This window comes from Triturus cristatus, chromosome 5_1 (genome assembly GCF_964204655.1).
Source record: "Triturus cristatus chromosome 5_1, aTriCri1.1, whole genome shotgun sequence".
Classification (NCBI taxonomy): domain Eukaryota; kingdom Metazoa; phylum Chordata; class Amphibia; order Caudata; family Salamandridae; genus Triturus; species Triturus cristatus.
This window is the reverse complement of record NC_140587.1, coordinates 590,822,492-590,966,670: the sequence shown is the minus strand read 5'-3', so window position 1 is coordinate 590,966,670 and position 144,179 is coordinate 590,822,492.

Sequence of the window (144,179 nt, the reverse complement as noted above, 5' to 3'; positions counted from 1 at the left end):
ACAAAGGGAAATGCATCCATACGAACAGACTCACAGGTCAGTTGACAGAACATGTGGGACGTACGCTGGACCCCCCCCCCTTCACAACACGGATGTTGTAAATCCCAATGAACTGGCACACATGTTAAGGGGATGAGCCAAACACATCCTGCTGCACACGGAGAGGCTGCAATTGACCATAGAGCCTGTTGTTGTGATGTCCCACACTATGTCCACCCATAGCATCTGCAATGTTTCAGAGGCAAGGTTTACGCACATTGATGCCTTCATCAGACTCCACCCTCCACTACAGATGACTGTCAAGAAGGGTGACTATCATGTCATGGGAGTGATGCTACATGTTATATGCTCCATGGTGAGAAGACATGTATGCATGGTACCACAACATGCACAGAAGCAGTCCCCACACATTCCCAACCCGTACCACCACCAAAAAGCCTTGCTGCAATCCTTACCCAAACCGATATTTCAACATGTCCGTGCATGGAACGCTGATTCAGCACACGTTCAAATCCTCATGAGGAATAGCAGGAGGACAAAGATGACACGAGCAGACAACAGGAGCAAAAACCTGGGAATGACAGACACACAAGAAGTCACCTAAAACAAATCTCGCCGCACACATGGTCAATTACGAAACATGAACAATGTTGGACACAGGCAAATTTCAAAGAAAGTCTCTCCGCAAAACTGTGTGGCATGACATCATCACTTGAGTGACACTTCAGTACACACATCAAAGTCACTTTGCATTCAGTCAGCTGGACACACATATTGCACCACATGCCACTCAATGATACAAGCTTGCACACTCATACCCAGTGACTCACCATTATGAGAAGAAGTTGCGTATGAGCTGACTCCGGATATCATCCTCCTCCTCCTCATCACTTGCCTCGTGACCAAGCCCTTGATCCTCCACGGGTGAATGTTGCTGCTCATAGGGATCAAGGATGAGTGGCATTGCTGCCTTCTCAATGGCCATGTTGTGCAGCATGCAGCACACAATGAAGATTTTGCAGACCTTCTCCGGTGCATATGGGAGGGACCCACCTGTCTTGTCAAGGCACCGGAATCGGCTCTTCAGGAGGCCAAACATCCTCTCAATCACTCGCCTGGTCTGCCCGTGTGCATTGTTGTACCGGTGATCTGCAGCTGTTTTTGGGTTGCGGCGAAGTGTCATTAGCCATGGCATGTTGGGATATCCAGAGTCCCCTACATGGAAACATCATGTAAATAAGTGGGTCAGGATATGCCGTAAGAGCCAAAGATACCGTAACACACAGGACAAACAGAGTATACCCACCAATAAGACATGCTCGTTCGTTGTGCAGCCGCAGCATCATTTGTGGCACCCTGCTACGCCTCATGATGTAGGCATCGTGTGCTGACCCTGGAACACGTGCCGAGACATGGGAAATCAGCATGTTAGCTAGACACACCACAAGGGCATTTATTGAGTGGTAATGTTTACGGTTGCGATAGGCTGTGCCTGTGGTGGTACCAAAGCCACATGTGTCCCATCAATGGACCCAATGACATGGGGCATCCCTCCCAGGGCATAGAACTCACCCTTGACATCTGTCAACTCCTCAGGAGTAGGAAATTTAATGAATTCATCAAGGTGCTCCAACATGGCTGCCAAAACATCACGCAGGATACGGCTGAACATTGTCTGTGACATCCCACCAACATCAGCTATGATCAATTGAAACGTACCTGTGGCAAAAAAATGTAGGGCTGCCATCACCTTCATCTTGGGGGTCAGCGCAGTAGGATACCTGTGTCGTGGTTGGAGGTGTAGTGCCAGCTTGTCGGTCAAGTCCTCAATCACTTGTTGAGTGAATCTGTAACGTCAGATGCAGGCACGTTCCCTAATGGCAGCCAAGTCTGGCATTGGTCTTGGGACAGGCGGTGCCCTGCAAGACACTGTTAGGAATAATGAAGATTGAGAGTCTGCCAACATCAATGTCAATGAACATAGCACATGCAAAACTGCTACTAAACATCAGGTATCTATGGTGTCTGGTGTGTGCAATACATCCAGGACACATATGCCAGCTTGCTGGCACTCCTACGAAAAGCCAGATACACCTGTTGATTGTCAAGTCTACATGACATGCCCTGAAATGAGCTGGGGGCAAGTCTGAGTGAACAGCCAGAGATATCACCGGAGTGACATACATCCACATAACTGCATTGGAAGGATGTCATCTCATCCAGACAGTTGACTGCAAGGCACATGCACAGGTCACATGGAATGTCAAATGTACATATGAAACACATTGCGATGAAGGAGTACACGTGACAACAAATAAACACAGCCATTCAGACGACGGAGGCATGTATGCCTGGGAAAATATGATGTCCAATGCACACAGACCCTACAGCCGTGGGAATTCACAAGTGGCATGGTGTGCGTAGATGTGTGCCATGCCCATCTCCATACAGACCCATGTTGGATGCACCAACAGCAGATGCAGTTGACGGAACACTAACAGCAAGCACATGGGAACACATGACACACACCTGACATAGTCACATGGGGGCATGCTGATTGTGACATGTCAGTTGATAGAGTGTCCCTGTCCCTGGCATCAGGAGACAGGTGTGGGTGGTGATGACTGTGCCATCCCACTGCTGCTGTGCATGACCCAGTTGGACTACAGACACACATGTGGCAAGTGTCAAGGTGATGTGTGCCACATAGTGCCCCATCACACATGACATGTGCACACAGGTCATCCCACATCAATTGTGCAACTAGATGAGATTACCTGTGCAAAATCACTGGCTGACACATCCAGGGCCTGCACATGAAAGTATGCAATGACAACTACTTGATGGACAACCTTGTGCGACTCGTAGCCCTCCATTCATTGCGTGTGTACGCATCGTATCACTCTTCTACTGGTGTCCGTAGGGGTATGTGTGAAACGCACCATACACCCGCATTCATTGCGTGTGTACGGTCCGTATCACTGTTCTACTGGTGCCGTAGGGGTACGTGTGAAACGCACTGTACACCCGCATTCATTGCGTGTGTACGGTCCGTATCACTATTCTACTGGTGCCGTACGTGTACGTGTGAAACGCACCGTACACCCGCATTCATTGCGTGTGTACGGTCCGTATCACTATTCTACTGGTGCCGTACGGGTACGTGTTAAACGCACCATACCCCCAGTATTGATTGCATGTGTACGGTCGGTATCACTGTTCTACTGGTGCCATAGGGGTACGTGTGAAACGCACTGTGCACCCTCATTCATTGCATGTGTACGGTCCGTATCACTGTTCTACTGGTGCCGTATGTGTACGTGTGAAACGCACCGTACAACCTCATTCATTGCGTGTGTACAGTCCGTATCACTGTTCTACTGAGCCGTAGGGGTGCGTGTGGTATGCACCGTACCCACGCATTCATTGCGTGTGTACGGTCCGTATCACTGTTCTACTTTGCCATAGGGGTACATGTGGTATGCACCGTACCCACGCATTCATTGCGTGTGTACGGTCTGTATCACTGTTCTACTGTGCCGTAGGGGTATGTGTGGTACGCACCGTATCCACGCATTCATTGCGTGTGTATGGTCCGTATCACTGTTCTAATGGTGCCGTAGGGGTACATGTGCAACGCACCGTACATGTCCACTTCCGTTGTTGCGGTACGCAGGGGTTGCTGGCCACGCCCTCCAAGTGACCAGACCCTGGTGGTAATGTATGGCCTCCATATTATAGGTTTGGCTTTGAGTATGGGGTTTGTTTCCTGCCCCTCAACCCCACCCTGGCCCCTGTGTGTTGTTCTCACCTACCGCGGCGTGTGCGTCAGGTGCGGTGCACCAGGTCGTAGGACAAGAGGACTGGGATGACACGTATGCCGGGGTTTATGGCGTGTACGTCGAGTACCGGGGCTCCGTTGTGTAGCGGTTCGCGTCGGACACTGCTTTTCCGGCTGTGTTTGACTCCCGTAAAAAAAGAGCCGTATGGAGTGACGTAGGGACGAATCGTACTTGATGGGCCGGAAACCGCTGCCTGAATACGTCCGGACGTCGCGTACAGGCTGTTCCGGATCAGAATCATTTTTTTTACCCGTCTTTTGTACGAAACGTACGAAAATAGGCTTTCTGTACGAATCGTACTTCCTAGGGTGTACGGAAAGTTTACCGGGTACGAGTCGTACGGAGAAAACGCTCCGTACAACGATTCGTACAGCCTTTTTCCAGGATTGGAATCGGCCCCCTTGTGTCACCACCCAGGCATCTGCCTTGGCAGAATCTGAGGTATTGGACAGCTACATCTTTGATGCTCTTGACTCCTTGGTGCTCAGTTCTAATGTTTCATCCTTGACTCCCAATTCTGCAAATGATGCACCAAGGACCTTGTCATACTCAAATACAAGAACTTCGGGCATGTTTACAAGGGTTTAACACCACAGGAACATCATTTAATGTGGCATAACGCCACCTTATAAATAAGGCCCCCTTTCACGCTACAGTTAGCGTGAAAGAGGCTGGCAATGGGTTTTGCTGTGGGTGTTCTGCCGCAACACCCATTGATTTTGACATTGTCCTCTATTTACAAAGGTGACGTAAATAGGAAGCAGCATCAAAGTAAAGACCAGGGAAAACCTGATCTTAAAATGGAAAAAAGAGGAGAAATGCTTATAATTCTCCTTGTTTCTATACGTGCTGCATTGTGAATGATTGTTCATGTGTAGGAAGGTATCCCTTCCTGCACATTAACAATCATTTAATAATGAAAACTTGTACGGCACCAGTAGAACAGTGATACGGACCATACACACGCAATTAATGCGTGGGTACAGTGCCTTTCACACGTACCCGTACAGCACCAGTAGAATAGTGATACGGACCGTAAACACGCAATGAATGCGTGGGTACGGTGCATTTCACACGTACCCCTATGGCACCAGTAGAATAGTGATACGGACTGTACACATGCAATGAATGAGTGGGTACGGTGCGTTTCACACGCACCCCTACGGCACCAGTAGAATAGTGATACGGACCATACACACGCAATGAATGCGTGGGTACGGTGCATTTCACACGTACCCCAACGGCACCAATACAATAGTGAAACAAGGCGTACACACGCCAGGAATGGAGAGCTACGAGTTGCACAAGGATGTCCATCAAGTAATTGTCATTCCATACTTTCATGTGCAGGCCCTAGGTGTGTCAGCCAGTGATATTGCACAGGTCATCTCATCTAGTTGCAAAATGTATGTGTGATGACCTGTGTACACATGTCATGTGTGATGGGGCACTGTGTGGCACACATCAACTTGACACTTGCCACATGTGTGTCTGTAGTCCAACTGGGTCATGCACAGCAGCAGTGGGATGGCACAGTCATCACCACCCGCACCTGTCTCCTGATGCCAGGGACAGGGACACTCTATCAACTGACATGTCATGATCAGCGTACCCCTATGTGACTATGTCAGGTGTGTGTCATGTGTTCCCATGAGCTTGCTGTTAGTGTTCTGTCAACTGCATCTGCTGTTGGTGCATCCAACATGGGTCTGTGTGGAGATGGGCATGGCACACATCTACGCACACCATGCCACATGTGGATTCCCACGGCTGTAGGGTCTGTGTGCATCAGACATCATATTTTCCCAGGCATACATGTCTGCGTCGCTCAATGGCTGTGTTTTTTTGTTGTCACGTGTACCCCTTCATCGCAATGTGTTTCATATGTACATTTGACATTCCATGTGACCTGTGTGTGTGCCTTGCAGTCAACTGTCTGGATGAGATGACATCCTTCCAATGCAGCTATGTGGATGTGTGTCACTCCGGTGATATCTCTGGCTGTTCACTCAGACTTGCCCCCAGCTCATTTCAGGGCATGTCATGTAGACTTGACAATCAACAGGTGTATCTGGCTTTTCGTAGGAGTGCCAGCAAGCTGGCATATGTGTCCTGGATGTATTGCACACACCAGACTCCATAGTTACCTGATGTTTAGTAGCAGTTTAGCATGTGCTATGTTCATTGACATTGATGTTGGCAGACTCTCAATCTTCATTATTCCTAACAATGTCCTGCAGGGCACCGCCTGTCCCAAGACCAATGCCAGACTTGGCTGCCATGAGGGAACGTGCCTGCATCCGACGTTACAGATTCACTCGACAGTTGACTGAGGACTTGACCGACAAGCTGGCACCACACCTCCAACCGCGACACAGGTATCCTACTGCGCTGACCCCCAAGATGAAGGTGATGGCAGCCCTACATTTTTTTGCCACATAGCTGATGTTGGTGGGATGTCACAGACAATGTTCAGCCGTGTCCTGTGTGATGTTTTGCCAGCCATGTTGGAGCACCTTGATGAATTCATAAAATTTCCTACTCCTGAGGAGTTGACAGATGTCAAGGGTGAGTTCTATGCCCTGGGAGGGATGCCCCATGTCATTGGGTCCATTGATGGGACACATGTCGCTTTGGTACCACCACAGGCACAGGAGCAAGCCTATCACAACCGTAAACATTACCACTCAATAAATGCCCTTGTGGTGTGTCTTGATTTCCCATGTCTGTGCACGTTTTCCAGGATCAAAACACGATGCCTACATCATGAGGCGTAGCGGGGTGCCACAAATTATGCTGCGGCTGCACAACGAACGAGCATGTCTTGTTGGTGGGTATACTCTGTTTGTCCTGTGTGTTGCGGTATCTTTGGCTCTTACGGCATCTCCTGACCCACTTATTTACATGATGTTTCCATGTAGGGGACTCTGGATATCCCAACATGCCATGGCTAATGACACCTCTCCGCAACCCAAGAACAGCTGCAGATCACCGGTACAACAATGCACATGGGCAGACCAGGCGAGTGATTGAGAGGATGTTTGGCCTCCTGAAGAGCCGATTCCGGTGCCTTGACAAGACAGGTGGGTCCCTCCCATATGCACCGGAGAAGGTCTGCAAAATCTTCATTGTGTGCTGCATGCTGCACAACATGGCCATTGAGAAGGCAGCAATGCCACTCATCCTTGATCCCGATGAGCAGCAACATTCACCCGTGGAGGATCAAGGGCTTGGTCACGAGGCAAGTGATGAGGAGGAGGAGGATGATATCCGGAGTCAGCTCATACGCAACTTCTTCTCATAATGGTGAGTCACTGGGTATGAGTGTGCAAGCTTGTATCATTGAGTGGCATGTGGTGCAATATGTGTGTCCAGCTGACTGAATGCAAAGTGACTTTGATGTGTGTACTGAAGTGTCACTCAAGTGATGATGTCATGCCACACAGTTTTGCGGAGAGACTTTCTTTGAAATTTGCATGTGTCCAACATTGTTCATGTTTCGTAAATGACCATGTGTGCGGCGAGATTTGTTTTAGGTGACTTCTTGTGTGTCTGTCATTCCCAGGTTTTTGCGCCTGTTGTCTGCTCGTGTCATCTTTGTCCTCCTGCTGTTCCTCATGAGGATTGCAACGTGTGCTGAATCAGCGTTCCATGCACGGACATGTGGAAATGTCACTTTGGGTAAGGATTGCAGCAAGGCTTTTTGGTGGTGGTACGGGTTGGGAATGTGTGGGGACTACTTCTGTGCATGTTGTGGTACCATGCATACATGTCTTCTTACAATGGAGCATAAAACATGTACCATCACTCCCATGACATGATAGTCACCCTTCTTGACAGTCATCTGTAGTGGAGTGTGGAGTCTGATGAAGGCATCAATGTGCGCAAACCTTGCCTCTGAAACATTGCGGATGCTACGGGTGGACATAGTGTGGGACATCACAACAACAGGCTCAATGGTGAATTGCAGCCTCTCCGTGTGCAGCAGGATGTGTTTGGCTCATCCCCTTAACATGTGTGCCAGTTCATTGGGATTTACAACATCCGTGTTGTGAAGGGGGGTCCAGCGTATGTCCCACATGTTCTGTCAACTGACCTGTGTGTCTGTTCGTATGGATGCATTTCCCTTTGTGTGAGTTTGTGCAATAAAGGTGTTGAGCACAATCCAAAATGCCTCATCTCTGTCACTGCAGCTCTCTTGCCAGTTTGCATGCGTCATCTATGGCATAATTGTCAAAGATTGAGCTTATGAGTGTATGTGTACTTCGGCAACATGCATGCAGTTCTTCATGGCTAATAATCTCTATTGTGCATGAAGTACCTGGTTGTGTATGTATTTATGCAGGTTGCTCCCCACAACGGGACGTCAACGCCTGCTGACGGTGTGTCTCCTGTGCGCAGCTCCACATTTTGTTGCCTGATCCTGTGGCAGTCATTTTTGTTGATTCTTTATAAATTTTCTCAGAGTGACCCATGAGTAACCTGACACTCCTTCCTTTACATACACCTGCCTCACTGTGCCTTTCTGACCTCCTTGTCTTTGTGTGCTACTTTTTGCCTAGTTTCTCACCCCTTCCGCCTGCTGCAGCCTCACCTGCGGCATCGCCCCACCGAGTGCCCTGATTCTGCAACCCACACGCCTCCAAAATGCTCCTCCCTTCCCCCCTCCACCCATTCTTAATGCAGCCAGCAGCTTGTCTGTGAAACTGTTGCGCCAACACCGTGCCAAAGGCAGGACCGTCTGCGCCTGCAACGTGCACAGTGCACGACCCTCTGGTCCTTGCATGACCCACGTCACGCAACAGGCTCATGCTGCAGCCACCCTCCAAGCAATGTCCACCAGACAAGCAACCGCCTGCTATCAGGCAAACCCTAAGTGCACACACGACACCTTTGCATGCTGAGTGTGCAACTCCATCTGCCTACAAACCGCTGCCCCGCCTACAAGACCCTGTCAGAACAACCAGGTCATGTGCCTCCTACTCCACACCCGCTCCGTCCACCAGCATGCCATTGGACTCTGTTACCTCCTCAACACAACAGCCCCACACATCACCTTCTTGTCAGTAACCTGGATAAAAGCATCCTCAGCACACAACTTCTTCATTGCCATCTCTGACGGATACAAGATCACCCGCAGGGACGGCACCAACAATCCCGGCGGATGACTTGCAATTTATTCACAAGTACACCCTCAGAGTGACAAATCCGGTTTCGCTCCAACCCCTTGGCAACCCTCAGAGTAACACTCATCTACAGATCTCCAGGCCTACATCCACAATTAAGCAAAGCCATCAACACGTACATCTGCACACATGCCCTCACCTCCACAGGCTACATGTGGCTGGGGGCCAGTAACTTCTTGCTGGAGGAGAACCACACCACCATCCATCATTGGTCCATCAACATTTGCATCCACGTCTCCGACAAGCAACACACTGCCCCACACCCCGCTACCGATCAACCAAAGATGCTTGATGTAAGTGACCACAGACAAGCTGTGTGGGACTCTCGAACCAACACCCCCGCCACACCCTGCAACCTCACACACTGGATCAGCAACTGATCCAACAATCTTGCCACATTGACGGACTTTCCTGTGAAGCACAACAACAGTTAAGCCACCTGGGACAAGGCAGACCTACTGGACTCATACAGATCTAGCCGGACTCTTGTGCAAACCTACAAAACACAAAGAACCATCAGTTACCTTATAGCCCTGGAAAACGCCACACACAGCCATCACCATATCATCAGCAAGGACAAGTGGAGATCCTTCAGATAGGGCCGAGGCACCAAAACACACAACATAAAGGAGCTCATCAGCATTGTAAGTGAACTGACAGCAGCTCTCCATCCAAAAGACACCCCACCCTTGCAAGGCAGATCAAATCCCTTTCAACTTTCTACCACTGCAAGCTCATGGACATACACGACAGCCTTGGCACACAGAGGCAGACAGCACTATTATCCGCGGGACAAACCCCCCTCAGGTTCTGTACTCCCGTCAGCAGCAACTACACCACCTGGCTCATGTGCACCATCCACTCTGGCTCTCCATCTGGCCCCTTCCCACACAACATCTCAACCACATCATTCTCCATCCTTGAAGCCCACACCCAGCACGTCATGAGTGTCTCCTTTGAGTTTGCCACATTCCATGGGAGCTGGAGGCATGCAGAGACCCAGGCCCTTCTTAAACAACGGACGGCAGTACCGCAGGATCCCCTGGAACATCACCCTGCTTCCCTACCCAGCAAATGTCATCAGGAAGACACTCCATGAGCAACTGACAAACTTTCTCCATGCAAACAGCTTCAGGCAACCGGCACCAGACCATCTTCCACAGTAATCACACCACTGCAACCGTCATATATGCCACCACCAACGACAACTTTGCCCTGCTCAACAATGGTGAGACCACCCCCTTGACCTCTCAACTGCATTCTACACCATGTGCTACCACACTGTCAGCTCACACATCTCAAACACTGGTATCCAGAGGAGGGCCCAGGATTAAATCAACAAGTAACTCACCAGCAAGGCCCAGGGAGTCTGCTCCACCCTTCAGCATGTGGTACACTGGGGTCATCTGGCCCATGCCGCAGGGCTCATCTCTCAGCATGACGATCTTTAATGTCTCCATGACCCCCTCTCCACCATCACATGCGCACACATCCTCATCATCATCTTGTATGCCATTGACACCCAGCTGCTCCTCACCCTCACCAAAGACCCAGCCATTGCCAGATCCAACCTTCAAGAAGGCATGAGATCCGTTGACGAATGGCTGAACATCAGCCACCTGAGGCTGGACTTGGACAGGACTGAGGTCATCATCTGAGGATTGTCCCCTTACGGCTGGGTCAACTCCTTGTGTCCCACCGGCCTTGGCACCGCACCAGCACCCAGTGGCCACGCACGCAAGATGCTGTTCATCATGGGCACATCGCTCACAATTACCATGCAACTCAACACCATCTGTACCTCATGCTGCAACACCCTCCGCATGCTGCAAATGATCCACAGATAGATCCACTCCAAGGCAAGACAGACCGTCCCCCAGGTCCATGACACCAGCCGGGTCAATTATAGCAATGCCCTCTACGTGGGGACAACAGCAAAACTGCAGGAGAACTTGTCCACGTCCAGGGTGCATCCGTACACCTCATTTTCAACATCCCCCGCCCCAGCCATATCACCGTCCACCTGAGATAGCTACAATGGCTCACTGTCTGCTGCAGGATCACCTTCAGACTCCTCACCCACACTCAGGAGGCAGTCCAGAACCCCAGACCCAAAACCGACCTTGGACGTCTGTCATCCAACACCCCATTGGCCCAACTCCGTGCAGACAACCTTGCCCTGGCCACCATTCATCACATCCACAGAACAACTGCATGCAGGAGATAGTTCTCCCACCTCGCCAAACAGACCTGGGACTCCCTCCCCGGGCACCACCACATGACCCATGAACTCTACGCCTTCATGATACTCTTCCAAATTGGTCTGCCCGAGCAGTATTGCAAGCCCCCCCTCAGCAGCTTGAGGCCATCACGGGTGAGTATTGGGCTCCATGTCTGTATTTGATGATACATTGTGACCCAGGTGTGTCCTCGACCGGACTCAGATCCCAGTGTATGGATGGCTGGAGTTAGTTCCACACTCAGGCATACTTTGACATATCCCCACACTTATGTTGTGGACTCATGCGAAATGACTGCAAGATCAATTTTTTTTTTTTTTTAATTATAGGTCTCGGGCGTGATTTGTGCAAGAAAAAGGTGCAATACAGGGACCATAGAATCCAAAGTTCCCAGGGGTAGATGGGATCCTTGGCATTTGAAAGCAGCAGAGTCCAGACCACAGTGTTTGGCATCATTGGTCAGACTGTGACCAGCAAGTCCATGTGGCAGAGAATGTCAGTCAATGAGGTGATGCTGTTGCACATGAAGGTCTGGTGCCAGGCCAGGTGACCTAGGAGATGTGGATGGGCCGCTACCTCTCATGGTCTTTTCCGTGGACGACCCACCTTCCTCGGGAGACCCTCAGATGCAGGCCCTGACGATGCTTGGGACGCTCCGTCGGACAAATCCTCCTCCTCCTCCCTCCCTGTGGCTGGTGGTGGTCTTTGCCTGGTGGCACAGGGAGGGTTGTCCATGTTGTCTGCGATCCGACAGAGTGAATGGCTTATGTCCCTTTGCGCCGCCAGGAGCTCAGCCAATCTTTCCTCCATCCGTCCTTGGTGTTCTTGTTGACTGGCATGTTGCTCGGCCTGCTGGTTCTTCATCTCTGTGATGGTCCCCTTTATCTCTGTGAGTATCCCAACTACCTGGCTGATCTCCCTGGTGTCACGCCGGTATGCCTCCATGATGTTGTGTATGTGTAACATACCGGTCTCTTCAGCTGGCTGGTCAGGTTCTCGCCTCCGCCTGCCTCCACTCCAACCACCCCTACCCACACGAGCCTGGCCTGCCGTTGTGGGCACATTGGGTCTACAGGATCCCTGAGGGATGGCAGTGGTGGTGTTGTCTGCCTCCTCCTGGTTGCCCGGCGAACCTTGTCCCTCCTGGTCAAACTGGCTCAGTTGTTCACTGCGGGCAGGGCTCCTTGGTGTCTCCTGAGATGTGGCAGGAATGGGGGTGGTTGTTGGCACAGATGTTCTTGAACCAGGTGCTGCAGGGGCTAGGACAGCAGAGGGTCCAGGTCAGTCAGGGTCATCTGTGGAGTGTTGAGAGGCGTCACTGCTGGTGGGATCAGGTTCCTCCCGAGCCTGGGACTGTGATTCTTCACCCCCATTGTTGGGGTGAGATTCATCACGTTGCCCTGTGTGTGAGAGACACACAATGTTAATACTGTTTCATGCAACATCCATGTTTCATACACATTCTAGTTGGCACTGTTCCTCCAGGTAATTGTATGTTCCTAGCATTCTCCTCAATGTTCACTTGTGGATGGGTATGTTGCGGGGGACAGATTGATATGTGTTCCTGAGTCTTTGACTTGCTGATTTTTGGCTTGGATGCTTCTTCGGCTATGTATTGGTCTTGTTGTGTTACATGTCCATTGTGACAGTGGGTAAATCCATTGCCTGTCCCGGGGGTGTCTGCTTGTGTAAGGGGTGTGTGTGACAGGGCCTGCTGGTGGGTGTAGTGTGATTTGGCACTGGGGCTCCCAGGTGATGTAGCTGTCCCCCCATGGAGCATGCTGCCATGACAGTGAGTGTGAGTTCCTGTCCTAGATATCTGACCTTGTTGTCTTGTTGTTTGTGTTTGCACTGGTCACAGGAGGGCCTTGTGCTGCCTACACCAGGGCCCAGTGTCAGCTCTCTTGTCAGTACTTTCACAGTCCCTGTGCATTGAGCATGGTGCATGGGTATGTACCTGGGCCATATGGGATGAGGGCAATTGTGTCTGATTTGGAGTTCAGCAATGCGTTTTGTGACACCCACCCTCCCAGCATACCGGACATCCATTCTTGGGTTAGTGCTTCGTGTAGCATGGAACATAGCATGGCCCATAGCATGGCCTTGCTTTCTCAATGGGGCATACACATGTTAGTGGCATTAGCGTTGTTTTTGACTATGGTTCTGGCCAGTGAGTGTTTGGAGGTAGTTGCGTGCATTTTGTGTAGTTGGGGTGTGGATGCCATTACCCCCATGTTACATAAGTTGTTTGTGTACTCACCAGGCTCTGGAACTCCTTGAAGTCCATGTACTCCCACCGGTGGAAGCAGGGCCATCACCTTCTCCTCCCAGGGATGGAAATGTACTGGTCTGCGGGGCCCATCACCTCCCATGATGTTGCTCTGGGCGTAGTCGTCATTCATTTTTCGCTTGACTGCCTTCCGCAGATCGTACCACCGGGCTTGGCATTCAGTCCTGGTCCTTCTGATGGGTGCAACAACATTCACCCTATCGACAATCCTCTGCCACAGCCGTGATTTTCGGCTATGCTGGTCTGTCTGACCAATGTTCCAAACAGCTGTGGCTCGACTCTGATGACTTCATTGACATGGATCTCCAGCTCCTCCCTTGTGAACTTTGGATTCTTGTCTGTGGGCATGGTGTGGGGTGAGGGTGTGGATGGTTGTGGGTGTGTGGGTCTGAATGTGAAGTTGTGGGTCTTAATGTGAAGGGGGTATGTGTGAAGGAGGTTGTGTGAAGGTGTATATGTTAAGGTGGATGGGTGCAGTTGTTGGTGTGTGCTCTCTAGCTGCAGTGAGTCTGTTGCAAAGGCTCATGGTTTGTGTGTGTGGGCCCTTTTTATTGGTCCATTTGTGGGTGGGCCTCAGTTTGAATTTTTGGTGGGTGTGTTATAAGATGTGGTTGTGAGTTTGCCTCACTGTTTGCCTGTTTGGATGTGGCCAGGTCAGTCATTTCCATGTTTTGTGCACTGTAGACGTGTTTTGTGGTGTTGTGCGAGTCGAATAGACTCTCCTTGTGCTGTTTTACATTGCCTATGTACGGTGCGTACATACGCGATGTTGTTGTGAGGTGTGTACATATGCGATGTTGGGGTACGCACCGTACATACGCGATGTTGTTGTAAGGTGCATACATACGCGATGTTGGCGTACGCACCATACATACGCGATGTTAGGGTACGCACTGTACATACGCGATGTTGTTGTAAGGTGCGTACATACGCAATGTTGGCGGACGCACAGTACATACGCGATGTTGGGGTACTCACCGTACAGATGCGATGTTGTTGTAAGGTGCGTATATACGCGATGTTGGCAGATGCACGGTACATACGCGATGTTGGCATACGCACCGTACATGCGCGATGTTGTTGTAAGATGCATACATACGCGATGTTGGCGTAGCACCGTACATGCGCGATGTTGTTGTAAGGGGCGTGCATACGCGATGTTGCTGTAAGGTGCATACATACGCGATGTTGGGGTACGCACCGTACATACACGATGTTGTTGTACGGTGCGTACATATGCATGTAGGGGGCCTGTACGACTTGTTCCCCTGTATGACTCGCACCCCGGGAACAACTTTTCCTGGGATACGAGTCGTACAAAGTTTGCTTCGTAGCGTGTAAAGTCATTCCCCGTGTACGGGACGTTTTCCGTATGAATCCTAAATCGGAAAGCCGGTCCAGATGGTACGGTCGGACTGTATTTTAAGGATTCGTACGGAAAAGTGTCCGGGTCCGTCGCGTACAACTTTTCCCGATCCAATTCGTATGGATCGGGCCGATCTGTATGTATTTTTCCCGTACGAATCGTACTTCACGGGTGGGACGGGACTTGTACGATTCGTACGGGAAAAATTACGGATACAAGTCGTACGGAAAAAATAAATACAGGATCGGAATTGACCCCAAGGTTATTAATGAAATTCCTCAAGCAGAGTAGATGATTACTGTTAGAAATGGGGGTCTCTAGTTGGCAAAGGTAAGTACCTTTGTCCAAATAGGGACTCTTGCTTCTAGTCAGGGAAAGGGGGATACACAATTTAGATTACCCCTGCTCACCCCCTTGGTAGTTTGGCACAAGCAGACAGGCTTATCCCAAAGGCAATGTGGAAAGTATTTGTTCTCAAAACACACATTATACCTTGATAACACCCCAAATGGACTCCACAGCAGTTTAGAAAAATAAAGTATATTTATCTAACCTTAACAAGACCAAAATGACAAAAATCCAACATACAAGTATTAAGAAAAATGACTTTCAAAAGGTTTTAGCAACTGAGTCCATAGAAACTATGGATGCATGATTTCTTGCGGTAAACAGTCAGAATATCGAGTTGTTATTCTCGATTTGCACTAATATCGAGTGCAAAATGTTGGGATAAAAAATATCAACTGTCAGAATATCGTGGTACAGAATATCAAGTCTAAGGTAAGTAATATCGTTTTTAACAATATCGAAGTCATCAATATAGTTAGCAAAAAAAAAGTTGTTAAAAAAATAGTTTTTTTAGTTAGTGTTATGTATTTTAGTAAGTATTTTAAATGTATGTGTTCTAATTTTTTTGTCTAAGTATTGCATTTATTTTTTAATATTTGTATTACATTTTTAGATGTTATTAATTCTTATTTAGGTAAATTTTGCGTTTTAGTTCTGTAGTGGGTTGTGGGTTTATAGAGTAATAGGGTGGTAAGTAATTTAATTACAATAGATTTATTAATACGTTTTAGAAGTTATTCATTTTATTTTAATTACATTTTGCGTTTTAGTTCCGTAGTTGGTTGTGGGTCTATAGGGGAATAGGGTGTGAAGTAATTTAATTATATTTAACTAAATAATACATTTAATTAATTACTTTTTACGTATTTAATATTTTATATTGGTCTTTGTGGGAATTTATTATTAATTATTTATTGATTGGTATTTAATTATTGTTAAGTATTTTGTAATTATGTTAATTGTGAAATTTATTTAGAAGCAGGTTGTGGGTTGAAGGGGAATAGGGTGGGAAGTAATTTAATGTAAATTAATTAACTAATATTGTATATTAATTAATATTTATGTATTTAATAATTGTTATTGTTAATTGTGGTAAATAATTTATTATTAATTATTTATTAATTGGTTGTTCATTATTATTAATTAAACGGTGATTGTGTTAATTGTGTAATGTTTTAAGGAGGGGGTTGTGGGTTGATAGGGGAGTAGTCTGATAAGTAATTTAATTGTATTTAATTAATTAATATGTTTTGCTGATATAATATGTATTTAATATGTTTTATTGTTAATTGAGGTAAATAATTTATTTGTATTTATTTATTAAGTGGTTGTTTATTATTATTAATTAATTGGTAATTTTGTTAATTATGTCAATTGTTTAGGAGCGGTTGTGGGTTGATAGGGCAGTAGGGTGGGAAGTAATTTAATTTTAATGCATTTTTTAATATTCTTAATATAATATTTATTTAAAGTTATTTCGTAGTGTTTATTGTGTGAATTAATTAATTAATAATTGTTTTTATTTTGTTAATTGTTATTAATTAATTCTTTGGTAATTAATTATGTTAATTGCGTCATGTTTTAGAACATTGGTGGTGTTATTTATAGGGGAATATGGTGGTAGGTAAATCATTTAAATCAATTAATTATTTGTTAATTCATGCTAATTAATTAATTGAAAATTAAATATGGTAAATGTGGAATAATTTTGATGTGTGTGTTGTGGGGTTTGTAGTTGCAAATGTTAGCAAGATTTTTTTTTTTAAATTAATTAATGATTTGTTGTTAACTGCTATTAATTTATTAATGCAAAAATGGTTATGGAACTTGTGTAACTATTTTTCCAAGTGTGTGTTTTGGTGTTTATTGGGGTAGAGGGTGGAAAGTAATTTAGTTTAAATAAATTAATCAATAGTTGATCATTAATATTTATTTATTAATTTATAAATATTTTTGTAATTGTTTTGTTTTTATTTTGTTTGTGGTTTTTGGTTCAATAGCTGTAAACTTTGGTTTTATCCCTTCCACTATCCAACACTTTCTCTACTGTTGCACTTGCTGGAGTGGTAATAGTAATTTTTACCCTTCCGCTATCCAACACTTTGCCTACTGTTGCACTTGCTGAAGTGTGAATAGTAAAGTATTCCTCTCCGCTATCCAAAATGTTCCCTTCTGTTGCACTTGCTGGAGTGGGATAGTAATTTTTACCCCTCCTCTATCCTACATTTTCACTACTGTTGCACTCCCTGGAGTGGGAATAGTCATTTTTATGCCTCCGCTATCCAACACTTTCCCTACTATTGCACTCGCTGGAGTGGGAATAGTAATTCTTTCCCCTTCACTATCCAACACTTTCCCTACGGTTGTACTCATTGAAGTGGAAATAGTTAATTATTCCCCTCCACTATCCAACATGTTCCCTGCTGTTGCACTTGTTGGAGTGAGAATAGTAATATTTACCCCTCCGCTATCCAACACTTTCCCTACTGTTGCACTAGCTGGAGTGGGAAGAGTAATCTATTACCCTCCGCTATCCAACACTTTCCCTAGTGTTGCTGTTACTGAAGTGGTAATAGTAATTTACTCCCCTACGCTATCCAACACTTTTCATACTGTGGCACTTATTGGAGTGGGAATAGTAAATTTTTACCCCTCCGCTATCCAACACTTTCCCTACTGTTGCACTAGCTGGAGTGGGAATAGTAAATTATTCTCTTCTGGTATCCAACACTTTCCCTACTGTTACACTCGCTGGAGTGGGAATAGTAATTTATTCACTGCCGCTATCTAACACTTTCCTTACTGTTGCAGTTAATGTAGTGTAAAATGTAGTTTGAAAAATGTATAAATATTTTATTAATGTAATTTATAATATTTATATTTTTTTGTTTTTTATGTTACACATGTATGTATATGTATTTATAATTTTTTATATATTTGTAACATTTAGGTGCGATTCCAATCCTGTAAACCCTGTGTACGATTCGTCGTACGGAGCGTGTTCTCCATACGACTCGTACCCAGGAAATCCACCGTACAATCCAGCAAGTACAATTCGTACAGAAATAGCATTACTGTACGAATCGTACAACACCGTACGGCTAAAAAATACCTACGAGTCAGATCCTGTACAGCGCATTCGCCACGTCCGTATGGAGTCAGGCAGCTTTTAACGGACCAGCAAGTACGATTCATCCCTACGTCACTCCGCACAGCTATTTTTTTACGGCAACCAAAAAATGACGGAAAACTGAGTCCGACGCGAAGACAGAGCCCCGGTACGCGACGGACAGCCATGGACCCCATCCTACGTGTCATACCGGCCCTCTTAGCCTACGACCTGGTGCACCGAACCCGATGCACACGCCGCAGAAGGTGAGAACAACACCCAGGGGCAAGGGGGGTGAGGGGCAGGAAACATACCCCCTACCCGAATTAAAACCTACAATATTGAAGACATACATTACTTCCAGGGTCTAGTCACTCCGGGGGGCGTGTCCATCAATCCCTGCGTCCCGCAACAACGGAAGTAGACATGTACGCGTACCCCTATGGCAACACTACAATAGTGATACGCACCATGCTCACACATCCATAGCGTGGGTATGGTCCGTATCACTATAGTCGTGGTGCCGTGGGGGTACGCGTGGTACGGAAAGTACACATGCTCTCAGAGTGTGTGTACGTCCCATATCACTATAATAGTGGTGCCATAGGGGTACGCGTGGTACAGACCGTACACACGCTCCAGAGCGTGTGTACGGTCCGTATCACTATTGTAGTGGTGCCGTAGGGGTACACTTGGTACGGACCATACACACGCTCTCAGAGCGTGTGTACGGTCCGTATCACTATTGTATTGGTGCTGTAGGGGTACGCGTGTTACGGCCCGTACACCGCGTACTCCTACGGCACCACTACTATAGTGATACGGACCACACCCACACATACATAGCGTGGGTACGGGCCGTATCACTATTGGATTGGGGCCGTAGGGGTACACGTGGTACGGACCGTACACACCCTATGAATGCGGGGGTACGGTCCGTATCACACATACCCCTATGGCACCAGTACATTTGGGATACAAGGCGTACACACGCCACGAATGTTGGCTTACGGCCTGGTGCAGCATATTACCTTTATATTGGTGTGTGTGTAGGCCCAGGACAGCAGAGTACAGCACCAAGGGGGTGGTTGGATGGGTGTGTGGCTGCATAGGATTCCCAGCAGTGGACAGAAATGTGAGGGGTGGGTGCAGAGGACTCCCAGCAGTGGACAGAGACATGGGGGGTGGGTGCATATCACTCCCAGCAGTGGACAGACATGTGAGGGGTGGGTGCAGAGGACTCCCAGCAGTGGACAGAGACATGGGGGTGGGTGCATATCAACACCAGCAGTGGACAGACATGTGAGGGGTGGGTGTAAATGACTACCAGCAGTGGCCTGCAATATGAGGGGTGGGTGCATATCACTCCCAGCAGTGGACAGACACGTGAGGGGTGGGTGTAAATGACTACCAGCAGTGGCCTGCAATATGAGGGGTGGGTGCATATCACTCCCAGCAGTGGACAGAGACATGGGGGTGGGTGCATATCACTCCCAGCATTTGACAGACATGTGAGGGGTGGCTGCAGAGGACTCCCAGCAGTGGACAGGCATATGTGTGTGGGTGCAGAGGACTCCCAGCAGTGGACAGAGACATGGGGGTGAGTGCATATCCCTACCAGCAGTGGACAGAGACATGGGGGTGGGTGCAGAGGACTCCCAGCAGTGGACAGAGACATGGGGGTGGGTGCATATCACTCCCAGCAGTGGACAGACATGTGAGGGGTGGGTGTATATGACTCCCAGCAGTGGACAGTCATATATGGGTGGGTGCAGAGGACTCCCAGCAGTGGACAGAGACATGGGGGTGGGTGCAGAGGACTCCCAGCAGTGGACAGAGACATGGGGGTGGGTGCATATCACTACCAGCAGTGGACAGACATGTGAGGGGTGGGTGTAAATGACTACCAGCAGTGGCCTGCAATATGAGGTGTGGGTGCATATCACTCCCAGCAGTGGACAGAGACATGGGGGTGGGTGCATATCACTCCCAGCAGTGGACAGACATGTGAGGGGTGGGTATAAATAACTACCAGCAGTGGCCTGCAATATGAGGGGTGGGTGCATATCACTCCCAGCTGTGGACAGAGACATGGGGGTGGGTGCATATCACTCCCAGCAGCGGACAGACATGTGAGGGGTGGCTGCAGAGGACTCCCAGGAGAGGACAGACATATGTGTGTGGGTGCAGAGGACTTCCAGCAGTGGACAGAGACATGGGGGTGGGTGCATATCAACACCAGCAGTGGACAGACATGTGAGGGGTGGGTGTATATGACTCCCAGCAGTGGAGACACATATGTGTGTGGGTGCAGAGGACACCCAGCAGTGGACAGACATATATGGGTGGGTGCAGAGGACTCCCAGCAGTGGACAGAGACATGGGGGGTGTACATCATTATCAGATGACCACAACTCCATGGGTGTATGTACGCATCCCTAACTTTGGACAATGATGATAGTGCCATAACAACACATCACTGACAGCAGTGTCCCGCTCCCAGGAGGATGGATGTCTTTCCCCCACTGCATGACACACCACATGTGGGTGTGAGGACAAATAACACATGCATACCCACCCCTGGCGGATGCAGCACAATACACACACTGAGATCATGCCACAAGACTGTATAGTCATGTCACTGCCTACTAAACTAAGAGAGCCAACGGGAACACACACTGTCACGCACATCCCAGGACTGATTGGAATGTACAGGTGCTGGGCCAGCCACCAAGATGTTGTCTCTAATGGAAGGAATAGGGTGGAGGTCCCACAGATACAATGCCCACAATTCTGAGTCAGGTGCCCAAATACCCTGCAGAACAAGTACCATATGTGTGCTAGGCCGGGAGTACACACATGCATAGTGCTGAAAAGGGAGAATTTCTCCATGAAGGCATTTCAACATACTCAATACACAATTACAGTGACTAGCAAGGATGGCACAGACGATGCAGCTGGAGACATTGCTGAGCAGGCATGGCCATAGTTGAAGGGATCCATCACCAACAAAGGAAATGTAGACACAGGTCAGCACAACAATTGTGCAACTCTTTGCAGGGAAGATGTCAGGTGCCACAGAGGAAGGAACACTCCTTGGGACAATGTCTCAAAACCAAAATAACACACACTACCAATGATTGTGATGGCACGCAGATACCATGGTCCACCTCATGACCATCAGACTAGAACATTTCTCAGAGCCATAACACATTACCACAACACCAACTCCTGGAGCCTCAGCACCAACATCAATACCTGAAATGCAATATTGTTCAAAGTAAAAATAAAATGCTTTATTCAGCATAAAAACAAAATATGAAATCACACTATATACAAAGGCCAATGGCCAGTCCATAATAGAAGTCCTTGGGGGGACACATGGCCACGCGTCTCCTCTAGCTTGCCTGCACAGTGGAACCCTCAGGTTCGTCCACCGGGGGGGGGGGCATCATGTGGGGAAGGACCAGGCGCCGCAAGGACAGGAGGGGGAAGGGTAGGTGTGGTGGGTGCAGGGGTGGACGTCTCCACCACAGGGGGTGGGGCAGCGCCAAAGGTGGAGGGGAGTTCGGCGCTGCATACTGCTGCCAGGGCGTCAAGAGTAACCCCTGCACCGGAAGAGACCCCAGGGCCAACAGAGGAGGGGGTGGCCGAGGGATGGGGTGCAGCGCCCATGGGGGAGGGGGTGGACATGGGGGACTCAACTCCCCTGCCTGGGGACTTCCTCGCCCGCTTGCGGGGTGGTGTCACAGTGGGGGTGAGGGCCAGCCCACCCATGTAGAGCTCTTTGGGTGACAGTTTGGCAGGGGAGCTAAGGGGAGTTGTTTTGGAGGGACTGGGTTGTGAGGTCTGCAGACTCAGACTGTGGCTGCGTGAATGTCTTTTTGCCCCAGACCCAGTTGGTGTGCCTACATCCCCCTGAGTGTGCGTGCCAGGAGGTGTGTGCTTGCCCTTACTTGGTGGTGTGCTGCCTGTGTCTGGTGGGGTGCGTGCTTGGGAATGTCTGGGTGTGCATGGGACAGGTATGGGAGAGGGAAGTGTCGATGGGGTTGGGGTAGGGGGGGACGAAGCGCTGCAGGAGAGTCACTGCTGCCGTCAGGGAGGAGTCCATGGACACCAGAAACCTGCGTTGTTCAGACATCATTGATGACATGCCCTCCATGAATGACACCATCTGTGTCAGCAGTGTGGTGTGGCCATGGAGGACAGTCAGCACCGATGCCTGCCCAACCTCCAACTGCTGCAGTATGTCCACAGACTCTGCACTGAGGGCAGCAGGGTTGACAGGGGCAGGGGGTGCGGTGCCTGTCCCAAAGGAGACATGGTGGGGCCCTGCACGGACAGAAGGGACCTGAACAACTGGGAGGGCGGTGATGGGAATGAAGGAGGTGGGGACAGATGTTGGGCTGCTGCCAGGTGTTGTAGCAGCCTCCGCTCCCTCGATGAGGTCAGCCTCGGACCCCTCTGCGTCGTAGTTGGAATCGCCACCAGACAGGTCCTCCGACTGACTCCCCTCGCCCTCCGTGCCACTGGCTCCCGCAGACTCACCAGCACTGGTGGCACTGGTGCTGGGTCCCTCATCCAGGTCCGTGCAGGTGTCTCCCTCGGTTTCCAATGATGATGCTGTGGGCAAGGTGAAGATACAGAAAAACATCAGTCACCTGTATACATCTGACACATGAGTACAAAAACAATAGGTCACAGTGCACATCAGGCAATGCATCATGAGTAACAGCTAGATTACTCCGCACATATGTAAGCCCTGTACTCCCCAGTTTGTAGACCCACCATGCCACTTGGACACAAGGAAAAATAGGACACACCAGCCCAAAACTTGAATGAGAAATACACTGAGAAGCTAGTGTCTGGGAACAGGTGAGCAAAGCAATACAATGGCGTCATGCCACCTCTTGTTTACCCTGAAAGAAACAGTAGTGGTGCACCCAAGGAAAAGTAACACACCTCAATACCAAAGGTGTCCCCACACTCAGAGACTTGTAAGTACTTTGGAACACAAAACGATAAAATGTTGGTCCCTTGGGAATCACAATACTTTACACAATCGACATGGTCAGAATGTGGGAATGTGCCATTTTGTGAACAGAACACACATGTGCCGTCATAAAAGATGGCTCACAAGGAGGTGCACACAAAAGTACATTTACCCAGTCATTAAAGAAGCTGGCACCCTTCTTTAAAGAAGCCACTGTTAGAAAGAAATGGTGTTGCAGAAAGTACATATACATGGGCCCACGGAGGTCTTGACTTGATACTCGTAAGTTGGTATCACCAACAACCAAGGACTTACCCAAATTCCACAACACTGGGGGAACATGTATATATATAATCTGAAAAACAGTCTCATTAGAACAGAGCCTTCTTTTAAATTGTGCCAGCGTGTTCCCTGAAAGTGTAAAGGTGGTTTGTTGTGCACTTCCTTGGGAGACATCTGTCATGCAGGCACATTATTGTTCTTAACAACAAAACATCAAACTAAAACATTTAAAACATGAAGGGGCCAAGTCACAGAATTAACTTAAGACAAAATCCTAAACTTACTACTTTTGGTATTCACAGAAGTTAGGATTTTGTCTTAAGACAAACTTAAGACAGACTTAAGACAGACTTAAGACAAACTTAAGACAGACTTAAGACAGACTTAAAACAAACTTAAGACAGACTTAAGACAGACTTAAGTTAGGATTTTGTCTTAAGTTTGTCTTAAGTCTGTCTTAAGTCTGTCTTAAGTCTGTCTTAAGTTTGTCTTAAGTCTGTCTTAAGTCTGTCTTAAGTCTGTCTTAAGTTTGTCTTAAGACAAACTTAAGACAAAATCCTAACTTCTGTGAATACCAAAAGTAGTAAATTTAGGATTTCGTCTTAAGTTAGTTCTGTGAATCGGGCCCGAAGACCTGTTGACAAGTGTTGTGAGTGCCAAGGTACAATACCTTTTGACTAACAACTTGAATTATGTCTGTTGTCACATGGGCAGCCGTTACCTGATGACACAGTTGGCAACACATCTGACCCACTGCCTGTCATGTGGAGTGGCACACATGTCCAAACCCAGGACAGTGCATAAGCTAATGGGCCTGCAATTGTGTTGTAAAAAGGCATACCTGCACTGAGGAGGCACCCTCATGGCAAGCCAGAATGTCCACACAGATGTCAGCACACAAAGACCAAACTACGTAGCATCTGGACCACACACTGGTGCAAAAAATGTATGAGCAGGAATCATGTATTTAAACAATTGACACATGCTGCAAAGCACAAACATTAAAGCCTGCACAACATCACTGGGTCACTGCACGTTGAGTCTCTGTCCAGCCAATTATCACACACAGGTCAGACCTGGCAAGGAGACATAAGGTTTGGCCATGTAGGCCTCGGCCGCACAAATCCCCCATACCTGAGACAATGTGATTGAGACAGATCAAGAAGTGACACCTCTTAATCAGGGTTTACAAAAATGTGCTGCAAGAAGTCCAAAATGTACTCCACATCACCTCGTGAGGCTGGCAACACATATTTGTGACAAACAACCATCAACAGATAGTTGTGAATAGACACACAGGCACTACCCAGTGTGAGTATGCACAAGCCAAATGGGGTCTCCCTGTGCAGTGGACACATGTAGCACACTTTTGATAAATACAAATGAGGCCAGGGAACAATGGCTCGAGTGATGATATCATTCCACACATTTTAGCAGAGACACTTTCTTTTGAATTAGCATGGGGACAACATTGTTCATGTTTAGTATATGACCATGTATGCGGAGATAAATCTTTTAGCTGACTTCTTGTGTGTCTGTCATTCCCAGGTTCTTGCGCATGTTGTCTGGTCGTGTCATCGTTGTGCTCCTGCTATTCCTCATGAGTATTGCAACGTGTGCTGAATCAGCGTTCCATGCACGGACATGGGGAAATGTCATTTTGGGTAAGGATTGCAGCAAGGCATTTGGGGGGTGGTACATGTTTGGAATGTGTGGGGACTGCTTCTGTGCATGTTACCATGCATACATGTCGACTCACCATGGGGCACATAACATGTAGCATGACTCCCATGAATTGATAGTCACCCTTCGTGACACTCATCTGTAATGGATTTTGGATTCTGATGAAGGCATCAATGTGTGTAAAACTTCCCTCTGAAACATACGGGATGCTACGGGTGGACATAGTGTGGGACATCCCCATAACAGGCTCAATGGGGAATTGCAGCCTCTCCCTGTGCAGCAGGAGGTGTTTGGCTCATCCCCTTAACTTGTGTGCCAGTGCATTTGGATTTATAACATCTGTGTTGTGAAGGGTGTGTCCAGCGTAGGTCCCACATGTTCAGTCAAATGACCTGTGAGTCTTTTCATATTGATGCATTTCCCTTAGTGTGAGCTTGAGTAATAAAGGTGTTCCTCACCCTCCAAAGTGCCTCATCTCTGTCAATGCAGGTCTCTTGCCACTTTGCATGCGTCATCTTTGGCATAGTTGTCAAAGATTGTGCATATGAGTGTATGTGTAGTTCGGCAACATGCATGCAGTTCTTCATGGATTATGATCTCTATTGTGCATGAAGTCCATGGTTTTGTATGTATTTGGGCAGGTTGCACCCCCCAACGGGCCGTCAACACCTGCTGAGGGTGTGTCTCCTGTGCGCAGCTCGGCCTTCTGTTTCCTGATCATGTCAGTCATCTTTGGTGATAGTTCATCCATTTTCTCTCAGTGACCCATGAGTAACCTGACACTCCTTCCTTTATGTACGCCTGTTGCAGTTGTCATTTCTGACATCCTTGTCTTTGTGTGCTACTTTCGGCCTAGTTTCCAGTACATGCCGCCTGCTGCTGCGGCCCCTGCGGCAAGGGCCCACCAAGTTCCCGGATTCTGCAACCCACACGCCTCCAAGATGCTCCTCCCTTCCTCCCTCCACCCATTCATTAGGCTGTCATCAGCTTGTCTGTGCCACTGTTGTAGCCACGCGGTGCCATAGGCAGGACCGTCAGCACAGGCAATGTGCCCATTGCACGACCCTCATGTCCTTGCATGACCCACATCACACAACAGTCTCATGTTGCAGCCAACCTCCAAGCAATGTTCAACCAAAAATCAACCGCGTGCTCTCAGGCATACCCTAAGCGCACACACATCACCTTTGCATGCTGAGTGTGCAACTCTAACTGCCTACACAGCGCTGCCCCGCCTTCCAGGCCCTGTCACACCAACCAGGTCATGTCCCTCCTACTCCACACCGGCTCCGTCCAACAGCACGCCATTGGACTCTGTTACCTCCTCAACACAACAGGCCCACACATCACCTTCATGACAGTGACCTGGATAAAAGCATCCTCAGCACACAACTTCTTCATTGCCATCTCAGACGGATACAAGAGCACCCGCAGGGACGGCACTAACAATCCCGGAGGATGAATTGATATCTATTCCCAAGTACGCACTCAGGGTCACAAATCCGGTTTGGCACAAACCCCCTGGAAAACCTCAGAGTAACACTCATCTACAGATCTCCAGGCCTACATCCACAATTCCGCAAGCCATCAACACGTCCATCTTCACGCACACTCTCACATCCACAAGATACATGTGGCTGTGGGCCAGGAACTTCTGGCTGGATGAGAACCACACTAGCATCCATCATTGGTCCATCCACATTTGCATCCACATCTCCGACGAGCAACACACTGCCACACACCCCGCTACCAATCCCCCAAAGATGCTTGATGTAAGTCAACACAGAGATGCTGTGTGGGACACTGGAACCAACACCACCGCCACACCCTGCTACCTCACACACTGGATCAGTAACTGATCCAACAATCTAGCCACGTTGACAGACTTTCCTGTGACGCACATCAACAATTAAGCCACCTGGGACAAGGCAGACCTAATGGACTCATACACGTCTAGCAGTACTCTTGTGCACAGCTTGCAACACAAAGAACCATCAGTGGCCTTACAACCCTGGAAAACGGCACACACAGCCATCACCATATCATCTGCAAGGACAATTGGGGATCCTTCAGATGGCGCCGAGGACAAAAAACCACACGACATCAAGGAGCTCATCAGCATTGTGAGAGCACTGACATCAGCTCTCCATCCAAAAGACACCCCACCCTTGCAAGGCTGAGCCAATCCCTTGCAACTTTCTATCACTGCAAGCCCATGGACATACACGCAAGCATTGGCACACAGAGGCAGAACACACTATTATACGCGGGACCAACCCCACACAGGTTTTGGACTTCCATCATCAGGAGATACAACACCCGGCTCATGTGCAACATCCCCTGGGGATCTCATCAGGCCCCTCCCCACACAACATCTCAACCACATCATTCCCCATCCTTGTAGCCCCCGTCCAGCACGTCATGTATGTATCATTGGAGTTAACCACATTCCATGGTAGATAGAAGCATGCAGTGACCCAGGCCCTTCTTAGACAATGGACGGCAGGAACGCAGGCTCTCAAGGAACATCACCGTGCTTCCCTAGCCAGCACATGTCATCAGGAAGACAGTCAACCTGCAACTGACAAACTTCCTCCACGCAAAGAGCTCCAGGCAACCTGCACAAGACCATCTTCCACAGTAATCACCCCACTGCAACCGTCATCATTGCACCAACACCAACAACTTTGCCCTGCTCAACAATGGTGAGGCCACCCCCCTTGACCTCTCCACAGCATTATACACGATGTGCTCACACACTGTCAGCTCACACATCTCCAACACTGGTATCCAGGGGATGGACCAGGATGAAATCACCAAGTAGCTCACCAGCAAGGCCATGGGAGTGGGCCTCAAGCCTTAAGCATGTAGTACAGTGGCGTCATCTGGCACATGGCCCAGGGCTCATCTCTCAGCATGTCAATATTCAATGTGTCCATGACCCCCCTCTCCACCATCACATGCGCACACAACCTCATCATCATCTCGTGTGCCATTGACAGCCAGCTGCTCCTCACCCTCACCAAAGACCCAGCGATTGCCAGTTCCAACCTTCAAGAAGGCATGAGGTCTGTTGATGAATGGCTGAACATCAGCCACCTGAGGCTGGACTTGGCCAGGACTGAGGTAATCATCTGAGGATTGTCCCCTTACAGCTGGGTCAACTCCTTGTGACCCACCCGCCAGGGCACTGCACCTGCACCCAGTGGCCACGCACGCAAGATGGTGTGCATCATGGACTCGTCACTCACAATTGCCATGCAACTCACCAGCATCTGTACCTCATGCTGCAACACCCTCCGCATGATGCACATGATCCACAGATAGATCCACTCCAAGGCAAGACAGACCATCCCCCAGGTCCACGACACCAGCCGTGTCAACTACAGCCCCGCCCTCTACGGAGCAAGTACAGCCAAACTCCTGGAAAACTTGTCCACATCCAGGGTGCATCTGCACACCTCAGATTCAACATCCCGCGCCCCAGCCACATCACCGTCCACCTGAGATAGCTGCAATGGATCACTGTCTGCTGCAGGATGACCTTCACACTCCTCACCCACACTCAGGAGGCAGTCCACAACCCCAGACCCCAAACTAACCTTGGACGTCTGTCATCCAAGACCCCGTTGGGCCAAATCCGTGCATCCAACCTTGCCCTGGCCACCATTCTTCACATCCACCGAACTCCAGCATGCAGGACATAGTTCTCCCACCTGGCCAAACATACCTGGGACTCCCTCCCCGGGAACCTCCACATGAGCCATGACCTCTACGCCTTAATGATACTCTTTCAAATTGGTCTATCCACACAGTATTGCAAGCGCCCCTCAGCAGCTTGAGGCCATCACGGGTGAGTATTGTGCTCCATGTCTGTTTTGGATGATACATGTGACCCATGTGTGTCTTGTACCGGACTCAGATTCCACGGTATGGATGGCTGGAGTTAGTTCAACACTCAGGCATAGTTTGACATTTCCCCACACGTATGTTGTGAACTCATGCAAAATGACTGCAACATCTAATTAAAGAAATGTACTTTTATTCTCGGTGGGGGGCGTGTTTTGTGGGAAAAAATAGGTGCTATACAGTGTGCCTAGAATACAAAGTTCACAGGGGGAGATGGGATCCTTGGCATTTAAAGTCATCAGAGTCCAGAACACAGTGTGTGTCATCATTGGTCAGACTGTGACCAGCAAGTCCATGTGGCAGAGAATGTCAGTGAATGAGGTGATGCTGTTGCGCATGAAGGCCAGATGCCAGGCCAGGTGACCTGGGAGATGTTGATGGTCCGCTGCCTCTCACTTTCTTTTCTGTGGACGACCCACCTTCCTCGCGGGACCCTCAGATGCAGGCCTTGACGATGCTTGGGACGCTCCGTCAGACGAATCCTCCTCCTCCTCCCTCCCTGTGGCTGGTGGTGGTCTTCGCCTGGTGGCACAGGGAGGGTTGCCCATGTTGTCGGCGATCCGACGGAGTGAACGGCTTATGTCCATTTGCACCGCCAGGAGCTCAGCCAGTCTTGCCTCCATCTGTCCTTGGTGTTCTTGTTGACTGGCGTGTTGCTCAGCCTGCTGGTTCTTAATCTCTGTGAGGGTCTCCAGTACCTGGCTGATGGCCCTGGTGTCACGCTGGTATGCCTCCATGATGTTGCGTATGTGTGACATACCGGTTCCTTCAGCTGGCTGGTCAGGTTCTCACCTCCGCCTGCCTCTACTCCCACTACCTCTGCCCACACGAGCCTGGCCTGCCATTGTGGGCACATCGGGTCTACGGGACCCCTGAGGGATGGCAGTTGCGGGGTTGTCTGCCTCCTCCTGGGTGCCCAGCGAACCTTGTCCCTCCAGGTCAGTCTGGCTCAGTTTTTCAGTGAGGGCAGGGTTCCTGGGTGTCTCCTGGGATGTGGCAGGAATGGGGGTGGTGGTTGGCACAGATGATCCTGAAGCAGGTGCTGCAGGGGCTTGGACACCAGAGGGTCCAGGTGGGTTGGGGTCATCCGCGGAGTGTTGAGAGGTGTCGCTGCCAGTGGGCTCAGGTTCCTCCCAAGCCTGGGACTGTGATTCTTCCCCCCCCCCATTGTTGGGGGGAGATCCATGAGGTTGCCCCGTGTGTGAGAGAGAGAGACAATGTTAATGCTGTTTCATGCGACATCCATGTTTCATACATATTCAAGTTGGCACAGATCCTCCAGGTAGTTGTATGTGCCTAGCATTCTCCTCAATGTTCACTTGTGGATTGGTATGTTGCAGGGGACAGATTGATATGTTCTCCTGAGTGTTTGACATGTAGATTTTTGGCTAGGATGCTTCTTTGGCTATGGATTGATCTTGTTGTGTCACATGTCCATTGTGAGAGTGAGTAAATCGATTGCCTGCCCCGGGGTGTGTGCTTGTGTAAGGGCTGTGTGTGACAGGGCCTGCTGGTGGGTGTAGTGTGATTTGGCAGTGGGTCTCCCAGGTGATGTATCTGTTCCCCCATGGAGCATGCTGCCATGACAGTGAGTGTGAATTCCTGTCCTAGATATATGAGCTTGTTGTGTTGGTGGTTGAGTTTGCAGTGGTCACAGGAGGGCCTTGTGCTGCCTACAGCATGGCCAAGTGTCAGCTACCTTGTCAGTACTTTGCCAGTCCCTGTGCATTGAGCATGGTGCATGGGTATGTACCTGGGCCATATGTGCTGAGGGCCATGGTGTCTGATTCAGAGTTGAACAATGTGTTTTGTGAGCCCCACCATCCCAGCATCCCGGACATCCAGTCTTGGGTTAGTGCTACGTGTAGCCTGGGACATGGCATGGCATTGCTTTGTGAATGGGGCATACACATGTTAGTGGCATGAGCATTGTTTTTGGGTGTGGTTGTGTCCGGTGAGGGCTTGGGGGTAGTTGCGTGCATTCGGTGTAGTTGGGGTGTGGATGCCATTACCCCCATGTTACGTAAGTTGTTTGTGTACTCACCAGGCTCTGCAACTCCTTGGAGTCCATGTACTCCCACCGGCGGAAGCAGGGCCATCACCTTCTCCTCCCAGGGATGGTAATGTACCGGTCTGCGGGGCAGCCCACCTCCAGTGATGTTGCTCTGGGTGTAGTCCTCGTTCAGTTTGCGCTTGACTACCCTACGTAGATCGTACCACCTGGCTTGGCATTCATTCCTGGTCCTTCTGATGGGTCCAACAGCATTCACCGTATCGACGATCCTCTGCCACAGGTGAGATTTTTCGGCTATGCTGGTCTGTCTGACCAATGTTCCAAAGAGCTGTGGCTCGACTCTGATGACTTCGTTGACAAGGATGTCCAGCTCCTCCCTTGTGGACTTTGGATTTGTGTCTGTGGGCATGGTGTGGGGTAAAGGTGTGGATGGTTGTGGGTGTGTGGGTGTGAATGTGAAGGTGTGTGTGGGAATGTGAAGAGGGGGTATGTGTGAAGGAGTTTGTGTGAAGGTGTATATGTTAAGGTGTATGGGTGCAGTTGTTGGGGTGTGCGCTGTAGCTGCAGTGAGTCTGTTGCAAAGACTCATGGTTTGTGTGTGTGGCCCCTTTTTATTGGTCCATTTGTGGGTGTGCCAGAGTTTTAAATTTTGGTGGGTGTGTTATAAGAGGTGGTTGTGAGTTTGGGCCTCTGTTTGCCTGTTTGGATGTGCCAGGTCAGTCATTTTGATGTTTTGTCTACTGTAGACGTGTTTTGTGATGTTGTGCGAGTCGAATTGACCCTCCTTGTGCTGTTTTTCAGTGTCCTGGTTCAGTGCGAGTTGTTTTCGTGTATGTAAGGTGCGTACATACGCGATGCTGTTGTACCGTGCTGGCATACGCAATGTTGTTGTAAGGTCCGTACATTCGCGATGCTGGGGGACGGGGCTGGGGTACGGTGCATTCAAGTATGGGGCTGGGGTACGGTGCTGGGGTACAGTGCGTACAAGTACGGGGCTGGGGTACGGTGCATCCAAGTATGGGGCTGGGGTACGGTGCTGGGGTACAGTGCATACAAGTATGGGGCTGGGGTACAGTGCTGGGGTACGGTGCGTACAAGTACGGGGCTGGGGTACGGTGCGTCCAAGTACGGTGCTGGGGTACGGTGCTGGGGTACGGTGCGTACAAGTATGGGGCTGGGGTACGGTGCTGGGGTACGGTGTGCACAAGTACGGGGCTGGGGTACGGTGCTGGGGTACGGTGCGTCCAACTACGGGGCTGGGGTACGGTGCAGGGGTACGGTACGTTCAAGTACGGGGCTGTGGTGTGGTGCTGGGGTATGGTGCGTCCAAGTACGGGGCTGGGGTATGGTGCTGGGGTACGGTACTTTCAAGTACGGGGCAGGGGTGTGGTGCTGGGGTATGGTGCGTCCAAGTACGGGGCTGGGGTATGGTGCTGGGGTACGGTGCATCCAAGTATGGGGCTGGGGTACGGTGCGGACATGGGGGGATACGGTGCTGACATACGGGGGGTACGTTGCTGACATACAGGGGTACCTGCAGACAACGCGGGGGGAGGGGGGCTGTACGACTCGTATCACGGGCACAAGTTAATGCGGGATACGAGTGATACAGAGTTCGCTACGTACGGGACATTTTACATACGCTTGTGTATTCGGAAGGGCGGTACGGATCTTACTTGTGCGCTCGGACTTCAGTTTTACGATTTGTACGTAAAACTGTCCGTTTACGCCTTGTAGACCTTTTCCCGATACAAATCGTATGTATTTTTCACGTACGAATCGTACTTCACCGGTGGGACGGGACTTGTACGATTCGTATGTAAAAATATACGGATACGAGTCGTACGGGAATTTTTTTTACCCGATCAGAATCGGCACCTTAATAATGTATTAAAATAATTATTTATTCATTATTATGAAGTGAATATATATATTACATTTTATATATTTATGTTTAATTTATTTTTACATAACATTAATTAGTTATCATTGTTAACATTTTTTAATAATTCTAAATATTTTTTTTGTTATATTTATTATTTAATTTATTTTACATTATTTTTTATACATTTTTTAACAAACAATATTTTTAACTTCGATATATTTAACAACTATATATTGTTTTCAGTATTTTTGTACTTACCATTATGTAGATAGGATGTCGATATTTTTTACATCGATATTTATGTCCCGATATTTTGGGAACACGATATTTTGTCCATCGATATTTTGTCAGTGATTTATTTCTTGCAAAGTACTTGTCGTTGTGAAAAAATTCCCCAAGCCAAACAGGGAAGCGTTGAAAAACAAAGAGGGGCGACGCTTCCTGAGACCTTTGTGGATGCGATTCGACAGTTCCGCTGGACACAGGGGAGTGGTTCGTCGGGTCCGGTCTGTATTGGAAAGCGATGCGTTGATTTTGAGACGGCTCTGATCTGCGGGTGATGTGTCGGGGAAAACTTGCCGCACAGGGACGATGCGTGGAATATCCAGGATGTGTCAATGAACGATGTGGCATCGTCGAGCTATGCTACGTCTATTTCTTCAGCCACGATCCCTTGGTGCGTCGATTCTTGCAGTGGCGACAGGTGCTGCGTCGGATTCAGCAGCGGCATGGTGATGCGTAGAGATTCTTCTCGCACCATGGTGTTGCATTGGAAAACTGTTGCAGGAAGAGCGATGTGTCGATTTTCTCGTTGTTGTGTTGCTTTTCCAGCTCCCAGCAGCAGAAACAACCTCCAGAGGCCCCACACAGTCACAGGAACTTCTTTGCAGGTCAGAACCCTCAGCAAGGAAGTTCAGGGGAACTGGGGTGAAGTCTTTGTGTTCCTGAGACTTCAAAACAGGAGGCAAGCTCTACTCTTTAGAGATTTTTCTTAAGCATTGGACACAGCACAAAGAAAAGTCTGCCTCCTTTCCATGACAGAAACAGCAACTGCAGGCCAACCCCAGACACACAGCAAGGGCAGTACTTCTCCTCAGTTTCTCCAGCTCTTCTCCTTGGCAAAGGTTACTCTTGATTCCAGAAGTAGTCCAAAGTTCAGGGGTTTTAGGTTTAATACTTATACCCAAAAATGTCTTTGTTTTCTTTGTGCAGAGAAGCCCCGTGCCCCGTCAAAACCAGTTCTGTCCTCTCTGGTGTAGCTTCCTGGCAGGAGGTGGGGACAGTATTGTAAAAAGCAGACCAGGCCCATTCAGGTGAAAGGAAATCTCCTCCCCTACTCTAAATGCAGCCCAAGTCTATTCAGGCCAGCCCTGACTCAGCAGGCCTGCTGAAGCCACTGCTCCTCCCCAGCCCCTGACACTCCAAACCCAGAAAGTCAATCCACATCCTAGCAGAGGCACACTGGATGGCTAAACAAGAAAATACCTACTTTCTAAAAGTGGTATTTTCAAAGACAGAGGGGCCGATTCCGATAGCCGGTCGGACAGCTGTCCATAGCCTTACCTTGAGACCGACATGTACCCGGAGCCGGTCCGTCCTGTAGAGTAAGTACGATGCGCATAACTGCCAAAAACACGACCAACACATAGGCTGTGAATCAAGTCCCATTCTCCGTCCGAGCCGTAACTCCTAAAGATGAACCGAGTCGCCCGGAAGCAGTATCCATAGCAGATTCCGGCATGACAAGTACGATGCGTACTTCCTACGTGCCGGACGGGTCATCACGTACGGCACGTCACAGCATCCGGAAAGCAAGCATATCAGCTACGATTCGCGCCACAAATCAATCCACGGCTACGAGACGGACCAGCTTGCAGCGGGTACGAGACGGAGCAACAAGCAGCGTGTACGAAACGAACACGTCATGAATCCCATCACGCAGGTCATACCAGTACTCTACATCTTTGACCGGCTCAGGGACCGACGCCGATGGCGCAGGCGGTAAATCAGACACCTAAAACACAAACAAATGACACGTATCCGCAAAATGGCACAGACACACAGGGGATCCACATCCTGGTCACTAACAACAACTCACCATAGGTGTTGCATGGCCAGCACCACTAACACCCCTACCCATAGTGAATCTGTTGCCCATCACTACTGCCACCCACACCCATATGGCTGATGTTGCCCATCACCCCTGCCACCCCCAGCCATAGGGCTTATGTTGCCCATCACCCCTGCCACCCCCAGCCATAGGGCCTATGTTATCCATCACCCCTGCCACCCCCACTCACAGGGGATCTGTTGCCCATCACCCCTGCCACCCCCAGCCATAGGGCTTATGTTGCCCATCACTACAGCCACCCCCACCCATAGTGGACCTGTTGCCCATCACTACTGCCACCCACACCCATATGGCTGATGTTGCCCATCACCCCTGCCACCCCCAGCCATAGGGCTTATGTTGCTCATCACTACTGACACCCCCAGCCATAGGGCTTATGTTGCCCATCACTACAGCCACCCCCAGCCATAGGGCTGATGTTGCCCATCACTACAGCCACCCCCACCCATAGTGGACCTGTTGCCCATCACTAAAGCCACCCCCAAACATAGTGGACCTGTTGCCCATCACTACTGCCACCCACACCCATATGGCTGATGTTGCCCAGCACCCCTGCCACCCCCAGCCATAGGGCTTATGTTGCCCATCACTACAGCCACCCCCACCCATAGGGGACCTGTTTCCCATCACTACTGCCACCCACACCCATATGGACTATGTTGTCCATCACCCCTGCCACCCCCAGCCATAGGGCCTATGTTGCCCATCACCCCTGCCACGCCCACTCACAAGGGACCTGTTGCCCATCACCCCTGCCACCCCCAGCCATAGGGCTTATGTTGCCCATCACTACAACCACCCCCACCGATAGTGTACCTGTTGCCCATCACTACTGCCACCCACACCCATAGGGCTTATGTTGCCCATCACTACAGCCACCTCACCCATAATGGACCAGTTGCCCATCACTACAGCCACCCCCACCCATAGTGGACCTGTTGCCCATCACTACTGCCACCCACACTCATATGGCTGATGTTGCCCATCACCCCTGCCACCCCCAGCCATAGGGCTTATGTTGCCCATCACTACAGCCACCCCCACCCATAGTGGACCAGTTGCCCATCACTACAGCCACCCCCACCCATAGTGGACCTGTTGCCGATCACTACTGCCACCCACACCCATATGGCTGATGTTGTCCATCACCCTTGCCACCCCCAGCCATGGGGCTTATGTTGCCCATCACCACAGCCACTACCACCCATAGTGGACCTGTTGCCCATCACTACTGCCACCCACACCCATAGGGCTTATGTTGTCCATCACTACAGCCACCCCCACCCATAGTGGACCTGTTGCACATCACTACTACCACCCATAGGGCTTATGTTGCCCATCACTACAGCACCCCCACCCATAGTGGACCTGTTGCCCATCACTACTGCCACCCACACCAAAAGGGCTTATGTTGCCCATCACTACAGCCACCCCACCTATAGTGGACCTGTTGCCAATCACTACAGCCACCCCCACCCATAGTGGACCTGTTGCCCATCACTTATGCCACCCACACCCATATGGCTGATGTTGCCCATCACTCCTGCCACCCCCAGCCATAGGGCTTATGTTGCCCATCACTACAGCCACCCCCACCCATAGTGAACCTGTTGCCCATCACTACTGCCTCCCTCACCCATATGGCTGATGTTGCCCATCACCCCTGCCACCCCCAGCCATAGGGCGTATGTTTCCCATCACTACAGCCACCCCCAGCCAAAGGCTGGGTGATGCGTAACACATCCAGCATACTCCAACATCAGGTATGTCTGCAAAATACATCCCCCTAACATCATGACAACAGTGTGTAGTCTGTGACAAATGCCCACAACAGTGATTATGGCTACGAGCATACAATGTAAGTAACAGCACATGTGTGACCAACACATGAGTGTGACATACACAAGGCAAGCATCACCAAAGCACTGTGGCACTGTAAAAAGAACACCCCCTCACTGTGTAGAACAGAAGTTAAGTGGGGGCTCCCAAAATGCAGCAGATGTCGAGCATTGTGGTGATGGGGACTAAACCCCCCTCATCACAGTGACCAAAAGGTAAGTGCCATCATTCTCAAAGCTGAAAATAACAAACAGCATGTATGATCCCTGCTCCCAACACATCAAACACTTCTGGGGCAAACTAGTAGTTGTGTCCCATACACACAGAGATGTGGCGAGGCTAACAGTGCTGTGAAAACATAACACACTCTCGGCCATGTGCAGACAAGCACCACACAAGGGGGCTGACAATGCATACAGCGTACAATGAACAAAACAGCAGAAGTAACCATCACCAAGCATGCACACATCTTGAAAATAGACACACCAATCAAAACAACATGTGTAGACTGTAGGTGTCAGATTCCAAACTCACATTCCATGCCAGCAATGGCACCCAACAACCAGGATGAATGTGCACAATGATGTCAAATGACTCACATGGACAGCATGCAAAATCACAGAAACAGCATCCAGACAAAGGCCCACAACAGCAATACCAATGCACTGGTGCAGATGCACAAACACAAACAGGCAAACTCACACTGCACATCGTAGACAACATGTGTGTGTATGTGTCACAGTATCCCCAGGCAGCAACACAACACATGAGGGGGCTGAACCACAGTGACACAGATGTGGACACAGTGCCATACAAAAGTAAAGCATCATTGGGACACCCTCAGTGGGCAATCAGGCATTGGGAGATGTGAGGGAGCACAACAGACACATGTGATACAAGCTGGAATGAACACCAACTAACACAGCAAGAGACTGACACACAACACCACTACCCCCAGGGAACAGACATTGGGGTGACACAAGCATGCATGACACCTCCACTGTGGCAGATGTCGTACAAACTGGGAAACCCAGACATGTGTCCTGTGCCACAAACGTACATCACACATACACAAACACAAATCACTCAGCATGGTCCCTCATCCATGGACAAACGGGAGCTAGGGGACCACCTATGTAAACATACACATCAGTCCACCCTCAACACCACACACCCTGAACTGCAACAATGTGTATCTGTGAAGCTCACATGGACAGGTGACTTTGCACATGCACCCATTACAAACACAGGAATGTTGGGAGGAACTAAGGTGCACACACACATCACACAAGGACAGTTCACAACCCTGGAGAATGAGACATACTGCACAGTATGGGGTACATGGCCATGACCTCAAAGCTCATGTAACCTTCAGAATCCCTGCCACAGTCCCAGGACAATGCAGATGCCAAGGAGAAACACAAGGCACACATGCTGACACCTGCTAGCATCGCAGCCATGAACCCGACAAGTGGGAGCAGTCACACACACATACAAATGTCTCAATCAGTGAAAACTACCACCTAGGGACAACTACATGATTTAGCAAATAAACAGGTGCCTTGAGGAACCCTGACTGTGTCCCAGCTGTGTCTGACAACATCATCACCACTCAGAACTGACACATCCCAATGATGATACACCAATTAACAGTAGTGTGTCATGCACCCACACATCTAGTAGCCCATTGGAAAAGTAGTGGGATGAACCCAGTACCACTCAGCAAGCATCAACAACAGGAACATATCAAGGGAACACTGTGGGGCCGATTCACAGAATTAACTTAAGACAAAATCCTAAACTTACTACTTTTGGTATTCACAGAAGCTAGGATTTAGTCTTAAGTTTGTCTTAAGACAAACTTAAGACAGACTTAAGACAGACTTAAGACAGACTTAAGACAAACTTAAGACAGACTTAAAACAAACTTAAGTTTGTCTTAAGTCTGTCTTAAGTTTGTCTTAAGACAAACTTAAGACTAAATCCTAACTTCTGTGAATACCAAAAGTAGTACGTTTAGGATTTTGTCTTAAGTTAGTTCTGTGAATCGGGCCCTGTATGTGTATGAACAGGGATGTGGACACACACACATGCTCATACAACACACACCATGGGCCCAGGCCATGTCACTGGACAACACACTTACTTGAGGGGATAAAACTCCTGTGGGAGCCCAGCTGTGCCAAACATTTTGGGGCCGATTCACAGAATTAACTTAAGACAAAATCCTAAACTTACTACTTTTGGTATTCACAGAAGCTAGGATTTAGTCTTAAGTTTGTCTTAAGACAAACTTAAGACAGACTTAAGACAGACTTAAGACAGACTTAAGACAAACTTAAGACAGACTTAAGACAAACTTAAGTTTGTCTTAAGTCTGTCTTAAGTTTGTCTTAAGACAAACTTAAGACTAAATCCTAACTTCTGTGAATACCAAAAGTAGTACGTTTAGGATTTTGTCTTAAGTTAGTTCTGTGAATCGGGCCCATTCACCGCAAGTGCCACTCATGTCTGCAGAACACTTGGTCAGTCAGCCATCAGTTACCACACAATGAATGCTCTGGTCACAACAGCCGGGCTACGTGAGTCTCCCCTAAGTCATCTGCACATACCCAAAACATATGTCTAGCAAGTTGCACAGAGGCCCCAGTTGCTCCTATTACAATGATGCCCACACCTGTAGGTCCAGTGTTGATGAGCACAAAGTATGTGGAAGTGACAAATTGGACAATGGGAAGCACATCATATGTGCAGGGGTGCAAGCCACAGATGTGACCATGCAAATTAATTGCTCACAGAGAGATGTACACAAATAGGTGATCCTGACACACCCATGTAGCTGCAAAGGATGACATGGATACCCACCAGAATAGGATACATATCTCATGGACCACAGGGAGTACCTCACATCAACACATCAGTATTCAACATTGTAAACCAAGCATTACAGTTGCAAGGGCATGTAAAACAACATCATCATAATGTACAGCTAAATCAAGTTCACAGGGATAAAGAAAAAAGCTTTATTCAGCATATTAAAAGTGAAACGTCTGTTCTAACAAAAGGCCAATGGCCAGTCCATGTCCAAATGCCAAGGAGTGAACTAGAGTGACAAATTCAGTATATGAAAATATAAATGTCTGTGCAAACAAAAAGCCAATGGCCAGTCCATGTCCAAATGCCAAGCAATGAAGTAGAGTGACAACTGTCACACCTTGCTTGCCTGCACTGCTAAGGACCGGGGTCATCCCCTCGGAGGGGAATACATGGGGGCAGGCCAGGCACCGCAGGGACAGGATCAGGGCGCAGCAGTAGGAGGCAGTGAAGAGGTGGTGGATGCAGGCGAGACACTTGCAACTGCAGTGGAGCTGACTGAAGTGGTGGGTGCTGTCACAACTGTGGGGCACAAGTCAGATGGGGTGGGTGCCGGCACAACTCCAGTGGGCAGGTCAGATGGAGTGGATTGGCTCACCACTGCAGTGCTCAAGACAGACGGGGTGGTTGTGGAATCCAAAGCAGTGCCTACATCCATCTGAGCGGAATGGGGGACAGGTGAGGTCGGCAGGGCAGGGGGGACACGGTCCCCACATCAGTGGCACCAACTGTCTGACCAGGTGTGGAGGAGCAAGTGCTGGGGGGATGGCCTTAGCATTTTGGGGAAGGTGTATCTGTGTGTGGGGGAACCCGGGGCAGGGAGTGGCGGGTGAACCTCTGGAGTGGTGGCCTGGGGGATGGAGGACGGAGACTTTGCCTTGGAGCTGGGTGGTGGCGGGGGGTCTTGCTCTTCTGGAGCCAGGGGGACTTGCGGATGGGCGTCTCTGTCTGACTGCGCCTGGGGGAGGGTGTCCGGGTATGAGGGGCACTCCCTTCTGTGTGTGGGGACTTCCTCTTCCCCTTGTAATCAGGATCTGCAGGGTCGGTGGGGAAGAGGCCAATGTCACAGAGGAAGAGCTTCTGGGGGGATGGGGTTGCAGGTGAGGCAAGGGAAGGGGGCTGGCAGGGAGAGGTCTCAGAGGACTGCAGAGTGGTTGTGGATGACTGTGTGTGCATCAGCAAACCAGCCACTGTGAGTGTGGAATCAGTCCCCTGCGCTTGCTTGTGTGCACGTCTAGACCTTGGTTTGGGGTTTTCTGTGCTTGGGACAGGTAGGCTGCTAGGAATCGTGGGTGGTGCAGGGGTAGGAGAGGTGCGGGACTGTTGGAGGAGGGACACTGCTGCCATCAGGGAGGAGGCCACAGACTGATTGGTCCTCTGTAGGGAAAACATGCCCAAGGAAATGCCCTCCATGAATGACACCAGTTGTGTCAACAGACCTGTGTGTGTATGGAGGACCTTCAGCATCAACGTCTGCCCTACATGGATCTGTTGAAGTAAGTCCACAGACTCCTCACTCAGGGCAGCAGGGGACACAGGGGCAGGGGGTGTGGAGCCTGGCACAAAGTAGACATGGTCACAATCACAGGAGCCCACAGGGACCTCTGGGATGGGAGCCGATGGGAGGAGGGTGGTGGTGGCGGGGACAGCCTCACTAGCTGGGGTTGGTGGCTGCTGACACCCGCCTCCACAAGGGAGTCATCCTTAGAGCTGCTGTGGTCCTCAGCTGGGGGGGATGGTGCTGATGATTCCTCTGTGTGGCTACACTCGCCGTCCGTGTCACTGGGTCCACCGACTCCTCTCCTTCTGTCCCTGTAAGGCTCTGTGGCTCCTCCTGGTCCGTGGAGCTGTCCCCTCCTGTGGCCGTGGATGTATCTGGATAGGAATAGAAAGTAAGAGAACAACATCAGTCACCTGCACCGACTGCACACACCACAGTGAGTACATCACATCACATCACAGGGCAAGCCCTGGCATCATCAGCTGAACACAGCTCAAAGTGACAACACTGTTTAGGATAAGACAATTGTCATTCTCAACATCAACCATGGCACACATATCCCTCCTTGACTTTCACACATATGTCCGTTGCATGTTGGATGCTAACACCCCAATGTGCCAACATGCACCACCCACACATTAGTTGTACATGTAAGTGAACATGTAAGAGTATGTCACTATACACACAGCACATCTCTTGCTACTGACTCAGTACAGGTGTCTGGATGAAGGGATGGGCAGAGACTCATTCCACATGCTTGTGATGCATGCCAGCAACACACACTATGATGTACTCCTGTCCTGATGGTCAATGCCACAATGTGGTGCATGGTGCACACTTGAACACAATGCAGGCTCACTCATAGCAAGTTAAATGCCATGACACTGGTATGCCCTCAAAGTCAGTCAAAACTGTCTCCTGTCACAGGGGCAGGGCATCCAGACAACAACAATATGCACTGACTCACAATCCTAGCTCTGGGGTAAAGCAAACTCAGCAGATGACCGGCGGACTTGCCCATCCCATGCAAACAACATATCCAGGACCCAGAAGACCCCACATCATGCAAATCAGACATATGAGTCTCAGCAAGCACTAATCCCTGTACATTAACACATCTGCCATGCATGTAACCCAGCTGAATGAAGGACGCAGTTGCATACACCATTGTGCGATGTCAGATGATCACACACCTATATGTCACACAGGTCTTGTCTCTCACAGTCACATCGCAGATGTCATGCTGACCCTCTGAATCATGGACACCCCAGTTGTATGTAGCAACAAGCCACACCCTAATGACACAGAGGCAGACACCTGAGGGCACATGTCACTGAGCAAAACCTGCAATTTCATACACAGGAGTGGGATTAAAGAGTGTTTCTAAATGCCCTTGAGGGCGCATGACTGGCCAGGCCTAAGTGAAACAGTGTTTGGCCCTGGACAGTAGTCAGATGGCTAAGCAAGTGTGACATACTTGCTATACATACTTCTGAGGCCCAAAAATTGAAGTCCCCTGCTGCATGGGTTTGTTTGGAATACCCCAGCCACATGTTGCGAGTCAGACCAGCAATTGGTACACATCTAAAGGGCACACACAGATCACATGTCAGATCTCAGGCATTGTGTAAACAATTGACCCACCCATTATACACACAACAGATTCACGGGAACTGATGCTGACCGGTACCTGAAGCATAGCTGACTGCAGGGACACAGTGCCCTAGTGACACAAGCAACAGATTGGAGGGGCCACACCTGTGGAACAGATGAGGAGGGTGCATCACACAAATGAGGGACCTGAGCTTGGGACTACAAGAGCTACGTAATGTGGAAGTGTGACCAGGACAAAAGACTGCTATTTGCATGTCAGACATAGTACACAGATCAGACATGGACTCACTCCCTTCCTGCTGCTGTCTAGCCTTCAGCTGCCTATCCAGGTCTGGGAAGACCACCGCCAGTATCCGGAGCATGTGGGGAGTCAGGGTCCGGTGTCTGCCCCTCCTGCATGGAGGTGACAGCTTCAGCTGGACTCTAGCTATCCTCTGGGTCCAGCCCCGAAGGTCCTGCCACCTCTTCTGGCAGTTGCGGATCCGGCGCTTGTAGACCCCCACAGAACGAATAGCCCGGGCGATGGTCAGACAGATCTCCTGCTTCTGGTGGGCATCAACCTGTGAGGAGGACAAAGTGCAAAGTACATTCACACACATGCCCCAGATTGCTGCAGCACACATTTGGATAGACATGTCATCATCACAAAGGGAAATAAATTACACAGGTAGTGCAACCATGGGGATTGCAAAAGCACATGCATGTCTGACACGTTAACAATGCCTGGATAGTTTAAGCTTGCAATAATGCACTATAGCAGCAGGAAAACTATTCATTGCATGTACCTACACACTTTGGGGAAGGAAAGCAGTCATTGAGAATGCTTGCCACTGGTGTACACATTGCTAGCACTGCCAGTCAGACAACATGCATAATTAGAAAGGCAGTGGACTGCACACTCACCTGCTCCCCTGGTTTCCCATAGAGCTTTCTGTACTCTGGAAGGAGCCCGTCCAGCAGGGCCTGGTTCTCCTCCTCAGTGAAGGCTGAGGCCCTCTCCAGAGTACGTGCCATAGCAGGAGCCAGAGGATGCATAGACAGCAGCAGTGGTAGCAGGGATGTGGTCCAGTAGCATGTGGTGCAGGCAAGTGAGCTCCCTGAGGGCCAGCCAGCCTTACATCTGTGCTGCAGAGGCAGACTCTGTGCCATGTGTCCCAAGTGATAGGTCCAACACGGTTGCCTTCTTTGAATCTGGCCAATCCATTTAAAAGTACGACTCATACACGCCTTCCGCATCGTTCAAATCTTCACCTTCATGGAACACTTGAAATTGCAACATTGTTGCAGGCAACCAACTGAATGTCCAGTGCACAACTCGTACAAGTTTGAATCCGCATCCGTCTCCATGACAGGCCAGAGGCAATGGGTGCGCCCGGCTCATTCAACTGACTGTACAACGCGTATTTTGAATATAAACATGCACCCGTCTACATACGATTCAATGGCCAAGGCGTACGCCTGTCTCGGACCATGCCTGTCCGGTGCGTATGCATGATAGTCACCCGCGTCGGACCTCATTGCATTCAATGACAAAGCGTACGCACGGTTCGGACATGACCCGTGCAATGCGTACGCATTGTCACCCGCGTCGGACCTCATTGCATTCAATGCCAAAGCGTACGCACGGCTCGGACATGACCCATGCAATGCATACGCATTGTCACCTGCATCGGACCTCATTGCATTCAATGCCAAAGCGTACGCACGGCTCGGACATGACCTGTGCAATGGGTACGCATTGTCACCCGCGTCGGACTTCATTGCATTCAATGCCAAAGCATACGCACGGCTCGGACATGACCCGTGCAATGCGTAAGCATTGTCACCCGCGTCAGACCTCATTGCATTCAATGCCAAAGCGTACGCAAGGCTCGGACATGACCCGTGCAATGTGTATGCATTCTCATCCGCGTCGGAACTCATTAGTGTGCATCGCACATATACTGGCCATGGACACCTGTGCACACCTGCCACACTACAGCATTGGCCACACAGTGTCCCATGGCATGTAAGGCTGCATTTCCTGGGTGTTTTGGGGGGGCCACAGCTGTTTTTATTGTCTGACACTTTGTGCAGCCACTCACAGGCTGTGCACGTGCACATGGGGGCAGAATCCTTTGTGTGTTGTGCACATTACCACTGTGATGTGCAATTGGACAGTAATGGGCATGAGTCAAGGCCAGAGTATCAGGTTGGATATGTTTAGGACATGTCACATACACCCTGAGTCCTGGGGGTGATGGCATGTACGTCACAGTGAGACCTGTAGCCACAATACTGATGTGCACCCACAGTCTGTGTGCATGTTGTGTCTCAGATGTGTGTGATCAAATGTGCCCAATGGGTGACAGTCTCCACATCCATGTGGTATATGCATCAACCTTGATGGGGTGTGTGTCTAAGAGACGTACATGTAGGGCCGGCAGGAACAACAGTGGCCACTACCTGTGGGACTTACGCTTGCCTTGTGGTGTGTACATGCTACGCTATGTCCATTCCTGTGTTGATGTGGCAATACAGGGAGCCTGGGTTTCTGCATGGCAAAGATCTGTGATGCCTGGGAGACATGAGGCCTCAATTGTCACTGTGGTGTGTTTTTTTAACGTTGCAGCAGCACATAGGTTGGGTGACACAGCCAGATGATTGGCCATTGCACTACATGGGACTCTTGTGGACATGTGGAATTGAGATGTGAGGTGGTGGTCTTGTAGGTGACATATGTGTCCATGCCCAACAGCACACACCTCAGTACATTGTGTAATGTCATGAACTAGCATGTCATAGTGATCGTGGTCATGGCCACATGGGTGGATGAACTGACAATCTTCCTTTGTGCATCTCTGTACTGCAGGGCACCAGCTGTCCATCGTCCGTTCCCAGACCTTGCAACCATGCAGGAATGCGACTGGTGTAGCTTCCTGGCAGGAGGTGGGGACAGTATTGTAAAAAGCAGACCAGGCCCATTCAGGTGAAAGGAAATCTCCTCCCCTACTCTAAATGCAGCCCAAGTCTATTCAGGCCAGCCCTGACTCAGCAGGCCTGCTGAAGCCACTGCTCCTCCCCAGCCCCTGACACTCCAAACCCAGAAAGTCAATCCACATCCTAGCAGAGGCACACTGGATGGCTAAACAAGAAAATACCTACTTTCTAAAAGTGGTATTTTCAAAGACAGAGGGGCCGATTCCGATAGCCGGTCGGACAGCTGTCCATAGCCTTACCTTGAGACCGACATGTACCCGGAGCCGGTCCGTCCTGTAGAGTAAGTACGATGCGCATAACTGCCAAAAACACGACCAACACATAGGCTGTGAATCAAGTCCCATTCTCCGTCCGAGCCGTAACTCCTAAAGATGAACCGAGTCGCCCGGAAGCAGTATCCATAGCAGATTCCGGCATGACAAGTACGATGCGTACTTCCTACGTGCCGGACGGGTCATCACGTACGGCACGTCACAGCATCCGGAAAGCAAGCATATCAGCTACGATTCGTGCCACAAATCAATCCACGGCTACGAGACGGACCAGCTTGCAGCGGGTACGAGACGGAGCAACAAGCAGCGTGTACGAAACGAACACGTCATGAATCCCATCACGCAGGTCATACCAGTACTCTACATCTTTCACCGGCTCAGGGACCGACGCCGATGGCGCAGGCGGTAAATCAGACAACTAAAACACAAACAAATGACACGTATCCGCAAAATGGCACAGACACACAGGGGATCCACATCCTGGTCACTAACAACAACTCACCATAGGTGTTGCACGGCCAGCACCACTAACACCCCTACCCATGGTGAATCTGTTGCCCATCACTACTGCCACCCACACCCATATGGCTGATGTTGCCCATCACCCCTGCCACCCCCAGCCATAGGGCTTATGTTGCCCATCACCCCTGCCACCCCCAGCCATAGGGCCTATGTTATCCATCACCCCTGCCACCCCCACTCACAGGGGATCTGTTGCCCATCACCCCTGCCACCCCCAGCCATAGGGCTTATGTTGCCCATCACTACAGCCACCCCCACCCATAGTGGACCTGTTGCCCATCACTACTGCCACCCACACCCATATGGCTGATGTTGCCCATCACCCCTGCCACCCCCAGCCATAGGGCTTATGTTGCTCATCACTACTGACACCCCCAGCCATAGGGCTTATGTTGCCCATCACTACAGCCACCCCCAGCCATAGGGCTGATGTTGCCCATCACTACAGCCACCCCCACCCATAGTGGACCTGTTGCCCATCACTAAAGCCACCCCCAAACATAGTGGACCTGTTGCCCATCACTACTGCCACCCACACCCATATGGCTGATGTTGCCCATCACCCCTGCCACCCCCAGCCATAGGGCTTATGTTGCCCATCACTACAGCCACCCCCACCCATAGGGGACCTGTTTCCCATCACTACTGCCACCCACACCCATATGGACTATGTTGTCCATCACCCCTGCCACCGCCAGCCATAGGGCCTATGTTGCCCATCACCCCTGCCACGCCCACTCACAAGGGACCTGTTGCCCATCACCCCTGCCACCCCCAGCCATAGGGCTTATGTTGCCCATCACTACAACCACCCCCACCGATAGTGTACCTGTTGCCCATCACTACTGCCACCCACACCCATAGGGCTTATGTTGCCCATCACTACAGCCACCCCCACCCATAGTGGACCAGTTGCCCATCACTACAGCCACCCCCACCCATAGTGGACCTGTTGCCCATCACTACTGCCACCCACACTCATATGGCTGATGTTGCCCATCAACCCTGCCACCCCCAGCCATAGGGCTTATGTTGCCCATCACTACAGCCACCCCCACCCATAGTGGACCAGTTGCCCATCACTACAGCCACCCCCACCCATAGTGGACCTGTTGCCGATCACTACTGCCACCCACACCCATATGGCTGATGTTGTCCATCACCCTTGCCACCCCCAGCCATGGGGCTTATGTTGCCCATCACCACAGCCACTACCACCCATAGTGGACCTGTTGCCCATCACTACTGCCACCCACACCCATAGGGCTTATGTTGTCCATCACTACAGCCACCCCCACCCACAGTGGACCTGTTGCACATCACTACTACCACCCATAGGGCTTATGTTGCCCATCACTACAGCACCCCCACCCATAGTGGACCTGTTGCCCATCACTACTGCCACCCACACCAAAAGGGCTTATGTTGCCCATCACTACAGCCACCCCACCTATAGTGGACCTGTTGCCAATCACTACAGCCACCCCCACCCATAGTGGACCTGTTGCCCATCACTTATGCCACCCACACCCATATGGCTGATGTTGCCCATCACTCCTGCCACCCCCAGCCATAGGGCTTATGTTGCCCATCACTACAGCCACCCCCACCCATAGTGAACCTGTTGCCCATCACTACTGCCTCCCACACCCATATGGCTGATGTTGCCCATCACCCCTGCCACCCCCAGCCATAGGGCGTATGTTTCCCATCACTACAGCCACCCCCAGCCAAAGGCTGGGTGATGCGTAACACATCCAGCATACTCCAACATCAGGTATGTCTGCAAAATACATCCCCCTAACATCATGACAACAGTGTGTAGTCTGTGACAAATGCCCACAACAGTGATTATGGCTACGAGCATACAATGTAAGTAACAGCACATGTGTGACCAACACATGAGTGTGACATACACAAGGCAAGCATCACCATAGCACTGTGGCACTGTAAAAAGAACACCCCCTCACTGTGTAGAACAGAAGTTAAGTGGGGGCTCCCAAAATGCAGCAGATGTCGAGCATTGTGGTGATGGGGACTAAACCCCCCTCATCACAGTGACCAAAAGGTAAGTGCCATCATTCTCAAAGCTGAAAATAACAAACAGCATGTATGATCCCTGCTCCCAACACATCAAACACTTCTGGGGCAAACTAGTAGTTGTGTCCCATACACACAGAGATGTGGCGAGGCTAACAGTGCTGTGAAAACATAACACACTCTCGGCCATGTGCAGACAAGCACCACACAAGGGGGCTGACAATGCATACAGCGTACAATGAACAAAACAGCAGAAGTAACCATCACCAAGCATGCACACATCTTGAAAATAGACACACCAATCAAAACAACATGTGTAGACTGTAGGTGTCAGATTCCAAACTCACATTCCATGCCAGCAATGGCACCCAACAACCAGGATGAATGTGCACAATGATGTCAAATGACTCACATGGACAGCATGCAAAATCACAGAAACAGCATCCAGACAAAGGCCCACAACAGCAATACCAATGCACTGGTGCAGATGCACAAACACAAACAGGCAAACTCACACTGCACATCGTAGACAACATGTGTGTGTATGTGTCACAGTATCCCCAGGCAGCAACACAACACATGAGGGGGCTGAACCACAGTGACACAGATGTGGACACAGTGCCATACAAAAGTAAAGCATCATTGGGACACCCTCAGTGGGCAATCAGGCATTGGGAGATGTGAGGGAGCACAACAGACACATGTGATACAAGCTGGAATGAACACCAACTAACACAGCAAGAGACTGACACACAACACCACTACCCCCAGGGAACAGACATTGGGGTGACACAAGCATGCATGACACCTCCACTGTGGCAGATGTCGTACAAACTGGGAAACCCAGACATGTGTCCTGTGCCACAAACGTACATCACACATACACAAACACAAATCACTCAGCATGGTCCCTCATCCATGGACAAACGGGAGCTAGGGGACCACCTATGTAAACATACACATCAGTCCACCCTCAACACCACACACCCTGAACTGCAACAATGTGTATCTGTGAAGCTCACATGGACAGGTGACTTTGCACATGCACCCATTACAAACACAGGAATGTTGGGAGGAACTAAGGTGCACACACACATCACACAAGGACAGTTCACAACCCTGGAGAATGAGACATACTGCACAGTATGGGGTACATGGCCATGACCTCAAAGCTCATGTAACCTTCAGAATCCCTGCCACAGTCCCAGGACAATGCAGATGCCAAGGAGAAACACAAGGCACACATGCTGACACCTGCTAGCATCGCAGCCATGAACCCGACAAGTGGGAGCAGTCACACACACATACAAATGTCTCAATCAGTGAAAACTACCACCTAGGGACAACTACATGATTTAGCAAATAAACAGGTGCCTTGAGGAACCCTGACTGTGTCCCAGCTGTGTCTGACAACATCATCACCACTCAGAACTGACACATCCCAATGATGATACACCAATTAACAGTAGTGTGTCATGCACCCACACATCTAGTAGCCCATTGGAAAAGTAGTGGGATGAACCCAGTACCACTCAGCAAGCATCAACAACAGGAACATATCAAGGGAACACTGTATGTGTATGAACAGGGATGTGGACACACACACATGCTCATACAACACACACCATGGGCCCAGGCCATGTCACTGGACAACACACTTACTTGAGGGGACACAACTCCTGTGGGAGCCCAGCTGTGCCAAACATTTTGGGGCCGATTCACAGAATTAACTTAAGACAAAATCCTAAACTTACTACTTTTGGTATTCACAGAAGCTAGGATTTAGTCTTAAGTTTGTCTTAAGACAAACTTAAGACAGACTTAAGACAGACTTAAGACAGACTTAAGACAAACTTAAGACAGACTTAAGACAAACTTAAGTTTGTCTTAAGTCTGTCTTAAGTTTGTCTTAAGACAAACTTAAGACTAAATCCTAACTTCTGTGAATACCAAAAGTAGTACGTTTAGGATTTTGTCTTAAGTTAGTTCTGTGAATCGGGCCCATTCACCGCAAGTGCCACTCATGTCTGCAGAACACTTGGTCAGTCAGCCATCAGTTACCACACAATGAATGCTCTGGTCACAACAGCCGGGCTACGTGAGTCTCCCCTAAGTCATCTGCACATACCCAAAACATATGTCTAGCAAGTTGCACAGAGGCCCCAGTTGCTCCTATTACAATGATGCCCACACCTGTAGGTCCAGTGTTGATGAGCACAAAGTATGTGGAAGTGACAAATTGGACAATGGGAAGCACATCATATGTGCAGGGGTGCAAGCCACAGATGTGACCATGCAAATTAATTGCTCACAGAGAGATGTACACAAATAGGTGATCCTGACACACCCATGTAGCTGCAAAGGATGACATGGATACCCACCAGAATAGGATACATATCTCATGGACCACAGGGAGTACCTCACATCAACACATCAGTATTCAACATTGTAAACCAAGCATTACAGTTGCAAGGGCATGTAAAACAACATCATCATAATGTACAGCTAAATCAAGTTCACAGGGATAAAGAAAAAAGCTTTATTCAGCATATTAAAAGTGAAACGTCTGTTCTAACAAAAGGCCAATGGCCAGTCCATGTCCAAATGCCAAGGAGTGAACTAGAGTGACAAATTCAGTATATGAAAATATAAATGTCTGTGCAAACAAAAAGCCAATGGCCAGTCCATGTCCAAATGCCAAGCAATGAAGTAGAGTGACAACTGTCACACCTTGCTTGCCTGCACTGCTAAGGACCGGGGTCATCCCCTCGGAGGGGAATACATGGGGGCAGGCCAGGCACCGCAGGGACAGGATCAGGGCGCAGCAGTAGGAGGCAGTGAAGAGGTGGTGGATGCAGGCGAGACACTTGCAACTGCAGTGGAGCTGACTGAAGTGGTGGGTGCTGTCACAACTGTGGGGCACAAGTCAGATGGGGTGGGTGCCGGCACAACTCCAGTGGGCAGGTCAGATGGAGTGGATTGGCTCACCACTGCAGTGCTCAAGACAGACGGGGTGGTTGTGGAATCCAAAGCAGTGCCTACATCCATCTGAGCGGAATGGGGGACAGGTGAGGTCGGCAGGGCAGGGGGGACACGGTCCCCACATCAGTGGCACCAACTGTCTGACCAGGTGTGGAGGAGCAAGTGCTGGGGGGATGGCCTTAGCATTTTGGGGAAGGTGTATCTGTGTGTGGGGGAACCCGGGGCAGGGAGTGGCGGGTGAACCTCTGGAGTGGTGGCCTGGGGGATGGAGGACGGAGACTTTGCCTTGGAGCTGGGTGGTGGCGGGGGGTCTTGCTCTTCTGGAGCCAGGGGGACTTGCGGATGGGCGTCTCTGTCTGACTGCGCCTGGGGGAGGGTGTCCGGGTATGAGGGGCACTCCCTTCTGTGTGTGGGGACTTCCTCTTCCCCTTGTAATCAGGATCTGCAGGGTCGGTGGGGAAGAGGCCAATGTCACAGAGGAAGAGCTTCTGGGGGGATGGGGTTGCAGGTGAGGCAAGGGAAGGGGGCTGGCAGGGAGAGGTCTCAGAGGACTGCAGAGTGGTTGTGGATGACTGTGTGTGCATCAGCAAACCAGCCACTGTGAGTGTGGAATCAGTCCCCTGCGCTTGCTTGTGTGCACGTCTAGACCTTGGTTTGGGGTTTTCTGTGCTTGGGACAGGTAGGCTGCTAGGAATCGTGGGTGGTGCAGGGGTAGGAGAGGTGCGGGACTGTTGGAGGAGGGACACTGCTGCCATCAGGGAGGAGGCCACAGACTGATTGGTCCTCTGTAGGGAAAACATGCCCAAGGAAATGCCCTCCATGAATGACACCAGTTGTGTCAACAGACCTGTGTGTGTATGGAGGACCTTCAGCATCAACGTCTGCCCTACATGGATCTGTTGAAGTAAGTCCACAGACTCCTCACTCAGGGCAGCAGGGGACACAGGGGCAGGGGGTGTGGAGCCTGGCACAAAGTAGACATGGTCACAATCACAGGAGCCCACAGGGACCTCTGGGATGGGAGCCGATGGGAGGAGGGTGGTGGTGGCGGGGACAGCATCACTAGCTGGGGTTGGTGGCTGCTGACACCCGCCTCCACAAGGGAGTCATCCTTAGAGCTGCTGTGGTCCTCAGCTGGGGGGGATGGTGCTGATGATTCCTCTGTGTGGCTACACTCGCCGTCCGTGTCACTGGGTCCACCGACTCCTCTCCTTCTGTCCCTGTAAGGCTCTGTGGCTCCTCCTGGTCCGTGGAGCTGTCCCCTCCTGTGGCCGTGGATGTATCTGGATAGGAATAGAAAGTAAGAGAACAACATCAGTCACCTGCACCGACTGCACACACCACAGTGAGTACATCACATCACATCACAGGGCAAGCCCTGGCATCATCAGCTGAACACAGCTCAAAGTGACAACACTGTTTAGGATAAGACAATTGTCATTCTCAACATCAACCATGGCACACATATCCCTCCTTGACTTTCACACATATGTCCGTTGCATGTTGGATGCTAACACCCCAATGTGCCAACATGCACCACCCACACATTAGTTGTACATGTAAGTGAACATGTAAGAGTATGTCACTATACACACAGCACATCTCTTGCTACTGACTCAGTACAGGTGTCTGGATGAAGGGATGGGCAGAGACTCATTCCACATGCTTGTGATGCATGCCAGCAACACACACTATGATGTACTCCTGTCCTGATGGTCAATGCCACAATGTGGTGCATGGTGCACACTTGAACACAATGCAGGCTCACTCATAGCAAGTTAAATGCCATGACACTGGTATGCCCTCAAAGTCAGTCAAAACTGTCTCCTGTCACAGGGGCAGGGCATCCAGACAACAACAATATGCACTGACTCACAATCCTAGCTCTGGGGTAAAGCAAACTCAGCAGATGACCGGCGGACTTGCCCATCCCATGCAAACAACATATCCAGGACCCAGAAGACCCCACATCATGCAAATCAGACATATGAGTCTCAGCAAGCACTAATCCCTGTACATTAACACATCACAGTCTGCCATGCATGTAACCCAGCTGAATGAAGGACACAGTTGCATACACCATTGTGCGATGTCAGATGATCACACACCTATATGTCACACAGGTCTTGTCTCTCACAGTCACATCGCAGATGTCATGCTGACCCTCTGAATCATGGACACCCCAGTTGTATGTAGCAACAAGCCACACCCTAATGACACAGAGGCAGACACCTGAGGGCACATGTCACTGAGCAAAACCTGCAATTTCATACACAGGAGTGGGATTAAAGAGTGTTTCTAAAGGCCCTTGAGGGCGCATGACTGGCCAGGCCTAAGTGAAACAGTGTTTGGCCCTGGACAGTAGTCAGATGGCTAAGCAAGTGTGACATACTTGCTATACATACTTCTGAGGCCCAAAAATTGAAGTCCCCTGCTGCATGGGTTTGTTTGGAATACCCCAGCCACATGTTGCGAGTCAGACCAGCAATTGGTACACATCTAAAGGGCACACACAGATCACATGTCAGATCTCAGGCATTGTGTAAACAATTGACCCACCCATTATACACACAACAGATTCACGGGAACTGATGCTGACCGGTACCTGAAGCATAGCTGACTGCAGGGACACAGTGCCCTAGTGACACAAGCAACAGATTGGAGGGGCCACACCTGTGGAACAGATGAGGAGGGTGCATCACACAAATGAGGGACCTGAGCTTGGGACTACAAGAGCTACGTAATGTGGAAGTGTGACCAGGACAAAAGACTGCTATTTGCATGTCAGACATAGTACACAGATCAGACATGGACTCACTCCCTTCCTGCTGCTGTCTAGCCTTCAGCTGCCTATCCAGGTCTGGGAAGACCACCGCCAGTATCCGGAGCATGTGGGGAGTCAGGGTCCGGTGTCTGCCCCTCCTGCATGGAGGTGACAGCTTCAGCTGGACTCTAGCTATCCTCTGGGTCCAGCCCCGAAGGTCCTGCCACCTCTTCTGGCAGTTGCGGATCCGGCGCTTGTAGACCCCCACAGAACGAATAGCCCGGGCGATGGTCAGACAGATCTCCTGCTTCTGGTGGGCATCAACCTGTGAGGAGGACAAAGTGCAAAGTACATTCACACACATGCCCCAGATTGCTGCAGCACACATTTGGATAGACATGTCATCATCACAAAGGGAAATAAATTACACAGGTAGTGCAACCATGGGGATTGCAAAAGCACATGCATGTCTGACACGTTAACAATGCCTGGATAGTTTAAGCTTGCAATAATGCACTATAGCAGCAGGAAAACTATTCATTGCATGTACCTACACACTTTGGGGAAGGAAAGCAGTCATTGAGAATGCTTGCCACTGGTGTACACACTGCTAGCACTGCCAGTCAGACAACATGCATAATTAGAAAGGCAGTGGACTGCACACTCACCTGCTCCCCTGGTTTCCCATAGAGCTTTCTGTACTCTGGAAGGAGCCCGTCCAGCAGGGCCTGGTTCTCCTCCTCAGTGAAGGCTGAGGCCCTCTCCAGAGTACGTGCCATAGCAGGAGCCAGAGGATGCATAGACAGCAGCAGTGGTAGCAGGGATGTGGTCCAGTAGCATGTGGTGCAGGCAAGTGAGCTCCCTGAGGGCCAGCCAGCCTTACATCTGTGCTGCAGAGGCAGACTCTGTGCCATGTGTCCCAAGTGATAGGTCCAACACGGTTGCCTTCTTTGAATCTGGCCAATCCATTTAAAAGTACGACTCATACACGCCTTCCGCATCGTTCAAATCTTCACCTTCATGGAACACTTGAAATTGCAACATTGTTGCAGGCAACCAACTGAATGTCCAGTGCACAACTCGTACAAGTTTGAATCCGCATCCGTCTCCATGACAGGCCAGAGGCAATGGGTGCGCCCGGCTCATTCAACTGACTGTACAACGCGTATTTTGAATATAAACATGCACCCGTCTACATACGATTCAATGGCCAAGGCGTACGCCTGTCTCGGACCATGCCTGTCCGGTGCGTATGCATGATAGTCACCCGCGTCGGACCTCATTGCATTCAATGACAAAGCGTACGCACGGTTCGGACATGACCCGTGCAATGCGTACGCATTGTCACCCGCGTCGGACCTCATTGCATTCAATGCCAAAGCGTACGCACGGCTCGGACATGACCCATGCAATGCATACGCATTGTCACCTGCATCGGACCTCATTGCATTCAATGCCAAAGCGTACGCACGGCTCGGACATGACCTGTGCAATGGGTACGCATTGTCACCCGCGTCGGACTTCATTGCATTCAATGCCAAAGCATACGCACGGCTCGGACATGACCCGTGCAATGCGTAAGCATTGTCACCCGCGTCAGACCTCATTGCATTCAATGCCAAAGCGTACGCAAGGCTCGGACATGACCCGTGCAATGTGTATGCATTCTCATCCGCGTCGGAACTCATTAGTGTGCATCGCACATATACTGGCCATGGACACCTGTGCACACCTGCCACACTACAGCATTGGCCACACAGTGTCCCATGGCATGTAAGGCTGCATTTCCTGGGTGTTTTGGGGGGGCCACAGCTGTTTTTATTGTCTGACACTTTGTGCAGCCACTCACAGGCTGTGCACGTGCACATGGGGGCAGAATCCTTTGTGTGTTGTGCACATTACCACTGTGATGTGCAATTGGACAGTAATGGGCATGAGTCAAGGCCAGAGTATCAGGTTGGATATGTTTAGGACATGTCACATACACCCTGAGTCCTGGGGGTGATGGCATGTACGTCACAGTGAGACCTGTAGCCACAATACTGATGTGCACCCACAGTCTGTGTGCATGTTGTGTCTCAGATGTGTGTGATCAAATGTGCCCAATGGGTGACAGTCTCCACATCCATGTGGTATATGCATCAACCTTGATGGGGTGTGTGTCTAAGAGACGTACATGTAGGGCCGGCAGGAACAACAGTGGCCACTACCTGTGGGACTTACGCTTGCCTTGTGGTGTGTACATGCTACGCTATGTCCATTCCTGTGTTGATGTGGCAATACAGGGAGCCTGGGTTTCTGCATGGCAAAGATCTGTGATGCCTGGGAGACATGAGGCCTCAATTGTCACTGTGGTGTGTTTTTTTAACGTTGCAGCAGCACATAGGTTGGGTGACACAGCCAGATGATTGGCCATTGCACTACATGGGACTCTTGTGGACATGTGGAATTGAGATGTGAGGTGGTGGTCTTGTAGGTGACATATGTGTCCATGCCCAACAGCACACACCTCAGTACATTGTGTAATGTCATGAACTAGCATGTCATAGTGATCGTGGTCATGGCCACATGGGTGGATGAACTGACAATCTTCCTTTGTGCATCTCTGTACTGCAGGGCACCAGCTGTCCATCGTCCGTTCCCAGACCTTGCAACCATGCAGGAATGCGACTGGTGTAGCTTCCTGGCAGGAGGTGGGGACAGTATTGTAAAAAGCAGACCAGGCCCATTCAGGTGAAAGGAAATCTCCTCCCCTACTCTAAATGCAGCCCAAGTCTATTCAGGCCAGCCCTGACTCAGCAGGCCTGCTGAAGCCACTGCTCCTCCCCAGCCCCTGACACTCCAAACCCAGAAAGTCAATCCACATCCTAGCAGAGGCACACTGGATGGCTAAACAAGAAAATACCTACTTTCTAAAAGTGGTATTTTCAAAGACAGAGGGGCCGATTCCGATAGCCGGTCGGACAGCTGTCCATAGCCTTACCTTGAGACCGACATGTACCCGGAGCCGGTCCGTCCTGTAGAGTAAGTACGATGCGCATAACTGCCAAAAACACGACCAACACATAGGCTGTGAATCAAGTCCCATTCTCCGTCCGAGCCGTAACTCCTAAAGATGAACCGAGTCGCCCGGAAGCAGTATCCATAGCAGATTCCGGCATGACAAGTACGATGCGTACTTCCTACGTGCCGGACGGGTCATCACGTACGGCACGTCACAGCATCCGGAAAGCAAGCATATCAGCTACGATTCGCGCCACAAATCAATCCACGGCTACGAGACGGACCAGCTTGCAGCGGGTACGAGACGGAGCAACAAGCAGCGTGTACGAAACGAACACGTCATGAATCCCATCACGCAGGTCATACCAGTACTCTACATCTTTCACCGGCTCAGGGACCGACGCCGATGGCGCAGGCGGTAAATCAGACAACTAAAACACAAACAAATGACACGTATCCGCAAAATGGCACAGACACACAGGGGATCCACATCCTGGTCACTAACAACAACTCACCATAGGTGTTGCACGGCCAGCACCACTAACACCCCTACCCATGGTGAATCTGTTGCCCATCACTACTGCCACCCACACCCATATGGCTGATGTTGCCCATCACCCCTGCCACCCCCAGCCATAGGGCTTATGTTGCCCATCACCCCTGCCACCCCCAGCCATAGGGCCTATGTTATCCATCACCCCTGCCACCCCCACTCACAGGGGATCTGTTGCCCATCACCCCTGCCACCCCCAGCCATAGGGCTTATGTTGCCCATCACTACAGCCACCCCCACCCATAGTGGACCTGTTGCCCATCACTACTGCCACCCACACCCATATGGCTGATGTTGCCCATCACCCCTGCCACCCCCAGCCATAGGGCTTATGTTGCTCATCACTACTGACACCCCCAGCCATAGGGCTTATGTTGCCCATCACTACAGCCACCCCCAGCCATAGGGCTGATGTTGCCCATCACTACAGCCACCCCCACCCATAGTGGACCTGTTGCCCATCACTAAAGCCACCCCCAAACATAGTGGACCTGTTGCCCATCACTACTGCCACCCACACCCATATGGCTGATGTTGCCCATCACCCCTGCCACCCCCAGCCATAGGGCTTATGTTGCCCATCACTACAGCCACCCCCACCCATAGGGGACCTGTTTCCCATCACTACTGCCACCCACACCCATATGGACTATGTTGTCCATCACCCCTGCCACCGCCAGCCATAGGGCCTATGTTTCCCATCACCCCTGCCACGCCCACTCACAAGGGACCTGTTGCCCATCACCCCTGCCACCCCCAGCCATAGGGCTTATGTTGCCCATCACTACAACCACCCCCACCGATAGTGTACCTGTTGCCCATCACTACTGCCACCCACACCCATAGGGCTTATGTTGCCCATCACTACAGCCACCCCCACCCATAGTGGACCAGTTGCCCATCACTACAGCCACCCCCACCCATAGTGGACCTGTTGCCCATCACTACTGCCACCCACACTCATATGGCTGATGTTGCCCATCAACCCTGCCACCCCCAGCCATAGGGCTTATGTTGCCCATCACTACAGCCACCCCCACTCATAGTGGACCAGTTGCCCATCACTACAGCCACCCCCACCCATAGTGGACCTGTTGCCGATCACTACTGCCACCCACACCCATATGGCTGATGTTGTCCATCACCCTTGCCACCCCCAGCCATGGGGCTTATGTTGCCCATCACCACAGCCACTACCACCCATAGTGGACCTGTTGCCCATCACTACTGCCACCCACACCCATAGGGCTTATGTTGTCCATCACTACAGCCACCCCCACCCACAGTGGACCTGTTGCACATCACTACTACCACCCATAGGGCTTATGTTGCCCATCACTACAGCACCCCCACCCATAGTGGACCTGTTGCCCATCACTACTGCCACCCACACCAAAAGGGCTTATGTTGCCCATCACTACAGCCACCCCACCTATAGTGGACCTGTTGCCAATCACTACAGCCACCCCCACCCATAGTGGACCTGTTGCCCATCACTTATGCCACCCACACCCATATGGCTGATGTTGCCCATCACTCCTGCCACCCCCAGCCATAGGGCTTATGTTGCCCATCACTACAGCCACCCCCACCCATAGTGAACCTGTTGCCCATCACTACTGCCTCCCACACCCATATGGCTGATGTTGCCCATCACCCCTGCCACCCCCAGCCATAGGGCGTATGTTTCCCATCACTACAGCCACCCCCAGCCAAAGGATGGGTGATGCGTAACACATCCAGCATACTCCAACATCAGGTATGTCTGCAAAATACATCCCCCTTACATCATGACAACAGTGTGTAGTCTGTGACAAATGCCCACAACAGTGATTATGGCTACGAGCATACAATGTAAGTAACAGCACATGTGTGACCAACACATGAGTGTGACATACACAAGGCAAGCATCACCATAGCACTGTGGCACTGTAAAAAGAACACCCCCTCACTGTGTAGAACAGAAGTTAAGTGGGGGCTCCCAAAATGCAGCAGATGTCGAGCATTGTGGTGATGGGGACTAAACCCCCCTCATCACAGTGACCAAAAGGTAAGTGCCATCATGCTCAAAGCTGAAAATAACAAACAGCATGTATGATCCCTGCTCCCAACACATCAAACACTTCTGGGGCAAACTAGTAGTTGTGTCCCATACACACAGAGATGTGGCGAGGCTAACAGTGCTGTGAAAACATAACACACTCTCGGCCATGTGCAGACAAGCACCACACAAGGGGGCTGACAATGCATACAGCGTACAATGAACAAAACAGCAGAAGTAACCATCACCAAGCATGCACACATCTTGAAAATAGACACACCAATCAAAACAACATGTGTAGACTGTAGGTGTCAGATTCCAAACTCACATTCCATGCCAGCAATGGCACCCAACAACCAGGATGAATGTGCACAATGATGTCAAATGACTCACATGGACAGCATGCAAAATCACAGAAACAGCATCCAGACAAAGGCCCACAACAGCAATACCAATGCACTGGTGCAGATGCACAAACACAAACAGGCAAACTCACACTGCACATCGTAGACAACATGTGTGTGTATGTGTCACAGTATCCCCAGGCAGCAACACAACACATGAGGGGGCTGAACCACAGTGACACAGATGTGGACACAGTGCCATACAAAAGTAAAGCATCATTGGGACACCCTCAGTGGGCAATCAGGCATTGGGAGATGTGAGGGAGCACAACAGACACATGTGATACAAGCTGGAATGAACACCAACTAACACAGCAAGAGACTGACACACAACACCACTACCCCCAGGGAACAGACATTGGGGTGACACAAGCATGCATGACACCTCCACTGTGGCAGATGTCGTACAAACTGGGAAACCCAGACATGTGTCCTGTGCCACAAACGTACATCACACATACACAAACACAAATCACTCAGCATGGTCCCTCATCCATGGACAAACGGGAGCTAGGGGACCACCTATGTAAACATACACATCAGTCCACCCTCAACACCACACACCCTGAACTGCAACAATGTGTATCTGTGAAGCTCACACGGACAGGTGACTTTGCACATGCACCCATTACAAACACAGGAATGTTGGGAGGAACTAAGGTGCACACACACATCACACAAGGACAGTTCACAACCCTGGAGAATGAGACATACTGCACAGTATGGGGTACATGGCCATGACCTCAAAGCTCATGTAACCTTCAGAATCCCTGCCACAGTCCCAGGACAATGCAGATGCCAAGGAGAAACACAAGGCACACATGCTGACACCTGCTAGCATCGCAGCCATGAACCCGACAAGTGGGAGCAGTCACACACACATACAAATGTCTCAATCAGTGAAAACTACCACCTAGGGACAACTACATGATTTAGCAAATAAACAGGTGCCTTGAGGAACCCTGACTGTGTCCCAGCTGTGTCTGACAACATCATCACCACTCAGAACTGACACATCCCAATGATGATACACCAATTAACAGTAGTGTGTCATGCACCCACACATCTAGTAGCCCATTGGAAAAGTAGTGGGATGAACCCAGTACCACTCAGCAAGCATCAACAACAGGAACATATCAAGGGAACACTGTATGTGTATGAACAGGGATGTGGACACACACACATGCTCATACAACACACACCATGGGCCCAGGCCATGTCACTGGACAACACACTTACTTGAGGGGACACAACTCCTGTGGGAGCCCAGCTGTGCCAAACATTTTGGGGCCGATTCACAGAATTAACTTAAGACAAAATCCTAAACTTACTACTTTTGGTATTCACAGAAGCTAGGATTTAGTCTTAAGTTTGTCTTAAGACAAACTTAAGACAGACTTAAGACAGACTTAAGACAGACTTAAGACAAACTTAAGACAGACTTAAGACAAACTTAAGTTTGTCTTAAGTCTGTCTTAAGTTTGTCTTAAGACAAACTTAAGACTAAATCCTAACTTCTGTGAATACCAAAAGTAGTACGTTTAGGATTTTGTCTTAAGTTAGTTCTGTGAATCGGGCCCATTCACCGCAAGTGCCACTCATGTCTGCAGAACACTTGGTCAGTCAGCCATCAGTTACCACACAATGAATGCTCTGGTCACAACAGCCGGGCTACGTGAGTCTCCCCTAAGTCATCTGCACATACCCAAAACATATGTCTAGCAAGTTGCACAGAGGCCCCAGTTGCTCCTATTACAATGATGCCCACACCTGTAGGTCCAGTGTTGATGAGCACAAAGTATGTGGAAGTGACAAATTGGACAATGGGAAGCACATCATATGTGCAGGGGTGCAAGCCACAGATGTGACCATGCAAATTAATTGCTCACAGAGAGATGTACACAAATAGGTGATCCTGACACACCCATGTAGCTGCAAAGGATGACATGGATACCCACCAGAATAGGATACATATCTCATGGACCACAGGGAGTACCTCACATCAACACATCAGTATTCAACATTGTAAACCAAGCATTACAGTTGCAAGGGCATGTAAAACAACATCAACATAATGTACAGCTAAATCAAGTTCACAGGGATAAAGAAAAAAGCTTTATTCAGCATATTAAAAGTGAAACGTCTGTTCTAACAAAAGGCCAATGGCCAGTCCATGTCCAAATGCCAAGGAGTGAACTAGAGTGACAAATTCAGTATATGAAAATATAAATGTCTGTGCAAACAAAAAGCCAATGGCCAGTCCATGTCCAAATGCCAAGCAATGAAGTAGAGTGACAACTGTCACACCTTGCTTGCCTGCACTGCTAAGGACCGGGGTCATCCCCTCGGAGGGGAATACATGGGGGCAGGCCAGGCACCGCAGGGACAGGATCAGGGCGCAGCAGAAGGAGGCAGTGAAGAGGTGGTGGATGCAGGCGAGACACTTGCAACTGCAGTGGAGCTGACTGAAGTGGTGGGTGCTGTCACAACTGTGGGGCACAAGTCAGATGGGGTGGGTGCCGGCACAACTCCAGTGGGCAGGTCAGACTGAGTGGATTGGCTCACCACTGCAGTGCTCAAGACAGACGGGGTGGTTGTGGAATCCAAAGCAGTGCCTACATCCATCTGAGCGGAATGGGGGACAGGTGAGGTCGGCAGGGCAGGGGGGACACGGTCCCCACATCAGTGGCACCAACTGTCTGACCAGGTGTGGAGGAGCAAGTGCTGGGGGGATGGCCTTAGCATTTTGGGGAAGGTGTATCTGTGTGTGGGGGAACCCGGGGCAGGGAGTGGCGGGTGAACCTCTGGAGTGGTGGCCTGGGGGATGGAGGACGGAGACTTTGCCTTGGAGCTGGGTGGTGGCGGGGGGTCTTGCTCTTCTGGAGCCAGGGGGACTTGCGGATGGGCGTCTCTGTCTGACTGCGCCTGGGGGAGGGTGTCCGGGTATGAGGGGCACTCCCTTCTGTGTGTGGGGACTTCCTCTTCCCCTTGTAATCAGGATCTGCAGGGTCGGTGGGGAAGAGGCCAATGTCACAGAGGAAGAGCTTCTGGGGGGATGGGGTTGCAGGTGAGGCAAGGGAAGGGGGCTGGCAGGGAGAGGTCTCAGAGGACTGCAGAGTGGTTGTGGATGACTGTGTGTGCATCAGCAAACCAGCCACTGTGAGTGTGGAATCAGTCCCCTGCGCTTGCTTGTGTGCACGTCTAGACCTTGGTTTGGGGTTTTCTGTGCTTGGGACAGGTAGGCTGCTAGGAATCGTGGGTGGTGCAGGGGTAGGAGAGGTGCGGGACTGTTGGAGGAGGGACACTGCTGCCATCACGGAGGAGGCCACAGACTGATTGGTCCTCTGTAGGGAAAACATGCCCAAGGAAATGCCCTCCATGAATGACACCAGTTGTGTCAACAGACCTGTGTGTGTATGGAGGACCTTCAGCATCAACGTCTGCCCTACATGGATCTGTTGAAGTAAGTCCACAGACTCCTCACTCAGGGCAGCAGGGGACACAGGGGCAGGGGGTGTGGAGCCTGGCACAAAGTAGACATGCTCACAATCACAGGAGCCCACAGGGACCTCTGGGATGGGAGCCGATGGGAGGAGGGTGGTGGTGGTGGTGGTGGTGGTGGCGGGGACAGCCTCACTAGCTGGGGTTGGTGGCTGCTGACACCCGCCTCCACAAGGGAGTCATCCTTAGAGCTGCTGTGGTCCTCAGCTGGGGGGGATGGTGCTGATGATTCCTCTGTGTGGCTACACTCGCCGTCCGTGTCACTGGGTCCACCGACTCCTCTCCTTCTGTCCCTGTAAGGCTCTGTGGCTCCTCCTGGTCCGTGGAGCTGTCCCCTCCTGTGGCCGTGGATGTATCTGGATAGGAATAGAAAGTAAGAGAACAACATCAGTCACCTGCACCGACTGCACACACCACAGTGAGTACATCACATCACATCACAGGGCAAGCCCTGGCATCATCAGCTGAACACAGCTCAAAGTGACAACACTGTTTAGGATAAGACAATTGTCATTCTCAACATCAACCATGGCACACATATCCCTCCTTGACTTTCACACATATGTCCGTTGCATGTTGGATGCTAACACCCCAATGTGCCAACATGCACCACCCACACATTAGTTGTACATGTAAGTGAACATGTAAGAGTATGTCACTATACACACAGCACATCTCTTGCTACTGACTCAGTACAGGTGTCTGGATGAAGGGATGGGCAGAGACTCATTCCACATGCTTGTGATGCATGCCAGCAACACACACTATGATGTACTCCTGTCCTGATGGTCAATTCCACAATGTGGTGCATGGTGCACACTTGAACACAATGCAGGCTCACTCATAGCAAGTTAAATGCCATGACACTGGTATGCCCTCAAAGTCAGTCAAAACTGTCTCCTGTCACAGGGGCAGGGCATCCAGACAACAACAATATGCACTGACTCACAATCCTAGCTCTGGGGTAAAGCAAACTCAGCAGATGACCGGCGGACTTGCCCATCCCATGCAAACAACATATCCAGGACCCAGAAGACCCCACATCATGCAAATCAGACATATGAGTCTCAGCAAGCACTAATCCCTGTACATTAACACATCACAGTCTGCCATGCATGTAACCCAGCTGAATGAAGGACACAGTTGCATACACCATTGTGCGATGTCAGATGATCACACACCTATATGTCACACAGGTCTTGTCTCTCACAGTCACATCGCAGATGTCATGCTGACCCTCTGAATCATGGACACCCCAGTTGTATGTAGCAACAAGCCACACCCTAATGACACAGAGGCAGACACCTGAGGGCACATGTCACTAAGCAAAACCTGCAATTTCATACACAGGAGTGGGATTAAAGAGTGTTTCTAAATGCCCTTGAGGGCGCATGACTGGCCAGGCCTAAGTGAAACAGTGTTTGGCCCTGGACAGTAGTCAGATGGCTAAGCAAGTGTGACATACTTGCTATACATACTTCTGAGGCCCAAAAATTGAAGTCCCCTGCTGCATGGGTTTGTTTGGAATACCCCAGCCACATGTTGCGAGTCAGACCAGCAATTGGTACACATCTAAAGGGCACACACAGATCACATGTCAGATCTCAGGCATTGTGTAAACAATTGACCCACCCATTATACTCACAACAGATTCACGGGAACTGATGCTGACCGGTACCTGAAGCATAGCTGACTGCAGGGACACAGTGCCCTAGTGACACAAGCAACAGATTGGAGGGGCCACACCTGTGGAACAGATGAGGAGGGTGCATCACACAAATGAGGGACCTGAGCTTGGGACTACAAGAGCTACGTAATGTGGAAGTGTGACCAGGACAAAAGACTGCTATTTGCATGTCAGACATAGTACACAGATCAGACATGGACTCACTCCCTTCCTGCTGCTGTCTAGCCTTCAGCTGCCTATCCAGGTCTGGGAAGACCACCGCCAGTATCCGGAGCATGTGGGGAGTCAGGGTCCGGTGTCTGCCCCTCCTACATGGAGGTGACAGCTTCAGCTGGACTCTAGCTATCCTCTGGGTCCAGCCCCGAAGGTCCTGCCACCTCTTCTGGCAGTTGCGGATCCGGCGCTTGTAGACCCCACAGAACGAATAGCCCGGGCGATGGTCAGACAGATCTCCTGCTTCTGGTGGGCATCAACCTGTGAGGAGGACAAAGTGCAAAGTACATTCACACACATGCCCCAGATTGCTGCAGCACACATTTGGATAGACATGTCATCATCACAAAGGGAAATAAATTACACAGGTAGTGCAACCATGGGGATTGCAAAAGCACATGCATGTCTGACACGTTAACAATGCCTGGATAGTTTAAGCTTGCAATAATGCACTATAGCAGCAGGAAAACTATTCATTGCATGTACCTACACACTTTGGGGAAGGAAAGCAGTCATTGAGAATGCTTGCCACTGGTGTACACACTGCTAGCACTGCCAGTCAGACAACATGCATAATTAGAAAGGCAGTGGACTGCACACTCACCTGCTCCCCTGGTTTCCCATAGAGCTTTCTGTACTCTGGAAGGAGCCCGTCCAGCAGGGCCTGGTTCTCCTCCTCAGTGAAGGCTGAGGCCCTCTCCAGAGTACGTGCCATAGCAGGAGCCAGAGGATGCATAGACAGCAGCAGTGGTAGCAGGGATGTGGTCCAGTAGCATGTGGTGCAGGCAAGTGAGCTCCCTGAGGGCCAGCCAGCCTTACATCTGTGCTGCAGAGGCAGACTCTGTGCCATGTGTCCCAAGTGATAGGTCCAACACGGTTGCCTTCTTTGAATCTGGCCAATCCATTTAAAAGTACGACTCATACACGCCTTCCGCATCGTTCAAATCTTCACCTTCATGGAACACTTGAAATTGCAACATTGTTGCAGGCAACCAACTGAATGTCCAGTGCACAACTCGTACAAGTTTGAATCCGCATCCGTCTCCATGACAGTCCAGAGGCAATGGGTGCGCCCGGCTCATTCAACTGACTGTACAACGCGTATTTTGAATATAAACATGCACCCGTCTACATACGATTCAATGGCCAAGGCGTACGCCTGTCTCGGACCATGCCTGTCCGGTGCGTATGCATGATAGTCACCCGCGTCGGACCTCATTGCATTCAATGACAAAGCGTACGCACGGTTCGGACATGACCCGTGCAATGCGTACGCATTGTCACCCGCGTCGGACCTCATTGCATTCAATGCCAAAGCGTACGCACGGCTCGGACATGACCCATGCAATGCATACGCATTGTCACCTGCATCGGACCTCATTGCATTCAATGCCAAAGCGTACGCACGGCTCGGACATGACCTGTGCAATGGGTACGCATTGTCACCCGCGTCGGACTTCATTGCATTCAATGCCAAAGCATACGCACGGCTCGGACATGACCCGTGCAATGCGTAAGCATTGTCACCCGCGTCAGACCTCATTGCATTCAATGCCAAAGCGTACGCAAGGCTCGGACATGACCCGTGCAATGTGTATGCATTCTCATCCGCGTCGGAACTCATTAGTGTGCATCGCACATATACTGGCCATGGACACCTGTGCACACCTGCCACACTACAGCATTGGCCACACAGTGTCCCATGGCATGTAAGGCTGCATTCCCTGGGTGTTTGGGGGGGCCACAGCTGTTTTATTGTCTGACACTTTGTGCAGCCACTCACAGGCTGTGCACGTGCACATGGGGGCAGAATCCTTTGTGTGTTGTGCACATTACCACTGTGATGTGCAATTGGACAGTAATGGGCATGAGTCAAGGCCAGAGTATCAGGTTGGATATGTTTAGGACATGTCACATACACCCTGAGTCCTGGGGGTGATGGCATGTACGTCACAGTGAGACCTGTAGCCACAATACTGATGTGCACCCACAGTCTGTGTGCATGTTGTGTCTCAGATGTGTGTGATCAAATGTGCCCAATGGGTGACAGTCTCCACATCCATGTGGTATATGCATCAACCTTGATGGGGTGTGTGTCTAAGAGACGTACATGTAGGGCCGGCAGGAACAACAGTGGCCACTACCTGTGGGACTTACGCTTGCCTTGTGGTGTGTACATGCTACGCCATGTCCATTCCTGTGTTGATGTGGCAATACAGGGAGCCTGGGTTTCTGCATGGCAAAGATCTGTGATGCCTGGGAGACATGAGGCCTCAATTGTCACTGTGGTGTGTTTTTTTAACGTTGCAGCAGCACATAGGTTGGGTGACACAGCCAGATGATTGGCCATTGCACTACATGGGACTCTTGTGGACATGTGGAATTGAGATGTGAGGTGGTGGTCTTGTAGGTGACATATGTGTCCATGCCCAACAGCACACACCTCAGTACATTGTGTAATGTCATGAACTAGCATGTCATAGTGATCGTGGTCATGGCCACATGGGTGGATGAACTGACAATCTTCCTTTGTGCATCTCTGTACTGCAGGGCACCAGCTGTCCATCGTCCATTCCCAGACCTTGCAACCATGCAGGAATGCGACTGCATCAGACGGTACCGCTTCACCAGGCCACTGATTGCGGAGTTGGCGGACCAGTTGGTGCCACATCTGCTACCTGGCCGGACATACCCTACAGCACTGACCCCAGAGGTGAAGGTGATGGCAGCCCTGCACTTCTTTGCTACCGGTACCTTCCAGTACACTGTGGCTACTGCTGGTGGTATGTCGCAAACGATGTTTAGTCGAGTGCTACGCGATATCTTGGAGGGGATGTTGCAATTCCTTGACCTGTATATCAAGTTCCCAAGCCCAGCTGAACTCCCTGAAATAAAGGATGCCTTTTATACACTGGGGAGGATGCCGAACGTCATCGGATCTATTGATGGGACACATGTTGCCCTGATACCACCACAGGCACATGAGCAGGCATACCGGAACAGGATGCACTACCATTCGATCAATGCTCTGGTGGTCTGTCTTGCTGACATGTCGATCACACATGTGTGTGTACGGTTCCCTGGTTCGGCGCACGATGCTTACATTATGAGGAGTAGTCACATTGCAACGCTGATGTCACAGATGTCAGCTCAGCATGCCTGGCTTGTCGGTGTGTACTGACTGTTTCTCATTGTGTGTGTTTGTCACTGTTGTATTCCGCACTCCTACAAATCTCAGCTACTTGTTCATTTTTGTGTGTGTAGGTGACTCCGGATACCCCAACATACCGTGGTTGCTGATACCCCTCAGGAACCCTGTGACACCAGCCGAGCTGCGCTACAATGAGGCACATGGTCGGAGCAGGAGAGTGATTGAGTGGACATTCGGCCTCCTGAAAAGCCGCTTTCGCAGCCTGGACAAGACCGGAGGGGCCCTCCCATATGAGCCTGCAAAGCTGTGCAAAATAATCCTTGTCCGCTGCATGCTATACAACATGGCGGTGCGGAAGGAGGTGCCTCTCATCCAGGATGACGATGACAACGACCAACCTTCGGCACCTGTGGAGGATCCTGGCCTGGGCCAAGATGCCAGTGATGATGAAGATGATGGTGACGTCCGCTCCCAGCTCATCAACAACTTCTTCACCTGAATGTGAGTTTCCAGGGTTGTTATGTGAATGTATGGAGGTAGCCTGGAATGTGTTAAGCCAGCTCTGTTGCTGTCTGAGTGTGTCTGTGTGCCACTTTACTGGATGCGTGCTGTGATGTGTCCATTCAGGTGGTGTGTACTCCACAATAGGGTAGTACTGCTAACTAGTGTTTGTGTAGGTGTTTTGAAACATGTTTTGTGCATGTGTTTTGCATTTCTCTCCTGTTCTTCTGAGCTTTTGACTGTATCTTGTCTGTCCTTCCCAGGGTAATTTGCCTGTTGTGTGGTCAACAATGACCCCCAACACCCAGAAGCCAACACCAGTGTGGAAGTTGACAATTCCCATCAACTGATGTACCACACATCCCTGGACTTCCATTCTCCAACACATTGGGAGCATGTGTCCACTGTTATGTAGAATTACCGTGAAACTAGTGTGGAATAAACGTGTTGCTGATGTGTAATGAACCTGTGCTACGCTTTGTTATGCCCATTGTCTGTCTTCCCACATCTGAGTGACATCTGTTTACCTCACCTGTGGACTTGTTACCACTGACTGGGCTTGGTGTTGTGTCTGTGCATGCCAATGTGTTTCAGGTCAACATCATTGTGTGTGATGAGTAACATGGCCATGGTGAGTATGTTTTGTGTTGCCATAGTGGTGTGTGTCCCTCACATGTGTCACATCCCCATGACTCACCTTACGTTGGTCACATTGCTGCAGTATTTGGCATGCACTGTGTTGTGTAGCAGATCGACATCTCCCTGAACATGACAAGTTGGAATCACAACAGAGGCAAGTATGGTGTACTGGTGAGTTTATTTACAAACATGTGTGAGGGAAGTGCACAGGATAGTGGGTGCTGTACAGTGGTTTGGGAATTCAAAAATCACATTGGAGTTGAAAGTGCTGGTAGATGAAATGTCCAGAGTAAAGTCCACAGTCATCTGATACATTGGCCCAACATGAACCCTCCATGTCATGTGGGTGAGATGTGTGCGATTGGACAAGGTAAACGGGTTGCATACAAAGAACATTGCCCAGAACAGGTTTGGAGGCCCTGGGGGATGTGCTGGGACATCTGCCTCTCACATGTCCTTCTTCGGACAACGCCTCTTCTTCCTGGGAGGGTATCCTCATGTGCAGGCCTCTGCAGTGCAGGGGACTCTCCGCCAGAGTCCTCCTCCCTCCCTGTGGCGCTGGCAGATGGTGTTGCTACAGATGTGGTGGGCACACAGGGGGGTGTAGACAAGTTGGTGTTGATCTGGCGGAGGCATTGTAGTATGTCCCGATGCACCGCAGTGATGTCATCCCACTTGGCCTCTATGCGGGCATGGTGGGCAACCTGCTCTGTTGCATGTCCTTGAGAATCCCCACTACCTTGCCAAATCCTCCGGTGCTATCCTGGTACGCATCTAAGATGCGTGCCAGTTGTGGGTCATCATGCAGTCCAGACCCCTCTGCAAGGCGCGCCCTGTGCCTCCTACCCCTCCCAGCACCCCTCTCCACACGGGCAGGACCAGCGGCGGTACGCACAGGTGACACTGGGACCCCTTGGGTGGTGTTGCTGGTGGTGTTGGCTGTAGCTTCCGGGGGGGTCCTGTGTCCCTGTGCTGTGGGTGTTGATTGTCCTTGGTCTGTCCGTGTTGGCGGGGGTGCCCTGTCGGTGTCCAGATGCTGGAGGCGCGGGTACAGGGGTGGCAGATGTTGATGCTGCTGGTGCTGCATGATGGCTCACACCGGAGGGGCCAGGTTGGTCGTCGTCATCCGAAGAGGACGGTGAGAGAGTCAGACCAGAGAGCTCAGTGTCCAGCAGAGTCTGGGACTGGGTATCCTCATCATTTAGTACTGGGTTTCCAGCACCACCTGTGTTTGTTAGAGACACACAATGTGGTTTATGTTTCTACATGCATCGTTGGTTCACAAACATGACACTTTCTACTTTTCAAACAGATGCCTGCCTGTACACTGCTTTTTCCCAGCTTGTCACAGACAGAGTTTGATATTGTTGTTGGCCATTTCCCAGCATTGCCTTGTGCTCCCCACAACACAGCCCAGTGTCAGACATCTTGTCAGTCCCTTCCCACTCCCTCTGAGGCGAGTATGGTTCAGTTTGATCTTGCTGGGCCATGTGGGTGGGTGTAGGTTGTCTGTGACTGCGACTCCCATCATACTCTTGGCTACACCCCCCTTTCCAGCATGCCCATATTTCCTCCCTCTTGACTCTGCTTCCCTGTGAGGGGGTGTGACAGCAATGGCAAGATGGCTTACTGTGTAGTCCTGATGTTTGTTTGGCTACAAGTCCCAAGTGAGCCCCTGTGCATCACACAGCAGCACCCAGTACGGGGTATCTTTTGCTGATATTTCAATGAGGTGTGTGTCAATGCATTGTACCCGGTGAGTTGTGTGGAGTTTGTGTTGAGGGGGGGTGTCTCCCCATGCTGATTAGTATGGTCAGGGCTGTCAGTCCTCCTTCCCATCATGAAACGTGTTTCCATTTTAGGGCGTGCAAGTTGTCTTTCAGGATGTCAGTCAGTGGTGTCCTGCTTCTGATTTGCACACAACCCATAGCAGGGCCTTGTGCTCCCCACAGCAGGACCCAATGTCAGCCATCTTGTCAGTCATTTTCCACTCCCTGTGATGTGGGCATGTTTCTGAGAGGTCTTGATGGGCCAATCAGGAGGATGTGCATTATCTGTGACTACAGGCCCCATCATGCTTTTGTCTACACTCACTTCAAATGCATCCCCACTATTCATTCCTGACAGTCAGCTGCACTGTGAGGTGGAGTGTTTGTGGTGTCAAACTGTCTGGCAGGGTGTATTTGGCTTAGTGCCACTGGCTTGCTCTATTTGTTTGTTTGTAGGTTGGTGCATGTCCTGACACAGTTCCCAGTCACTATGAGATGGCAGGTATTGTGTTTGTGTGACTGGCATACACATCTTGGACTGATTATCTATTGGTTAGTGTAGCTTTGCTTGCGGTGCATGGTTTCACTGTCCCCTTGCCACACAATCTTGGGTATGTTGTTTGTGTACTCACCAGGCTCTGGGATGTCTGTTAGGCCATGGACGCTCTCTGGTGGTAGGATGTCCCGCACCTTCTCCTCCCAGGTCCTGAAGTAGACTGGTTTGGCAAGCGGGCCACCGCCGGTGCACTAACTCAGGGCGTGATCTTTTTAGATGAGTTTCTTGACCCTCCTGCGCACGTCATACCACCTGTTCTGGATGTCGTCCTTTGTGCGCCTTGCTGGTGCTTGTGCGTTCACCTTGTCCACAATCCTCGCCCACATCTTGGTTTTCTGTGAGATGGGAGTCCTTTGAACCAATGTACCAAACAAATGTGGCTCTACTCTGATGATCTCGTCTACCAGCACTTCTAACTCACTATCTGTGAACTTTGGATTCTTCTTTGGAGGCATGGTGATGGGTGGTGAGTGATGTGTGTGTGAGGGTGCAAGTGGTGGGTTGGTGTTGGTTTTGCTGTGTGTATGTGTGTGTGCTTTTGTATGAGGTGCTGATGGTGTGTTAGTTGTGTGATGGGTGAGTTGTGAGTGTGTCTGTGGTTGCTGTGTACTGGTGTTTGCTGCTGGCTGTGTCTCCTGTTTGCAAGGGATGATAGTAGCGATTGTAGTACTTTATATAGTTGGAGTAGTGGGTGGATCTTTGTCCCATGTTTTTTTAAAAATATTTATTGGCTTTGTCATTGCTTGTTTGGTCTTTTTTTTGTCTTTTTTACTTTGTGTTTTGTAGGCATGAAGGAGATGTTCATGTGACGGAAACGGACGCTGCTGTTGTCTTGTGCGGGCTTCTCCACCTCGTTCACGCTGCCTGTCTTTTGTGTTTGGTATGCGTTGGTCACCACGGTCTCTATTGCTTGTGTGCCCGGTTGTCTGTGCGTGTCGGTCGTGCGGCTTGGTCTCCGTGCGAGTCGGTCTGGTTTTACACGCATTGCATCGTACTGCGCTAATCGTACATCGCGGGTACAGGTCGGTCGGGTTCATTCCGGGTTCGTGTTGGTCGGTGAAAATCGCATCGATTTTCCGGCCGGATCACTATTTTCCCTACGGCTCGGTCATACGGCTTGTATTCCGTACGTGTTGGTTGTAATTCACACGCGTTGCATCGTACTGCACGGGTCATACGGCGCTGGTCCGTGTCGGTCGGTATTCGGTCCGGGTCCGTGACGGTCAGTTCGTTTTGCGGTCGGAATCGGAATTGGCCCCAGAATGTAAAAATCACCCTCACTAAAAGATGCATTTTAACATTCAGGCATACTGAACTTTATTTTCCTACCTTGTTCCCAGGGGCAGTTATGTTTATAAGATGTTATAAACAAACTCCCCATTCTCTCCTCTGGGAACAGGTAGCCTTGCAATAGTGAAAAACAAAATTGGCAGTAATTTACTATCAGGACATGCCACACACATCAGGGCATGTCCTACCTTTCACATACACTGCACCCTGCCCACAGGGGTGCATTGGGCCTACCTTAGGGGTGACTGACATGTAAGAAAAGGAAAGGTTAGGGCCTGGCAAGTAGGTGCACTTGCCAGGTCAACATGGCAGTTAACAACTGAGGACAGACACTGCAGTGGCAGGTCGTAATTACCTTTCCGAATTACTCATGTGGGTGGCACAATCAGTGCTGCAGACCCACTAGTAGTATTTGATTTGCCAGCCCAGGCACACTCAGTGCACATTAATATGGACTGACCAGTGAATCAAATATGCCAATCAGGGAGAACCAATCATAATAACAATTTACACAGGAAGCACTTGCACTTTGACTCTGATCAGCAGTGGCAAAGTGCCCAAAGCATCTAAGCCACATATGCAAAAGAAACAATTGATGGACGGATTGCTGGACAATGCAAACATTCACCCTTAGTCGCAAGGATCTGGGTTAAATCCATAATTCTTTTGCTCACCACCCCAGTTTGGACCCAGCCATAAGCAAATCGTCTTGTCCCATGTTCCCCATGCCACTGGAGTCAAGCTATCCTGGCTGATAAGGGGTGAAACTCCGAAACCGGTCCTAGGATGCTTGTTTCCAGTCCAGGGAGGACCTGGCCTGGCAGTTCGGGCTGGACTGTTCCCACTGGGGACAGGGTCAAGACTGATTTGCATATGGCTGGGTTCAACCTGGAATGGCATGGGGAGCAAACAAAATGATGGATTTAGACCCAGATCTCTGTACTGGGGTGAATGTATGACATTGTTCTGCATTCTATCCATCAATTTTTATTTTTGCATTTGTCAACCCTAGTGGGCCGGGTATGCCCAGACGTAGGTCCCGTGCTCTCAATGACAATGGAGTCAAGCTATCCTGGCTGATGAGGGGTGAAACCCAGAAACCGGTCCTATGATGCTTGTTTCCAGTCCAGGAAGGACCGGGCCTGGCAGTTCGGGCTGGACTGTTCCCATTGCACGCAGGGTCAAGAATGATTTTTATATCGCTGGGTTCAAACTGGAATGGCATGGGGAGCAAAAAAAATATGGATTCAAGCCCAGATCTCTGTACTTGGGGGAATGTATGACATTGTTCTGCATTCTGTCCATCAATTGTTCTTTTTGAATTTGTCACCCTGGGTGGGACTGGTTTCCCAGACATGGGTCCCTTGCTCTCTATGCCACTGGAGTCAAGCTATCCTGGCTGATGAGGGATGAAACCCCGAAACTGTCCTAGAATTCTTGTTTACAGTCCAGGGAGGACCTGGCCTGGCAGTTCGGGCTGGACTGTTCCCAATGGGTGCAGGGTCAAGACTGATTTGCATATGGCTGGGTTCAAACTTGAATGGCATGGGGTCTAAAAAACGATGGATTTAAGCCCAAATCTCTGTACTGGGGTGAATGTATGACATTGTTCTGCATTCTGTCTATCAATTGTTCTTTTTGCATTTGTCACCCGAGTGGGCCGGGTATGCCCTGATGTGGATCCCGTGCTCTCTGTTCCACTGGAGTCAAGCTATCCTGGCTGATGATGGGTAAATCCCTGAAACCGGTTCTAGGATGCTTGTTTCCAATCCAGGAAGAACCTGGTCTGGCAGTTTGGGCTGGACTGTTCCCATTGGCACAGGGTTAATAGTAATTTAGATATGGCTGGGTTCAAACTGGAATGGCATGGGGTGCAAAAAACGATGGATTTAGGCCCAGATCTCTGTACTGGGGTAAATGTATGACATTGTTCTGCATTCTGTCCATCAATTGTTCTTTTTGCATTTGTCACCCCGAGTGGGCCAAGTATGCCCAGACATGGGTCCCGTGCTATCCATGCCACTGGAGTCAAGCTATCCTGGCTGATGAGGGGTGACACCCCAAAACCGGTCCTAGTGTGCTTGTTTCCACTCCAGGGACGACCTGGCCTGGCAGTTCGGGCTGGAATGTTCCCATTGGGCACAGGGTCAGGACTGATTTGCATATAGCTGGGTTCAAACTGGAATGTCATAGGGAGTAAAAAAATGATGGATTTAGGCCCAGATCTCTGTACTGGGGTGAATGTATGACATTGTTGTGCTGTCTGTCCATCAATTGTTCTTTTTGCATTTGTCACCCCGATTGGGACAGGTATGCCCAGGTGTGGGTCCCGTGATCTCCATGCCACTGGAGTCAAGCTATCCTGGCTGATGAGGGGTGAAACCCCGAAACCGGTCCTATAATGCTTGTGTCCAGTCCAGGGAGGACCTAGTCTGGCAGCTCAGGCTGGACTGTTCCCATTGGGTGTAGGGTCAAGACTCATTTGCATATGGCTGTGTTCAAACTGGAATGGCATGAGGAGCAAAAAACGATGGATTTAGGCCCAGATCGCGGTACTGGGGTGCATGTATGACATTGTTCTGCATTCTGTCCATCAATTGTTCTTTTTGCATTTGTCACCCCGAGTGGGCCGGGTATGCCCAGACGTGGGTCCTGTGCTCTCCATGCCACTGAAGTCAAGCTATCCTGGCTGATGTGGGCTGAAACCCCGAAACTGGTCTTAGGATGCTTGTTTCCAGTCCAGGGAGGACCTGGACTGGTCGTTTGGGCTGGACTGTTCCCATTGGGCGCTGGGTCAAGGCTGATTTGCATATGGCTGGGTTCAAACTGGAATGGCATGGGGTGCAAAAAAGAGATGGATTTAGGCCCAGATCTCTGTACTGGGGTGAATGTATGACATTGTTCTGCATTCTGTCTATCAATTGTTGCTTTTGCATTTCTCACCCCGAGTGGGCCAGGTATGCCAAGACATGGGTCCCGTGCTCTCTATTCCACTGGAGTCAAGCTATCCTGGCGGATGAGGGGTGTTGGAAAGGCGTTCGCCGGAGGGGGGTTCGATACACGTCTTGCCCACCCCTTTGACCCACCTCTCCCAAGTAGGCCGAACCAGGCGCGCACACCCTGCGATACACTACGAACAGAGTGAAACCACACGAATTCTTTGTAGGACGATAGGTTCTTTTATCGATGATTTCAAGGGATCTTTATGATCCAAAATGCAAGTAGTACAGCAGTGGCACAACGTACCACAAATCAGTCGTGGGGAATGGGGGTAGCGGGACAGTCTTTCAAGATAGTCTCTCTGCGAAATACCCTGCGGAAAGCTCACAATCCTCGAGCTGGAGGGTGTCGTGTCTCTGGGCGATCTCTTACCGAGTCGTCCTCAAGGGGAGCGCCGCGAGTCTCTCAGCAGGCACAGGTGGTCGGAGTTCGGGAGCCGCGATTCCATCAGCAGGGCTCAGATGGTTCAATAGCTGGGGGCCGCGAGTCACTCAGCAGGCCTAGGTGGTTCAGTGTTCGGGAGCCGCGACCTCGTCCGCAGGGCTCAGATGGTTCAATAGCAAGAGGCCGCGAGTCACTCAGCAGGCCCAGGTGACTTCAGCATTCAGGAGCCGCGACAGCGTCTGCAGGCTCGGATGGTTCCAGGTCTTCTCTGCACTCGTTTCTCCGGCACCCCTTGTTATACTCCGCTGGTTCTTTGAAGTCCGGAGTGCTCGCAGAGGGGGGACTGGGGTGACGGAGGGGGTTCGGCGGGATTTCCTGCCGCTCACTTCCTTGGTCTTTTCAGGTGGGTCTGGGAGGGACCCCAGACGCTCGGCAGGGGAGGGGCCTGCTCCCCAGAGGCCTGGTGGCCGATTGAGTCCTCCCGGGGAAGGCGACCCGAGGTGTGACTGGGCTGGCGCCTCTGGGTCTGGCTCGAGGGTTCCTGCTCCCTCGGTTGGACATGCGTGGTAGGGTGTTGAGTCTGTCAGGTCTCTGGCCGGCCCGCGGATCGGGGGTGGCTGGGGCGGCCGGAGTCGGAGATGTCGTGTCTTGAGGGTGGTTGCAGGTTGGCTGGATGATGAAGAGGGCAACGCCGTGAGGCCGGTCTCACACGCGTCCCCCCCAGCTGAAAGGCGTGGAGAACTACCCATCCACTGGGGGGTTCTCCTCGCCGAAGCGGAAGAACCGGGACAGGCCGTCGGCGTTGGCATGATCCGTCCCGGGGCGATGTTCGACAGTGAAATCCATCCCTTGGAGAGAGATGGACCATCGTAGTAGCTTGGGGTTCTCCCCCCTCATCTGCATTAGCCACCGCAAGGGCCGGTGGTCCGTCTGTACTCGAAAATGGGTTCCGAACAAGTAGGGCCGTAGTTTCTTGAGGGCCCAGACTACGGCAAAGGTCTCTCGTTCTATAGTACTCCAACGCTGCTATCGCGGCAGCAGCCTTCGGCTGATGAAGGCTATGGGCTGATCAATGCCCTTGTCGTCGAACTGCGAGAGCACGGCCCCGATGCCGTGTTCGGATGCGTCGGTCTGGACCACAAACTCTTGGGAGTAGTCGGGGGCCTTGAGTACGGGGGCGGTGCACATGGCGGTTTTCAAGGCGTCGAACGCCTGCTGGCACGGGGTGGTCCACTGCACGTTCTTTGGGAGCTTTTTGGAGGTCAACTCTGTGAGGGGCCCCGTGATACTACCATAATTTTTAATGAACCTCCGGTAGTACCCCGTAAGGCCCAGGAAGGCCCGGACCTCTGTCTGTGTGGTGGGGGGCTCCCAGGACTTGATGGCGTCGATCTTCGGCTGGAGGGGGGCGACTTGGCCGCTGCCCACCTGATGCCCCAGGTAGACCACGGAGCCTTGCCCGACCTGGCATTTGCTGGCTTTCACTGTTAGGCCTGCTTGGCGCAGGGCCATTAGTACTTGTCGGAGGTGCTGGAGATGCTCGTGCCATTGAGTGCTGAATACGGCGATGTCGTCAAGGTACGCTGCGCTGAACTCCTCGAGTCCGGCCAGGACCTTGTTCACCAACCGCTGGAACGTGGCTGGGGCGTTTTTCATCCCGAACGGCATGACCCTGAAGCGGTAGTGGCCATCCGGCGTGGAGAAGGCAGAGCGCTCTTTCGCTCCCTCCGTGAGAGCAATCTGCCAGTATCCGCAGGTCAGGTTGAAAGTGCTGAGGAACGGGGCGGCCCCCAGGCGGTCGATGAGCTCGTCGGCTCGGGGAATAGGGTGAGCGTCTGCACGGGTGACCGCATTGAGCCCCCGATAGTCCACACAAAATCTTAGTTCGGGGGCGACCCCTGGGGAAGCCGCCTTCGGGACCAGAACCACCGGGCTGGCCCAGGGGCTGTCGGAGGGTTTGATTACTCCCAGGGTGAGCATCTTCTGTACCTCGGTCTTGATGCAGGTGCGGACCCGGTCAGGCACCCGGTAGGCTCGGTGTCTCACAGGCGGGCTGTCGCCGGTGTCCACGTCATGGACACACCAGTCGGTAACCCTTGGAATGAGGGAGAAGAGGTCTGCGAATTGTCTGAGCAGCTGGCGGCAGTCGTCGGACTGCTGGGGAGTGAGGGCGGCCGACAGTTTCACTCCCTCCACGGAACCATCCAGTTCTTTAGCACACAGGAGGTCGGGCAGGGGTTCGGTGTCTTCTTCCGCCCCATCATCAGTGGCCAGTAGCAAACTTAATTCCGTCCTCACAAAGTGGGGCTTGAGACGGTTCACGTGGAGGACCCGGAGGGGGTTCCGTGGGGACTGTACGTCGACCAGATATGTGACCTGGCTCTTCCGCTCGACCACCTTGAAGGGACCAGTCCATTTGTCTTGTAGGGCGCAGGGTTTCACCGGAGCCATGACCCAAACCTGCTGGCCCGGCTGGAACTCGACCAGGGTTGCGTTCTGGTCATACCAGCGCTTCATTTCTTCTTGGCTGGCCTCGAGGTTAGCCTCTGCGAGTTCTCTGAACTTCCTCGTCTGGTTGCGGAGCGCCAGGATGTAGCGGAACACATCAGGGGGTGTCCCCGGGGGCTTGTCTCCCAGCCCTCTTTGACCAGGCTCAGGGGCCCTCGGACGGGATGTCCGTACAGCAGTTCGAAGGGGCTGAACCCCAGAGACTTTTGGGGGACTTCTCGGTATGCGAACAGGAGGCAAGGGAGGAGGACGTCCCATTTCCGGCGCAGGGGCTCTTCGAGGCCCAGGATCATTCCCTTCAGGGTTCGGTTGAAGCGTTCCACTAGGCCGTTGCCCTGGGGGTGGTAGGGGGTCGTGAACTTATACGTGACTCCGCACTGCTGCCACAGGGACTTCATGTAGCGGGATATAAAGTTAGTGCCGCGATCACTCACAACCTCGCGGGGAAATCCGACACGGGAGAAGATCCCCATGAGAGCCCGGCCCACCACGGGAGCCGTCACGGTGCGGAGGGGGATGGCCTCGGGGTAGCGGTTGGCATGGTCCACCAGGACAAGGATGAGTCTGTGGCCCTGGGCGGTCTTCGGATCCAGGGGTCCCACGATGTCGATGCCGACCCGCTCGAACGGGGTACTCACAACGGGGAACGGTTGTAAGGGAGCTTTGCGTTTTCCGCCACTCTTCCCACTGCCCTGGCACGTGAGGCAGGACTTGCAGTGTACTTCTACATTCGCTCGCATCTTGGGCCAATAGAAGTGGGTAACCAATCGCTGATATGTCTTGTCTTGGCCTAAGTGTCCTGCCAAGGGTACATCGTGGGCCAGGCCCAGGAGGAGGCTCCGGAACCGCAGGGGTACCACCAGTACCCGTGCTGCGCCTAGCTCGGCGGACTTTTGCTCGCTGTATAGGAGGCCATTGTCCCAATAGATCCAATGGGTCCCGGTTCGGTCACCGGCGGCCTGGGCTTCGGCTTGTTGTCTAAGTCCCTCGAGGGAGGGGCAGGTGGCCTGTTCCTGGCAGAACTCTTCGCGGGAGGGCCCCCCTTCGCAGCGCCACTGGGCCATCTCGGGCAGTTCTTCGAGCTCCGTCGGGCCTCTTGGGCGGAAGGTTCCGGTCCTTCCCCCGGGTTAGTGTCTCCTTCTCCCTCGGAAGGAGGGTTGTCTGCTTCTGGTAGGGGGTCCCGGCTCTCGGGGATAGTGTTCGGTAAGAGGGCTTCACCGCCCTTGGAGAGAGGCAATCGTGCGGTCATGGAGCGCGTGGTGGCGCAGACCCATTCTGGTAGGCCCATCATCTCCAGGTGGGCTCTTCGTTCTACTTGCCCCCACGGGGAACTCTCCAGGTCGTTGCCCAGGAGGCAGTCTACGGGCTGCGAGGTCCGGACCGCTACCTTCAGTTCTCCGGAGACCCCTCCCCACTCGAAGGGCACCAGCGCCATCTGGCAGAGGCTCTCAGAATTGTCGGAGGATACGACCGGACAGAGGGCCCCGGTTAGGATCTGGTCTTCTGAAATTAGGCTGCGGTGGACCGCGGTGACACTCGCCCCGGTGTCGCGAAGGCCCTCGACTCGGTGGCCGTTGATGGTCACCTGCTGTCGGTATTTTTCTGTGTTGGCGGGCAAGGGTGTCCCGGGGACCATTTCTCGATCACCAAGGGAGACCAGGGCCATGGCCGCCGGTTCCCATTCCTCGGAGTCTTCCATCTCTTCCCCCAGAGCCACGGAAGCCATCTGCCGGGCTGTGGGGTTGGTCGTTGTGGTTCGCTGATACTGGGGACACTGTGGGTCATTGGCGTAGTGTCCGGGCTGCTGGCAGCGGAAGCAGGTGATCCTAGCTCGTGGACCTGGTCGTCCTGGGGCTCCGGTGCTTGCTGGGGACTGTGCCGAACCCGCCGCTGGTGGGCTGCTGGGGGGGCTGGTTGATGACCCCCCGGGGAAGTCTCTTGGTCGGCCGTGGTTCCCTCCGCCCCTCTGGCGGGGGGGGCCTTGACTGTGGCGGCCGTAGTCCCCCACGGGGCCCCGGGTGGCCCGGGTGTTCACCCAACGATCAGCCTCAGCGGCCAGCTTCCGAGGGTCGGTGAGTTTACTGTCCAGGAGATGCTGGCGCAGTTCTATAAAGCAATTGGCCTCTAAATGTTCCCAGGCAATCAGATCGAACAGTTCTTCGAAGGTGGAGACCTTGCTGCCCTTGATCCACCCGTCCAAGGCTCGGCTGTAAAAGTTCACGTATTCTACCCACGTGGTGCCTGGTATCTTCTTGCAATCTCGGAACCGTTGTCGGTACATTTCGGGGGTGAGTCCGTACCGGCCCACGAGGGCTTCCTTCATGTGGCTGTAGGAGTTCATGACCGTGGAGGGCAGATCTAGCAGAGTGTCTCTTCCTTCGCTTAAGAACCGGCCCCATAGGCCAGCCCCCCAATCCTTCTGCGGGACTCGGTGAGAGGTCATGGCGACTTCGTAGGCCTTAAACCACTGCTGGATATCATCGTTCTTGTAATACTCCTTTACCACATCCTTGGGGATGTGAACTTTGGTTTCCCCGGTGGGAGCGGACGGTGGATTCCCGGGTGGCTGTGACTTTTCGTTTCTAGCCCGCCACTCAATCTCCTTCAGGCCGCGTTCATGTTCTAGCTGGAGTTTCTTTTCGTCGTGCTCCCTTTGGAGTCTCTTCTCTTCGAGTTCCCCTTGTAGCCGTAACTGCTCGACGGCCAACTTCTTCTCTGCCAGTTTTATTTCTCCCTCGATTTTTAGTTTTGCCAGTTCAAGTTCGTGGTTGCGGCTTCTCTCTCGGTCCGCTAGTTCCTCGGGGGACAGGTTCTCCTCTGGCCCGTTGTTTCTCGCCGGGATGCTTGGTGGTTCATGGATAGAATCTCCTTCCGTTTGGGTCGGGGGCGCCCCCGTCTCGACCCAGGCTTTCAGTACTTTCTGGAAGTCTTCCTTTGTGCTTAGTCCGGTGGTAGCGATGCCAAGGTCTTTGCAAAACTGTTTTAATTCTCTATGCGTGTAATAGTCCAATTCATCCTCTCGGAACGGTGAGCTTATTTCGGTACCTGCGGCACCCAGGGAGGTTTCTCCTTCCATCTCTGTTTGGTAGTGCGTCAGTCGTTCACTGCACGCTCTCTTTCGGTGTCGGCTCGGATCCCGTCGTCTGCCACCAAATGTTGGAAAGGCGTTCGCCGGAGGGGGGTTCGATACACGTCTTGCCCACCCCTTTGACCCACCTCTCCCAAGTAGGGCGAACCAGGCGCGCACACCCTGCGATACACTACGAACAGAGTGACACCACACGTATTCTTTGTAGGACGATAGGTTCTTTTATCGATGATTTCAAGGGATCTTTATGATCCAAAATGCAAGTAGTACAGCAGTGGCACAACGTACCACAAATCAGTCGTGGGGAATGGGGGTAGCGGGACAGTCTTTCAAGATAGTGTCTCTGCGAAATACCCTGCGGAAAGCTCACAATCCTCGAGCTGGAGGGTGTCGTGTCTCTGGGCGATCTCTTACCGAGTCGTCCTCAAGGGGAGCGCCGCGAGTCTCTCAGCAGGCACAGGTGGTCGGAGTTCGGGAGCCGCGATTCCGTCAGCAGGGCTCAGATGGTTCAATAGCTGGGGGCCGCGAGTCACTCAGCAGGCCTAGGTGGTTCAGTGTTCGGGAGCCGCGACCTCGTCCGCAGGGCTCAGATGGTTCAATAGCAAGAGGCAGCGAGTCACTCAGCAGGCCCAGGTGACTTCAGCATTCAGGAGCCGCGACAGCGTCTGCAGGCTCGGATGGTTCCAGGTCTTCTCTGCACTCGTTTCTCCGGCACCCCTTGTTATACTCCGCTGGTTCTTTGAAGTCCGGAGTGCTCGCAGAGGGGGGACTGGAGTGACGGAGGGGGTTCGGCGGGATTTCCTGCCGCTCACTTCCTTGGTCTTTTCAGGTGGGTCTGGGAGGGACCCCAGACGCTCGGCAGGGGAGGCGCCTGCTCCCCAGGGGCCTGGTGGCCGATCGAGTCCTCCCGGGGAAGGCGACCCGAGGTGTGACTGGGCTGGCGCCTCTGGGTCTGGCTCGAGGGTTCCCGCTCCCTCGGTTGGACATGCGTGGTAGGGTGTTGAGTCTGTCAGGTCTCTGGCCGGCCCGCGGATCGGGGGTGGCTGGGGCGGCCGGAGTCGGAGATGTCGTGTCTTGAGGGTGGTTGCAGGTTGGCTGGATGATGAAGAGGGCAACGCCGTGAGGCCGGTCTCACAAGGGGTGACACCCCGAAACCGGTCCTAGGATGCTTGTTTCCAGTCCAGGGAGAACCTGGCCTGGCAGTTCGGGCTAGACTGTTCCCATTGGGCGCAGGGTCAAGACTGATTTAGATATGGCCAGGTTCAAACTGAAATGGCATAGGGAGCAAAAACAATGGATTTAGGCCGAGATCTCTGTACTGGGGTAAATGTATGACATTGTTCTGCATTCTGTCCATCAATTGTTCTTTTTGCATTTGTCACCCAAAGTGGGACCGGTATGCCCAGACATGGGCCCTGTGCTCTCCATGCCACTGGAGTTAAGCTATCCTGGCTGATGAGGGGTCAAATCCCAAAACCGGTCCTAGTATGCTTGTTTACACTCCACGGAGGACCTGGCCTGGCAGTTCAGGCTGGACTGGTCATTTGGGCTGGACTGTTCCCATTGGGCGCAGGGTCAAGACTCATTTTCATATGGCTGTGTTCAAACTGGAATGGCATAGGGAGCAAAAACAATGGATTTAGGCCGAGATCTCTGTACTGGGGTAAATGTATGACATTGTTCTGCATTCTGTCAATCAATTGTTTTTTTTGCATTTATCACCCTGAGTGGGACGGGTATGCCCAGACGTGGGTCCTGTGCTGTCCGTACCACTGGAGTCAAGCTATCCTGACTGATGAGGGTTGAAACCTTAAAACCGGTCCTAGGATGATTGTTTCCAGTCCAGGGAGGACCTGGCATGGCAGTTCAGGCTGGACTGTTCCCATTAGGCGTAGGGTCAATACTGATTTGCATATGGCTGGGTTCAAACTTGAGTGGCGTGTGGAGCAAAAAAACAATGAATTTAGGCCCAGGACTCTAGACTGGGGTGAATGTATGACATTGTTCTGCATTCTGTCCATCAATTGTTCTTTTTACGTTTGTTAGCCCGAGTGGGACGGGTATACCCAGACGTGGGTCCCGTGCTCTCCATGCCACTGGAGTCAAGCCAACCTGGCTGATGAGGGGTGAAACTCCAAAACCGGTCCTAGAATGATTGTTTCCAGTCCAGGGAGGGCTTGGCCTGGCAGTTCGGGCTGGTCTGTTCCAATTGGGAGCAGGGTCAAGACTGATTTGCATATGGCTGGGTTCAAACTGGAATGGAATGGGGAGCAAACAAATGATGGATTTAGGCTCAGATCTCTGTACTGGGGTGAATGTATGACATTGTTCTGCATTCTGTCCATCAATTGTTCTTTTTCAATTTGTCACCCGAGTGGGATGGGTACCCCAGACATGGGTCCCGTGCTCTCCATGCCACTGGAGTCAAACTATCCTGGCTGATGAGGGGTGAAACCCCAAAAACGGTCTTAGGATGTTTGTTTCAAGTCCAGGGAGGACCTGGCCTGGCAGTTCGGGCTAGACTGTTCCCATTGGGCGCAAGGTCAAGACTAATTTGCATATGGCTGGGTTCAAACTGGAATACGCAGATGGAGGCAGATTTTTATTTTAATAAGGAAGGAAATAGGTGAGGGTATAAGATTAGGATGGGCAGGTTTTAGGTAGTAGGTGTAAGATTTTCAAAAGAGTGAGATTTACTGCTGAAGGGCGTTAAGCATGTTTGGCCACTGTAATTCCAATGTTGGAGGTCAAGAATGAGGACGGTGTGTGAAATAGGAAGAGAAAGCAAAAGGTGAAGCAGAGGAAGCAATGGGAAGTTGTATATCCTTGAATTTTAACATCCATGCATTAATCCATCGGTATATCTAAACTGAGTCATAAATCTACATACATGTACTCAGCTATTTATCCATTCATACCATGTTGTCATCCATCTATACATAACCATGCATGGATTCATCAATAATTGCCAATTTATATTTTTATCCTTCTGTCCAACACTTATGCATTCATCCATCCATTTATCCTAGTATGTACCCTTACTTGCATTCATCAGTCTGGCTACTGCCTACTTACATATATATACCAAATTCATATTGTTCCCCCCACCCATTACCAAATTATGCAGTCACAAGGTAGCCATACTTAAATTAAACATGCTTGTACACTGATCAATTCAACACAACCTTAGAATCATGTATTTATACTTCCACACCCTGGAATTCACCCATGAATAAATCATTCCATTTCCTACATGACTTCAAATATAAATTTAACACTTACACCTGTACTTTAATGCTTTGTGTCAAGCACCTACACCAAGGTTTCCATTAAGCCATTCATTCATCAATTTACTCACCTCTAGTCGTCCATGTACTCACACCCGTGCAGACCTCTGTTCTGAACAGACTATCCACCCAAGGCCTTATGCGTCTCTTTATCTATCCACTGGTTGATGCTTTTGAACATGTATGTATATTGCTCTGTGCTTCTATGTGCGATGTATGCTTGCCACTCGTTCAGTTGGTAGAGCCAAACATCTGACATTCAAAACTTGTTATCTCTTGCAATCCATGTTTTTGTTTTTGGAATGCATCTCTGCTTTCTAAAACGAAAATGTAAAGTGTGACAAAAAACGGAAAGGGTTAGTATTGGAAATTACCATATTATGTGTGCTACCCTCTTACATTTTTGCTTTCTTTTAATGATCCCATTTTTGTCAGTCAAAAGACTGTGTGCTTCACTCATGCTAACCAGAGGTAAAATGTTTGTGCTCTCCCTGTAAGCATGGTAAAATTGACATATCCCTAATTGACACATTTACTTACAAGTCACTATACAACATGCACCCACGATCTGTATATTATAGGCCACTGGGAGGCTGTAGAACTCATTGTGGCATCCATTGAAGTAGCACTATAAAACAAGTTTTTAGCCCTGCCCCTGCAGTCTTGGTATTAAGTTTTAAACTGCCATTTTGACATTGCAAAAGCAATTTTTCACCAGGCTTAAACCTTCCTTTTTATTACTGATAGGTCACCCCCAAGGCAGGCTATAAATGCCCATAGTGCAGGGCGCATGGTATTTACATAGTAGGACATGTCTATTTTCTGTGTTACATGTCCTGGAAGTCCAAAAAGCCCAAAGTAATTTTTCACTGTAGCAAGGCTGCCTCTCCCATAGTAAAACACTAGGTTACGTTATCACAAGTTATAATGCTTAATTTCAGTTTGGGAGCGGATAGACAGATTCAAGGACTAATTTTTATAATAATTTAAAATCCACATTGATGGTAAAGTTGGATATTATATTACTGTATTAAAAATGGCACTTTTTGTAAATTGTCATTTTCCTGCTTAATCCACATGTGGCTTTATGCCAGAGTCCAGTGTCATGTGACTGTTGAATGGCTCTATTGTGTTTAGATGTGGATTTTTTCCAGACAGTGTATAAAAGGTTTAGGTGCGGTAATAACTCACAAGGGTATCCAGGCACTGGGTTGCTGGGCTCTGTCGAAAAGCCAGGTCTGGAGTTTCTTCCTGAAGTCCACGAGAGAGGGTGATGATCGGAGATGGAGGCCGTTCCAGGATTTGGCAGCGAGGTAGAAGAATAAAATGCCTCAACTGTAGTTGTGGGGAATGCGAGGTATCGGTGCGAGGGTGAGGGAGGCAGAGTGTAGAGCTCTTAAAGGTTGGTGCAAATTCAGTGGTGGTTGATGTATGCTGGTCTTTCATCGTGGAGGGCTTTGTAGTTGCGTGTCAGCATCTTGAATTGGCATCTTTCTGGATGGGGAGCCAGTGGAGTTTCCTTAGGTGGAGGTGATGTAGGTTAATTTTGGTAAGGTAATGATGAGTCTTGGTGCTGATTTCTGTATCAGCTGGAGTCTCTTCAGGATTAGGGTAGTGGTTCTAGCATGCAATGTGTTGCTGTAGTCCAGCTGGCTGGTGACAAGGGATTGTGTGACGGTTTTTCGTGTGTTGATGGGGAGCCATTTGAAGATTCTTTTGAGCATGCGAATCATGTGGAAGCAGGGGGAGGAGACCATGTTGATATGTTGTTTCATGGGGAGTTTGCTGTCCAGGAGGAAGACAAGGTTTCAGGCATGGTCTGTTGGTGTGGGAGTGGGTCCAAGTTCGGCGGCCCACCAGGTGTTGTTTCATGGGAGGCGTTGCTCCCAAAGATCAGCACTTGTCAGTGTTGAGCTTCAGACCTTTGTTCTTTATCCAGTCTGCAATGTTCATCAAGCAGTTGTTGAACTTGGTCCTTGTGGTGGAGGGGTCTGCTGAGAGTAAGAGGATAAGCTTGGTGTCATCAACTTAGGATATGATGGTGAAGTTGTAAGTTCTGATGAGGAGCATCATGTACTTGTTAAAGATGACTGGGCCAAGGGATCAAAGTAAAAGGAGGCTAGAAATGGTGCTCTTTGGTTCCCAGGTGAATGGTGATAGGCGGAATCTCTGGGTTTGTCTGGAGAGGAAGGATGTGATAAATTTGACGGTGTCCCCCTTGATCCAGATGAGGTGGAGTCTCTTGATGAGTGTGTGGCGGGATACAGCGTTGAATGCCGCAAAGAGGTCGAGGAGGATCAGGGCTTCTGATTATCCCTTGTCGAGGAAGGTCCAGATGTCATCAGTGGCAGTGAGCAGCGTGGTGTCAGTGCTGTTGCTGGCATGGAAACTGGATTGGAGATGTCGAGCAGGTTGTTTCTCTCCTGGTGTTCGTGAGCTGGTGGTTAATGGCGGTTAATGGCTTTCTCAAGAACTTTGTTGGGGAATGGAAGCAGTAAGAGGGGTCAGTAGTTCTTGACTTTGCTGCTGTGGGTGGAGATTTTCTATTAGAGGGGTCTGACTTCTGTGTATTTCCATACATCAAGGAAGATTGCTGTGGTGATGGATGCATTGAGATATGTTGTGAGTTGGCTGCTGATTTCCTTGCTCCGAGGTTTACTGAGGTAGTGGGGGCAGGGGTCCATTGGTGCTCCTGAGTGGCTGGAGCTCATGATGGTGGTGGTGTTTTGTGTGGTGAGCTGTTCCCATGAGGTGAGCGTGTGTGGCATCTGTTGGTGTGAGGAGGCTGTTGAGGTTGGCAAGGTTGGTGGGTTGAGGCTCAAATTTCATGTAGATGGTGGATATCTTGTCATGGAAATTGAGTTCCTGTGAAGGGGAGTTGATGTTCTTGTTGGCTGCCAGGCAGTAGAACTCTCTGATGATACTGAAGAGTTCACTGCTGTGGGTGGCTCTTGTTTCGATGCGGTTTGCCAGAGTGTCTTTCTTTATGTCTTTGAGGTTTTGGTGGTATTTGTTGTGGACTGACTTGAAGTAGGGTCGGTCAATGGGGTCTCTGCTGATGTGCCATCTTATTTCCAGTCATTTGCAGCTATGTTTCATTGTCCTGAGTTCTGTATTGAACAAGCTAGCTTGTTTGGTTGGTATGTGGGTCTTGGCTGGCTTGATGAAGGCGACTCTGTCGGCACAGTTGGTGATCCAGGTGTTGAAGTTCTGGACTGCCTATTCGAGTTTGATAGTGGGCTCAGGATGAGTGGTGTTGAAGGTGTCTGTCCATTGGGTCTGGGTAACTTTACTTCAGCTACATAGGGGGGAGCTGGGAGGTCTGGTGGTGGTGCGTGCAGCTCCCACGATGGTGAAGTGGATGATGGCTTGGTCAGTCCAGGTGAGTTCTGTGACATGGCTGTATTTCACTCCGTCGCTGGCCATGAAAATCGGGTCATGGTAGTGTCTTGCACTATGTGTGGGGTCAGTGACCAGGAGGTTGGCGGTGTTGGCATCCGAGAGTCTGAATTAGGAAACATACTTTTTTGTAGATCTCTTCACTTGCAGTAGACTGCATTGGCGTAGTTTAAGTCATTGCATTTGTCAATGTCTTGGTTCCCAAAGCGAGTAATATGTTGTTGTTCAACTTCACGTCATTGTTTCTGTGCCCCTTTACAGAAACTAGCAGGTGCGTTAGGGGCCCTAGAGCAAGGAAGGAAGTAATGGGGCCCCTGGTCCCTGTTTGAAGTGTGAAATATAGCAATAATCAGTGTGCAATGAGTGCCACAGGCCTCTAGGCTCCAAGGCCACTGCACCTGCTGCACCAATGCACGCGACTCCGCTGTCCCTTTAGGGAAGGCATGGTTACATTGCATCTTTACAGCCTGTTGTCTTTGCAAAAACAGACTTGGATTTTTATTATAAAGCACCACATTCTCTTTCTCCTCTTCAAAACAATATTTTTTAATTGAAGGTGACATAAATTTAGTTTCCTGTCTTTCAACATGGTGTTTTAAAATACATGTAAATTTCTCGGTTTCTTGCAAACATTGGTGTTAGGTCGTTTTTTTCGCCTCTATAAACATCACACAACTGTCTGTTTCTTAATTCAAACATAACACAGATGTTCATGTGACATTAACAGGGAATACATTAATGACTTATATAAACAATTATATGCAGAGTAGGCAATAAGGCTAAAGAAGTGGGGAAGGTGCTGTTACACATAGTCATAAAAATAAACACAATTAAATTCATTTCATAACAGTATTAGTCTTCTGAATAGATTTTCGTTTTGCTCTATTTTGAAGGTGGCTTGTTCTTAGGATCAGGGTCAGAAGGACTATACGCCCGATTTTATTTTAGCAAATAAAAATTACAGAAACGTGAAGATTCTCGGCTTAAAACCCCTCAAATCTAAGGCCGGGTCCCTGGAGTCATGCAGCAGGGGAGGACAACGTGATTGAGCACTGTTGACTACATTTTGCAGCAAGAAAAGGCAAATTATGCACTGTACTGGGGCACACTTTGTGATTGTTTTACTTCATTATTTTGTCATTTTCACACAGGGTAACACTGCCTCATTGGTAACAGTTTAACATCCAAATACAGCAATAAGCAACAAATAAAGGTGACCAGTCAACGTTTGCAAAGGAACTCCCACTGCCAGGCAAAATGTGTTGCTGCGTTTTTAGTAACCTTTGAATCGTTTCAGCTAGAAACCAACATTTGTGTGTTAAAATATGCAGATCATGCAGCAGATGATGTGTTATATGGCAAATACAGCGAATTCATAATTATGTGGAAAAAGACACTCCTTAAAATCGCAAAGTTCCAGTGGCCCTAATCTAGGGCAGGATCATTTATTTCTTTTTCCTAACTGCACATCACTGGGCACTTGTCATGCAAGCAAGTTAAGGGCTCTCCTCTGAGTTCCTGCAGCTCGTAGACCATGAGTTCGGCAGCCAGCATATTCTTTTATCTTTTGAAGGTATTTACAGTGCTCAGAAGTTCCAAAAGTGTGGTTTAAAATGCTATATAAAACACATATTACTATTACTATAACTACGTAGCAGAGTGAAATAGTAATTGCAAAAAGGTAGTGTGTGCAATATATGTTTTTCACATTTTCATTTTACAAGCGTTTTTTGAGTGCAAATCCTCAGTAAAAGTTAGAATGAAGGTAACCGCAAAGTCACTACACTTCACCTTGCATGTACTTGGACTAGTCCAGTGTGCACCACACACACTTGTCCAGCTCACCGAGTTAGCCGTAGGTACTCTGTACAAAAAGGACAATAGAGCTTTGGGGGGGAGTGGCCTACCAGCGGGAGGCCTTACCCCCCCCCCCCGCTCCTCCCGGGGGTTTTGGGCCGGGGAGCAGCCGGATCCCAGTGGGCTGGTCGGGCTCCTTTGGGCTGGCTTTGGGCTTGCTGGGCTTGGGCTGGGGTGGTTTTGGGCTTGTGGGTTTTATAACCAGCCATCTTATGTCACAAGCCACCATTTTTGGTGGTTGTGACACAACAGCTGGTTCAGGGAGGACTCTGGGCTGTTTTGTTTTGTCCTGCCCTCCCTCCCTAGAGATTTTCTTTGTCTTGCCTTTTCAGGGTTTTTTCTTTTGGTTTGGTTAGCCAATTCAGTTTTCAGTTAGGCTGTTTTCGTGGGTGCATGGGGAATCAGGGGGAAATTTTTGTATGGGGGTTGTCGCTGGAACATGTGCTGGTGTGGTGCGCTATGTTGCTGGGGGGCGTTTTTTCTAGGTCATTCGTGATATAATGATGTATGGTTACAGTTGTGAAAGAACATAAGAAGTTTACCTAGTTAGGTAGGTGTAGAAAAGTTAGTAATGGCAAGTTGTGTTTATAATTGTTGCAGGGGGTGAACATGTTTAGGGGAAGGGGTGGGGGGGGGTAAGGTAGGAAGACAATATTTAGTGAGGGTTAGTTTTGTACGGCACAGGCCAAGGGAATTTCTATGTAAGGTGCACTTGTTTCCAATAAAGCGGCCTTTTTCACACCAACAAGCTAGTCTGTGGTCTGTGCTGCCCCCCCTTTTGGCCCAAATTCACAAACAACTTGCTCAGCTAAATCAAATGCGGAAATAGCTTTGCATACAAAAGAAAATTCCGTTCATAGCCGTAACCTTGTAAATCCTTTGACTCACACATAATATCACGCCCTCATGCTGTAATATTACTGTATAGTAAATCTGCTACAAGGGCGAAGTGAGTATTTCGTGGCAAATGAAAATGCCCTAGAAAGTGTTTACGTGCCCAATATATAAAGTTACATTTACTTTTGGTAAGCAGATTTACATTAAGGACTGTCGCACTACTTGTAACTGTTTACATTAAAACCCATTACAGTGACAGATTTAAATCCAAATGTAAATGTGAAAGTAAGGGGTTTAGCTTTACACCTTTTTGGAGGTTCAGGCTAAGGATCTTTTCGTAAGGGGGAGCAGCCCCCACTCTGGACTGGGCTCACCCTCTGTGGTTGGGTGCTGAGCTCGAGCTGAGGGTGAGCGCCTCGTTTGAAATTCGGTCCCTGGGGTTCAGTCTCATGCAGTAACCCGGACAAATAGTCACCAAGAAACCCCTTCTAAAAGTGCACACAAACCAACATATTGCCACAGCCATTGTGTGATGTGGACTAGCTGTTAGATGAAATGATGAGCCATTCCAGTTTTTCTCACAGTTTCTGTTTTTTAGGCTGCGCATAAGACAGATGGTCTGGTCGAGAGACAGCATTTAAAAAAAAATAAAGTAAATGTCTAAATATATACTTACGTTGTGACTAATATATTTTGGACATGGTGTTAATACATCTTGTCAGTGATAGATAATGTGAATAAAAATTAAACGTTGCTGTTCCTGTTTTATGTATTTTTGCAGTTTAATTATTCATTCCAAAAGATTAAGCATTGTGATCTGGTTATTTTTAACGAACTAGAGAGGACACTCAGCTGGAGAGGGGGGACGGATGGCACAGATGCGTCAGTGGAGGAAGCTGAAAAAGATTGAGCCATGACTCACACTCCCAGGCGATGCTGAGAACACAAATACAAATGACCAACAGAAACGGGGATATTCTGTCAAAACCAAAGTCCTGTGCACAGAAAAAGAATAAATGTTTGGTATGCCGGACAGTGCAGTGCAGTTCAAGTGCTTTGATGTGATTGTCAGTGGTTCAGAGACCGGGGAAGTATTTCTTGTTAGTTACAAAGGCAGACAGGGGGATTGAGCAAATCTTTCTTTTATATCTATCACGGGTACATTTGAGATCGGGGGCAGCATGCGTTTGTTCATGTTTCTGGCAGAAATGAAACTGGGAAGAGAACCTTGGAGGAGAAACTTCTGAATTCTCACCTGGGCAAGCTAAGGATCATAGGATGCTAGGGCACTTTTTAGGTCTCGCCAGGTTATCGCGTAAGCGATCGCACAGCGAGACTTATGTAGAGGCTTCCGAAAATGCTCCCAAAGGCTTCCCAGGTGGATCGGGTGGCGGTTACGTGCACAACCACACGCATTCCATTTGCCACCAGCTACTTCCTGCGCGTGCACCACCTCACGCATTCAGAGAGATTTAGTAAGGGGTACAAGACCTTAGAAATGCGGTTTATGGCCAGTGCATGTGAGGCATTCAAGCGCGAAGCTGGCATCTGGCATCGGACTTGAAAGCAGCAGACTGATTTCACCAGAACTTTCGTTATAACTCACACCCCATATGCTCGTTCCCTCCCACCCTTCCTTTTATGTCTGCTTTTCTTGTTGTTTACAAACCACGCCACACACTGCTGCACGCCACACACTGCTGCTGTCACACTGCTGCACGCCACACACTGCTGCATGCCACACACTGCTGCACGCCGCACACTGCTGCACGCCGCACACCACACACTGCTGCATTACACACTGCTGTACGCCACACACTGCTGCATGCCGCACACCGCTGCATGCTGCACACTGCTGCACGCCTCACACTGCTACACGAAACATTGCTGCACGCCTCACACTGCTGCATGCCACACACTGCTGCACGCCACACACTGCTGCACGCCACACACTGCTGCTCGCCTCACACTGCTGCACGCCTCACACTGCTGCACGCCGCACACAGCTGCATGCCTCACACTGCTGCACGCCGCACACTGCTGCACGCCGCACATTGTTGCATGCCGCACACTGCTGCACGCCACACACTGCTGCATGCCACTGCACGCCGCATACTGCTGCACGCCGCACACTGCTGCACACTGTACACTGCTGCACACCGCACACTGCTGCACTTCGCACACTGCTGCACTTCGCACACTGTTGCACGCCACACACTGCTACATGAAATACTGCTGCACTCCATACACTGCTGCATGCCACACACTGCTGCACGCCTCACACTGCTGCACACTGCTGCATTACTCACTGCTGCATGCTGCACGACACTGCTGCACGCAGCACACTGCTGCACGCCGCACACTGCTGCACGCCGCTGCACGCCACACAGTGCTGCATGCCTCACACTGCTACAAGAAACACTGCTGCACGCCACACACTGCTGCACGCCGCACACTCCTGCACGCCGCACACTGCTGCACGCCGCACACTGCTGCATTACACACTGCTGTATTACACATTGCTGCATGCCGCACACTGCTGCACGCCTCACACTGCTACACGAAACACTGCTGCATGCCTCACACTGCTGCACGCCTCACACTGCTGCACACCTCACACTGCTGCATGCCACACACTGCTGCACGCCACACACTGCTGCACACCTCACTGCTGCACGCCGCACACTGCTGCACGCCGCACACTGCTGCACGCCTCACTCTGCTGCATGCCGCACACTGCTGCATGCCGCACACTGCTGCACGCCGCACACTGCTGCACGCCGCACACTGCTGCACGCCACACACTGCTGCATGCCGCTGCACGCCACCCAGAACTTTCGTTATAACTCACACCCCATATGCTCGTTCCCTCCCACCCTTCCATTTATGTCTGCTTTTCTTGTTGTTTACAAACCACGCCACACACTGCTGCACGCCACACACTGCTGCTGTCACACTGCTGCACGCCACACACTGCTACATGCCACACACTGCTGCATGCCGCACACTGCTGCACGCCGCACACCACACACTGCTGCATTACACACTGCTGCACGCCACACACTGCTGCATGCCGCACACCGCTGCACGCTGCACACTGCTGCACGCCTCACACTGCTACACAAAACATTGCTGCATGCCTCACACTGCTGCATGCCACACACTGCTGCACACCACACACTGCTGCATGCCACACACTGCTGCTCGCCTCACACTGCTGCACGCCTCACACTGCTGCATGCCACACACTGCTGCACGCCACACACTGCTGCACACCTCACTGCTGCACGCCGCACACTGCTGCACGCCACACACTGCTGCACACCTCACACTGCTGCATGCCACACACTGCTGCACGCCGCACACTGCTGCACATCGCACACTGCTGCACGCCACACACTGCTGCATGCCGCTGCACGCCACCCACTGCTGCATGCCGCTGCATGCCACACACTGCTGCACGCCACACACTGCTGTACGCCACACACTGCTGCATGCCGCACACTGCCGCACGCCGCACACTGCTGCATGCCACACACTGCTGCACGCCGCACAATGCTAAGCGAAACACTGCTGCACGCCACACACTGCTGCACGCCACACACTGCTGCACGCCGCACACTGCTGCACGCTGCACACTGCTGCAACAAAATGCCATCCTGTGCTGTGCAGAGGGGGAGCGACCCATGACCTTGTTAGGTAGGTTGCTCCCCCTCCGCACAGCACCGCCTGTGCATCTTGTCCCTGCCCCAGCTGCTGCTGCTGAGGTAAGTTCTCTGTCCCCTGATCTGTGCCCCGTTTTCTCTTTGTGTGCCCCGTGATTCTGTGCCCTGTTTTCTCTTTGGGAGCTCCATGATTCTGTGCCCCGTTTTCTCTTTGTGTGCCCCGTGATTCTGTGCCCCGTTTTCTCTTTGTGTGCCCCGTGATTCAGTGCCCCTTTTTCTCTTTGTGTGCCCCATGATTTTGTGCCCCGTTTTCTCTTTGCGTGCCCCGTGATTCTGTGCCCTGTTTTCTCTGTGCATGCCCTGTGATTCGGTGCCCCGTTTTCTCTTTGCATGCCCCGTGATTCTGTGCCCCGTTTTCTCTTTGTGTGCCCCGTGATTCTGTACCCCGTTTTCTCTTTGTGTGCCCCGTGATTCTGTGCCCCGTTTTTTTCTGTGGCCTGTGATTCTGTGCCCTTGCCCCATGCCGTCCACTGCTCCCTTTCCCGCCGCTGCATCCCCTTCAGCCCACCCCCCTGACTGCCCATTCGCTGCCCCTTCCTCCCGACTCCCGCCTCCCAGCTGCTCCTCCCTCCCCATATATGGCGGCCACGGCGCAGTGAGGTGAGCGACCTTTGACCTTGTTAGGTAGGTCGCTCCCACTCCGCACAGCACCGCCTGTGCGTCCTGTCCCTGCCCCAGCTGCCACTGCTGAGGCAAGTTCTGTGCCCCCTGATCTGTGCCCCGTTTTCTCTTTTTGTGCCCCGTGATTCTGTGCCCGTTTTCTCTTTGTGTGCCTCGTGATTCTGTGCCACGTTTTCTCTTTGTGTGCCCCGTTTTCTCTTGTGTGCCCCGTGATTCTGTGCCCCGTTTTTTTCTGTGCCCCGTGATTCTGTGCCCTTGCCCCCGTGCCGTCCACCGCTCCCTTTCCCGCCGCTGCATTCCCTGCGGCCCCGCCCCCCTGACTGCCCATTCGCTGCCCCTTCCTCCCGCCTCCCGCCTCCCAGCTGCTCCTCCCTCCCTACTCCCAATATATGGCGGCCGCAAATACCATATATGGGAGGCAGCAAACGTGTGCAGCGGGCACACCGCTGGCGTGCCGAAGGCGCGCCTAAGGCAAGCCCGTCTGCGCCCATCCGCACCTGGACAGCGCCCAGCGCCAGAACCCCTGAACCCCGCGAACGCCACGACACCCATCTCCACTACGACTCCAGCACCCTCCACGCACTCTACACCGGACTATCACGCACCTGCTGCCTGGCCGCCCCGAAGCGCACCCAAGGACCCTTCTCCTGCCGGAACTGCAGCTTCACCAGCATCTGGCCCGCCAACCCACCTACCAAAGAACCCAACCACCTTAGATGCATCCTTCTCAACACGCGCTCCACACGCAAACATGTCGTGGAACTCTGGGACCTACTGGACTCCAACACCCCAGACGTCGCCTTCCTGACGGAGACCTGGCTGAACCCCACCTCGGCACCTGACATCGCCATAGCCATCCCGGAAGGCTATAAGATCACCCGCAGGGCCCGCACCAATGGAGTAGGAGGAGGAATCGCCATCGTTCACAGGAACACTCTCAAAGTCTCAACCAACACCAAAGACACCCTCAGCACCACCGAACACCTGCACTTCCAGATCCACACCGATCCCAACACCACCCTCAGAGGAACCCTCATCTACAGACACCATCACCACCCCGGCAACCACTGAGACCCCCGCTCCCATGACCACCACCCGCACCAACCGCCTGATCTCCTGGACCTACATCAACGACGACGACACCATCAAGATCATGAACACTGTCCACTCCGGATCCCCGGACGACACCTGCCCACACCACATCTTCAACAAAGCCAGCAGCACCATCGCACCCCATCTCCGGAAAACCATCAACATCTCCTTCGAGACAGCAACCTTCCCGGAGAGCTGGAAGCACGCAGGGATCAACGCCTTACTCAAAAAACCCAAGGCTGACCCCAAGGACCTCAAGAACTTCCGACCCATCTCCCTGCTTCCGTTCCCGGCGAAGATCATCGAAAAGGCCATCAACAAACAACTGACTAGCTTCCTTGAGGAGAACAGCATCCTGGACCCGTCGAAGTCCGGGTTCCGCAGCAATCACAGCACCGAAACTGCCCTCATTGCCGCAACCGATGACATCAGGTCCCTGCTAGACAACGGCGAAACCACGGCCCTCATCCTCCTGGACCTGTCAGCCGCCTTCGACGCGGTCTGCCACTGCACACTATGAACACGCCTCTACAACGCCAGAATCCAAGAGAAGGCCGTGGACTGGACCACCTCCTTCCTCTCCGGCAGAACACAGAGCGTCCGCCTCCCCCCCTTCCGCTCCGAAGCCACCGAGATCATCTGCGGTGTACCCCAGGGCTCATCCCTCAGCCCAATGTTGTTTAACATCTACATGGCACTGCTCGCCCACGTCACCCGACTGCACGACCTCAACATCATCTCCCACGCCGATGACACCTAGCTGATCCTCTCCCTCACCAAGGACCCCCACACCGCCAAAACCAACCTCCACAAAGGAATGAAGGCCGTCGCCGACTGGATGAGAATCAGCTGACTGAAGCTGAACTCGGACAAGATGAAGGTCCTCATCCTCGGATCCACTCCCTCGGCCTGGGACGACTCCTGGTGGCCGACTGCACTAGGAACACCCCCAACTCCCACCGACCACGCACGCAACCTAGGGGTCATCCTCGACTCTGCCCTCTCCATGGAGAAGCAGGTCAATGCCATCTCCTCCTCCTGCTTCAACACCCTCCGCATGCTTCGCAGGATCTTCAAGTGGCTCTCCACCGAAACAAGAAGGACGGTCACCCAGGCCCTCGTCAGCAGTAGACTGGACTACGGAAACGCATTCTACGCAGGAGCCCCGGCCAAACTCCTGAAACAGCTTCAACACATCCAGGACGCCTCCGCACGCGTGATCCTCGCCATCCCTCGCCGCAGCCACATCACACCCCACCTAAGAGACCTACACTGGCTCCCTGTCAACAAGAGGATAACCTTCAAACTCCTCACCCACGTGACAAGGCACTCCACAACACCGGACCAACATACCTCAACAGCCGACTCAGCCTCTACACCCCCATCCACCAGCTTCGCTCCGCAGACCTCGCCCTCGCCACCGTCCCCCGCATCCGAAGAGTGACTGCCGGCGGCAGATCATTCTCCCACCTCGCCACCAAGACATGGAACACCCTCCCCATCCGCCTATGGCAGACCAAAGACCTTCTGACCTTCAGAAGACTTCCCAAGACCTGGCTCTTCGAACAGTAGCAGCCCCCCCCCCCCCCCCCCACATAGCGCCTTGAGACCCTCGCGGGTATGTAGTGCGCTTTACAAATGCTGTGATTGATTGATTGATTGACCCTGCCTTCTGGGTCCATGAGTCTAGGTGGGAGAAGTAACACAAGGATGTGATAACCTTTCAAATAAAAAAAAGCAACACAATGCCATCCTGCCTTCTGGGTCCATGAGTCTAGGTGGGGGATGTGACACAAGGATGTGATAGCCTTTCAAGTAAAACACAGCAACACAATGCCATCCTGCCTTCTGGGTCCATGAGTCTAGGTGGGGGAAGTGACACAAGGATGTGATAACCTTTCATGTAAAACACAGCAACACAATGCCTTCCTGCCTTCTGAATCTAGGTAGAAGAGATGACACAGGGATGTGATAACATTACAAGTAAAACACTGCAACACAATGCCTTCCTGCCTTCTGGGTCCACTGAGTCTAGGTGGGAGAGGTGTCACAAGGATGTGATAGCCTTTCAAATAAAAAAAAGCAACACAATGCCTTCCTGCCTTCTGGGTCCACTGAGTCTAGGTTAGAGGTGACACAAGGAAGGGATGGATGCCTTCCAAATAAAATACAGGTTACACAATGCCATCTTGACTTCTGGTTCTACTGAATACAGGTAGAGATGCCTTTGATAACAGCCATCAAGTTGCCCTGTGTCTCATTTCGAAATAAAGTCAATCTTGGTCACCACCATCTCAAAGCACTCACGTACAGTACCACCCTGCACATTCCATTAAAGGTGAGTCACTGGGCATGTTGTATGCTGACCAGTAAGATGCTGGCCATTGCTTAGGACTCTTTTGCTTTTCTGAAAACAGTGACAATTTGTGAAAGGCTAGAAAGGTGCACAAATGGTTTTGGCTCTCAAGAACAATCACTGAACTGCACCTCTGCCAATCGAAAATTCAAAAATTTAACCTTGATGCAGATAAGAGTCAACAATTGGTGAACATCATATTCTGGAGAACTGCCGCAAACCATGGGTAAAGTGGTAGAATTCCATACTTCTATGTGGAGAAGTGAACCACAAATGGAAAAGCAAAATAATGTACCAATGAGTTTGGTATGACAATGGAACTCTCCCAGATTAACTGTGTTCACAGTCAGTAATGGGACAACACAACCGAGCGCCTATTTGGGCTAAATTCTTAGAATCTTAGAAAAACTACTCAAAACCATAACCTACACGAATAGGCAATTTCAATATGCATGGGTCATCTTTTTTTGTCCTCATACTCATACAAGCATAAGGCATTCGTTTTTTTTATAACAATACGTAAGAAACATCCTGTCTCCAGCACCTTCTTTCCCTGAAGAGCCCTGGGCATGGGAGCTCTTTCTGTGCTTCTAAATGTGTTTGGTGCCTGGTGGAAGGGATTGCGCCAGGTGTAACCTGTTACCTCTTTCCTCCCGTTTGGGTACTCATGCAGTGTAGGTGGATGAGTATACCTACGTGCGTTTGGCGGAGATATGCATGAACAAATATGCTTCTTTTGTGGGTGCCTTACTTAAAGAAACGTACAGCATAGTAGCAGACAAAGTCCTATCTGTGCATCATTTTCGAATGTAAACTGATTCGAGTCTACAGAGTGATCACACATGTTTGGGGTAAAATTTCATATGAACTGGTAAGCAGAGAAAGCGATCTGCTACAAAAGTAAGTTTAAACGGGGCTGTACTCCTATCAGGAGGCACGAAATCAAGCTGTTTTTTATCGGTTATGCAATTTGACTTGTCCAACGGTTCACAATTGCAGCAAGACATACTGAAAGAATAACAAAAGTCAAAACAGTTTGAAAATAAACAGATTCGCTCATAGACGGACAATCTGGAAGAGTGTCTAGTAATCGTAGTCTTTTACATTTACAGATGCCTGATAGGCTGCTAGGCAGGGTACTGAAATACTGTGCTCATTATCTCTCCTAATGAAATTTACACCACATGGGCTTGTTGTGATGAGCATGTCAAACTGACTGTCAAGGAGTTTCCTCAGATTAAGGGCTTTCAATGTTTCAGATTTTTATAACTATTAAAAACAACATTGAGCGAAATTAATTGGCAGCGGCCTTGCTGTTTAGAAACATACAATATGACCACTGGAAGGCAATGTGGACTCGGTTGAAGTAAATTATACGAAATCAAATTCGCATTGTATTTTCACTTTCATGGATTTGATTTAAACATGCACAATTGTTCCCCACAATACGTTTTGCTTCGGCCTTCTTGAAATAAATATAAATCTGCCTGGGTACCAATTCACAAAGCCATTTTTGGCCAGGAAAGTCCATTTACAAGCTTACATTTACACCAGCAAGGCAATGATAAAAACTGACCTCGCATGTGTAGATTCATCTATCCCTTATTTATTTTATTTATTTTATAGTATGCGTTTTTATATAGCGCGGACTTTACCCGAAGGTGTCAGAGCGCTTCACAACAGGCCTTATATTCCTCCACAATTGCCTAATATTATGCAGAAGTAAATCCCACGCATGGTTTGGGGAGTGGATGGAACAAGGTGTGGTTTTCCTTTGAAGCTTGTAGTAGACACACCGGTTTGGGAGCATTGGAAAAGGGTGTGTGTCACAATATCGCACTAGAAACATTGACCTGCTGGTATAACATGCCCATAGTGTCGAAAAACAAAATACCGTCAAGGTAAGTGTAGATATATTATTATGATCCTTACCGTGACAATATTCTGGATTCAATATTAGTGTCATGCGATATCTCAGGTCGATATTTTGACTGCGCTATTGTGGTTGAACTCCTCATACATTTTACTCCACCAACCTGGAAATGTTTGGTTACGTACATCACTCAAGGGCTGAAGGAAATCCTATTCCGGGTGGGAAGGGAAACTGAACACCCCAAACATTAAGGGTCATCATGGCCGAGGTTGTCACACAACTGTTTGTTTTCCCTATGGAGAAGAAAAAAGCAAACATGTGCAATGGCATGGCAGTGCTGTCCTTCCCTGTTGTGGAATACACAGTGTCTACATTGGGACATGCTTACACAGACAACAGTCACATGACTTTCCCACGAGTATACCTGAAAAGCTGCAACTGACGCATCTTCCAGATTTACAGCTGGTAACTTTTGGGATTAGCTAACAGCCCTAAACGTGCACCTCTCTCCAGGAGTACACGTGTGACTATTCTCTGCGAACTGGGTCAAGAGCTTGCAATTTTTATCTAGTCCTTGAAGACATAAGTATGGTCTCATCCTTGCTCCTGGTGATTAATGCATTAGTGTTTGAAGTGAAGCAGACACAAGAACAAAATCTCCTTTGATTGTTCCTTCCTTCAAGAGGGCAGATGGTTACAAATCCGACTACAAAGGAGCATTGACTTCATTAGTGAACACATGCTTTCCTGAAATGATTCTAGTCATCTGAAATGTGTTCTTATATTTATCTAAGTCAGTTCCTCCGATAGGCAATAAGCTAATCTGTAAAATGTTGAACGTTGTCCAATTGCTTCCTGCATTATTTGCAGATAATGAATTCCTGCAAGCTAGTCTAACAGTCATGCAGTTCCTGTTTGCAATTAACAAGATGTACACTTCTGTTATTCCTTTGGCACCTATCAGTTAGCATATGTAGACGCTCTGTAAGCATAAGGATTGTTTGCATGTAGGCATGCAGTATCCTTCACTACTGTGTCATAATCGCAGTTTCTGAGTGTTCTGCTACTCTTTATATAAAACTCCCGTGTAATTAATACTGTGCACATTTTCACACATTCGGGTGCTGTCATTCTATGTATTATCACTCAAAGAAGTTTTCAAAATAATATCGGGTTACCATTTGTTCTCGTCATTGTCAACCCTCCAAAATTGTACCAACTGAAACAGAAGAAAAAAGTCTGTATAGCTAAAAAAAAACTGTTAAAACATACTCGTATGCCTACTTATGAAGAAAATGTCTTCATTTTAGAGAATTCACTAATAACTCCAGGAGTAGTCATTTGAAAATGGCAAGAGTTACAGAATCCAAGCAGCAGTTCCTGAATTGAGTGTGACTTCCAAGCAATTCACAAGTGAAAGCCTTGTTTCTTTCGTAAAAGTAAAATGCAAATATAAAATTAAGTGTAAATATTCGTATTTCCACTTTAAAGCTTTCTTCTTATGTGGATAATATTGGACCCCAGGGAGCTAGAACTTCCTGAAACACACCCAAAACACTAACTTTGGGAGTATTGAATCACCATTGAAATAATGGATATAAATTAACTGCTGTCCTTTACAATAGTAAATCTTCAATCATATCCAAGATGAACATAGGCCACGGAAAAGTTTGTCAATACCAACAAACTCCAAAGTTGGCGTCTGTTCACTTACTCAAGCAGACATCCCTGCCCTGGAGACCCTGCAATCCACCTCTTATAGCAGATCTGCTTTAAAAAGTATTACACCATTTTGGTAAATATTAGTTGTGAGTACATACAGTTAACAATTCTAAACTTAGGGGAGTTTATGCACACAAACAAGCAATATATTCTCCTAAATGCTAATAAGATGCCCAAATATGGGTGAGAACCAAATCAGAAAGGTACGATTCACAGACATTTTCCAAGCTTAAGGCCGCTCGACAAGATAATGTTGAATGCATCTATCCCAAAGTTTAACTCCCTGATTTAAGTGTCAGGTGTGAATATCTGTTATTTGTGAAAAGGTGGGACACCGGGCACAGTGTCAAAATCAAACCTGTGGCCTATTGACTCCCATAGACAATAAAATTGCTGACAGTTAAATTACAAGATTACTTGCATTTATTACTAAAATGTGTTGTTACAAATAACAAAGCAAACAATTTTGTATATTTATCGTTGTTCTCTTTAATTAATACTAAATATAAGTATTTTTTGTTAATTTTTGTTTTCTTGTTTTACAAAAAATGAATTTTACAATCAATTAATTTCTCTGTATAAACATGTGCATTTATAAACCACAATGCATCAATAAAGTCTCTTTATATATACAGACTGATTCATAAAAGGTGCAAGTTAAATCTAGCTTCGGTGTGATTAAATATTCAAATTCAAGATGCAGTGCCTAATTAGCATAACATGATCATTTTTAACAGATATTTCCTAAATACAATAGATATTTTTCCTGTTCAAGTTATTACTCTGTGAGCAGCGGAAATACATGGGCAGTAGGTTGACAACGCGTTTCGGCTAGGCCTTCGTCAGGAGCCCGATCAGGTTTGTGCACTATATACAAGAAATATAATAAAACAAATACAAATAATAAACATATATGAATTAAAAAACCTATTTTAGAGTTAGGGAGTCAATATAGCAATCAAAAAATATTTTACTACACAACTATACAGTTCTATACTATAATTAAACAAGGGAATCCCAGTCTATGGTCTCCAAATTCGGCTGAGAGAAACACCTCCATCGTGGTGCCTTTAGACAAAAGGATACAACAAAGCTGGTCTGAAGTGATATTAATTGAAAGACTACTAAAATATTGAATGTGACTAAGATTTACATAAAGAATGCATACCTTTTGTTTAGTGAAAAAGTAAAGCGGTGACAAGATGTCAAGAAGATATCCGTTTCACTCCTATGTCGTGGATATCTATGCCTAATGAAAGCATAAATGCGTCACAATTACTTTCACAAGATTGAATGATTGTTAAATCAATCTGCTCGACTATTTATTTGTAAGTCTATAACATATACCTGTTGCGATTCTTTGCTTGAGCCAGGCACATAAACTTTGAAGATGTTCTTATTCACTTCATTATTCTGACATAATGGTGATTTATAGACAAGAAGGATAAAAAAAGTTTGAGTCAGAAACCTCGAGGGTATATGTTTACGAATTCCAGTTTTTGCATTCTATCTGTATTGATTACATTATCGACACTAGCAATTTAACTCTATATCTTACTAATTCATATATTCATGTTATCAAGATTGCTCCTTTAGCTCCATATTTTAAATTTGTAGTGTCACGAATACTCACTTCCTTAAGTGTAATCAGTTGAAGTTTCAAACAGGCATCTGATAGAGTAATAAAGTCTCTTTTTTTGCTACAAGTAGACAAATTATGTTCTTTCTTCAAGGGGAAAGACGAATCTGAGGGCCTGGATGGTGTGAATATCTGTACTGCTCATTCTAAAAAGGACATTGCACACATAGTGCCTGATTATGAGTTTGGCGGAGCGTTGTCGACGCCACGCTGCACGTCTGCTCCAAACCCGTGCAAATCCGCTCAAGGACCACCGACCGTATTAGGAGTTAGAAATGCACAACTCGCAATACTGTCAGCGGTTCTTTGCCATTTCCATGGCGGTGCCTGGAAAACAGGCACCGCAATGCGGACAGCGAAAAAGTTCCAGCACGGCATGGACGTAAACGTCCATGCCGTTGTGGAACTTTGTGGGGATACAGAGACGGGGGCACATGGTGTGCCCACCTGAATGTATTCCCATAGCGGGGGGCTATGGGAGCCCTGTACAGCCCCCTTTGTTCCTGCACCGCCAGCCTTTTCATGGCAGGGCTCAGCCAAGAAAAGGCTAACGGGTCCAGTAACTTATAATTTGCTGGGCGGGACTGCGCTAGTCCCCTCTCAGCATATTGCATTGTGGCGCTCCTGTTCCACTGCCAGGGATGACTGTTTCCTGGCACAGCAGACGGTTCACCACTGCATTGACTTACGCTCATATTTAATTGACGAAGAATCACTATTTCCAGAGCGAGATTTGACTTCCTCCAACTACCAAATCACAGCAGTTGTATGCAATGATTGCAGGATGAAAGTGAAGTTTGGGGAACAGGCAGAAGGTAGCATTCTTTGCGGCTCTCTATGACATAAGTAAGCTAAGTAGACATAAATTAAATCCTTTCAGAAACTGCAGAGACACAGGTACCATATGCCCATACCTACAACTTTAAAGGGCTTATTTATGAGAAGCACGTGCCATCAGAACATCACTACTTTTGACGCTCCGGTGACTCAAGCCCCTCAATCATATCTCTGAGGTGACGCAAAGTCACCCTGCATGGCTTTGCATGTAATCATAGATGTGGAGTAAGACAAAGCAACGCAAGTCGCCGTGTTGCCTTACTACGTATCAAGGAAGTGTTCCATGGGCGTTGCAGTGGGTGTTCCCACACAACAACCATGGATTTTGATGCTGCAGGAGGTAGGTCCTGAAGAAGAAGCTCTTTCTTTTCCAGAAGTATACCAATGGGCAAGTTGGAACTAGACAATTCCTGAGGACATGAAAGCAGAGCTGTGGGAACCGTCCTGTAACTAGCAAAAGTGGTCAGCTCAGTCAGTCTTGAAGAACGTGCAAATAAAGTTAGGATTTCATTGAAAAACTTCTCCTGGAAGACTTGGGGCAACACAAAAATATTTCCAGAAAAAATACAGCCTCTGCTGGTTCAACATAGTGGTTTTTACTGCTTGAAATGTTTTATAGTATATTGAAGGCTACCTCGGCCAACAGATCTATCCTTGTAAAGTTCTTGCATGCTACATCTTCCAGGCTATTCCCCCATGAAGATTTTTGATCTCCAGCAAAATTTCTAATTGGGAGGCAAAATAATTCAGCAGAGCCAGCCACTCACATCGAAATAAACAGCAGTAAGGAAACATTGTAATTTTAATATTATGCATAAAGTAACCATAGGGTGACATTGAACTCCTTTTTCATATGCTTACTGTGGAGTGATGTTTGTTTCCTTAATCACTTTAGATCTCAACATTTAAGGTTTTTTCATTTTTGTGTTATTTTTCTTAGATGCTTCTCTTTTCAACAGATGTGGGTTGGGACTGATAAAAGAAAATTGGAACACCAACTGGAAGGCAGCAAAGTATTTAACATCTCAGAGAAAAATGAGTTCTCAGTAATTTCTGTGAAGATGTAGCAAGAAAGACTGGAGTGTATTATACAACCTTAAAGAAATACAGTATTGAGAAAGACATGGCAGCTAACATCAAATAGGAGTTTGATAAGAAGAACAACTCAGTTTTGACAGTTATGTGATACATGAGACAGGTCGCTTCATTTATTTCTGTCTGGGCATATTATCCTAATTTTTTATTCTGACATTGGAAAAGAGATCGCAAGCAGCTGAGATGGAACAAAGCTTCACCTTGTTTTAGTTTTGCTTGCTTTGCAATGTATTTCCTTTTGTGACGGGCTAAGAACCTGTGGCCAATTTTTACTAAGATTTCATGAAATGCAGCGCATTAAGGCAACTTGATGCGCTGCATCGCGTGAATGGGAGACAGCAGAAATACTCCTTATTTACATATATGGCACATTTCTGCTGCCTCCCAGCACTGGCACACTATGGTCCAGATTTACAAAGGGCTTTTATTGTCCTTGCATGACCCAAGATATCGCAAGACAATGCAGAGCCCTTAACTTAGATTTGCAAAGCCATTCAAGGGGCAATTTTGTTTGCCCTGTGTTACATTATGTTTCCTTGATGTAAGTGTTCTATGGGTGGAGAATGAGCGTTCCAGTGCATCCACCCATAGATTCTGATGCAATTCCAGTTTTACTAAGGTCAGTAAACCTGGGATTGCGCAAAAATGCTGTGTCTCCCCTACCCAGGATTAGCAAGGAGTAACATTCTCCTTGTTACTTCCTCTTTCTATGCATGCTGCATTCATACAGCACAAATAGAAAGCTGGAAATGTCTCAAATAATTGTTTTGGTGCAGGAAGGTACTCCTTTCTGCATAAAAACAATCCTGACTGTAACACAGGTACCTTATAACAGCACAATACTGCTAAGCAGCACACAATGGACCAGCGCTAGGAGGTAGCAGAATGCACAATATCTTTGTAAATATGGCGCATTTCTGCAGCTTCCCTTTCGCAAACGCAGTGCAGCAAGTTGACTTTCTACACTGTGTTGTGTGAAATCGGATCATTGACATAATATTGATTCGCACAATATTGAAACACAAAAATATCAGAAAATAAATGTTGGTATCAAAAATCCTGCCTTCCCATACTTAACTAATAAGACCAGAAATATTGTAAAGACAATTATCATTGCTAAAAATATTGATACCTTTAAACAAACCTACGATATGTCAAAAATATTGCATCACACAATACTGACTACAATAAAATTGCCAAAATATTTACGTTACCATTAATAAACATACAAAACTACATTTGACGGTGAAATAGGCATGACAATAAAAATGAAACAATATATATGCATGTTTAAATAAAGAAACTTATACTGTATGACAAAAATATTTATTATTTACCCCCAATAAAACATAGAACTATATATATAACAATAAAAGCCAAAACATATTATTTACATGAACTGCAAACAATTATACAACAGTTAATATATTATAAACATATATAAATAAAATAATATTCAAAACAATTGAACCAGATATTAAACATTATCAATAAAACCTAAATTAGCTTTTTACATAGAAAACATAACTGATAAAATAAATTCTAACTAAAACTAAAGTAACCAATAAAATCAAACTATAAACAAACTTAACCAATAAAATCACCAAACATTTAAATCAAGAATATAAAAGGCACACACATTTTATCAACATAATTATGCACAAACGACAAAAGCTGCAAGTTGAATAAGCTGTGGAGGATTTTCTGATCAGACCCTTAAAAAAGAAATATAAACATCTCAACAACTACTTTACAAAGTAAGTAGAACTTAAATTTAAACTAAAACTGACTTGTAATAAAAAAAGAAATTGTTAATTAGGAAGTAATTAACAAAACACTCTACAACTTCTATCTCTTTACATGTACTTACTAAAAGAAAATACTGCATCTTCAAAAAGTGTTAACCTGCCGAAAAACAACACCAATAACAAAATAAAACCTAATGACCTGAACCTCTATAAACTATCAACAAATAAACATTTCAAATGAAACGGATGCTCTTTTCTCCTAACAGAAAAAAAGTACCTATTCCACATTACAACACCCCCAACAGAAATGCTGCAAAAAAGTGTAAAACATCTAAGAAGAACATACATGTAAGTATAAATAATATCAGTAGTTGCATAATTTTATATGTAATTAATTAACGTAAAAATATTTTAAAAATGTAATTACTTCTATTATTATACTACTTTCAGACACAATGACAGAAAGAGTAAGCTACACAACATCCCAGAAAGGAAAACAATTAGTAGGGGCCCGCCACCGAACTGTCAAACCTGTGATCGTGCTGCCCACCAGATTATGAGTGTTTCTCATGTCTGGAGGCCTTTATTTTGACATTCCCAAGGCGGTGCCTCAGAAATTAGGCACCGTAATGGGAACGCCAAAAACACTTCCTGCATGGACTGTAAAGTCCAATCCGTGCAGGAGCTGGTGTTCTTGCACACAGGGCGTGAGGCACCAGTAGAACCGGCATGAAAACCGTGGTGAAGAAGCATCTTGTAATATGCTTGGCGAGACCACAGCAGTCGCGCCAAGTGCATTACTGCCTCTTCAGTGCCGCACCACCGTCAGGGAATGCCAGTTCCCTGGCAGCTGCAGTGGGGCAACGGTGGTCCGACAGCCCTAAGTGTAATAGGGCAGTCAGGAGACCGCCATCGCTGTGTCCACACAAGTCTGGCAGTCTGTGGACAACTAGACTCATAATCAAGCCCTGTGAATGGCCTGTAAAGTAGTTAGTGCCTTGGCGTGGCTTACAGCTCATGCGCTAAGCACTATGGGTCACTGGTCCAGTTTTTTAGCCTTTCATGTAATAATAGTATTTCATTTTTGTGAAATCACTTGTAAATAAAATATAAATTTTGAACCTTTCTCTCATCTTCATTCCAAATCCAACCAGTATGAGTGTGTACTTGAGGAATAGATGGATGGGCAGTAATATTTGTTTTTTCTGTCTTTTCCTAACAAGGTGTACATTGTCTCTAGGGAAAATCTACCAATTCTAGCTATTTTCGTAAACTAAACATGAAGAGTACAGGGTGGTTTGCCTCTCATGGATCCCACAATGCCCTGCAAACCTCAAAATGTGACTAATCTCACACATTGTCCTCTCATTACTGTGCCATATTCATCCAGAATCAAAAAGGAACCACAAATTTGGTACCATCCAGCGTTTCCCCAGGAAAGCGCTGGCACAAATTTCCTACTACCCAGCATTCCACTTGGTCTTCTGATAAAAATTAAACCTTACTTGTGGATGCCCAAAGCAGAGTCAGCCTACAAACGTATACAAAAACAATTGTGGTTATAAACACTCTGTGATATCCCCTCAATCTCTTCAGGTTTTTGGCCCTTCCCAGTCACAAGCATTTGACTCACCCACACAAGTGACGTATAATTTTACTCAGGAAACCGAGGGTAATGCAGGATGGCAGGAAATTTATGCCAGTGTGGTGATCCCACATGGAAATGTGAGGAAATGTGAAGTTTATTCTAAATGTGAGGTTTGCAGGGGATTCTGGGTAAGGAAATGTCAGCGGAACCTCCCTAGATCCCCCCAGGTTTCCCAAGATGGCTGCTGAGCCTGAGACCGAAAACGCAGGTGCCCCCCTTGCACAACCAGGTTGTTTTGTGAAAGATAATTTTGATTTCTACAGAATATGTTTTGTGCCCATCCCTGCTGCGGTCACTTGGCTCACCTACACAAGTGAGTGAAGAATTGTAAGATGCTACTCTCCCATCTAGACGAGACATATGGATTGTCTATGATTCTATGTTAGAGGGTCCAACAAGAGAAGGCTTTCTTTATAAGTTCAGGTTTCCCTAGTTTTTCAAAAAGTGAAGCTGACGTGTTTAATTTCTGCAGCTATGTTATGGCACAAACTTAGAGCTCTTTTAGCCATACCATATTTTAGCAAGTTGGCCCTGATAGGGGATGTACCAGGAACCCCCAAGTGTTTAACGGACCATCTGGCTTGCCCTTTGAGAGATAGTGGGATAAGTGGAAGGGTCAGTTAATAAAGGGGGATAATTTGTTGCCCAGAGACAGTTGGAAAGAGCTCATAGATGCTGGTGTGTCGAGGTTTAAGTACTCTCAGATGTCCACAGGGTTTAGGATTAGACCATCTGCAATTTATGATGGGTAGAACTGTAACACCAAGAAGGCCAAATATGGAAGAGGGAAGTGGCTAAATGGTATCAACATCTTCTTGAGGTGGCAGAAGAAAGCTTGAGTTTACTGTGTGGGAAGGACACGTGCCTCAGGAGAAGCTGAAGAAATGATGGAAAATCTCTTTGAATTTATATGCTTCAGTTAAACCTCCCTCACTCAGAAAGAACCACCTGTTCACTCTACACAGAATCTATTGGACCCCACAAAAGCTTGCAAAGCTGAGCAGAGCCAAGAAAGCTAAGTGGAAAAGATGTGAGAGTCAAGATGCAGACGTTGTTCAAATATTTTTCAGCTTAACACAGTTTTGGCAAATAGTGGATAAGAGGATTTCAGACAGCTTGGGACAGACTGTAGAGGTAAGCCCTCTAAACTCTGATGCTCTTTGAGTTGTTGGGGAGGAGTGAAGGAGACAAAACAGGCCACACCCAGACCATGATAAACTGCTTTTTTGTCTAATTCTACTTGCAAGAATCAAAAATGCAGGAAGTGGTGTCAGACAGAGCCCCCTTCATGAATTGAATGGTGCGATCAGTAAGATATCAACTGGACAAAAAGTTGATGGGCTGTAAAGGTACAACTTCCATCTGGGATCCAATAAAAAAATGGCTAATGTTGAAAGGAATGTCCGATGAATATACCTCCAATGTTAGTCACAACACGAATGCCTCCCCTCCGGTAACTAATTCACTGGTGTCTGGCTTAACTGAATAGGTGAGCACAAAGGGTAGCAACAGTTTACGTATATGCTAACTTGAGAAGGTCTGAGGACCTAAAATAGGTTAAAAAAAGAATTGTGAAGTGAAGTAATCAGTTAAAGATTTGCACGGGCAAAATGCCACCCATGTGACCAGGTTGATCATTGCTATCATGGTGAGATCAAGTGATAATGCCATAGGATGGTTGCATTCATAGAAAGCAAGATCCTAGTTTTCCTCTGTCCATGACTTAACTACAAGTGGTTTTGATATCTCCACATATCATCTGCATACATAGAAAATGCATATGCAAATGATTGTATTAAGTGGTCCCGTGTTGTCATGGAAAGGCTAATTTGTATTGTAACAGTTTGAAATATGGAGGGGTGCTACATTGGTGATGTAAAGGAGTAGAAATAAAAGGAGATGATACCACCTGTTGGATTGTGTGTTGCAGGAAACTCTGCAGCCAACCTAAGCTAGTGCTTGGAATCGACCATAACCAAATCTATATTTCAGAATCTGCTTGTAAGAAATTGGGTTATTAGTTGTTCAGGCTGTGACGCTTGGGCAAGTAATAATTCCAAAATTTCCCCTTACTGGGAACCAAGCACCTGATTGTGCTCAGGTTATGAAATCAAAACAGTCCAAGGTCTACTCAGGGGAGGAGGTGTGGGCTAGTAATCACCATTCGCTGGCCTGCAACAATAACACTTAATAAATGATTGTCCAGTCAGTGTTTTTTCTTTGAAAAAGGAAAACTACATTTATTACACACACTAGTAAACACTATACATTAATTTATAACTATATAAACCATGCAAGTAGAAAACCTTTAGTGGCATTCTGACATCACATTTTACCACTACTGGGTCATGACACCCAAAATCACTGTACCAGATAACACAAAACACTACAGGGGGGATGTCACTTTGAATAAAGCAGGCCTATTGACTTGGTCAAAGGGTCATGACAACAATAGATAAGGGAAGCCTATTGACTTTGTCAAGGGTCACCACACTAATATATAAAGAATTCATATTGGCAGTGTCAAAGGTTAATCAAATTAAAAGTCAAATAACCCACGTTTAAAAACAACACTATGTCATCATAATCAATAATCATGTTTCAGTGTAATCCGTCTCTCATAAGATGCCTAATGTTTATGAAAAGTCAATGAGATCAAATACGTTGTTAAAAAAAGTATTGTAAAATCCATATAACATGTGCCTGAGACATTATTTTTATAACCAACCCCTAGCGGATGATACACTCTCAGCTAAAAGCAAAAGCTCAACACTTTGGAGTGCTTTTAATATAGTACTTAAAAAGTCTTGGGATCATAATTTCCTTGACCCTGCAAAGGAAGGATTCCTTTTGAATATTTTTCAAATGGGTGGGCGGATGCATTCCTGCATGTTCTTGCACTTCCATAATCATGGTGCTGCTCCTGCTTTGCTTGGAGCACCACAAAAGGCAGAAAAGTATACAAGTGTGAGCATTGGTGTGCTCTCAGCCAAGAAGCGGTGAACATTTTAATAGCAGGTCTCCTGCTGTGTTTGGAAATCCATGCATCTTTTTCTCTTTCTGTTTTTTTTCTTGAAGGTTGGTGCCCTGTCCCAACCAGACACCCCATTTTTTATTTCATTGGAGCTGCACAGGGAGCCTACTCTTGTGCAGCCTGGCCAGCTCCCCACACAGTCGGCACTGTCCTCACCAGCGCAGAAGCTGGCAGTCTTCATCTCCGTGCCTGCTTTGTGCAGGCAGGGTGTACTTCTGCAGCAGTACTTGTCCTGCTCCCACTGTCATGGGCATGGGGGGCTGGGGCGAGAGAGCACTCCCCGTGTCTCTCTGTGTGAGTTGGGGCCCAGAGTTGGGGTCCCAAGTCCACTTTCTTGGGTTGGCCCTTGAGGAATATAGGGGCCACCAGGAGCAATAGGACCAAAGGCAGGGGGCCCCACACACACTCACTATCCCCCACATTGTTAAATCCTGGCCCACCCAGGGGTTATGGCCATACCCGCTCTGGAGTCTCATACTCTCTGTTGCTTTGAAGAAAGGTCAAAGGTCAAGTCCTTTGGACCTCAATATCTCGGGCCAGATTAGCCAAGTTTGCTTATCTTGGGACCACTTTGCTTCTGGTGACAAGTCCTAGCCATCTGCAGCTTCTGCAGCAGGCCCCCTGGCTTAAAAGCAATGTACTTTACATGGAGTTGGTTCCACTGGCCCCTGCACCATCCTTCCTCTCTTCCTGTATTTCAGGTGCCCCTCAACTCCTGCTGGGCACAGACATCCAGCTCCTCCCACCAAAAGGTCCTTAGGTGGTGAAAGGGAACCAGCTTCACTGGTCCTGGAGAGACCCATTGGTCCTGGAGTCAACTGTAGACAGAGTCCTTAGTCCATTAGGGCATCAGGGGCTTGTCCTTCCAGTTGTCCATGACGTTGCCACCGTCTAAGTCCAATGTCCATCTTCAAAATCAATAACACTTTGCCTGTTGTGCAAGAGTTTTTAAATGGGGTGAAAAGCTCTAGAAGCGAGGCACCCCTGGCCAATCCTAAGGGTGCCCCTTCACTTCTGCAACCCAGTCCCAGATCTTCTGCATAACATGCTGGGACATTTAAAGGTGCGGTTATCAAGAAGTCACTGTTCACGTCTTCTCTGGGAGACTCATCTTCACTCCTAGCTGATGTCATTGCCAGGTACTTTCCCATCAAAACTTCAAAGGGTATCCCCCTCTTGTGTTGGGTTCAGTTGTCTGGGATTCCTCCTTTGTTCAGTGGACATGGGCAAACCCAACCCTGGTACAGAGTGACAGATAATTAACAGATTTGCCACCTCCTCAGGAGTTGAGTAAAGCACTGTTAATTAGAGCAGAGTAATTAACTTGGCCCAGAAGGGTGGCAAACTGCGTTGGCTCGGATCCTGAATTGAGCCAGAGGAATATGAAAATTCTGACCGACCCTTAAGGTGTGAGTGTAGGATCTTGGGAAATGCAGATTCAAAGTGGAAGCACATGTTTCAAACCAGTTTCCTACCTTTCGGGACTTTGTTGGCCTAAGGGAAGCGAAACTGCACTTTACGGCATATCCCCCCCCGTGTGTAAAACAGTGTCATTGCAGATGAGCCAGTAAACCCTAATCACCCTACCTATTAATACCCACTAATATTATAAGACCTAACCCCTGGTCAACATCTAACCCTAATCTCTGTGACAGGCTACCTGTTTGCAATTACTGGGCTGCTCACAATGGTAATCTCACACATGCAACCCACATGCATGTGCACACGCATGTACACACATGTTCATGTGTGACCAGCCTGGCACCTCCTATCCTCACTACGTCGCAATGGCCTTATCCTAAAAGGTAGACACTGACAGTAAACGCGTGCAGTTTTAATTTACCATGTGGTGACCATGGGTGAGACACAAGTAGGGAGACTCATCTACAATAAAAAGTCCAAAACAGGATGTTCTAAAAAAGCAAAAACATCTGGGCAAACTAAATGAGTGGAACCCATTTGCAACACTGGTGATCTACGATGTTGAGCTCAGAGAAAGGTCTAAGAAAGAACAAAGCTACAAGACTTCCTTCATCAGATTGACATGGCAATTCACCCAGTGTTGCCATGACCAAGGACTCTGCCGCAGCCTGGGACAAATCCTGCATGTATTGGGTGAAGTAACATTTTAATTCAAACTCAATCTTTATTACATACAGCTTTTCTCAAGAAGATTGAAGATATATGGAAATTTGAGGCCTGATTTACAAATGGCCTCCACACTCGTGGCGGAGGCTCCACAGTGGTGGGGGAGTCTCCGGTCTCTGGGCAAAATCTCCACTATGAGAATACTCTTGACGGAAATTCCTCCCTGAGTGCGGAGACTTCTTCACGACTGCGGGACCTCCGCCACTTCTGCATGGGCCCTTTGTAAATCAGGCCCTTAGAGCTGGGACGGAAATTTGAAAAAGTGTCAGAGTCAAGTGAAGGCTTTTTTAATATAGGAACTACATTTATAGCATTAGGTAAGGTTGTAATTTTTCTTGAGAGAATATACTGAACCTTCTTGGCAAACACTGAGATACAATTCTTGCATACTTTGGCTGGAATGACATCTGATTGATATCTTGACAAACATCTCTAAATGCTTGATCACCCAGGAGGTTAAAATGGAGAGCAGTCAGGATGCTGGTAAAAGTATATCAATTTTAGGGGGAAGTGAGGACTGATGCACCTAAATGTTAACTTTGATCATGCCGATTGTGGATTGTAAATATGCTGCAAACTTGCAAGATTTATTTGTCAAACCTTCAAGCATAGAAAACGTTATGTTAATCTGATTTGTAGAGCACTTGGCTGCCCTAACGGTGCTTCTCAGCACTAATGCAACAGGCGTCACAAAATATTAGGGCATCAAATGGAGCTTGAAAAGCCAGGTTCTCAGCCGCTAGCTGAACCTCTTAGAGAAGACTGCAACACACATTAAAGAGGCTTCCACAGCTTAGGTCCTAGGAAGGCAAAGTATACCCCCACTTGTCTGGCAAATGTATCTACAGAAACCACAGCCAAATTTTGACTCCCCTAAGGAACGTAGGTCCATACCTCATCATAGCGTTATGCATATAGTGAAGAGCTTTGAAATAGAGTCGCTTTTCAATTGAGAGCCAATCAAGCTTCCAAAGATGAGAAAAAACAGACTCATACTGCAGAATAATGCATACGAGTCAGGCTGCTGCATTCTGGATGGTCTGGAGTTTTTTCACAGAGGATTTGGTAGCTCCCAAACATATTGCATTGCCCTAATCCAGTCGGAGATCATTAGAGCTTGAACAATTGTCCTTTGAGAGAACAAGGGCAGTAGCCATAAAATAGTGCCTCAAACGTCTGAGTAAACCAAAACAACCAGCAGCCACTTGGTGTATTTGATAGTAAATAGAGAGCTTTCTGTCAAGTCAGAATCCTAGGTCTTTGGCTACCTGGTTTGGAAAGGGGAAAGGTTCTAGCTCTTCAAGCCCCATGATTGCTCTGGAGAGCATACTTAGATAGATCTCTAAATCTAGCAGCAGGAACATTAGGGGAACATAACATGTGCTGTGTATTAAATTCCTTTTTTGTTTTTTTCATTAATACTTCATATATTCTATTTTGCTTTTGTCATTTCAGTTTCAATCAGAGATTATAATCTTTGCGTCAAAGGAGCTCCAATTGGCAGATTTGATGTATTTGCGAACCAAAGCTCTTTAAAGAATTAGCCCCTCTTAATTGTGTAGGGTACAGCCGAATTGATAACTGGTGAAATGTGCATTTGACAGACTTTACGAACTGCTGCAAAAGCATTGAAATGAACTTGCAAAAGTTTGTGAGCATTTTATTGACATCCAAATGAAGCTGGTGCAACTTGAGTGAAGAATGGGAAGAAGTGTGCCAATCAACCAGGATTCGTTGAGACTTCCAAAGGATGTGTAGGTTACTTATGCAAAGTGTAAAGTAGCTACCAACGAAAACCTGATAGCATCCAATTAAACAAACAATAATGATGAAAAGTGGTCAGACAGTATCGCCTTAAGACTGTCAACAATTCATGTTCTTAGGGAAGAGACCAACCTAGATTCTATCTGTAGGCCCTCGATATACTCTTACAAGGTGGGACTATACATTTATGCCGCTGACACTCCAATCCACTGATGGAGGGTGACTGTCAGTCATAAACGTACATCACTCAAGTGTTATGGATGATAAGACGGTGAATATCAGCTCCGAGATGTTCCTCTTGTGCCTGACACCCTACTGTTGAATGCTAGGATCTGCCTCAGGGTCCTGAGTCCCTGCCCTAAACCCAGCAATATGAACCTCAGCCTGGTCATACTAGTTGAGAAAGGACTCATACTCAAAGAATCAACACGCCTTGTCTCCCGCTGCTGCTTATCTTAACTTCCTATGCTATAAAGGAGAATCTAATCTCCCTTTGATGTGTATTAGTTTCCAATTCATTGTACTAAGGTTGTTTCAACTCCCTCACCTACATGCTCTCTTGTTCCCTCGGTGATATTAGTTGCACCATGCACGTATATCTCTGACACCATCTTTGTTTCCAAACTCTTTGGGAGACAATGGCAGGATATGAACACAAGTCTTTATCTGATACTCCTTCTAGCTAAATGCCTTTCCATGGATCTTGACTGATATTCTCTTACCTCTGTCACTGAGCCACCTCTTCTCCCCTTCGCCGGTAGCACTGTAGGTGTATAAATACTTGTACAGCCGCTCGTCTTCTGTCAAGTATGCACGGTCCATTGTTGATGGATGATCAGTTATAGCTCTTGTTCTTAATTCACAATAAGAGAAATGCGCTTGCTTCACTTTCTAATTTAACATTTTTAATTAGTCAAAATATATAATTCATATGCCAGCTTTTTATGCTAGCCCTTGAGTTTTTATTATCAGTATTTCGCTCCTTCTCAGGTTAGTACTAAATGTCAGTTTCATTTTATCATGAGGCGTTTACATGCTCTTGATCTTCTTTGAATCATTTAACTAATGTTGCATTATAGCAGTCATTTTATTTTGCTATTGGTCATTTACTGGTGTTGTGATCTCTCATGAGACTTCATAGAGCTCTTCAGTGAATACTTCTATTTCTTCTCAGACACCGTAGACTCTTATGTGTTGTAGTACAGATTCAGAGTGAAGAAGAGACAATCTAACTCCTACAGCCACTAGTATTTATTAAATAGAACATAGAGATTAAGATGCACATATGAGAATGGAAGACATTCTCAATTCAATTCAATCCAATATAACTAAAAGCAGTAGACCATAAAAGTACATAGAAAATATTACACATGGCTGTAAGCACTCAAGAAATTAAAATAATTTTACAGTAAAAACCAGTTAAAAATTAGAGTTTAGGAACACATCGATAAATGTGCCGGATATCCATTCTTGGGATGAACAAGGAAATACAAATTAAAAGTCAAGTTTCACTTTGCGGTATAATATTGTTGGCTGGAACTGCATTCGAAACACGTAAAGGGGAGATAGAAAGAGGACAAAAACCTCAATATATGGTCCGCCATGCACTCCCAATACCCCCCATTGATAAGCAGTATCATTGCCTAAACTATATTAAAGCCACACTATTCATAGCAATTCTGGCAAACCAGCCCAGCCTAGTGTGTCTCGCCCTTAGTGCTGCTTTCAAAAAGGCATAGGCCATCATGATAATTTCAGGAGAGCACAGAGATTGTAAATGGAGGAGGGCTGGTCTACAGCAGGGGAGGCCAAGCCTCCTTAGTAAGGGTCTCAAAAAGTGCCATTGTGCTACACTGTGCAAATTACAGAAAAACATAAAGTGGATTAGTGATTGCCCTGAATGATTATCGCAGGGACAGGAGGAAACTAAGTTCCCCTCGGAATCAGAAAAATGTTTAAAGAAAAAAGACCAATAAATCGTCCTTGCTCTGAAGCGGAAAAGAAGAGACCACTCCCATCCTGACAATTTAATCGACAAGTACAGTGGGGAAACCTCTGTGTATAAAAAGCTACAAAAGTGCAACATCGAGGGTTTGGATAATTCGGGTATCAGCCTAATGTTTGCACGGTGGTCTTTAAAAAAAATGTCACCTCTGTCCTAGCGTTTCTGGGGATGCGACGGCGCTCGGTAAACCACCAAGCTATACCGAGGGCTCCAAAAATATCCTGTATGTAGCTCAACCAGGGTATAGAGCGGGTCCTATCCAGCGTCACACAGTCAGATATAATATCCCTGCAGAGTTTAGCGGCAGGGTTCAACCATGCGCTGACCCATAATAAAAGAGCCGGTGTAGCGTTAGGGGTAAGACCAAAACCCTTTCAATATTTGTCCACCAAAGGAGACACCGCACTCCCAAAAGCATTGGCGACATTCATGTATTAAAATAACAGCCTTTAAACTCCCCACAACGCGTTTCGATTTCCATCTTTCGCAAGTGGGTGTAGTCTCTAGTAGTCATCATTACCATTTTTTTTATATAGTGACAGGCATTGTGGGAAATGTAGTTTGTAAGTTTGCAGTATAGTGCTGCCTTTAGAAGTTAAAGTCATTCATCTGTTTGGTTTTATAGTAAAACCACAACATTGCACAATCCGTTACTGTTATTCAGCCCTTTATTGCTATTTGGAGAGAAGGTCCAGAAGCCAGCAGCTCATTTGCTTAAACCATAACAGTAATGAAGTGTGCAATGTTGGTATTTTACTATCAAAACAAACAGTTGAATTAATACATCAATGTCGCCAAAGCTTCTGGGAGTGCAGTGTCTCCTTTCGTGATTATATATATATATATATATATTACCTACTGGCGATAGCCAGTAGGTAGTTATAGTTAGGACCACGTTTCCATAGGAAAACCTCAACATTCTATTTTGAATAACTTTGGCGCCGGTCGACGAATCCTCGCGAATTTCTCAAAATAGGTGGGGCGCTACGCTCCGCTCCTACCCTGAAAGTCTCGGGGGGATTCGTCAAGTGGGGGCTGAGATAAAAGGGGGGTCCCAAAACGCGTTTTTCCCATGCATTTTTCCATAGGACCTTTAGAACGAGCTACAGCCCGAATGGCTGAACAGAATTACTCAAAATTTGGCAGAGAGGTAGTCCCTAGGTCAAGGAAGTGCCTTTTGTAGGTTTGGTGTAAATCTGTTCAGTAGATTCTGAGAAAATAGCCTTTAAATCAATATATATATCTGAGCCAGCTTACGGTACGCTTACCGTACGCTTACGGTAAGCGTACGGTGGCGTGCGCGAGCGCGATTCTGATTGGCTCTTAGATCTTAGTAAACATTCGAATCGGCCGAAACCAGGAAGCGGCGGCCGCCATTTTGTCTCTCGCACTGAGAGAGATTTTTAAAATCGGAAGCCCAAAAACATGTAAAGGGGCTGTTTTGACAACTCCCTCCCACATAGTCATGTTGAGGGAGTCCCCAAACATCCCCCAAGTGCAAAAACGGTTTTATTTTTTTTTCGGCAATTTCGCGGGGTACGCTTACCGTACGCTTACGGTAAGCGTACGGTAAAAAAATAAAAATAAAAAAAACACTATCCACACTTACCCCACCCCCTGTGCTTTTGGTGGCCGAAGGCCACCAAATGTGCTGGGCTTATTACAATGGAAAAAAACACTATCCACACTTACCCCACCCCCTGTGCTTTTGGTGGCCGTAGGCCACCAAATGTACAGGGCTTATTATAAGGGAAAAAAACTTAGCATTTAAAAAACCGTACTAATTCACTGAAAAAACCATAGGTTTCACACACGTTATAGTTAGGAATTAGCATTTAAAAAACCTTGCAAATTCACTGAAAAAACCATAGGTTTCACACATGTTATAGTTAGTGGAAATTTTACTGATAAAAAACCAATGAAATTGCCCCGTTATAGTTAGCGCAGGCAACTATAACTCACGCGACCGCAATCCTCTGCTGATGACATATGTGTCTTTATGAAAAAAAAATATTTGTAATATATGTATAGCTAAAAATGTATGGAAGAAGACATGGGCAAATAAGTGTCTAAATACAGTATTAGCATCAGCAGAGGATTGTGGTCGCGTGAGTTATAGTTGCCTGCGCTAACTATAACGGGGCAATTTCATTGGTTTTTTATCAGTAAAATTTCCACTAACTATAACATGTGTGAAACCTATGGTTTTTTCAGTGAATATATATATATATATATATATATATATATATATATATATATATATATATATATATATATATATATATATATATATATATATTCACTGAGAAAAACAAAGGTTAAGGTTAGGTTTTAGTTAGGTGGTGATATATGATATGAAATAATGGTTAATAACCACTGAAATTTGCCAGTATTGTTTAGCAAACTAACTATAGATTTAACACCCCACTGTGCGCTCCTTATGACCTCACGTACTACATCACTCACAAATGGAATTTCACTGATGACATCTCATATGACATAATTGGTGACATCACTGATGACATAGTCCAATAGTTGTGTCATTTAACAAAAACATCTGCGTCCAATATTCTATGACCAATTAAGTCATAATGAACAGAACCTTTGGCCACATACAAATCACATAACTTTCAATTTACCTACAGTCTATGGTTGTTACCCTCTTTTTAAGGGTATTCACCCATGTAACAAAGAAAATGCCTCCATATACTGTAATGTGGTCACTCCTTGTTTAAACCTTAACTCCCCCCCCCCCCAAAACTTTACTCTAATCACCTTAAGCGGATCACCTTCTCAAAGACTTCACATGACCCACAATTTTAAGTAAGGAGGTTGACAGTTATGGATTTACTCCCAATAAGACTCCTTCTGACATGCCCAATGGACAATCCTGTGTAGTTTTCTAAAATGCAGTATACACATTCCTGAAATGAACACAATTGGATACACCTTAGATCCATGCTTACAACCCAATTGTGAGCAAAACCACCTCTATGTGGTTCCCAACTACATTCTACGTGATTCAACAATCTGTAAACTGTAATACCTCAAAATCTTCAGAAAAGTTCTGGAAATAAACATCAACACCTTAGAAACATCCTGGTTACATAGATTTTATCTGTAACACTGTATCACAACTCTTTAACATGGTCAGGACATCCACTGGTGGATAATCTATTGTCAACAGAAGCATTAGCTTTTCTCACATTATTTTTTAACTGTCTTTGGCTTTAAGTCACATCTTACTTTGGAACATACCTCTGCAACCCATATTATGAGTGCTCATCCTTTACCTTCTTTAACATAGAGTATTATTTGCTCTCTAAATGTCACTGGTTTGCAAATGGTGTACCTATAACTTTTAAAAATGCACAACTACACTTGCCTGAAGGGCATACCCTTTAAAATATGGTCAAATTGGCATACACTTGGCTGACACCATTAATTCACTTATAAGGCCCTAGTATATGGTAGTATATGTACTCAGGGCCTGTAAATTAAAGGCTACCTGTGAACTTTAGACTTCATTTTGCCACCTACTAAGGTAGCACTGTAAAATTGTCTTAGGCCTGGTACTCCAGCCGGTGAGCAGTTTAAGCCTGCCATTTCAACTTGTCAAAATAAAACTTTTGCCAGGCCTAAACCTTGCTTTTTAATACTTAGACGTCACCCCTAAGGTAGATCCTAAATGCCAACAGGGCAGGGGGCATGCCATTTAAAATGTAGGGCCTGTATAATGCTTTACATTTCCTTGTACTGATAAACCCTCCAGAGTTTGTATTTCACTCTGGCAAGCTGGCCTCCCATAGACTAACACTGTTTACCCTATTACATTTAATAAAGGCTAAATTCAATTTAGGAGCAGCTAAAAAAATATTTCAAACACTCTTTCTCATTTTTATTTAAAATCCAACTTAATGGTAAAGTTGGGTTTTAGTTTACTATTTTGGAAATGGCACCTTTAGAAAGTTATAATTTTCGTGCCTAAACCTAAAAATTACTTTCTGCCAATGGATAGGTCTGGTTCTTCCTAACAGGTTGGCTGGGGAGGAGCTTGGTCCCTACCTGATTACACTTCAAATGGGCATGTCCTGGCACACACAGACAAACCTAACCCCAGGCCTGGCCGTACCATTGTTCAACTAGGCAGGCAGGAGCAAAACCCAGAGGAGTAGGAGTAACTGACCCGAGCCAGTTTATGAGATTGATCCAGGGGCTCCTCATTATGGCAGAGGAGCATCTCCCCACTTGGTGGCAGAAGAGCTAAACACTTGAGAAATATAATGATAATAAAACAATTTTGTTATTGTTTTCTTCTTACTTGCGGCTGCCAGCAAGCATGTCATAGGGCCGGGCCATGCACTTTGTGCAGCAGCAGTGAGGAGGAGGGGTGATGGTTACTTCTTAGTGTGCATGACTGTTTGGCCGGCCGTCTTAGGCTTCCAGTCCTTGTCTGAGCGCTGAACCATGGCGCTCAGACCAATCCCTGAGATGCTCTCATGCTGAGAATAGCATTCCCAGAATGAGAGCAGCGTCAGGAATTGGCATCTGGGAACCTGCGCAGTGTGATCAGCCCAGGACCGGACCAGCATCAGGTTCGGGATAGGAGCATTGCAGCAGGTAAGTTTTATATATTTTTATTTTGTCTGTCTGCCCCCTGCCCCACTGCTCCAGATCCCATGCAGCCACCACTGGATTGAACCCCACTTATAACCTGGCATTGGGCATAAAAGTGGCATCCCCAGAATCTGCCCTGCTGTCTGACACCTGAAGGAAGTCTTGACCTGCTTACCTTCAACACAGGATCCCAAAAGTGACTCCAAAGGTCATTTAGCTGACCTCCTGTTTGAGCTACAAGAATACAAAGGATACCAATGTAGAAAGCTGTCTCTGTACAAACTATACCAACATGAGGTATAGTGTGCACAGAGTCCAGTGGAACCCCAAAGGTAGGCAGAGGTAAAAGTGGATAGCACCTTACTCTCCATTTGTGGTAGCGTGAGCGAGCAGTAAGGCTTTATCAGAGGTTAGTTTTAAGCATTTGTTGTACACACTCAGGCAAGAAATGATGTCACACACTCAAAGACTGAACTCAGACCAATTTGTTTGTATCAAAAATATGATTTAGTTATTTTATTTCTAGAACCAAGCCAAGCCTGGTGCATCAAAGTGAAATATTACTTTGCAAAATCTTATACAGTGATTTACAGTTGAATGCAGGTTCAAATGCAGTTGGTTGAATTACAGGTTAAGTCAACAGTTCGAAATTACTTTTTTGCTACCTTACAGATTACAGTGCATGTTATTTTTTAGATTACGTTTCAAGTTACTTTTGCTAATCAGTGTGATATGCCTAGATAACACACAGAGACAGTTCCTAGACAAAAGGTAAGTAATTCAATTTTAGTACATTTGCAGGTTTTCAATGCCTCATACAAACCAACTCCACACTTAAAAGAATTTTCAAGGAAAAGCAGTCAGTGCGATCCTATGGAAGGAAATGAAGTTAACAGTTTGTAGGTAAGTACTAATTTGTGGGAGTTGGTATTATGGGGTTAGAACCAGGATTCCCCCAGGGTAGCGGCGCTAGGGTGGACGAATGCAGGATGCTGAGGCCCATGTTATCCAATGGGGGGGTAGGGGGCCTCCGGTTGGGGGCTGCCCACGAGCAGGCCACAAGGTTGTTGGAGCAAAACTCCTGGGTTTAGGCTCAGGGCAAAGTGGGATCCGAGTTAGCACCTAAAGTACACCCGCAGCGGCACAGGGGCGGCTGGGTGCAGGGTGCTGGTTTGGCTTTGGGTGCCCTGTTGTTTTCAAAGGGGATTCTCTGATTGCAACAGACACTACAGGCTCGGGATGAAGATCTGCTGGAGGTAACCACTGGCTGGAGAGATAAGATGGGATGCCTGGGGATGCTGGGACACCATAGGTTGGGCCACCCAAGGCCATGGGATGTCAGGTGCAGGGGTGACTTTAGGTATCGGGTTCTCTTACCAGCTCCGGTCGCATTCAGGATGATCCTCCAGAAACTGACTGCAGGCGTTGATTGGAGATTCGAGCAGGTCAGAGATCATCAGATCTCAGGTCAGGATCCCCAGGGAGACCTCCTCGTGGTGTTCGTCCACTCAAACTGGGGCCGTGGGCGTCAGGTGCAGAGTGGTGTAGACTCAGGGATTTGGCCTGAGCCAGAGTCTGTGGGTGAACTAATCCAGTGCTCACGGGAGGCAAAATCTTGGTTTTGGAAGGCAGGGCAGGTCCTTCTTGAGGGCTGCTGGCTACTGGATTCACTGGGATTTCGCTGGAACAGGTTCGAGGTGCAGACAGGCCGGTAGGGCTGGGGCCAGGTCAGTAGGTCTCCTCCTCTTCTTAGTTCAGTATGGCTTCTTGGGTCCCTCTTCTTCTAATCTTCTGGTCGGTTCTTGTCTGAGGAGAAAAGGTTCCGGGTTGCCCCTAAATACTAGATCTAGGGGTATTACAGGTAAATAAATCTCAGGACCAATGGGGCCCTTCCTGAACTTCACCTCGCCTCCCCAACCTGAGGGGTGGGGTTGGCAATGGTGGGAAAGCCTCCTTTTTTTCACTTGGTTTTCCTGCCAATTCTCCCGCCCAAAGTGGGCGTCAGAACTGGTGGGGGTCAGTTGCTGGAATTAGCTCACAAAGGCGGGACACCTTAGAATCTTCCCCTTTGTAGACCCTGTCCATCCTGGGAGAGGAGGCTTGGCACCTCGTCCCATGATGTGCATTGTTTCAGACCCCCGAGAGCAGCAGACTCTCGACCCAGGGGTCCAGAAACATGTCTGGTGGTGGCAGCTGGCGAGCAGCCACTCAGCCAGTACATTAGTCAGGTCGTTTTTCAGAGGCCATCTCTAAGATGCCCTCTGAGTGCATTTTTCATTAAATCCCACATTGGCATCAGTGTGTCTTGAATGCCTCGACCTAAAAAAGAAGTAGGGTTAATAAGAAAATACATACTTATCCCGATTAATCCTATGGCAATAACCTGTGCTAAATCCAGCTAAGAAAAGTAAACTTCTACAAAAGTAAATCAGATTGATATCAAAATAAGATCCCCTTTCCAAAAGCATATCAATTGTCTCAAACGTCTTTCATTGAGCACCTACTTCCTGTGAAAAAAACTGAGCTAAAGCTCATAATATTGTCAAATAAGTACAAGGGGTTCTCGGTCCCATGGTTAGGAAGTTTTGGTAATCTGCCAGTAAGGTGATAAAGACTGAAAAGTCTTTCAAAATCTGAAAAAAAAAGTATTTTGGGATTTTCTCACCGCCTCTAAATAAAACGGTGTACAGATGGAACATCTCGGAAACAAAGGCTGAAATATAAATGCCTGGAGCATTGGCGTTCACGAGAGATTTCTGCTGAAGTGTCTGAAACAATTAATTAAAGACCGCATAGCCCTCTTTGTTTGTCTTGTCCTAATTGGTGTAGCATGCTCACGAAATTACCACACTTTATGCAAATACATTCTCATGGGTAACCTTAAATATTTTTTTTTACCTTGTAACCTCAGAAATCTACTCAGAAGTTTGATTGAGGGAAATAAAAATGAAAAGTGAATCAGCACAAACAGTTTTCCAAGCCATAGAAATTGGAAACCTGCAAATAAAAGGGAAGTGTAACATGGCTGGCAATTGGCCGACAGTAAGCTGTTTTTGTTTTATTTTAGGGGCAGGACATGAGTTGTAATATTTTAATCTTCTGGAAACAGTACATAAGAAAATGCCAGCAACAGGCGACTGCTTCGTAACCAAAGTGTCTATTTAAAAAAAAAAAAAATTCAGTGCAAGATGCCACGCTGTGGTAGCCTTGCAGCACGTTGGGAATGGGATACTGCAGATTGGCGGCCATTTGACCATGAAGGCTGTTCCATCTATCATGGTTTACGTAGACACAGTTTTCATTTTTGATAGCAATGTGTTTTCCCCGACAGTGGTCACAGTGTGGTGTAATGCCTGCAATGTGACATACTCTATTCTGTCGTGACAGGGCACAGTAATAATCACACGGGACGCTGCTAGACTTTACAAGGCCAAAAGACCCCGAGCGGCCTCGACCACCTTTATTTAACCCCTCGGGCGTGCCCGCCCTCGGGATGCGTGGATGCGTGTTACGTGTGTGTGTGTGAACTGGCCGGGTGGCTCCGTCACTACATCCCTCCATTGTTTTAGATACAGCCATCTTTCACAGGAGGGACAGATCGACCTTCCTTGGCACACCATGCAAAGTCTTTGAGTCTCTGACTGGGAGTCGGATTTGGCCGGAGACCATACCTCTGGCTCCGGGAGTTGTTTCCTGATTCCGACCCTTCGCCTTTTCCTTCCAGCGCAGGGGCAGCCTCCTCCGAGTCCCTGGGGTCTTCCACTGCCCCTGGTCCTCTGTTGAGTTGTGGGGTTGCTACTTCCGCTTGACTCCTCGACTCTTCAGCGAGACAAGGTCCTTCCCCGCCTTCCAGATCTTCCAGCGGTTGATCAGTCTCTTCTCTGTCCCTAGGGAGTAACTTGAACCACGAAACATTTCCGGTGACCACCCGGGTACCTCGCATGGCCGAAACCATGGTTCCCTGCATGTTGACCACTTCCCACACTTCAGGTTCAAATGGAGTGCGATATTTCCAGCTTGGGTGGCGATGTTTTACTACAACCTTGTCTCCGACTTGAATGTCTCTGGGCTGCGCCCTTCGCGCTCGACTCGCCTTCTCATTGGATATTCTCCTCCTTGCCTGCGCCGCCCATTGATCCAACTCGGGTGGAGCCCATGATCGATCTGCTGGCACGTTGTCTCTTGGGGCTCTTCGAAACAGCAGGTGTGCAGGCGCACATCGTGTGGTGCAGTGTGGAGTTTGGCGATAAGCGCAGAGAAATTGTGACAAACACTGCTCCGCATCCTCCCCCTTTTCTACTCCAATCCTGAGGGCTCGGTTCAGCGTGCGCATGAACCGTTCCACCTCTCCGTTTGCCTGGGGCCACTGCGGGGTGATCTTCCGGTGTTGAACGCCCAAGAGGCCAGGTACTCTTGGAAGTCTATGCCTTGGAATGGCGGACCATTATCCGACTTGACCTCGTCCGGTAGACCCAGCATGGCAAATGTGTGGTCCAGCGCTGTTTTCACATGTGGGAATGCCGTTGATGGTACTATCACTACCACCGGAAACTTGGAGTGGGCATCGATCAGTACCAGTGTGTTCCGTCTGTCTGGGACTGATCCGAAGTCTATGCTTATCTTAGACCATGGTTCGCAGCACGGATCTTCGGTGATCACAGGGTGCTGCGCCGGCTCCCCACCTGTGATACAGCAGGAGTGACAGGTACGTACGGCTTCCTCTACCATGGTGTTCATGCCTGGGAACCAGACTTTACTCCTGAGCCTGGCCTTGGTTTTGGATACTCCTTGATGGCCTTGATGCGCCATTCGGACTACTTCTTTCTGCAGGCTCCTGGGATTGACGAGGGAGGCACCCCTCAGGATGATCCCGTGAGGCCCTTCACTGAGTTCACTTTGTACTCTCCACACTTGTTGCCGGAACGCCTGCTCCTCCGCCGTGAGCGAGCTGACCCCGTCCAGAAAATGCTTCCAGTTCCTGTCCATCAGCGTGCTTTTGACTTTGGCTAGGCACTCGTCGGACTTCGTTGCACTCCCCACATCCTCGAGGGTGAGTGCTGTCGGGCATGCATCAAGGGAGACCATGTGGATGAACTCCTCCACGTACTCTTCATCCGCCAGGGCGTGCTTCGGCTGTGGTGGGCCAGGATGTTGTGACAAAAAGTCAGCTGGGTTGTTGACCCCCAGTCTGAATACCACGTCAAACCGGTATGTCTGCAGTTGCACAGCCCACCTCTCGATCCGCGGTGGGAAAGCCGGGCTGTGCCAGCGAAGTGCGGGACGAGGGGCTTGTGATCCGTGACCACCCTAAAGTCATGTCCATACAGGTATAGATGAAAGTGCTGGCATGCCCGTTTGATGGCGAGGGCCTCCCGTTCTATCTGGGCATACCTCATCTCCGTGGCTGTCAGCGCTCGGCTGGCATAGGCGGTGGGAACCCACTCTTTTGACTCAGTTTCTTGCATCAACACCGCTCCCAGCCCTACGGGGCTGACGTCCACTACTACCTCCGTGCGTCGGTGTGGGCGAAAGTATGCCATGACCCGGTCGTCGATGAGGGCGTCTTTGATTGCTTGGAACACCAGGTCTTCTTTGGCGGAACAGGCCCAGGCCTGGCCTGACTTTGTGAGGACACGGAGTGGTTCAGATAGGGATGCAAGGTTGGGGATAAATCGGCCACAGTACATGGCCATGCCCAGGAAGCTCCGGACTTCGGTCGCTGACGTAGGCCTTGGGGCAGATCGAATGGCTTCTGCCTTCTTTGGGTCCACGCGCAGGCCATCTCTCGAGAATATATATCCAAAGAAGTCCACGGACTCCTGATAAAAGGAGCACTTTGATCGGTGTAGGGTGAGTCCGTTTTTGGAGAACACCAGGATATCGTCACTTAAGTTTATCACGCCCTGTAGACCTGAGAGTGTCTCCCGTATGGCATTCTGGAACATCTCCGCGGCCGATGAGACGCCAAAACTCAGCCTTCTGTAACGACGCAACCCCACGTGAGTGGTGAACGTGGTAATGTTCCTGCTGTCGGGGTGGAGCTCCAGCTGGTGATATCCTGCGTTGACGTCCAACTTCGTGAACCATCTTGCGCCGTTGAGATCCGCGACGATGTCATCCATCGTAGGCGTGAGATGACGCTCCTGTTTCACTGCTCTGTTCGGGAGGCGCATGTCAACGCACAACCGAATGGCCCCTGGTTGTTTGTGTTTTGGGGCTACGACAAGGGGAGACACCCACGGGGTGGGACCTGATACTTTTTCTATCACTCCCAGGTCTTCCAGCTTTTTTAACTCTTCTTCCACCTGTGGTCGCAGGTGGAATGGCACCCTTCGATGTCTTAGTGCCATGGGCCGGACCGTCGGGTCCACGTGCAGCTTGAACGTCTTCCCCTTCAGACAACCTAGGCCTTGGAACAGCATGGGGAAGTATTTCAGCATCTCTCGGGCGTTCAGGTCATGCACCTGATTAGCGAAGAACACGAGCTCCAGATCTTCCGCCTTGTGGCAGCTGAGCAGCGTGCCCCGGCTCCCTTCCGTGACGTGCAACTTTGTGTCTAAGTTCCGTCCGTCGCTGGTGACCTTGACCTCGATGACTCCTCGGAGGGGAAGGGGCTCATCACTGTCGTACGTGTATATCCGTGCTTTGGATGGCATAAGCGTTGGGCACGGCGATAACTTCTCGTACTGGCCACTATCCATCACGTTGACTGACGCTCCAGTGTCGATCAGGGCGCTCACATGGGATCCAGCCACTGTGATGTCGCACATGGGCGGTGGTCGGTGTCTCGTCCCTTCTCTGCCCACAAACGACACGAAGGACACGTCGTCTTCTTCTGTCCCAAAATCGAACTCTGGCTGGGCGTCTTCTACTAGGTCTCTTGTGTCCTCCAGCATCATCTGGCGTACTCTTGATGTGATTCCCGCGAACCTGAGGTGTTTCCTCGTCCTTTGCCACTCCTGCAGACTTTAGCGAAGTGGTTAAGTCTTCGACATTGCGAGTATGTTTTCCCTCTGGTGAAACACTTTGCTCCGGGATGGTGTTCAAGGCCACAGTTGCCGTATGTGATCTTTTGCGTCAGCTTCGTGGCTCCTCGTGATTGAGGTGGTCACCTTTGGATGGTATCTACCCTTTCCTCCTTGATGGTGGGTGCTCACTGAGCTGCCGCAGGCCTGTTGAGGGCTGCCTCCATTTCGTCCGCCCGCGCGTTGAACAGCTCATGTGCCCTGGCGAGTACTAGAATTTCGTCGAGGGTGATGCCTGGCTGTCGCAATATGAGGCATCGTAACTGGACTGACCGGCAGCCTTGGATAAGCTGGGCGCGAATCTCCGCCCTCTGGTCGGGGAGAGTGCACATGGTTGCAAGCTTCCGCAGGCGAGCGTAGAACATGTCAATGGATTCGGCCTCTCCTTGACGCGCCTGCCTGAGCTTGAACCACTCGAAGTCTGGGTTGATCTGGGGATCAAAATGACGGTTGAGTGCCGCGACAGCCCCAGCGTAGTCGCCATCGTCTCCCCTGTCCGGCAGCATTTCAAAAAGGTCGTATAATTCTGCTCCTCCGTAGCACATCATGGGGCGACCGCTTCACTCGTCCGTCCGTCTCCCGTACTCCCACGAAGTAGTGGTCTAGCCGACCAATCCAGGAGCGCCAATGCGCTGCAGCGGTGGATGGGTCTGTGAGCTCACTGAATGGTGGCAACGGGGCGGCAGCGCCATGTCCCATTGGGGCCGGAGCTTGTGGAGCAACACGCTGGGGGTTTTGCACTGCTTGGGGGGGCGCCTCCACTACTGGCGCCCGGGTCGGTCATCACCACGCATTGACTGGCGTTCAGTGCGTTCGAGCTTGGTGGCCATGCAGGAATGCTGGGTGGGCGCAGGCCTGGAGACGCAGTTCCCATGTTCAGTGGCTTTGTCCCAGGTAGGTGTGTGCAGGGTGGGACCGTTCCCCTTGGTGGCAGTGCTGCTCATGCAGGGTGCACCCCTGTGACTTGTCTGCTGTGGTAGCTGCAGGCAGTGTGCTGGGCACCTTCCGCCCTCTCGCCTGCTCCTGGCAGCTGCAGGCTGTATGTTGGGCCCTTTTCTCCCCCGGTGAGCAAGCAGGCAATTATATAAGGCGTAGGCCTTGGAGAGACACAGGATACTTTCTCTCCATCTCAGGAGCAACTTTCCCTTGCCAGCAGCGAGTCACGTCCAGCAGGGGGCGCCCTGGGACTGTGTGAGGCCTTCGCCCTCCGGCTCGACCACGTGGCGGTGGGAGCGGCTGGGCAGCAGCAGCGAGGGAGCCTGAGCAGTGAGGAGAGTGCAGTGCTGGGTCGAGGTGGCACGCACCACCACACACACGTGCAGGGCCGGCCTCACCTCCAACGCTGCTCCTTGCGCTCACGATCTGCCTCTCTCTTCCACCAGCGATGCACGTCTTCCAGGCGGTGCACTCGTGCGGCGGCGCTCGAACTGCACGCGGGGTGGGCACCCGCTCAGCAGCAGCTGCGGCGGGGAGATGCTTCTTCATCCGCGCGGACAGCAGCAGCGGCACAGCGATGATCGGCGAGGCGTGGGGTAGACCCGCCTCATCACCAGTGTCGTGACGGGGCACAGTAATAATCACACGGGACGCTGCTAGACTTTACAAGGCCAAAGGACCCTGAGCGGCCTCAACCACCTTTATTTAACCCCTCGGGCGCGCCCGCCCTCGGGATGCGTGGATGCATGTTACGTGTGTGTGGACGGGCAGGGTGTCTCTGTCACTACATATTCAAATGTTTGTGGAAGTTATTTGTGGATTTAATAATAAAGGAGAAATGCCAGCACGAAAATGAGTCTCTTCTGCTGTTCGGGTTGTGTGAATGCACAGCTGATGAGATCGACGTGTGCAAACTGACTGGATCTCTCATTATTGTACGATCATTTTACTCAGACTTGCTCACATACCGAGACATGCCCCCGTGCACTTCTATGACAAGACAAACCTAAGGACAGATCCGAATTAGTGGTCAAATCCCAGAATGCACTGATTGCTATAGCTTGTGACGTGACGGCTCTAACTGTACCAGTATTACTACAAATACCTCAATGGCAGAGGTGGGAATATGACAATTTTCTTTTAGTAGGGATGATGAACTCAGGTAATTCACTTTTAGATTTTTTTTTCGGAAAGTTTGTACAGTTTTTATGGATTTTGGAGTGTAAACAAGTTTAGTCTATACATACATGAATCGGGACAACTGCCCTTAATGTCAAATCAACATTTTACCTAAAATGCCATATGATGTTGCTTTTGAATGCAGGTTGTTTGTCACCATATAAAATAGTAAAGGTGAGAAGGCTCGCTAAGCATAGCATCTTATCAATATAATGACAGCAGACATCATTGTATATCAAAAGTAGTATAGCCTACACATTCATCAGAAGAGAAGAGTAGGCATGCGAATTAAAGGGTAATAAAATGAACACATCAACAGGATGTGTTAAGTGAGACACGTAAATAAGGCTCTTACATTCTTTGGTGGCACATGAAACATTAATAAGATGATACATTTTCACCCTTGCCCGATCCTTATTCTATGCAGTGGCTGATGTGGTTAGGTGACAGTGACCCTGACTGAACCTTTGTGAGTGTCATGGTACCTCTCTGATAATTTACCTCAAAGAATGAAACGGTAGAATGTTAAACATGACTGTGCACAAATAGTTTTTTTCTCAAAGAAAGCAACATATTAAAACTGCTGACATCCTCCCTAAGTTTGTTTAAATGACAAAAAAGAACAATAGAATGCACTTTTAATGTGACAAACACCCTCAACAAAAATTCAGCACACACCACAACAAAGGCATGATGAATGTTAAGTATATTTAACAACACTTTTGTGTGTGTGTGTGTGTGTGTGTGTGTGTGTGTGTGTGTGTGTGTGTGTATATATATATATATATATATATATATATATATCTCAAAACAATACCCTTTCAGGCATAGAGTGAAGCATAAATTATGCAAAAAAGGAAGCAGAGAACTCTGGGAAGTTCTAAAGTTTAGGTGGAAAGCAGCTCCTGTTAGAGCACTCTCAACACCAGCGACACTCTAGATCTGCTCACCTCAAATGTCTGCTTTTCTATCAAAGTATTTAAGCATAGGATTAGCACAGTGCCCTCCATGCCGAGACATAAATGGACAAAGTCTTTTGCCATTTCTACAGCAAAGTCTTTAAGCATAGGACTAGCACAGTGCTGTCCATGCTGAGCTGTAAAATGACAAAAGTCATTTACCACTCCAGGCACAGTATTACAGCTTTGAATTGGTAAAATACCAACCAAGCCAACCTGAAATGAGTAAAAGCAACCCCTGACACAGTGTTTCACTCTAATTAGAGCTCTTCAGAGAGGTATAGCTAAAGTTTGACTTCTGAATACACTTCATGTCTTTCGCCTTTAGGTCTAAAACGCTCAGCTGAATCGCAGTAAAACTATACATATTCTGGTGGGTGCGCCAACGTCCTCTTCATTGTCCATACTTTTCCATACTTCTCCAAGAAACCAAGGGGCAAATCAGCAAGGGCCGGCGATAATAATCGCTCAGCACTCTTAGCGTGAGGATAATTATCGCCGGCCAACTCTGAATTTTATCGCGGAGATAGCGTGCTATCAGCAACGCTTATCTCCAAAGCGATAAAATTCAAAGCGCAAGCTGCCAATTGTGAGATTATCGCTGGAAATACAGCGATAATCCCACAAGGTTTGGCGATAGCTTGCTGATACTGATAGACATACTTAGCCATGATATCCACCTTATATAGGATATCATGGCTAAGTCAGAAAAATACCAGACGTAAAAAAGCAGCGTTAACCGCGGTTAGCGCTGTTTTTTTTTATCACTAACAGGGTTAGCGATATCCTTGATAATAGGAGAAATGTCGCTTAGCGACATTTCTCCTATTATTTTACTCTGGAACGCCCCCTTTGCATCTCATTAGAGATGCAAGCGGAAGCGTAGAGTAAAAGGGTGCTAACATGCAAATTTGCATGTAAGCACCCTGTTGCTGATAGGGCGCTAGTTTTATCTCTGCTTTTTTGGCTTTTAAAGCCAAAAAAGCAGAGATAAAGCCCTTGTTGATATGCCCCCTAGATATTTGTAAGCTAGCACGAGGATCAACGTTTGTGAGAAAAAAAAAACAGTAAATACCTAATATAAGCTGACACTAAGGTATTAGTCAATTCCCTTTTCCAGGCTTTATAGACTGGACACTCAAGTCAAATATACCTCACATCTTTGGGCATACATCGCAATTTTTTTTTTACTGGCTTAGGTTTAGCCAATATATCTTCCAGTTGTAAACTGGCAAACCTCTAGAAGGCAAACATTATCCTTTCTCCTGGATTCCAGGGGCACTTGCTGAGAAAATGAGGCTACATGGCTGAAAATCTCTCCTGGCCCAATCAGGCCTGAAGATTCCAACCATTCCGAGCCTCAGCAATGTTTGATTTTGAGTGGCATCATCTTCTGTGGCAGTTGGTGGCAAATCACATGGGGGGGGCTAAAAATATATTCACATAACAAGAACAAATAATACACAACAGATACACATATATACAGATATATAAATATACACATACACATAATACACAATAATTACACATTAAAATAAATATACACATAAAAAAAACTTACTTTACACTTCTGCTTGATGTTCTGCAGTACTTCATCGTTATTCTGCAGCTTGTCCTCCAAGCATGAAACCCACAGCCAACACTCTCACCCAATCATGATGCTGTTCTAAAGTGTCTTGATTGGCTGGAGTGGACTGGCTCTATGCCCCAAAAGGCAATGTAGGGCTGTGCCTGCTCTCCAACAGGCTGTCCAAGACAGCCAGGTTGGAGAGGTTTGAATTGCGCATGTCAGTTTGGCCATAGCAAGATAGTTGTCTAAACAAACATGCGCAATGCAAACTTAAGTGTCCACACCTACCTGCTGCCAATCATTGGCAGCAGTGATGCATTGGCCCAGCCCTGCCCTTGCACTCCGTTTGCTGACAGAAAGTGTCAAAAATAAAATGGCAATTAAATAAATGTATTAACAGTTCATTTTTTATGCTTCCTGCCCAGCAGTGTGGGGTGCAACGCTCCTCCACTCCCACAGAGGAACCGCCGCTGATCATCTTATTTCTTCCCAAACATTGTCCACCACAAGCTTGGGAATTGATAGCTTTCTTTTAAGGGCATTGTGTAAAGTATCCCTTGTTGAAATAACTATTAAAGAATTGTATGTCACAAAAGAAAGCCACTGTAGTAAGCTAGATTGAAGTAGAGATTTTTATATGCAGAAGGACAATTTGTAGGCAACCATTCAGTCATTCCACTTCTATGGTACAATTCTCCAATGGCTTCCCACTGAAGCAAGATCTATCCCCAAGGTAACCCATATCAGTTATAAAATTTTACATACATGCATCTAACCAAGCAAAATGTAATTTCTGAAGGCCAATAATCTTTCCACGATGCTAATTAGGTTCTACTGGTACCACCAGCATTCAATAATACTGCGATATGGCCTATCATATTCATGTTGAACTACTAAAATTTGGAAATCACTCTATCCTTCCTTTCACACCACCACTTCTCATATTTTGTTCAAGAAGGACCCTTTTATTTCTTAGAACGTTTACTGGAGGTTTGCCAGGCAATCTACAATTTTTTTATTAGGGAATGCTGGCTTCAACTATAAATGTTGTGATGGGTGAATTTGTAGCATTCCATGTTTGTCCATTGTTATTATTAGTAATGGAAATAACAGAATGTTTCCAATATGATATTAGGGGTGTGCTTATGTATTTTTGGCTTGTGGGGGTACCTCAGCGAGCCCCGCTCAATCCTCACACCCGGCTCCCCTTCACCAACCAGTGTCTTCAAGTAGCAGTCTAGCTGGCATTCAGCCTAAGACACAAGGCTCACAATTCTGAGTCCCTCAACTGTGGCAGTGCAAGTGACACTATCGTAGACAATAGCAATCAGCAGCCCACAGCTACTAAACCCGGTACAAAAAAACCCTTGTGGGAGTAACGGGAGCCCCACCACTGAAACTCCACTTTCCCTTTCTTCTCATTGATTTCGCCACCCTGAACTCATAATAACTTGCAAGGAATACTACCGCATCACAACGGCCCCCATGAAGTAAAGGAAGTAAAGGAAAGACAACAAATCGGTGGTGACTGCTGCGAGCGCACTTAAACATAGAGTATACATGGAGTAAGCAATTCAGGAAACTCCTCTCCAACAATAATGAGGTCTGGCAGAAGAAGAGGAATGAAACACCACAGTACAAAAATAAGAACCAAAGCGCCTCCAACCACGCCCCTCAAACACTAAAGCTGGAGGACAGCCCCCAATTAGCACCTTCAAGTTGATTGTCAAAAGCTAACCCATTAGTTTCACCTCTCACTGGACAAGAAACCAATGTGTTCACGTTATGGCTCAAACTTAAAAAAAACAAGTTATCGAAATTCTCCTTCATGAAAGATGAAAGTGCCATTCTTTACCCATCCGCGGAGGAGGTCAGAGAGGTATTACCCACACTACAGCCCCTATGACTCCACAATCTGGTACACTAGAAAAAGACACCAATGCAGCACCACAGATTCAAACAGTAAACACAACAGATCAGCAACCCTCGCCCCACTTCGCCCAATTCAATTTAAATATGCCACTAGAGCAACAATTGCTTAGAATTTCATCAGTCTCCCTAACGCAAGCACAATTCTCTCTCCAAACCACCTGCGTAGTTCAGTCAACCTCGAAATCAAGTCTCAACTTGACGATACTTAAAAATTCAGAGGTTAAAAAAAACAGCACTAAAACTGATGCACCTGAGGCCATTTTATCAACTGAACTCTCTTCCCCGCAACCTGAAAGGGACTGCTCACAATCAATCATTGGCTTCCCCGCAAGTTCTAAGCAGACCGTGATCCAGTCACTGCCCTCCCAGTGAAATACCACACTTTTGCCTCTGTTTCACATGAATCATCATTTATCATCGGCTTTCGAGTGGAATCGCCACCTAAATATGGTAGTCTAAACTCACCTTTCCAACTAAAGATCTGGCAACAACTTATCAACATGCTTGATACTACAGTCAGAGCATTGGAGTACCAATATAAAATGTTCGATATTCAAATCTCTCTAATAGAGGCATTAGCTCAATACACTTCATCTATTGACTCACGCTTCGAGCACCTGAATTCCATGGTCAGTAGTTTGATATCTAACACTCAAAATACCAACACCCCAACTCCATCCTCCTCTATTAAACACAGTTACTAAGACTGTGTCTGCACAATATAGTCGGTGATCTACTTCTGGAAGTCAAACTGATTGGCAAGCACAAGAATGCCCAATTCTGGCCCAAACTGTCTATAACATCAACAAGCCACTCATGTCTAGCACCATCAACACAAACGTTGGTATCCACACTGCCTTCTCAAACAATGCAGCCTTCCAACAATATGATAGAACTCAAAGTGTAAGTCCATCCAATGCCATTGACTCTAGATCCACCAGTCAACAACCACACGCTGAGATATCACGTAGACACAGACGCAAGTCAGCGTCCCACCCCAACACTCAAGTTGCCACACAAGGCTGGAAATGCAACCAGCAGCACTTCTGGGTCCCTTTCAGATCAACTAACTAAGCGTAAGAGAAATGCCTAAGAAAACAAAATAAAAGACAGGGCAAAATCCAGAAGGTGGCAGTCTATGCGTCCAAATTAAAGAGCTTTTTCCTCCCCTCAAGGTGAGAGACCCACACGGAGTCAGATACACCTACGAATATGCATGGCAGGGACACCAATACCACTACTGAGGCTCCTGGCAAATCAATACCACTTTCAGTCACCATTAAGAAATGTCCATTAGACACCACAGAGACTGCAGTTCAGATCACCACCACCCCGCAAGACTCACCGGCTCAGGAACCCCAACTCAATAGCGATTTTCCACTAAACAGGGTCACGACTGCACTCCCTACTTGCAATAAGCCTTGCCAACTTCCAAATGGGACTAACCCATTGCTCACAACTGAAAGTTACAATTTCAGTCAACAACAAAGACACAGGACCACAAATGAGCAGCAGTCACTTTATCAACACTTTTAATTAATGTAAACATCACCCCTACTCAAAACAATTTACCATCATCAATCACCACTTCAATGACAAATTTATATTTGGAGTATACATCTCAAGGATCAAACAACATACTGAACAGGGGAAACATAGTCAAATGTCTAGCCTCTCAATCTAAACTTGGTAAATAAATTCCTCCAATATCGGGAGCATACAGTTCATCCCCTCGTTTATACCTCTACATAGGAAAGCAACAGCTGGGACCTGGACCACACTTTCAGCAGCCAACACCATATACAGAAATTGCACTCTTCTAGAGGAATGGGAGATCCTGATCAAAGTGCTGCCAAAGTATCCATACCCCTTGCCCTCACTCAGCAAGACCCTGAACACACCTCCTGCAGGCCTTCACCTGGTCCTAGACATCGCCCAATCCAGATTCCGCAGCAACCACAGCACGAAACCGCCCTCCTCGCCACCACCAATGACATTCATGCCCTCCCCGACAAGGGCTAAATGGCAGCCCTCATCCTCCTGGACCTATCAGCAGACTTTGACACCGTCTCCCACCGCACACTAGCCACCAGACTCCATAACTCTGGCATCCGAGGAAAGGCCCTAGTCTGGATACTCTCCTTCCTCACAGGCACAGAAAGTCAGACTCCCGCCCTACCTCCCAAAACCAACAGGGATCAGATGCGGAGTAACCCAGGGATCCTCCCTCAGCCCCACCCTCTTCAACATCTACATGGCCCCCCTCACAAATCATCATCAGAAACCACGGGCTCGACATCGTTTCCTATGCCAATGACACCCAGTTCATCTTTTCCATCACCAAGGAACCCAACATCACCAGGCACAACTTCCAAGAAGGGATGAGAGCCGTCACAACCTGGATGAAGGGCAGCTGCCTGAAACTCAACTCCAAGAAAACAGAAGTCCTCATCCTCAGCTCCACCCCCCCCCCGCAGCTTGAGACGACACCTGGTGGACCCCCACCCATGGTCCATCCACCCCGACAGACCATGCATGTAACCTTGGCATCATATTGGACTCATCGCTCACTATGAACCTCCAGATCAACGCCGTCTCATCTGCCTGCTTCAACACCCTCTGCATACTCTGTAAAACATTCCGATGGATCCCCTCCGAATCCAGAAAAAAGGTCACAAACACCCTCATCACCAGCAGACTGGACTACGGCAACGCCCTCTATGCTGGAATCAACGAACAACTCCTCCACAAGCTCCAGACCATCCAGAAAGCTGCAACCAGAATAATCCTCGACATCCCACGGCACAACCACATCACCCAACACCTCCGTGATCTCCACTGGCTCCCTGTCAAAAGAAGAATAACCTTCAAGCTGCTTATACACGCATACAAGGTCATCCACAACGTCTGACCACAAAACCTCAACAACCGTCTCTCCTTCCACGTCCCCAAGAGAAACCTCCATTCAGCCGACCTCTCCCTTGCCACCATCCCCCTCATCTACAGGAACAGAGCGGGTGGAAAGTCCTTCTCCTACCTCGCAGCCAAGACATGGAAGACCTTCCCCTCCAGCTCTGGCAAAGCCCTACACTGCTCCAGTTCAGGAAAGACCTCAAGACCTGGCTCTTCAGATGAATTCAACTGAGCTGCACTTACCCCCCCCTTAGCGCCTTGAGACCCTAATGGGTGAGTAGTGCGCTCTACCAACCCCTGATTGATTGATTGATTGATTGACCTGATCTAGGCAAAATCTAAAACCGCAGCAAGTGGTCATGTTTGTCAAGCACCTCACATTATTTAGAAACGCAGTAGGGCCTCTCCACTCAAATGACACTAACCTTAAGCAAGCACTAATTATCTCCACCCTCAACCAAAAAGAGAGACTCTGCAAGCTCTCCACACCATCTCAGGAAAGCCATCATGAGGATTATGGCTGGTTGGCCACCACTTTGGCAGGCCTTTTGTCAAATTGACTCATGACCAAATCCCTTCATGTTGGCCACCACTTTGGCAGGCCCCTTGTCAAATTGACTCATGACCAAATCAGCCTCAACCCCTGACATGAAGAACGAGTCCAATCCTTTGAGTCTGTTATCTTGGAACGTGGCCGGCCTTGAAAACATCTTAACAGATCCGGATGCAAAGTCCTTTCTATCATTGCATAACATCATATGCATTCAGGAATCGTGGCATGAAGAAGACACTCAGCTAGAAGACTACTGCGAGTTATTCACTTCAGCCATAGGACAGTCCATTAAGGGTCACGCGATGGGTGGTTTATCTATCTATTTATCACTACGCTGGACTTCGATGCTTCCGTTTATGTCATAAGCCACCATAATTTCCTATTCATCGAAATCAAAACTTGGAGTCAAAATGCCTCAACTGGCAGCTAAGCCTGGGCAGCGGAGTTTTACTAACGGGAAGTTGAGGCAAAAACTCTGACTCCAAGGCGGAGCGGAGTAAGCCCATCAGCCCTCCTCCTCACTGTGGTGTCTCCTGGCTCTCCTCCTTGCCGTCCTCCTCCTCCCCCTACGTGTTACGTCTTGCTTGAACTGCGCATGCGCAGTTCACGCAAGACGTAAAACATAGGGGAGGACAAGGACAGCAAGGAGGAGAGCCAGGAGAGAGGAGGCACCGCGGCGAGGAGGAGGGCGGCCCACAAACAACAGAGAAGACAAGGTACGTGTTTTTTTTACCCTTTTTAAAAAGAATTTGTGGGGCAGAGCGGAGCGGAGTTCCACAGAGTATTTTTTTTTAACTCTGTGGAACTCTGCAGAGTGCCACTCCGCATACTCCGCCCAGGGTTACTGGCAGCCTAATCCTACTAAGAGTGTACCTTCACCTGCCAGCCCAGAAAAAGAAGCAAAACGTTAAGGACCTGGAGCTTTTAATCGCAGACATCAGGTTATCCCACCCAAACAGCTACCTACTTCTGACCGGTGACCTCAAATTAAATTTACTCCACAGTCCTTTAAAAAAAAAATCTTCTGCAATAGTGGATTCCCGGTGGCTGATTTCCTCGCAGACAACAGCACCAAAAAGAACATATTCCATAGGACAAGCCCTGTTAGTTGATTTAGAGGGCATGTTTATGCGTGCCCTAAATGGCCGCTACCTGAAGACCAGCCATTACACCATACACACTTATACCGGCACAGATCTGCGGTGTTAGACTACACGTTTTGCTCAATCCCATTGATAAATTGCGTCAAGACTTTCACCATTGCAATATGCTGCGAAAGTGACCACATGCCCCAGAGGCTAACCTTAGACCATCAGACAAAGTCACTCAATACACTAGAGATGATCGGCTCAAGTGGCTTGCATCGAAACTGGAAATGTAACAAATGTTCCACGGATATTGCAGAGAAATACTCGGCATGGAAATCAACACTCCACAATGCCATACAACACAAGACTGGGAACCATTTGTGCATCAACTTCTTTTAGCCTTACTTTCACCCAGTGGCCCGGCCCGGGCCAATGCCCCCCTACACCAATCCCATTGCCCCCATGGTTTACAAAAGATTTCAAAACCCTGAAGCACACTCTAAGTAAGAAGATCAGATCACTAAAAACTGGAACGAACACTGTCACCTTGGAAGAAATCAACAACTTTTGTGGTATGTATAAACAACGAATCTGGCAAGGAAAAAATAGGCATGAGGAGGCACTACAGCTAGAGATATTCATGGCTTGTCAAACAAAAAACTACAAAGAATTCTGGATAATAATAAAACCGCTAAAGAGTGAAAACTATCCTGCTAAACATAAAGGAAACAACATCATGGAGGATCACTGGTCCCTACATATCAGCACCCTGTATCAAACCAAATCCAATTGTCCTAACATCCAAGACTCGGTCAAACTCTAAGAAACCTTGAGGCTATCAAAGAACAGACACACCAATTGGCATCAACCATCACAGCTAAAAGAATTGCCATCTTTATCAAAAAAAGCAGAGCCAATGGTGCCCCCGGCCCAAATGGCATTCCCTCTTCAGGATATACAATTCTGATCACAACTGATGGAAAGGTTGTTCAGAACCTGTCTGATCACTGACACCATTCCACCATCCTGGCAAGGGGCAATTTTGCACCCCATTTATAAAAATGGTCCAGTGGCGAACCCCGAGAGCTATCGTCTCCTAGCCCTCTTAGAGGTTGAAGCCAAATACTTTGCTTCCTTACTACTGGAAGAACTAGAAGCAGAGGCAAGCTCACAAAATCTTATACCATTCAACCAAATTGGCCCATACTGGGCACCACTGACAATTTAGTGCCAATCAGGATGCTAATGGTAAAACAGATATGGAAAAAACTCCTCTTCAGCTGCTTTGTAGACTATAGTAAGGCCTTCGATCACGTCCATCAGGAACTCCTTTGGTGAAATCTTAAAACCTGGGACATGCCGGAACCACTGCTCTGAGTCATCCAACTATTCTATTCCAAAACATGGGCCAGAGTTAAGCTTGAAAACAACTCAGTTTCTGACAAGCTCATGAGATAGCAAGGAGTTAAATAAGGGTGTGTTTAGCCACAGCCCTTTTCAACTTATTAATGAGCTACTTCGTCCTCACACTGGACACGTTAATCAGCGACGTGCCAAAATTGGAATATCACCCTATCACTTCCCTGCCGTATGACGATGATGTCGTCCTCTTAAACCAAACAGCAAACGGGTTACAAAGGCTGCTCTACGTCTTATAAGTACATTGCACAACAAACAAAATAACCATGAATTTTGAAAACACCAATGTTGTGATCTTTCGGCAGAAAATGAACAAATTTGGAACTTGGTACGTTAACAAAAGCCGCT